Genomic DNA, 113,527 nt, shown 5'->3' on the forward strand with positions numbered 1-113,527 from the left:
ATATTAACGTTGAAGTTGTTTAACTGAAATCTATACGCTTTATTGTATAAGAAGGAAGAGCTTTGTCTAGTACAAGCAGAGTTATTTTGATGGAATAGTTTATAATTTTGATAATGTTTGGTGGATAATATTTTGAGAATTGATTTCGTACTCAGCGTAAGCTGATAAAGTCATGCATACTTCCAAATAGTCCTCAATTATTGGAGGCAAATACTGAGTGGTGACTAACTACAATGATGTGGTTGAATATTTGTGATATGATTCCACCTAGATAGTATTTATGCTACCTTTCGGGATTTTTTATGCTGGCTTGTGTGACTGTGTTGAGTGGCTTTTCAATGTGGGGTTGTAACGTATTTTCAGCTAGCTTTTGGCATAATATAGAAGGGAAAAAAAGAAAAGCAGTTTTTTCTTGGAAAATGTCGTTAACAACTACATAAGACACATACAAGCCTGTCGCTTTCGTTGAGCTCTAGAAATTTGAGTGCCAGCTTTCTCTTCCTCTTTTTTTTGCATACATGTGCAAGCGCTTAGATCAGTTGCGTCGACTGATTAGGTCTTCATTTCCTCAACCTTTGTATTCAATTATGTCAGGGAAAAGACTATGGAAGCGTATCCAGATCTAGCTTACAGAACATTCGGTGGTTCTACCTTCAGGTGCCATTTGTGCCTGAAATTATAAGATAAAGGAAAGTCTAATAAGAGGTCTTCCTCCAGTAAGTATAAGTAATGCTAAACGACTCGTTGTTCTGTCCTTATGTATTCATTCGAATACCTTATCCTACCAGAATGTAGTTTAATTGATCGGATTGTGATTTAGGGTAAGAAGACCGAGATTTATTACTTATTATAGTGGCTAGCTATCTTCATTTATTTGATGGTTTTCTTGTGATTTTGATTTTCTATGAATCTGATTCCTTTTGATTGTTTTTTTATGGTCTGTTGGCGTCATTGGTCCAGTAAGAAAGTATTCGATCCTTGGATCGAAGAGATGGATTCAAAGGAGTTGTTATTTGGTTCCAAGCAGTGTGAGTGATCAAGATGTTATTGTTGATTAGTGGTTTCGACTATGTGCTGTTTATAAGGTTTCAGAAGGTGGATTATATTGTTCTTAATATCTCTCTGGACATTGTTTTTGTTGATGCTTGTGGTGGAGAGCACTTCAGTTGATTCTTGGTTTGACAAAAAGACTTGATATTAAGTATAGATACTATGATGACCTGTCAACTTAGTTTGAACAGAGCTATTCTGATCTGCATTGTTACTAGTTGATTGAGAGGATTTTTATATCATTATTGTTGTGCATTGGTTAAATAATGTTTATGTCATTTAGTATATCCGCTTTGATTATTTACGAGAACAGATACAGCTATCATGATCCTAAGTTCTCGAGATCATGTACGCTAATTGCGTAAGAGATAATACTTATAGAGCTGTTAATACCTGAGTATATTTATATGTTATATTAGCACACTATATGGATACGACCTTCATTTATCTCACCAGTTGGAAGTCCTACACCGGTAAGAAATTTGTTTTTTTCGGTTTATGTAAAGTTATTAATAAAAGCACAATGAGAGTTGCAATACAATGAAAATATATCTAAATCCAACCATATCATCAGTGTATAGGCTTGCTGACCGCTAAATGACCATACATTCCGAACAGATTGATGGAACAGCAACAAAAGTATGTGTTTTAATTCCAGTTTATATCCATTTATATCATTGATACTCCTCAAACTCACATATATTAGTCATTACAATTCACGAATTTCTTATCAAAAAGACACTTTTGTGGAGTGAGTTTGATAGATACTAGGAAATGAAATGGAACAAAAATTATAAAAAATACTATCTTTTTTGATTGTTTGTATATTATCGACTCCTTTTGTAACACAAAATGGGGTTGTATTTCTTGTGCTTGAGGCAATATGTCTAGTGCAGGTTTCGACGTTGGTACGGTTGCTGCGTCTGGAGACGCAACATGCGTAAAGCCTAAAGATTAATTACTGCTTAAACATAAATCTGTACAGTTTATTAAGTCACTATAAATGTAACACATATGTCAATTCATTCCATAAGAAAGATTCAAAGGCTCAATAACTAGTAGATGACCCCATGTTTTTAGATTCCTGTTGTTTAGCAACAAGAGATAATGTGTTTCAAGGTCGACAGAGGTGCCTTAATGTTCACGAATATTGATTTCTTTGCTATATGAATTATTTGAAAATAAATTTTATTATCAAAATGTCTATACATTATGATCAAAACCATACTTTGAATTTTGGTACAATGTCATACACTATGGTTAGCAAATGACCCTTTCTTTTTGATGTAGTGGAGTCATCGTTAATGATTCCATGGAGTCAAGAGTCATAGGAGATTCATATAATGACCAGAAGTGAGAGATTCCACTTAATTATCTAACTGTTTATACATTAATAAGTTCGATATTTTCACTAATATTAGATTGGTAGAATTAACTAGGATACATACGTAACCCTAGGTTGAACATTGCGAGATACATACTAATGTTCAAAGGTTATAGGGTACAGCGCTGGGCTTTGAGAATATGCAATCAGAAAATTATTCATGCTTATTATTTGTTGAAAACTCGTTCGAGGATATGCTTGTCCGCAGGCCAAATAACTTAAGAATCGCCCACTTTGACCACAAGTACTTCAATATTGGACTGAGAGATTGGTCATTGTAGATTTTATGTAGATGTTACCCCTATTAAAAAGGATCACTTGTTTAATTGTATAGGTCAATATTGATTACAGGGCAACCTTAGATGGTATAGTAATAATATTAAGGCTTGCCATGCTGTGATTTAACCACTTGTTTTAAAACTTTAATGATCACAACACTCGTCCCTTATATTATCACACATATTTGAGTTTAAGTCATAATGGGGTCACTCAGAGTTCCAAATTGGTCTCGAGGTTCTTGTATTATGGGTTTCACAGTTGTCGATTATTAGAGTCTAGTAGGTTTTTCATTATATTTTTTTCCTTATACTGAACTTCTACCTAATGTGTACTCTTCAATATTAGAGGAGTTCTTTATAACAATAGATTACAATAATTATAATGAGTCAACTGCAAATACGAGGGCATATAGTGGTTCTAGTCGATAGGCTTGTTATTTATAAGTGTTAAGTAGGTATATGTTATGAATTTTCAATAATTACACTGACAGTTTTTTATCAATACAGGGTCTTCTGAGGTCTATATAGAATTCGCTTAATGTGCGGATACAGATTCTGCTTAAGGTAACTAGTATGTGGGTCTGAGCATGTCCACATGTCATATGTTGATCGAAGGGCCTTTTACTTGTAAGCATTTGTTGAGGAAAGACCTTGATTATGGTAACTCACATTTAAAATTTTAACATTAACATTGATATTTATGAATTTGTTATGTTTGTGATTGATTATGCTATATTATGTATACATAGCCGTGTTTGTATCGACATAACACAACTTATATGTTAACATTATACTTGAGTTAATTATTTGAGCACATTATCATAGTGTGCGCAGAAAAACACTCTTGCACTTCTATCGAGTGATAGTGGAATATTATTACTATGTTCTGTATCATTCTTAAAAGATTGAGCGAACTTTTAAACGCCTACGCTTATTGAGGAGAAATCTTCGAGAGAAGATTGAAGCTATTCGAAGCGTTCATGGTGATGGAAAATAATCTCTAAACCTGGCTCCAAGAGATCTGCCACGAGCTAGTCTCAGTCAGAGATCTTAACTTGTGGCTTCATGCGACCATGAATTAGCGTTAAGCAACCTAACACCACAAGTCCAAATGTATGTTATTCGATACTAGCACGCGGTTGTGAAGTTTCTAGCACTATCAATCACATTCTGACAAGTGCAGACTCAGTCACGAGAACTCACTCATGTATGTGGGAATTAAACTCTCGCCGAGATGTACATCCTTACACAACACTACAACATGTGAAGTAACTCAGGACCTAAACAAAGATTGTACTATTGTGAAATAATCAGGAACTACATATAAAAATTTGCTGGTTTTTGATCACTCCCTTTGAGTGTTGATCAATAACTTATAATATAGATAGAGATGGTTATAGTTGTATTAGGCTCAAAGAATGAATAAATGTTCGACAGATGAAATAGAGATTAAATGTACTAAGAAGAGGAGCTAAAGCTCTGCAGTATATGTATTGTTTTTTGTAGGATTGTGAGATAGGATAAGGCACCAGTATTACTGTTACCATCGTTAATGTTTACCATAATGACGATAAAAGTGGGACCTACACCACCCATGCCTGGTTGTCATATTGGTTAAATTGTATTCAGTATGTTTAATAATGGCAGTCATAAAACGGTGGATAGGTGATTTAATGGTGTTTTTTTATATCTTAATAATTGGTAACAAATTAATATGTATCATGAGTTCACTTATAATTAGTGGCATTAAACAGTTGATGACCGACTTGCGCCTCAATAAAGGTAGTTATATATGAATTTTTGGTGATGGTTATTTAGAATGCCCGCCAGTGAAGGACTTTTTTTCGTCTTATTCGGCTATGTATGTGTTTTAATTGTCGAGAGATAGTTCTAGCTTTAATTCTGTTACTTATTATTTTATGGATTAAAAGTCCACAGAATTCTTATTTTCCGGAAGGAAAATGCTCATAGAACACCACTATATAATGAACAGATGAATCACAACAATTCAATATTAGGTACCTAAATGTAATACACAAATTATATTGTGATTGCAATCTGTTTTTTACGTACACATTGTAGGACTATTTGTATGTTTTCTCACTATCGAGCTATAGCAATTGTTGTTTCACAATCCTCATGCCAGATACTCGTCTCGCTATGATACTGTTTGTCGAGAAAATATTTCCTAGTAAATCATCGGCAGCACGAGTTTCTGGTACTTATTTCAACCTATTTTCACTAAAATAGAGATGAGGTTCTTTTACTCGTTTTTTCATTGCGTTCTTATGGTCTAATTTTTACCTTTAGTGATGATTTTCCGTTTTAATAATATTTTCTTTTTGCTTGAGGAAAATTGGTACTTATCGGTGGGCTGTACTTGTGAGTACGTAAACAGATATCACCTTCTCTTATCTGTGTCGAGTGTAGAATGTACTAGGAGATGCTTGTATTCTTAAACATGGTTTATGTGATTTAAAATGCTTCAAGAATTAATGTTTGGCCTCTGAACTATCAGTAGCGATGTAACGATATTACTAGCGATAATATATTTTATTCTAGTCGAAGTCTCATCTTTCAATATATAATTGCAAACACACTATAAATATATTCATATAAGATAATTTGACTGAGAGGTTGTATTTAGGCGTGATATTATATGATGTGACACGGTTCTGCGATTGAGAGATGTAGAATAAAATCGAATCTCTATATGTCTACGATAGAACTGAAAAGGATGTCCATTACACTCAGTTTATATGCGCTAGTTTTATGAGTGATTGTGACAATGAAAGTCATTATCATTGTGACGCTACGGTATCACCACGTACAGTTTTGTATATAGAATTGATTGGCTCGGGTTTGTTGGTAATCACAGAGAATACACTTTCGACAAAAAGGTACTCTTATGAATACTAGTGACAAGTCAGGAGCTAAGGCCGTCCAGACAACTGCAAATTATCGCAATTGACAAATAGAAGGCCAAGTCAGAGCCATTATACAAGGCTGACGTGTCATATCCTTGAATTTTCCGTTTTGTTCTCAATGAAAGTTCATGTCATGGTTAATCCGCATGACTCTAATGACACGACTTCGTCTGCTGGTTAACATTAATTGATGAGAACTCAAGGCCTCTCTTTGGATAGTAAGAAGTAATAGATAGGAGATCCGGTAAGACATCAGAATACACGAGCGCCGTGTCTGACCGTTTCGCTACCCGAGGGGGGCGCAGCCCTCACCTGAGTAGGTTGATTACTCAATAGGTGTTGCGCGAGGTTGCCGCTTATGGATGGTTCTTTCTTATGTGTATCATGAGTCACAGACAATAAAGGAACGAGAGTTCCCTGTTTCACTAATTATTAACCAGCAAGCTGCGTGAAAAAGTATATCACATGATAATGTATTAGCGAGCAGGTGCCTGATTGATGATTGATTTTATGCCGAGCCTATTCTCGCGCTTGCGTCATTATTCGACTGTCTCACACACTAAATGTATGAGAGTTGTAGATACTCTCAGCAAAAATAGGTCCAATTCAGTTGGGCTATATTTGATCTTTAGTAGGTGCGGGTAATCATAATACATGCACTCTAGAATTACGCACTCTGGCATGTATACTGTAATTAGGAGCCCGAATATTAACTCTGACATAGTTTATCTAACAGAAAGGTCCCAAACATACGCTAGATTCTACATTAACTTTCACGAGAATCTGAATGAGTAGTCATGGAGAAAGATAGCTCCCGACTGAGGTATGTAACAAGTGGATATGAAATTGCATTAATCCAAGTGGCCGTTTTCGAGTAGCTTTTAAATTAAAATGGAAAACACTATGGATCTCGGTTTTATGACTCTATAAATTATACTATCTGATACCCCATATATGTTTTTAAATATAAGAATAGATGCAACTTTAATTAACCATTTCAATTATAATGTTATGAATTCTTTTCATAGATTCATATTAGTGACGAGTGATTTGTCGGCTTGCAGTTCACATGAAAGTGAATGATGATGAAGAAGTGTTCTCAATGATTGTATTGAATGACACTCAGTGTTAGGAGCTTAGTCACATATTGAACTAAGGTATTACAGAGTTCTTTTGTTACGCGGGCGTTGCTTGATACTGGTCTGGGAGACTATCTGTTTTCCAACGTTTGTTAAGGTATTAATCGAGGTTATTGTTATTTCGTAATTGGTCTGTATATTTTGTAGCCTTAATATCAGATATCACATCTGTAGGAAATAAAGACATGGCATAGATGGAGGCGTTCAATAGCAAGTACATCAATTGTCCTTAAGAGTTGTTATAATATGTTTTATACAAGTGATAAGTGACTTCAAAGTTATCGGAGCATGTAATTGGTCCTCTGCTTTCTTTCTGAACAATTCTATACACCTTATTAATTTGAGTTATGCCTAAATAAGATTTTTGTTCATCGATGAACTGAAAAGCGGTTAAAAGGTGTACTACACCTAGTTCGCAAGAATAAGGAATACATGAGATTTAATTTGCTCTCATATTTAGATATATCTTTCCTTTGAAGAAAGAGAATTACAAAAGACATTAGCTGTTTTATATCTTATTTTTATAAATGCTCTTGTCAAAGTTGTTTTCAATGTACCATTTGTAAGAAAAAAAAATGATTGAGAGGGTCTTTTCTGTAGTGAATATGTTGAACGATTTGTAGATAGTCTCTGAATGGTAGATGAATGCTACACCTTTCAAGAGATTTGGACCAACGATTTCATTATAGGACGCATGGCTTATGTCTCGTTTGGTAGAGGCTTTTGTATTGTAGTTCAAGTCGATACTGCTCTGTACTTTGTTTATGTCATTTAACGTTTTGTATTGTTTGATTAATGATAACTTCTTATCTTGCGAAGTGGGTAATATATCCAACATTATTTCCGAGGATGAAATATGAACTACATACTTAAACAGTCCACCCATTAGTGCGTGCTTATGTGATATTATAGGTGATTTTTCTATATACCCACAAACAAGCAACATGGATGTAACTATTTGTCACATTCAGCTTCTTTATTATGGGTATAATGATTATTCATGGAAATCTTGTATATAATCTGCTCAAATTTCCTTGAGTTTATACTAAATTTATATTATGACTCCTCATAATCTTAATCAGAGAACTGAGAGGCTTACTGACGGTAGCAACCTGGTGTAGCACGCATAGTCATTCCGTTTTTCACATTAATGGACTTGAGGAATATATATTAAGAGATATACACGACAGGAGAGAGCAATAGATCGTTCGCTAATTAGCATCGGAGAGACTTTGTTAACTTTACTTCTGGTCTATGTTTTATTACAAAGTGATCATAGTCGGCTATTGTTATGAATGGCAACCGCTGTAATCTGATTGATCCTAGATTCAGTTTAATTCATTTTTGTATATGGACTATCAAGCTCGCTAGAAGAACACAGATACAACAAAAGAAAACGACTAGGGTAGTGTAATAACCAAACTGAAGTGAAGAGCCATCTGGCAACACTTTGTTACATGTTATTTAAAGATCCAAGTAAAATTAAGTGCGTGCATATTATCTAATGTATTAGTTAAGATAATCACATAATTAAATTGATTGGAAATGACTCCATATATAGACCTAAACTGAAATTTTCAGCACGCGACAGGTATAAATATTTACAGAACGGCAGTAACTTGTAAGTAAGTAATATAATTTCAATAGAATTATAGACTCATATTAAATCTATTGACAGGCGAAACACTAGTCGGTCACACACTTAGACGAGGTATTTGATATCCATGCATTATTACAAGTTTACTGGTATATGATATTTCAGTAGAACTTTGCTAATGATTTTGAGTAAGTGCGAGCCGACCCAGCGGCTAGTCGACTCACCTGTGTTTGAAAAGATATAAAACTTTATTATTTTCTAGATATCTACCAGAGAGCTACTTAATACAAGAATTGATTTACACTGAGTCTCTGTTATTGTGAGATATAGTCTAATTTCGCATAATACAATCGCAGTGAGAGATATTAGTAAGTAAAAATCAATATACACATCTGATAAATTAAATTTTTTGAGCTCGCAGTATATCAAATAGAAGTAAAAGTAAATGCTCACTGGATATCGTTTATAATAGTTGTGCATTTACTCTTGTAAATAAAGTTATTTGTTAAACTCATTCATCTATCGAGTGATTAGTACGATTAATCACTTAGAGTCCGTATTGTACGTGAGTTGCGCACGCCAATTATGTATATGTTATGATCTATTCGGGTTTATTAGGTTTTAAGGTTGGAAACTGAGTATAGGTATATTGTATATAAGTGTTTTCCTTGTTTGTTAAATTTTGTGACAGACAATTGTTTTATTTAATATATATGTATCATATATTCATGTCTAGGTTGTTTATACCTTTATTGTCGGTTAGGTGAAGGATATCAACTTATTACTTCACTCAACTCGCATTTCAATTGAAGGTCTCTCAGACTTTAGGATTCTACTTAATTATTGATATATGATAACTCTTATTATATTTGTTTGGTGAGAATGTTCCTTTTGTGCACGTCCTTTTATTATTGAGGTAATCATCGTGTGGTAAACGTTACCTGTGGGTAATATCTATTTATCACTTGTGTTTGGCATTTTTGATTAAAATGTTAATATTATTGTTTACAATGTGGTAGGAATACATAATTAATTAGTTATTCATTCATAATACAAAGTGGTAAACCACCAAATGATTTATGTTTGCTTATAATTTCTCTTTCTGTCCTATATTGTAAATCTATATTAATTTACTACGTGTTGGTAGAGTATCACGTGACACGTATTTATTATTGAGTATGTAGATGTCTCCAATGCAAACTAGAACTGCCAAGAGAAGCAGTGAGGTCGATATGATAGTTATAAGGTAATGTCAGTCATTATTTGTTGAAGGTCCTATACGCACCGCAACTTAGCCCTGGATCATAAGGTTCAAATTAGCATTTTCATTCATAAATATGTATTTCTACTTGGTTGGAAGATATACCTATGGGGAATTCTCTTATTATCTTATATACTGTACTGAGCATACTTAGGATAGGTAGGTACCACGTAGCTGCGTCAATGAGACTGTGGAGAGTATACCCTTTAAAGCTTCTATAGATTCCCATGTAAAATACATACATAATTATATGTGAACTCTACAAATATTAACCATATTGAGATTTTTCCCCCAGCTATTTTGCTTACATAAGAATTTATCGTTTCAAGCTTTAGATAAACGTTGATAAAATAGAATAATAAAAAAACGACGTATCAATAGGAAGATAAACACTAATGCTTGATAAGTACTTTATGGGATGAACTATTTTCAGTTTTCTTCCAAGTATTTCCGGATCTTTCCTAAGTAGTAAAACAAGCTTTTATTTGGTCCATATGTGGTCTCTATGTGATCGATGCATTTAAAGACATTTTCTACAGTTTTATGAAAAATTAATCCTTTCATAGAATTTTCTAAATTTTTTGTATGATTAGTAAAATTTAATGACGAATTTAAAAATAAAAAGAAAAATATATGTTGACGTGTTGGATTTCTTGTAAAATGGCAGTTTCCATGGTAACCGTATATCTAAAAACTGTCAAAATAGCCTAACTGTGTTATAACGAATAGAAAATGTATAAGATAGCTTAAAACACACAACGAGCATTGTTTTATGCAAAGATAATCTTATCTAATGATTCTGTATGAAACAAATGATAATCTGAACATATTTCTTTAAAAAATGAGTTCTCCATGTTCCTCAACCGAACAAAAAATGAGAAAAATAAACATGAATTCTGAGAATAATTAGAGATATTGAAAAAAGTGTTTCATAGGATTTTCTAATTTTTTTGTATGTTGTGTAAAATTTAATGACAAATTCAAAAAGAAAAAGAAAAATATATGTTGGCGTGTTGGATTTTTTGAAAAATGGCAGTTTCCATGGTAACCGTATATCTCAAAATAGTCAAAATAGCCAAACTGTGTTATAATAATGTATGAAATAGCTTATTACACTCACAATAAACATAATTTTATACAAAGCTTGCTTTATCTTAGGGTTCTGTATAAAACAAACGATAATTGGAACATATTTCTTTAAAAAATAAGTTTTCATGCTTTTTAACTAAACAAAAAAATGAGAAAAATAAACATGAATTCTGTAAAAAATTAAAGCTATCAAGAAATTTCTTTCATAGAATTTTCTACATTATTGATATATCAAGTAACATTTGATGGTGGATTCAAAAATAGAAATAAAATATATATGTTGACGTGTTAGTTTTTTTGTAAACGGGCAGTTTCCATGGTTACCGCATATGCCAACTGTCAAAATTACCACGCTTTCTTAAGAAATATCAGTGTTATACTAAATGTATTGTCAAATATACAACAAAAACATGTTGTAATAAAAATTTCTTTTTCTTTTGATGTTATATTAAGTAAATGATACTGAATATCTTTTTAAAACATATCTAGGGCCATATTATTTTTTTCACTCGACTAACATACCCGAACAGTAAGCAAGTATTCAGAAATTTACAACGAAAATAATGAAATTCGGAACATTTCTTAGATATTAATTTTGTTTTTTTATTCAACACTTTTAAAATATATCATTTTAAACTTCTTTGCCCAGTTGTCTGCCAGTAATCAAGTCGCGACGCACTTTCGTCACTATACCACAAGTGGGTGGGGTAACGCGCGCAGAATTATCATCAATGCTGTCGTACTAATGCTTGGAGAAATCCTTTATGTGATGTTGTTTAAACGACCTCTTATTCTTTTGAACCGATCTCCTTTTGAACATTTAAAAATATCTATTCTGTATTATTTACTCATTATTTGCTTATAGCCGAAATTCAAACACTTATCCGAATACTATTCAACTTGACCTTCATTTGAAGAGTAATTATCCGTGATTATCTTTCTTGGAAGCGCATAACGATGCGCACAGAAAACTACCGAAAACGTCTTTAAGAAAGGTCAATATCATTAGAGCGGCCAATATTGTTCAAACGTTTTCATAGAGACCGTCACCTTGAGTCTTTCAATCCGAATAGGTACTACATGATGAGTTTATAACCACATAAAAATATGATATGTGTGATTCACGCACGTCAGAACACATTTTTCCAGGACACAATAGAAATTAAACTAAAAAAATGGAAAGGGAAGTAGAGACATAGCATTGACCAACAATGCCTTGTGCTTGCGTAAATTTGTCTCGCTTCTGTACATTAAATATTAAACTTTTCGAAAAATATAACTTTTTTGCAGAGAAAGGTATGTGACACGCACTTGCTCAGAAATATTTGTTTTGCGATTGAACTCATATATTTGTCGAATTCACACATACACATCTTTAAATTGATATAACGGTGTCCTTGATCTCGATCACGCGCACTTTTGCAATGTTAGGCTAAAGTCCAAATTTGGAATATACGAGCATATCAAAAACACTTCAAAGTTTAATGTAATAGTCATATACACAGTGACCTTCTCTGCAAGAAAATTCAATTTTATCATTCATACATCAGCGTATCCATTAATTACGATAATTTATTACGAAATTTTAAAATAATTGTGGCAATAAGATTGAGTTTAAATTAAGCGTGTTTTTATTATTTCTAGTAAACTGTTTTTCACATGTAATAAATTATACTACCCTGTATTATAATGGAAAACCTATAAATATCACATTAAACATTGCCTCTTTTAATTCACGAAATCGTGTTTTAAGTTATTGTTCTTATGTTGACAAAGCACTGCACATAAATATTCAATGAGAACTATATACCTACGAAGTTTCTTGTGGTTTCAGAGTTATGTCTCGGACAAAGTTCAAAATGTATAAATGAGAAAAGGGGGCATTAATTTGAATCTAAGGAAAGGCAGAAGTAAGTTTTTTTGCATTGCATATCTACTCAAAAAGATCTATTAGTGTACAAAGTTTCTGGTTGATATTTCTTGTGGTTTCAGAGTTATGTCCCGGACAAAGTTCAAAGTGTAAAATTGAAGAAAGGGGATCTATCAAAAAACATGTCCCGGATAAGAAAATGCGGACGGACATACGGCGCACATACTGACGAACAGACAAAACAGCAACTTTACGCTCAACGGTTGTTTTTAAGTGCACATTAAATTTTACCCAATGAGAGCTATGTGACACCAAAGTTTCTTGTTGATAACTCCTATAGTTTCAGAGATATGTCTCGGACACTGTTCAAAGTGTAAAAGGACAATAACTCCAAAATTAGGCAAGAATGAGTTACGGTTCTTTTGCACTGCACTTCTACTCAATAAGATCTATCTACTTATTAAAGTTCTTCTTGATAACTCTTGTAGTTTCAGAGTTATGTCCCGGACAAGAAAAGGTGACGGATGGACGCCTGGACAGACATGGCGGCGACTATATGCTCTCCCTTTGGGGAGCATAAAAATGACACTGAAATACCAAGAGAATACTCGAAGCACAACAAGAAAATCTTGTTTAATATTTTTCTCTTTATTATATTTAACAAGATTTCGTTTATCGTCACACAGATTGTATATAGAAAATTATTCATTTATTATTCACATATTTACAGCACAAAGCTTTACAGAGTTATTTTGTTTGACAAAGCAAACTTTATTTTCATTATTCAAACCAAAAACAGATAGTATATAAAAGGGCTCATGACATATGTTTTCATGAAATACAATTGTCACACACTCAAATAATGATATAAAACAAATAGTCATGATCAAAACAAATAAAACAGTTAGATATTCAATCGTGAATAATATGGTACATTGTTAAATGGTTAGAATAAATGCGAAATGCACTTGAGATCTTTCGGCACTTAGATTACAATTTCCTTCCTTATTAGATCAGATTACACACACTATCGTTATTGTGAATTTTTCTTAGTTTTTAAAAGGTACATACAACGATTTGTTTCATAACATATATAACATTCACTGTTAATTGAAAGGGACAGGCAGGACGAGCAGCATAGTCGACACTCATCCTGTCGGCATTGGTCATAGCTTCAACGTGAATGTTTTTACAACATTGTATATCATTCACTATTTAATGAAACAAAACCTGTCAAAAAAGTCCTTGATACATAAAGGATACAAGAAAATAAAACAATGTGAGTAAAATGTGTAAATGTAATTCATATCTCCATATTACTATGTACATGTAAATGTACAGTTAAAGCACGTCCGCTGAATTAATATAACTCGATCGCTGTAAAATATCAATCTCAGAATATGAGAGAAACTTGTGTTTACTTAAAATTAAACAAAAGCCATAACATTAAGCCATGTCAAGTGAAAAAGCTTTTGAAATAAATAAATTAATAAGTTTTTTTTTCTTTGTTTTTGGCAATTCTAATTTTAATTTATACAATTAAATACAATTTAAGCGAGGTAGCTTTACTTGTACGATTAGGCTTGGGGTAGGTATTGTTCTGAAAAAGAAAATGGCTGATGAAAAGTTATGAATGGAATGTTACTCTTACATGCACAAATGCCCGTATATTAAATCTAAATCATTTCCTTATAGCAAAAAAATCATAAATCAGGACATGCAAGGTTCAAGATTATATTAAGGCACGAACATAATGTGTATTGCCATAAACAATAATGGCGTGTATACATTACTTATAAACATATAAAACAAATGCATAAAACATCTAAATACAAGAAAACGTATATTACATATATAATATCACAGTCATGAAATAAATACTTAGAATAAAATTATCGATGTTTAAAATTTGTTGGAATTATATAGCTACCAGTTGTTTCTCTAGCTTCAGTTGCATAGAATATAAATTTTAAACAATTTCTTTATGTTATTCTGTTATGAGTTATTCATTTACCCTTAAAATTTATGTACATTTGGCCAAAAGAAGTAGTTTTTTGGCAAAATTTTTATATTCTTTTTGTAGGACAAGCTATGGAAAAATGATATCCAGTTTTCACTTCATAATGAATTTTAAACCAACTCGTTGATTTCTTTCAATATTTCTAAACCTTTCTCCTCCAGTCAATATTTTATGAACAAAACATCTTAAACACGAATGACTATTCTGAATTTAGTACTTATTATACAATTAAGATACTTCTCTTTTCCAAACGTACTTTTGATAATACTATACGTATCGAGCTTACTAGAATTATTAATTTCAAAGATTCTTTGTTGATAATAGTAATCAATACATACGTTGGATTACAGACTTATGAAAAATAATAAGTATTGAGTATTAATTCTATACAAAAAAGCTTTAAAAGCAGAATAACAATTTACAATCTCATTAAAGTAGTACATTGTAGTATGTGACGAGCATTTTTTCCTTAACATATTAACATTCATTGTTACATTTATTACAATTCAATAAACCAATTGTTAAGTTTGTTTTTAAATTAACAAAAGGCCATGACTAAAATACTATTGTTGGATTTAGGTAAGTTCATTTGTGCTTTCATCACAACTTAATGTATATTTGTTTTACTACTGACAAATGTATTCCAAGATATAAATAAATAAATAAATAAATAGGACGGACGAAGTGACATATATCGCTATTTGAATACCCTCTTTCTAATTTTATCTGCAGATAAATTATATTTCATAACACACTATATGTTCAATATGACCAAAAGACAAAAACTGACAGAAATATTGCAAGATAAGCAGACTATACATTGAAAATACCTCTCATGTTATGTTATATCAATAAAGGAATCATTAAAAAACCTTAAAAACGAGTATTCATTTTTATTTATGGCTAGACTCTAAAAAGTCAACAAAAAGTTGGTCATATAATAAATGTGAACTTAATATTTATGTTCTCTCATCAACTTAATTTCACAGATAAAACCCACTATTGACTGGTGGGAATAAACAAGTATGCTTTAACTTTTTTTAAGTTATATAATTATGTAAATTTGCGTTTTAAATAACATGCTACTCGGAATGTTTTTGCTCTTATTATACGTACGTGTGGCTAATGAATTACATCTTTCTCGAGTATTGTATTCTAGTTATGATTTGATCAACAAGCATATCAATGTAGCTTTGCGCAAGTCATATTTAGGTACACATTTAATCTATGATACAAATTCTACAAAAAGTCAAAACATAAAACAAAATACAAAAATAAATAAAACCTGAACACATCTATAATCACAGAAAAGAAGTTGGGTTAAAGGTAGTCAGTCTAATTTACAAATTGTTATATTATCTTTAAATATATTACAAAACCATACAATTTTACTCTGAGATACATAACGAGTATCATAAATCTGAAGTATTATGCATTTTACGTAATTTTTTCATTGTTTTAATTTTTTCAATTAATGAAACGCAATAATCTTAGTCCTATTACGTTTTGAACAACCCTCGTATTTTAGAGCTGTTTTCAAGACAAGTAAATGTAGAAATGGTGTGAGTTTATTTTTTCCTTTTAACCACATATTTATTTTTAAGTTCAAATAAATACTTTGAAAAGTTTAGGAGATATACTACTGCTAGGAACTTATTTCATTGGTTCGTTAATGAGAAATTAAAAAGGCTGACAACCTTTATCCCTGGAATCACATTTTAGTGAAAGGCAATATTTGTATATAAATTTAATTAAATATGAAAGTAAATATTAAATATGAACACATCAAAAAATAATGTTGTAAAGTTTAAAAATATATGTTTGTGAACACATAATGGGCAAATATTACAAGCTTGAAAATAATCCACTTTGTCATAAATGTTACATAATATTTAAAACACATATTTCACATTCGCACTGAATAAAAAAGAACTTCGTAAACAGCTCAAAATAAAACTATTATCTATATACCCATATAATTATATTAACATCAACATTCTATCTTAAAATATATCACATTTATAACATGATAATACGAGCATGTAATAAACCAATATTAGGGTAACATTATACAGCAGTTAATAAGTATATTCTCTGCGATATATTTATGTCCTCTCGAATTACTTGCTACATCTATGATTTGTAACTAATCTAAATTAACTTTAAATACAAAAACTAACATTAAATCACATGTTTTCATTTCTGTCTTGTTTTTGTTTTGTTAGCACAGACACATTTATGCAAAATATTACATTATTCATAACGATTGTTTTTTTTTAATTTTTTCATTAAAAATATTTTAATGTCCCGAAAATATAAATTTCAAGACACTATTCGAACACATTGTTGAGCACATTGTAATGAAGTATATAGTTGTAAAAGCGCAGTGCAAATGTATATCAGTTGAGAACATACATTATATTTATTAAGAGTTAAACCAATATATGTAACAACAATAACTGATTTGAGATTACTACAATAAAAAGGTTTTATCCCAAAGTTAGTTATACTGAAAGTATTTAAAACTATATTTACAAATGAAAGATGATTATTGATGCAGGTAAAATAATAATAAAAAAAGAAACCTGAAAAGAATAATACAATAAGAAACATGAAAAGAATAATACAAAAAGGTTTCATCCCAAAGTTAGTTATACTGAAAGTATTTAAAACTATATTTACAAATGAAAGATGATTATTGATGCAGGTAAAATAATAATAATAAAAAGAAACCTGAAAAGAATGTGAAATGAGTTATATACTGTAGTATGCTGTAGGTAAAAGTGTGATAGAAATTCAACCTTAATTCACAATGGATTGAAGATTTGTATAAGAAGAAAATCATAGAATATATTTCAAAAAGAATGAATACATTTTAGGCAGTAAATTTTTGAATGATATCAAATCTCTTATCTCATTCTTATCACTCACTTGGAAGAAACAGAAGATCTTTAATTACCGTATTGCATATTGGGCATCTGTCGTAATGATTGGCACAGGATTGGCAAGTTAAAAGGTGTGGATATAAGCAACTCATGAATACAACGCTGCGGACTTCCTCTCTACAGCGTATGCAGTAATGACGATATTTCAACCTTTCGTTTTCTTCACGCAGAAGTCGAGTGTAGTAGTCTATGAAGTTTTCAATGCTTTCGTTCACTGGTACTGAAAAAACAAGAAATAAAACGCATGTTTTTGAAATCTATGGAACATTTAGGGAAATGAAGAAAGAGTGGAATATGTGTTTGGAAACGGAAATAGTAATGTATTTACGAATGCATATTGAAAATACGGAAAGGATAAATGTTCAGTTTGTTCAGTCTCTGCTAGAATTTCGGGAGATAAGAAAATACTGTCACAATCGTTGAAACACTCTGCTCACTCTTTCGTAAAAGCATAGTTTGAACAATTTTTTTTTTCATAACAGTTCTGTGCTGTTCTAAAAGGTCAAAGGCTGAAATAAATATGTAAAGCATATTATATGAAATCATTGACATGTTGATATTTATCAAAATTGATCATATATTTGGTAGGATATTTATAAATCATGTTTCTTTTAAAATTATCATTTAAACTAATCAAAAATATAATATACCTGCAAACACAGAGGTGGGTCTGTTTCCTGAAACCTCATATTGAGGTTGAGTATCGTCATCATTTTCCGGTACCGCTGTCATGCTGTTAACAAAATGACACTCTCGACGTCTTGCCTCTACGCCTATGCAATTGATTTGCTCTACTCTATTAAGTTGAAATGGTGTCATTACGGATCGGTGATCGCTGTTCGAATGGGCATTAGCATACACCAATGCAGGGCGTGGAAGAGACATTCTAATTCGGTTCAAGAGGTTGAAGGTCTCCAGTTGACTGGCATGCACCAATGCAGGGCGTGGAAGAGACATTCTAATTTGTTCTCCAGATGAAAAGACTATTCTAGACTGTTTCTAATCTGTAAAAACAAGTTAATATTGTGAAGAATGATTAATTTGTAATAACCTATTCAAGGATTTATTAAGACTGCCAAAAAACTAATACGAGGAAATATGGCTATATTTAAGGTAAACGTTTACATCTCTCTTTGGACAAATTGTTCAGTGTTTTTAATGGCATTTTTTAAATAAACACAGATATCTTCTAAGCAGTCGCACAGAAGATATCTTTATAAATACAATGTATAGTGTTTTCAGCATTTCTGAAATCTGAGTATGCAAAACACATAACCAAATCATGGCAATTTGACGAATTTCAAAAGAATTGCGTTAGAAATTGAGCAATTGGCAATGCATAAAATGTTAAAATAATAAACCCCTGCACATTTTAACTGGACTGAAAATAGGAAAGGCACACATATTTTAGTCGATTTAATTGTGTATGTTCCTTTATATCATAACAATGCCTCGTATATGATATCAATATCATTAGTAACATATCAGTTTAACATTTATCAATGTTATTGCCCTAATAAATACATATCTACAAGCTTACGTAATGTACGATATTCTATATTTAGAAAAATGTAGTCATAATTATTTAATAACCATGGTCCAAGCGCGTGTACGTCCTAACGTATTTATATCATTATGTAAAATTTGAATATTGAACATTATTTTAAAAATAAATAAACAAGCTGTACCCCAGTTGTAGGTACGAATCTCTGTAGCTTTTAAGTACGGTATAACATATTATATTATTTTATAGTTATAATGGCAGTACCCATTGATTGAGGCAAACTTTATTCTCTTGGTATTAATATGAACATACTTGGAATAGAAAAACACTAGAAAATATTTCAAGTATCATCTAATCTCTAGGCAATGTGGTTCCGGAGTAGAATATCTTTAAATTTGTACTTTTAAAATCTATTTTTAGCTTACATAAAATATTTAAATATCAACACAGCTTTTGTAGAGGCTCATTTAAATCATTTCAATCGTGTGAAATATGGTCCAAATCCACATTGTGTTTAAAAAAAGTGTTTAAATAAAATGTAGATAGCGACGCACGACGTACGGTAAACTATCTCAAAAAGCTCAACTTAAAGTACTTTGTGCTCAGGTGAATGAAAGAAAACGTGTCCAGATTTTGATAAAATCTTAAAAATTCATTTCAATTATTGTAAATGTAATTTTGCTGCAATTTCGCATTGGATTTAATATAAGCTTTTCGTGACTTATATCAATAAATATAAAACTTTCGTTATAGATTATAACTGAAATCCTGATATTTCTAATTTAAGATATAACAAGGTTAGCTTTTAAAAAAGCTAGTAGCGACTCGCTTCGTAATTTTTTTCCAGGGGTGCGTTTAAATGCAAAAATGATAGTTCTGTTAGCTGAAGTCTTAGCTGAAGAGACTTCAGCGAACATCAAAATAAAAGTGAAAAAAGTTATGGAAGCCAGTTCTCTAAGTTTAACAAAGAGGAATATGAGTATATATGAAGATGCATGTAAACAGATAGAATGAAGTCCCTATGTCTATGCACATTTACTGTATGGCCTGTTGACCTTGACCAAAAAAATCTTAGATAGGTAGAATTCATAAAGACGTCTGTTTATACGAAGTTAAGTTGTAATATGTTATTTAGTATCGGAATGAGTGACAGACACAAGTCCTAAAGTAAACACAAGTTGTCAGAAAAGCCGGAATACTATTAAAAAAAATATAGGGATCCCGGATTTTGACCAGTCTAAGATGTTTTTCAGATAAGCCGGGATCCTATTAAAACATATAGGGATCCTGGGAATTGACCAGTTCAAGAATATAGTTTTCAGAAAAGCCGGGATCGTATTTAAATATAAAGAGATCCAAGGAATTGGCCAGTTCAAGAATATAGTTTTCAGAAAAGCTGGGATCGCAAGAATGTAGTCTTTGTTTTTTTCCAATTAATTAGGCATATAATTATAAGTATTGGGATTTCCGCATTTTAAGTTTGTTAATAAATACCTCTAAATATATTTTTATCCTAAGTTTGATTAATTTAACGTTCATTACATACAATAAAAAAACTTAATGTTTAATGTCCCTTCATTACGACAATAATCAACACAAATATAGTTTATTAGTTTTTCCTCTTTATCTTATACGATCCCGGATCCCGGCCAGTCCGGGCCTCCCGGACCCCGGCCAGTAAATATATACACTAAATACCGATAAAGGATAAAATGACCGGAAAAAAGGAAAAAGAAAAAAATGCACAGAACCAGATGTACACTTATGTTAATTAACCAAACGAAAACTTACTACAGAGGAACAGGTGAGATCGCTAAAACAAAAGTCAGTGTAAATATGATTTTTTGAAAAGAATTCATGAAAACAAACATTTTAATCATCATTATATCTTTGCGCTCAAAATAATACTTGCTGCTTTTTAAAAATGGCGTGAAAATTGAAGGTTTTTTGACGCTATGTAAGATTAAATTTGATTGGCTAAATAGTTTTGGATCCTAGCCCTGATAGATAAATTCTGTAGAAAGCTGGAAGCCAAGCTTCGATTAAATTTTTGGATGGATTCGGAGTTTTAGGTTGTTTTTCAGTAAAATCCTAACGTAATACCGGCTCGCCGTGGCGAGCCGGCATAACACTTAAATTATAGTAAAATGCATGACTCTTGAAGATATTGATAAACGGTTACTATGATCGAAGGCGTTTCTGACTCCATTTAGCTATAAAGGAAGTAAAATTCATTCAGTACAATGTAAACATTGGAGCTATTCATGAATAAAGCGGTTAGTCGGCCAAGGGTAAGATCGTAAGACATTGAATCGTTTACGGAAGTACGTCAGCGTGTTGAATTACATTATTTATTGCCACCTATGTTAAAAATTGTCTGCTCATCAATGCTGCCATTAGAGAGACCCGCAGACAAAAGACAGAGTCAGGTATCTACCTCCCATCAAGCCGAGGCTTTATGGATGACCTCACGTTGACGACACCAACACACGTCCAGGCTAGATGGATGTTGACAGCACTGACAGACGTCGCGTCATGGGCCCGAATGAAATTCAAGGCCGTAAAGTCCAGGTCCCTCATAATCAAGAAAGGCAAGACGACAGACAGATTCGTGCTCCGAGTACAGAACGAGGAGATCCCATCCATCACGAAGAACCCTATCAAGTGCCTTGGTAAGTGGTTTGATGCCAGCCTAGTAGACAAGGACAACGTCAAGAAGCTAGAGAACCAGGTAGAAGACGGGCTGAAGAAGATAGACCGGATCAACCTACCTGGGAAGTTCAAGGCCTGGCTGTACCAGCATGCCTTACTACCAAGGCTGATCTGGCCAATGATGCTGTACGAGGTACCCAGCTCAACAATAGAAGCCTTAGAGAGAATCACCAGCCGACATCTTCGCAAGTGGCTTGGAATCTCACCCAGTTTCTCCAGTATTGGACTGTATGGGAAAACCAACAAACTGCAACTCCCACTATCTTCACTGGTAGAAGAATTCAAGACGGCGAAGACAAGACTGGTGCTTACCCTAAGAGACTCCCCAGACGAGCAGATCCGGGAAGCAGGGATCGTTACCCGTACTGGAAGAAAGTGGTCAGCGACAGAGACTGTCAGCCAGGCGGAGAGCTCTCTCATGCACAAGGACATCGTCGGTGTAACGGCTGTCGGACGACAAGGTATTGGTGCAACCAAAACACTCCTATGGAGCCAAGCCAACCAGACTGAGAGGCGAGCCCTGATACAGTCAGAAGTACGGAAGGAAGAGGAGAACAAGAGACAGGCCAGAGCGGTAGAGATGGGTGCGCAGGGTGCATGGACAACGTGGGAAACCATGGAAAGGAAGCTGACCTGGGAAGACATCTGGATGTATGAACCACTTCGTCTATCCTTCCTCCTCAGGTCAGTTCATGACCTCCTGCCATCTCCAGCTAACCTCTGCCGATGGGGACTAATCACAGACCCAACATGCAGTCTGTGCAAGAAACCAGGCACTCTGGAACATGTTTTATCTTCCTGCTCCACAGCACTGACACAGGGCAGATATCGCTGGCGACACGACAACGTCCTCAGAGAGGTTGCCGATTGGCTGGAAGGGGAGAAGAAGAAGCCACGCAGAAGTAACTCACAGGCAGGCCACATCAACTTTGTGAGACCGGCTGAAACTGCGAAGACAGAAGCTTCACAGAAGAAATCGATCCTTGACGGCACCTCAGGATGGAATATGTCAGTCGATCTAGGAAAGAAGCTTGTGTTCCCGGGAATCGTCCAGACCAACTTGACGGTCCGGACGGTAACTTGCACTTTCCAGTACCGTCCATGAACAGGCTCAATCAAACCGAGCCTGCAACATTTTCAATTTTGCCGTGTTGGGCTTTCTTTAGGGATTTTGTATTTATCTAATTTATTGAGACCAGACATTGTACTGTGGTCCGAGACAGGGAAGAAGCTCGTTGTCATCGAGTTGACAGTACCTTGGGAGACGAGATGTGAAGATGCCTATGAGAGGAAGAAGGCCAAGTACACTGAACTACTTGAGCAGTGCCGACACCGAGGTTGGCGGACTTGGCTATTCCCCATCGAAGTAGGCGCTAGAGGGTTCTGTGCGCAATCTGTATGTAGACTGATGACAGCTGTTGGCACCACTGGCAGAGACAGGCGCCGGGCAATCCAGAAGCTGAGCCAGGCTGCAGAGCGGGCGCTTAGCTGGCTGTGGCTACGACGCGAGGAGACAAGCTGGATGCGATCAACCTCCACACCGTAAGACGGTGGGCCCAACCGCCATTACAGATGTACTTGGATAAGAGCCGAAACATCTGGCGGGCACCAAGCCGACGATGGAGGAAGATCCGCAGTCGAGAACCAGACCTCAGAAAGGTGCGTTTAAGACTGTATTATCCACATTGATCATCTGGTTTACCAGTGACTTCTAGGAAAGACTGGATGGCAACCAGGAATAGATTGGTGACACTGGAGAGACAGTTGACCCCAGGAACAGACTGGAACCGGGGCACTAGGGGTAGCATCCCGACGTGCAGTCTTCGTGAGAAGACACCCACAGACAAGCTACAGACTCCACTAATGAAAGACACCCCAGAGTCTTCCGAGAGGGGGGGAGGATGAAAGACTCACATGGACGGATTTTATGGAATCGACACGGCCTGCCCAATCGACTACGAACTCAGCACCAGGGACAGTAACTTGCCCGTGTGGCATTATATTTCTTTTCGAAATCAGTTGACAATTGAAAATGTATTATCTTTATCATACAAACTATGGTATTATATTTTGTGTTGTACTGATTGTTAATTAGTCAAGCATACCAATATAATTATTCGCTCACAACCTGGAGCTAATAACACCATGTTTAATACCGTAAAAAGGAGAAAAACTGGATCCTCAAAAATGACGAAATTGAAAATGCTGCAAGCTTGGTTTGATTGAGGCTGTTAATAAACAGTACTGTAGTTGTAAACCATACATGCCAATTGCACCGATATAAGTAGACGTCAACGTTTAATATGAAAAAGAAATACGAACAAAAATGACATTTTTGGCAGTTCATTTATCAAAGGACATGAACTTGACAAATGGCTGCCAATATACAAAAAGGATGAAGATTAATTTTAGTCCCTAGACATAAATCATAGCAAACAAAACAATAAGATCATACTGTTGATCTTTAAGAATGAGCGATAAAATATCCCTGATTGAATGCAAAAAACATACATAGCTTTGAAAATAATACAGACATAACAATTAACAACTCCGGAAGGACAAAATGCGCTTTTTTATTTAGTCCTTTATGAACAGTGGTATAATTAGTCAATTTTGAACGCCTTTAACACCGTTTCAAACAGATCAATTTAAAAGTATCACCAGGTGATGTAATAAGTCTGCCTTACACAGAAAAAATACAAACACACAAAGAGGCAAACCTAAAACTTAAAATGTCAATACAACAACGGTTTGACAATCGTATCGAAGACAATTTTATGCAATACCTTACTATATAAATAGTACAATATAACATAATACGAGCGTGTGTAATATGACACCCCATATCCAGAAAAATATTCATGTGCCAATAATAACCCTTCGTCAACCACAAATATTTCCTCTTGTAACATGTCATTATCACCAAATAAAGAGCAAAAAATATATCTAATAATGGCACTTCAAATCTACTTTTTAGTTTATGCTACCTTCTTATGCGAAGACGTAAACCATTTACCCAATTTCTGAAGAGGTTCACCTAAAGATCAATCCTTTCAGTTATGACCAGTCTAAACAATGCGGTAAAGAAGGGGATGTTAAAGAATAACGACAGATAACCAAGAGGATCAACAGGACACATTATTATCTCAAAGACTCAACTTTAAGCACCCATTGGTCTGTTTTTTCTTCCATCTTTATGTGGATTTTTCACATTACTCAGTAACAAGTGTTGCTTTAACCGGCGAATTATGTTGTTTACCCCTCTCTGAACGGAATGTATTCATGTTGGCCCGGACAGATTGACAAACGGAAATATGCACTTTATATATTCGCATTTCAACTTCATTGGAGGGGGGATAATGCATTATAGCATGATATGGGTTGTTAATTCGTATTAGGAAGCCAACTTTTGACTGTTACAGTAATTGAGTTGAAGAAATTGAATCGTGACCATATATAGAAATAATCTTACGTTAAAGATTACAGCTAAAATCCCATGTATTCTACTTTAAGATATTATTACGCATAAATAAAAATGCATTACTCTTAAACACATTCATAAATAGATGCTCCGTTTCGGGCGTTTTAAGGGATTTCGTTGTTTTCTATTTTTTAAGCCACATCAGTGTTATTTGTGACATGTTGAGGCCGTAATAAGTCCCCCCTTAAATTAAAGAAGCTATATTTTCGATCCTTTAAGATTGTCCAGCACAACATTATTATTGTGTATACATGTTATGGGGTATTTAAGTTTCTTCTATTTGGCCTTTTTCATCACGGCTTGCTCCACTTGTGGCACTTTCACCGTTACAGAATGCAATTAATCGATGTAGATTATTGTCTTGCGTGAGTTTGACTAAACTGCTTGACATATATAAAAGCTATATTACAGTCTGGACACGCTAAACAAAGCGTTTTTTCACAGTTTTTGGTATATGAAGGTAGAATAATAAATGTCCTTCATATTTATCTCAACAAAAGAACTTTATGCTAAGCTTGCCTTGTTAAGCTATGAAAGTCAAAGACATGATAAGTTTTCATAGTTTTGACTATTTCGAATACTACACTTTTTGACACAATACTTTTATTTCTAAATAACAGCAATAACTTTATTCAGGATTGAAGATATAATAGAACGGACAACACATAGTTCCGTTGCAATGTTAGAGAAACGCCCGAAAGAACACGATGATTTTTAGCCTTTTAATAGATCAATGTATTGTCACCGCCTTATATTTTTGCACTGCTAAACTTCTGTCTTTAAAAATAGCATACACAAGGAAACCAAAGATGTATAACTATAAATAAATGGGTTTTCCAATCTAATTAAAGACTGGAAATTCCAACTCATCTACGTAATAACTTACTATATAAATAGCGAAATTGTACTCGCAGTGCATGAAAAGGCGGATGGAGCCTTTTAAGCATAGACAACAACAAAATATGCGAGCGTATGTATTTATCAACATTTTGATCTCAGGTAGATCGAATCTGCGTCCGCACATTGTCTAATTATAAATAATACTTCTGCCAAATGATTTTGATTTTTCCTATCGGTTCAGTAGAAACAGCGTGGGCAAGAAATTTTGAATTCTTAAAAAATAATTAGGTGTGGCATTGATGTTGGCCTGGGGAAAATATTAAAACTATTTAAATACTAAAAAAATAAACGAACGGCCACTCATTAATTAAGTACTTGACTGATGTCTTTGATAGCAAGTATTTCCTGAACAAAGTCTAATTGCATTGTTCACATAAATTCATTGTTTCAAAAACAGGAAAAAAAACGAAAATGTTGCCGATTCTAGTTCATTGAGCCTGTCCATGCAAGTTACTTTCCACGTCATTTTATCTAAGCATTCACCAATTCTGGCCCTAAAATGGAATAAAGGGTTTATAGAAAATGGCCCTAGCTAGCGATTACTATGACCAACAATTGAGAAATCGGTTCCAATTCCTCATATGTAAATGGCATGATACACAGCCTCTTTTAACGGACATCATAAAAGACATAAAATAAACAGGAATAACATTATTTCGAATTTTCAGTACAACAACCTCATGAGACATAAGTGTACTATCTACATGCACATTTTGCCTAATGTGCATATTGTTAAAAATGTATATGGCCTATTTGAGATTTTTGAAAAGCATTTTTGCTGTTTGACTTCATTATTCGTGAAGCTTTTAATTGTTATGTATCAACTGAAATATTGTATTGACTTAGGCAATGCTGTTTGATTACTTGATTTATAGAACAACAATAAATAAAAATATCTTTTTGATATATCTACGGACATACTTTACCACGTTTTAAGCGGTCCTTTTTGCTAGCTCAATTCAATTTCCCTTTAGGTGAAAATAGTCAAATCCAGCTTGCACTTATAAAAATAATCTGGATAGGACATTGATGTCGATAAACCGGTAAGACGTATAATGGGTTATGCAAAGATTTTAGTACGATATCCTACTATGTATGTTATGTAATATGTTGCGTCGGGTTATCTTTAGAAGTAGAAATAGCTTCATCGTCTTATCCTGTCTGTCTCAACATAATCTCCATTGTTAAGCATGCGTTTACAAAGAACAAGCTCTTTTTGTCAAACAATATACCTCTAAGTTTAAAAAAATACAATGAGTTTACTATAGATACATCGTATAAGTTTTTCAATCACATATAAAAAAATCTTGTTAGGTACATCTTCCAAGCTTTATGGAATCAATACATAATTCTCACATTAAAAACAACTAACGGTAAGTATTTTATTTTTATTAAGAATATTTCTTAAAATTCGGAAGTTTTATACTATCAAAATCTCCCAACACAGATTTAACAAACTCAGCTAACGTCTTCCCACAGCAAAGAAACGGCGATAACAAGGTAAATATAAGTCAGGATTAGGCAGTACGAGGGCTGTTAGAAATAATAGAAAAGTATCCGGAAAGGTTTCATAACTTTTTTTATTTACAAACATAACTAGATAAAATATTCAACGTTTTTTCCATGGAGAATTTTGCCTATGATCCACTTAAAAAATCGCCATTTGCGCTAATGCACATTATACAGTATATTTGAAAACGAAGGGTTGGGATGAGCGGTGCAACTTACTTCTGGATTAGATATAGCGTCAGGAAAATCGGTCCCACGCATAAAAATCACACCTTTTCTAAATATTCTCCACTTCATGATACGCACCTCTCCAATCTATAAATCCACTTGTCAAAGCAGGACTTAAACTGATCTTGGGGAGTTTTACGAATCGTTCCTCGAACAACAATTGGCAAATTATGAACGTCATCAAATCTTTTGTCACGTAGCTCATTTCAACGCCAGAAAGAGCCAGAAATCACATCTTGGGAATATGCAGGATGTTTCAAGGTGTCAATTCCTTATTGTCTCAGCGTTGTCTTGGTGACAACAGAGGAGTGGGGAGGTGTATTGTCATGATGTTATACGAAATTGCCATCAAATTGTCGACTGTTCTTCCATACAGAACACACCAGATCACGCTTGATAACGCGTAGACTTGTTTTTAAATATGTTGTATCACTCATAAATGTTTGATTTCTTCATAGAACTTTTACGGCAGGTATTCTTTATCATAGAGATCGTCTCTGATGCCATGTTTCATATTAGCACGCAAATGTTTATTAAATACCGCTGCTCTAGTGATATAATAGCAATAGAGTGATGTGTTAAATTTCTGTTGTTTACGGAAATGACGTCATATTAAAGTCAATGGTGTAACGTTGGTCAATACAAAAGTGTGCAAGAACGTCACTTGCAATTTGGTCATCTTTTGACGTCGGAAATACAATTTTTGATCTCTTTAGAAACAGGTAAATATGTATTCGTTAATCCAATTTATCTTAGTTGCCCAGCTCGACATCACCAGACGTTGCCTTAGTGACTGTAGAAAATACATAACTATAAATATTTTACTTTTTCAACTGGACTATAAGCATAATTCCTGAAAGTGTCTGTGTTGAAAATTTCATCACGATAGTTGCACAAATAAAAAAATGAAACAATTCCGAATACTTTTCTAAAGCCCTCGTATTAAAATAATAAACAATAAATATCTGTTCACGTGTAAATAAAAGGAACACACTTCCATATACGTGCAAATGATTCTATTCTTTTTGCAAATACTTGACACCAGTAACTTAATGCTCAGTGAAAAGTACAGAAATACGGGTTTCATAAATTCAAAAATTGGCACAAATTAATTTTCAAGGTGCCTGTAATTCTGGTAGAAGACCCTCCATAGTTACTGACAAAACAAATCATAAAATCAAGCTTGTATTTGACAAAGGTGCAAGACTTTCATTTACTCAGATTGCACAGGTAAAACTGCTCAAATCTTGTAAATTGCATATATCGCTGCCCACAATGCTCTAAAAACCATACCATTTGTTGTTATATTTGGTTTTCCAATCTTTTTAAAGAATTGATTTTCCAACCAGTTTGAACATTATAAATACTACTCTGGGAAACTGAAACATGACCTGTAAATACGAAAACTTAACATAAAGTCAAAGGTTTTACTCGAGTCTTTCATTAGCCTAATAAAAAGTAAATGCAAAAGTAAACAACCCGATCCTAATAAAAAATCTGTTTAAAAAGTAGGTCAAATTATGACAATTGGCTAAAATGTAACCATAGCATATTTCAACTTTATCACCAACGATTAGCTTATTTCAAAATAATTTAATCTGAGTAGGGTTATTTCACACACCTTTTATTGTGGATTTGAAAGTTTAAATAAGATGCATAGCCTATCCGCAATAACTATTGTATAAGGGAGATTGATTCAAAATAAAATATCAATACAGTTTTTCATAAATTACGATTTACGTGTTATGAGTTTAATCTAACGACAAAATTGTATCTATGCTAGTTATAAATTAAAATTATAAAAAATAAGAATGCTCTGCCAGGAAAGACTTTGTGCGTAGTATACACCCGAACAAAGGTCAATCCGTTTGTCCACCCGTCTGTTAGCAATTTCGTGTCCGTTCTGGATCTTTTGAACCAGTAGAAGGGAATTGATACTAATCGGCAAATTGTTAACCATAAAAAAGACGATGTGCAGAGTGCAAATTAAGTCAGGGTCAAGATCACACTTAGTTATTGTGTATACATTTCAAAATTTCGTGTCCGCTTTGTATCAAATATCTTTTAAATGATGGGAGGGAAGTAAAACTATTCTTCCACAGAAATTTTACTGATAGTAAGACGATGTGCAAGACCTATAGGATTGGACTTCCTCAGATCAAAATTGCTCCTGCCCCGGGAGTCACTTGTGTTATATAGATATATTTCAAATACGATTAAGTCTTATTCAGTTAAAACTACTGTGATCAGAGCTTAAATAATTGACATGTAGCAATGCCATGTTGACGCCCACAAAATTGATATTTATCATGCCCAAGCGTTAATATCTGTCTAACGCCTAGGATCACCTAATACAGATAGACTTGTTTTGGAAAATGACAATTAAGTCTTATTCTGTAAAACACTGACATATATCAATTCCTTTGGTCAATTATTTTAAAAATATTTACTCCTTAACTATGTCAGCCGAGAAAAACGAAATATATTTACCACGACCCCCGAGGTAACCATTGGTCACATGCCTTATATAGATTGCTGTATTAGAAAACACATCAAAATGTTTATATAAAAACAAACTACAGTGCCAACATTTACATTTGGTATGTATCATCGCCTAGTACACCTCTGTAACAGTTTGATGATTCATGCACCTAGGGATAAAAAATGCTCCCACCCTGCGGGATATTTAATATTATGAGGATAATTCAGATAAAACACCTTTTGTTAAGTTTTATGAATGAGTCTTTTCTTTCACTGAAAGGTAGTTTTGACCCCTCAAACACATTTTCGGGCGTTAATTTCTCCACCATTGTTGAACTCTTTTTTTTTTAAAAAAAACTTGATTTGCTGCCATCTGTTTCAATACCCGAAATATAGAAAGATTGTTTTATACGACCTTGATTGCCAAAGATTTCTCAAGATTTAAAGATTTTCTTATTGTATAAATCATTTACATTCTGTATTTATACATATATAATATGTAATGTTAGATTCATAAACACCTAGCATTGAAAAAAAGTATTTGAAACAAATTGTTTGTCTTTGTTGCCAGAAATAAAGAAAAAAGTTGTCATAGAGTTATGATCATGCTTGCCCTAGCATAGAATTTAGCTTTTCATATCCAGGAAAACTCATGATCTCTTTTTCTTGTTTATTCAAGGATTGGTAACTAAAACATACTATGTCTCGCAAACGAATAATTTCCGTTATGATAAAAGGGCAAATATGTTTTGTGTTTTTTTAATTGCTGTAATAATGGATTTGAAAAAAAGACGTAAAATGCTTATCGCTAGAAGGAAATTTAGATGTAAACAAAGCAAAGATGGTTGAGCTATATGCCTTATGTGTAACTTATGTTTTCTACAACACTAATTAACAACAATATCATTTTTTATTCCTGTATGACGCATTTAAGTACTTATAGCCAGCCCATTTATGAATTAATCTTTTTACAGGTCAAGGTCAATTGATTTTTTTTCTTTAGTATATAAGGTTAACATTTTGAATATACAACTTGTGCTCCAAAACACCCATTGCTTTCATTTTTTCTCAATATCAGTCCTGTTAAAATTCAAATAATCTAATAATGTCGATAAAGCGGTGGGTCGTATAGTGGGACATGTTGACATTGAACTACAATCTTATCTAGGTTTCTCATGTACTGCGTTGACGTTTAGCTTACATTATTCCTTAAAAGTACAAATAACCTTGTTGTTACAATCTATCTAAAATCTATGTCTTTACCTTATCCACAAAGTTTACCATGTCTTTCAATAGTCTACAAACCTTACAGTTTATTAAAAAGAAATAAAAGCCCCTCTTCATCAATAAATAAATTTCCTTGTCTCGAAAATAGAAAGATTAAAATAAAAATAAAGAAATCGACGAATTAACTATACTTTTAAATATTTTCAAGTTATTTTAAAAATCACTTTTTAAGATCTCATTTACAAATTTTAAATGTCAACAAAATATTCTAAACTTCAAAAATATAGGTTTATCTAAATTGTTTTAGTTGATAACAATAACTTACTTGATCATCCGAGAACAATCAAAACACGACCAGCTGCTGTCTTTTCCCGAGCGAAATTAAACAACTAGTAGACAAATGATAAGACAATAACAGTAAACATGTATCAGGGCCCTTCAAGGTTACCTAAAAGGTAGACGCATCTATTTTAAGATTTCCGCATTGGTAAATAATCAGCTTTTTAATTGCGTCTATTTAAGACTTCCGCATTGGCACCCCCGTCTAATAAATTCAAATAATCTAAGTATAATTTTTATGTCAATAAAGCGGTTAGTCGTATAATGGGTCATATTGACATTGAACTTACTAGCCTTGAATCACTAGCTCACGTACTGCGTCGGTGTTAAGAAAAGTACAAATAACCTCATTTATGTTACACAATCTGTCCAAAATCTATATCTTTACCTTATACCCATAGTTTCCCATGCCTATCCATAGTCTACAAACCTTATATTAAAAGGAAATATAAGCTCCTTTTCATCAATAAATAAATCTCCTTGTCTCCAAAATAGACAGTTAAAGATAAAATTAAAGAAACCGATGATTTGACGTCATCGTTTAATTAAACAAATCATTTTTCCAAATGTATATGTAAACCAAATATGATTTTTACATATACAATATAGGTTTATTAAAACAATTGGTTTAAATGAAAACATTAAGTGGATAACAATTTACTTACTTAATCCTTCGACATCAATCAAAACAAGACCAGCCACTATCTTCTCCCAAAAAAAATTGAAACAGCAATAAGGCCAAACAAATGTTTGTTTCTGGTAACCCGATCGACCCTCAATTTTTAATGTCGGCCGTAACATTTTTACAGACTTAAAAAAAATTCACCCTCAAGACCAATTTCATAAATAAGTCAATGTCAATTTTAGTTTAATGTACATGAAGGTCCTGACCTAAAAGATGTTGTATCAAAATATGAAGTTAATCCATTTATAAATAAGAAGGTTATAGCCAGTTACAGAATTTCATTAATTTTACCTTGATGGTCAAGGTCAATTAAAGGTCAATGCCATATCTTGAATATTCAATATGTTTGTTCGGAACCAATTCTTCTTCTGTCAGGGTTGAATCAAATCCTTACAAATTATGACAATTTAACCAAAATTCAATACTTTAAAATTGTCAGTCAAGATCATTTAAAGCTCAAGGGCACGGTAATTTCAATCTTTTAGAAGATCTTGTCCAAAAGGTTGTTTAGTTAAATTATGACGATAATTTGATTATCAATTACGATGTTTAAGTCAATCATAGCACAAATCAGTGAAATTTTAACAATTTAACTTTCAATGCCAACTTCACAAATGAGCCAAGATCAACTTGAGCTTAAAATACATGGATGTCCTAAAGATTATTGTATCTTCATATAAAGTAAATCCATCTATTAATAACAAAGTTTCAGCCAGTTACATAAAAAAAGAAAGTTTCAATACTTCAAGGTCAAGGTAATTTATGGGTGAAGGTCAAGGTCTGTCTGATTAACTTGAAGGTCTATCCTAGAAGATTAAAATGACAAAGTTATAGCCACTAGTAGCAAAAATCAGCAAAATGCAAGCAAACATTAGTCATTCAACCTTAAAGATCAAGGTCATTTTTGAATGAAAGTCAAGTTAAGTCTTGTCTACTTGAAGGTTTTGTTCCAAGGGTTGCTATGGCCAAGTATGAAGACAATACACTAAGAACCTTTTAAGTAATGATTAAGGTACAGGTTTGCGAACGCAAACGCAACGGCAACGATAACGGGAAAGCCGACATGACTGTTACAATACTTTTATTTATTTTTAAAGTCGAGCTAAAAATGATTTACTTGGAAAGAGCACATGATAAATGACATCAAAATGTGTGTTTCTTAAAATCGGAAGACTTCCTTTAATATGTATGTCTAGTAAATGTCCAAAAGAGACATGGTTTGATAAAAGTAGTAAGTTGATAAATTATCTTTAAAATCTATTTTTGAAAATTCGCTGTCTAAAATCAAAACTTTATACAATTTTATGAAAACAGCAGCAAACAGAAATTGTTTTAAATCCACATGCCTTGATGTTGTATCCTGCCTTACCCATTAAAAATGCCTACCTATCTAGGAGACATTACCAGAAAAAAACTTATTGCTTCGGCCTAAACACGACACTAACTACAGTAGACAGTACACTTGTCTGGGTAAGATAAAATGAACTACATGTTTACATAAACAACCGTTCAAGGTCATTTGTAAAAGGTTAACACTTTAGAATACTTTTTCGCACACTTTAGGTATATATGAAGTTCAAATAAGTTAATTTTTACCCTGATAGTCATTTTTCTGAGTTTCGTCATATAACTGAGCCGCCCTTTACAATCAGTTGTGCTTGATACAAAATTTATAAATTGAAGCAGGCCTCTATTATGGTAAATGGTAAAGGTAGGTACCGGCTTATCATGTTTGTAATTTGAAACAGTTTTGAACTTTATTTAATTTGAATGATATATTCTGACAAATAAACTGTTAAGTCAATATTAACCCAGAAAAAAGAAATTATGCTTAAGTTACTTCGTTTTAGGGATTTCCATTTAAAAAGTAAGCACCCAGTTTTATTATTTGCGAAAAGTCAGATATTAAATAACCTTATAACAGTTTATTTCTGTATCGTTAAGTGTTTGCAAGGAAAGTAGTGTATAAAAAAAATGTGTTCGTCATATTCACTTTTTTGTTTTCATAATTAAAATCGTCAGATTTCATAGTAGAGAAATATAACAAATACGGACCGAATAACATTGATGAACCCGATCTGTACTATATTTCCTTTCTTCTTTTAATTTTCTTTGGTTAAATATTAAATACTTGTCCGAAATGTGGTGATTTCAACTCTTTAGGTGCATATTATTTATATTTCGTTGATAGTTGTCATGTACCTGTATGTTCTAAAGGAAACCTTTTTAGTACGATTCATTCTAAACCCGAATAAAGAATCAGACCAGACGAGCTGGTCATAACTTACGCAGATATATACCATAAGTAAAGTTAAATACACATTCATAATTTTTCACAACGTCATAATGTCAATGTTCAATAAAAGATATCAATAATAAATATATTCATTTTGAAAACAAATGTTTTATTGACCACGTAACGCATCATGTAGATGAATATCTTACGCATTTGTATTGTTTTGCGGATTTCAATGTTTCTGTATATACAAGCCACATAATGGTGTCACATATATTAATCGTATTCAAAGATGTATCATTACACCCCTTGCCTTGCCCGATTTATTCCCGTATCGGCCCCTTTTAGTTATTATCATTTCACTTATTGCATGTCTCTCTCCCAATCTTTTTATTTCATATGGAATTTTATTAAAAATAACTTTCAGTGCGTGTTTAAGAAACATGGTTATCTGTTTCGTAGAAAACCATACCATTTATTTTTAAGTTGGGGTTTCCAATCTATTTAAAGAATGGAATTTCCAATCAAATTGAAAACGCAATAAATTACAGTATAAATATCTTAAACCGAAACTTTGACCTGTAAATATGATATAAAGTCAACTGAATATGTAGTCGAACTTTATACTTATAGGCCTCGTCTTATATATTGTATAGGCCTTATAAAAAGCAAAAGTATCTGATCATATTAAAAAATCTGTTTACAAAGTAGTTCAAACTATGCATTTTGGCTAAAATGTAAACATAACAATTTTCAACTTACTCACTTACGATTAGCTTGTTGTTCGAGTTTGTTTCAAAATAATTTGAGCCGCGTCATAACAAAACCAACATAATGGGTATCAGTTTCTCTATTTGTTATAGAGTTTATAAGCGAACAGCATGGATCCTGATCAGACTGCGCGGATGCGCAGGCTGGTCTGGATCCATGCTGGTCGCAAACCCATTATGTTGGTTATGTCATGACGTGGCTCATTTGTCAGAGAAGGTTTATTTTACGCACTTTTAATTTTTGGATTGACAGTTTAACTCACACAGATTTTTAGATACATAGCCGATCCGCAGTCACAATCACAATTATATAAGGGGGATTAATTCAAAATAAAATATCCCGACAGTTTCTTCATAAATTACCTGCTATCAGTGTTTATTTTACTGATTATGAGTTAAATCTAATGACAAAACTTTATTTATGTAAGTTAATAAGTTCAATTTTTAGGAATTTTGAAGAAAAGAAAGGAAGCCTTATTTTCTAAATCTTACTTAAATCTGAAAACAATAGCAGTAAATATTATATGCCAATTTTGTAAGACATTCATGTGAATTGGTGTTTGTGAGTTCTATACCGTCACTCCAGTAATTTCCAATATAATGTAATTTAATACATACATGCCATGTTTGTTATTATGTAACATTTGTCATTTATGGCATTCAATAAATGCCCTATTTAATTCAACCTAAGTGTTGTGTTTTACCTCATAACAAACAAGTTTGTCTTGCCAGTTATATTTGCTTGACCTGGACAATCCATAAAATGTAATTGTTTCACAAAAATGTCGAGAGACATTTCGTGTTACATTTCATGCATTTTGCTTTATACGTTTCTAGTGATGTTTCAAAGCTTCTATATACTTTTTCTTCACTTTATGACAACATAGTTCTATAGTGAATAAAGACTATACAGCGTCATATAACAGACCGGATATTGATGTAGCCAATGAACATCTGCGATAGCTTCAATCATGCACTGACTAATGAATTTTGAGACTAATGCCAACAGTAACAATATGAATAGAAGTAATACTCATTGACCAACGAATCTTTCTTTATGAATTAAAGATACTATGCTCAAATTTGATATTTGCAAATATTGATAATTGATACACAGTCTCTTTGTAAACAAAGTTTTTAACTTCATACAAAGTAAATATGTTATATCTTAAATTCTACAAATAACAGGTGGTCACAATATAAATACGAGTATACTGGAAGATTTTTAAAGAAAAGACCAACTTTACTATAGTTATTCATTCTTTAATTCAAGTTAGACGTATTTAGTTAGAATTTCATAGATTTCCACTAATTTCTGTGATTAAATTTTTTTCACTAAAAGTTGAGCATAATATATCTTTAATTTTACAAATAATCAGCATTGATTAGCAGCATGTCTTAATTAAACACTTTACACGCCCATATAATCATGCATAAATGCTAATATTTGCCAAACCCCAGGGGTCACCTGATATAAATAGAGTTGTTATGGAAAAAGACAATGATGTCTTATTTTGTAAAACTAAATATTTTGAATGTAGCATCGCCTCGTGGGACTCAACAAAACTGACACATATCATTCCCCTTGGGTCAATATTTGGCCTGACCGCGGTTGATACTTATTTGCTAGACTTTTATAGGATAAAATATGTAAGTTTTATTTATTAAAAGTGCTAAGATAGCTGGCATTGCATTATTGATCTCTACAAAACTGACATGAATCATTAGTATGGGGTAAACATTGGCCTCAGCCTAGGGTCACCTGTTTTTTGTAGATTTATAAACATCTTTAAGTAATTTACTCATTTACTATAAACGCACGCCCAGAACTACAAAAGTTATAAATACCACGACCCTCGTGGTCAACATTTGTCACATGCCTTATATAGTTTAATGTTTTAGAAAATACATCAGATATATTTTTATATAAAAAAAACTACAGTATTTTACGTTTATACATTTGACATGTAGCATTGCCTGGTATACCTCTATAAACTATAAAGTTTGTAAAATCGTGCACCTAGCATAAAAAAATGCTCCAATCCTGGGGGTTAATTAGAATTATAACATGAATTCAGATAAAAAAATGGTTTAGTTTTGTGAATGATTCTCTTCTCTAACTTAAAGATAATTTTGATTACTCATACACATTTTCGGGCGTATATAACCCCGCCTTTGCGGAACTCTTGTTTTTTTACACTTGATTTGTAACCGTTCCTTTTAAATACCCGAAATATAGAAAACATTGTTTTAAACGTCTTCGGTTGCCAGAGATTTTTCAAGATTTCTAAAAAAAATAGTGTATGAATCATCTTCATCTGTATTATAATGTATACATATATAATATGTAATGTAATATTTATAAACATTTACAATTGAAAAAGTATTTGATTCAAGTTGTTTGTCTCGTTGACAAAAAAAAGATAGAGAAAAGTTGTAATAGAGTTATGCTCACGCTTGCCCTAGCAAAGAAGTTAGCTTTTCATATCCAGAAAAACTCATGATCTCTACCTCTAGTTTATTCACGAAAAAAACTCAAAAACATATTAAGTCTCGCAAACGAATAATTGTCATTATGGCGAAAGTTCAATTATGTTTTTTTTTAAATTGTGCAATAAAGGATTTAAAAATAGATGTAAGATGCTGATCACTAGTAGGAAATTAAGATGTTTAATATTTGTGAAAAGGTAAGCAACATGTAAACAAGGTGATATATTTGTCTTCAATACATACTGCTACTTCACAATATTTGTACTTTTGTTATAACGCAAAACAAAGATGGTTCACCTATATACCTTATGTGTAACTTAGGGAAACTATCAGAGAACACAAACAAATAAAAAAGCTTTTGTAAAATAAAGTCCAAAGAATATTGAGGGGTAAATAATCTCTTAATCCAAACACAAACACACATTAAAAAGTAATACCCTTTTATTTGATAACTTTGATAAACATTTGTTAACAAGTTGATGTTCATTACGAAAATCATTCAATAAATAGAATCAATGTTGCCTAAGTATAAACAAGGTCGCTTCAGCCAATGTTTGTAAGATATATAATCTACAATATGAAAAACAAGATCAAGAAGGAAGGGCGGCATTCAATCAACGCATCCCCTAAGTAAAATATATTTTTAGAAAATTATTATCTTAATAATGAACACTTTGCAAACAAAAGTTCAAATATGGAATGATCCTCGCAAAATGTATAAAAAACAACAATAAAAGATACTACTTTGTCAATATAACATGTTCATTTTACAGTACAGAAACTGATTAAGTTAACATCGATTTATACTATTTATACTATTAACGTGCTACTATAATAATGATTTCAGTAAGTTAACATTGTTATTATGCCAAAAAGTATCAAGAAACCGTCAGCATATTTTTATAATTTGTTGTATACACCGTACAATGGAATTCATAAAGATGTTTGCAACATAGTCAATACACATAATGTATAATCTATAATAAGGCGCCCGCTGAGGCGTCTTCCAGAATATTTTTGTGTAGGCATACATAACATTCAAGCAAATAATCATTATTTTAACAACAGTAACGAATATATTTTTAAGTAACATTGCTGTAGTTAAATTTGATTAGTCATTGTTTATTAACCTAGACTTCATCAATAGTATTTCAACTCTTTCATTATGTAACAAACGAGTTCATGTAAGTTGAAATAACATCGCAAACAATAATGGTCATAAATTTCAACAGTCTGTTACAGCAAGGTAGTTAATAAAACCTTTGTTTAAAATCAACAACAATATTTTATCTTTGCTGTTCTATCTGGTATGCAATCTACAGAAATGTTATAATTAAAAAAAAGTTAATTTAAACATATCACGAAATTGAATGCCTTGTTAGCCGCAAACTGTTTATACTGCAAACACTTATCACATTACATTTAAAATGTAAACAAGTCAATTCACTGTCACTTTATGCAAGGAAGAATAACACTCTGTAATTAAAACCGCATTTTGACACCAATTAATATAAATTAATATAACATATCTGATTGAAAAACACTAAGTCTGTGCAGTTTCCATGCCATTACCTATAGTTCGTAGATGAGTCTTGTAAATGGCAGTGTTTTTCCCCACACATTTGGGACAGAAGGCAGATTTAAAGATCCTGTATGCTGTAATTTAGGTTGTAACCACACTTAGGTGAAATTTTGTATATTTTTTATGCGTTCAATTATGCTTCTAAAGCAATTTTCAAACATCGGAGAATATGTAAAATTCATACTGCAAATATTTGTTCACATTATATGTACTCATTAAAATACGCATTTATTTCTTACCGAAGAATTTGACTTAGAATTTATAGAAAATAAGTTTTTTTACTACCCCACCCCGCCTTTATACCACATTTGTTACCACCTTACATTCATCAATGCTTTGACTAGAGTGTTACACACTGGACAAATATCGTAAAATAAGTAACAATCATTGCAGAACAAAAGATGTGGACATGGGCAACTTAGAAACACAACTTCACGAACTTTGTTCTTGCAATGGCGGCAAAATAGTATGTTTCTCAGTCTTTGGTTTTCGTTGTTCAGCTCCAATGTTTCATCAATTCCATCACATGAAATATCAAGTGAAGCTGTAAAATATTAAACAAACTACTGAATATTTCTTAGTAAAAACACAAAATGATACACAACAAAATAAGGGCCACACAATTTTAAATTTATGAACGAAATTGTTGAACAAACTTGAAAGGGTTACAAGCGTTGCAAACAACATAGCACTACACTCTATAAAATGTATCGTTGCAGTGTTTTCCTTAAATAAGACATGATATCATAAAACGCGTTGCAGGTGTGAATAATCTAGACTTAAATTTTGGAAAACAATAGTTTATTTTATTGTGGAACAAATAGTAACGACATGAACTGATGAAGACGGTCATCGTCTATCATATGAATCTATAAGTGAACATCACATTTACACCAAGGTTAAAGCAAATGATATTAATATTAAATGAGAGGAAAAAAACGAAAGGGACACATAATCTAACGATTTAGAATATTTATGAAATGGTAAGTGATTATTTAAATATCAGTGTAAAACTTATTGTAGAGGTGATGCACTTTCAGCACTAATACATACATTTATAAAAAATACTTGACCTATAGCCACGCTCTAAATAGATTAATTGAATCTAAAGGCCAATTGTTTCTAATGTGTGATACTTCTGGCTTTTTTTATTCATGTTAATTAAATGGCCCGTAAGTAGCGACATATTGATCCGCGGACCGCGAGTTGAACAAATTTGAAAGAAATACACAAAGAAATTTTTCTTTTTAACTAACATAACCATTTTACCTTTACTTAAAATTTGCAATGTCTATTTGCCCCAGCCAGTTCTATATATACTCTAAATCAAATGCCTATGACAACCGACGTACGTAATGTTAGTAGTTCCATACACTGTATTATCAATGGGACAATTTATAAATGAAATGCACTACATACGTGTTTGAGTTCTGAATGATTTCGTTAGTCCACTGTCTGATTTTTTCGCTGGAGCCATATCGCACATACCGACTGATTCAATGCAATCGCTTTTTGATGACGCTGAACCATAATTATTTATGCTAATCTGGTTCTCTGGTGTCCCTTGGACTGAGGCGGATTCTTCATCTTCTAAGTCTAAGATTTTCTCAATCAACATTCTGGTACTTAATGTCCGTCCATCTTAAATATTAATAAGATATTTTTAATCTGCATGCATTGCAATGTTTTATATGACTGTTTAATACTATTTTGTTATGGCTTTTTTACTCTATTAAGAAGATATCAACCTGATATTTTGAATTTTCAAAACTTGAATCTAATCTTTTTATTAACCAAAGGAACATTATTGCCTTCTAAGTCACTTCTCCAGTTTTATATAAAGATATCTATCAGTCCCTGTTTAAAAATTGGAACACATATATTTGCCTTGATATTTTATGGGGTTTCCCATATCTATCCAAAACCATTAGAGTAACAACAGAAACCGAATTTGACTGTCCGCCGCAACGCAACAAGGTCTCAAAATTTATTGGCTATCGACATGTAAAATGTCTTTGGCCATAACAATGAATCAATTTTCGAAACGGTACAATTATCTTAATGTGTGATTGTACACCAGAATTTTATTATTTTCATAAATCTACTTATAAACAATGGAAAGCACCAGTAAATACCAGCATTACTGCAGACAAATTTAGTACACGTTTACCTAAGTTCAAAAGTACTCTGTCAAGCTCCTTACACATTGTACATTCCCATATCACTACCGAATAATTAAGCATTCATCAAACAAAAGGGTCAGAAATAACATTTTCTCAAAATGTAATGAGACATTGTGAATGTAAAATCCGTTAGAGTCATATACTACCTTGAAGTTATTAAAGTGCTTTACTTTTTCGAGTTAAGTGACACAATACGACCACTGTTCATTTTTTAAAATCACCCCGCTTTCTTAAAACCATCATTTTCTTATTTTCCGTGTTGATAGTTTATTACCATTTATCGCAATACGTCTTTTGAATTATGAAGCTCCGTTGCATCGTTATATCTTCCATTAAAATAACGTCGGCAGTATACTGAACTCAAATTTAAAATCAAGGCCACTGTCTATGAAATACAGTTCTTAAATTGCTTTAAAATTAGCCCCTACTATCTTAACATACAAGTGTAATAATCCAGTCTAATATTATGATGTTCCATGAATTTCTCGGCCAGAATTTTCTATTTGCTATAAAAGTCCAGTTTTATCGTCGTACGTATGAACTCTTAGTTATCATTTCTAGAACGGATCATTAAGGTTATAAATTAAAATGTCTCCTTAAGATTTCAAAATATGATATGGTAAGAAACAAATAGTTGGAAGTTTAATATTATCTGTGTGTGTGCACTCATTTCTTAATTCTTCCATATGGCTGGAATCTAGGGGAAAGTAAAAAAATCAGATTATCTGATAACGTGATATTACAGTTACGTTAATTAAAAATAAAAACTTAAATCATTTACCATCTCTATTTCTTATCGCACGTAGAGCATTCCGTATAACATCTTGACTGTAGCCCATCTCTAGCACACTTTGGACAGCATCTGTATGCATCTCAGCATTGGCAGAGTACTCTGTGGTTGATGCTTTTAAATACATAAAAGTCTGATCACAATAAAGTGTTAAAATATGTATTTTTTAAATTTCTAGTTTCTAGTTATATAATATATTTTTTATACATTTTCATTGCATTTCAATATGTGGTCATTAATTTCAAAGTCTTTGAATAATATATTTTTTGCCCACTGACTACTAGTACTTCCAAAAAAGTAAGAATTGTTACAAATAACGTTTTTGAACAGAAACAAAAAATGCTCGTGGAAATCCGCATAGACTACCACAAAGTATACAACAAGGCTTTTATGGTACCAATTTTAATATGTTTCATATATTATAATTTTAAACTGATCTCACCAGCTGTAATGGTGACTGAAGCCTGGCTGTTTCCATTTGTCTGTTAAAGTAAATAAGAAGATGTATGTATCTTATTATAATAAAAACACTTTAAAATATATACATTTTTTAGTCATTTTTTAAACCTGAAATGTTTATTGGATGAATATTTATTCAAGTACACAAATCTATTATTCTACTCTGTGCTGTGTAAGGCAGACTCTCACTTCTAATAATATCTAGTAAGTAATATCGGTCTGGGTGGTATAAATCGGCTTGTTAATACAGTTTGCGATGAGGAACTGAACACCAAGGTCATATGCCCGAGTGGCTGTTATCTTTGCGTCAAGTCGACATCCTATTGTGATCCCAAAATGACGAATATGGAAATTTGCATAGGTTACTTTTCAAGTATTGATTGCCGATATGCACATTTCGCATCCTACGCTTAGGTAAAATATAAAAAATAAGGAAATGAAGAAATCTTTTGCATCTTAAAGAGAGTGGGTTTCTTTTTTTTTCAAGTATAACTTGATTGACCAATCAAATAAAAATGTCAATCTGCGACTGAATTATCTTCACATCGGTGCTTGATAAACTCAACTTCACACCACATGAAAAGTGAGTCGTGACGTCATGCTAGCACTTTTACTGACTGATTAGTTTGACTATGAATGGTGTAATATTCTTGTTATACTTTATCAATTGAAACAGGTTAAGATGAAATTCAACATACGGCGCATTAATTGTTTGTGAAGTATTATTTAGTATGAAATGAAACGAAAAAATAATAAGTAGAAAATACAAAAGCAAAGCATTTTAAATGTTGCTTTAGAATGTTAATATGTATGAAAAGAACAAGCGAATATATTTCTTCATTTAGTTGGTTGTATGTGAGCGGGTTTCATTGACAGATACTAAAACCGGTTACTCTCTTCTTTGTTGAATATGACAATATCTTAATATCAGGAATTTTATATAAACAAGAACAAAAATTACTAGTTATGATAGAATTTTTATAAACTTTAAGATTGATTAATTTGTTTTAATGTTAAATAGTTTTACTAAGCGTAACATTTCCGTGATGATATAAGAAACTTACATTCTGATAATATTGCACAGCCATTTGTACAAGATTCACGAACTCTTGACCTCTCACTTGTTTAACAAATAAACAATCCTTTGACCATCTACTATGCTCGATCCAAGGATCATCTTCTTCTGACCAATGACGAAGACCTGAAAATCAAGTTTATTTACAATCAAATTGATATTATATTAATATGAAAAGCACTTATTCCGTAAGTTATAAAAGATGCGTTTAAACCGAATTCAATAAGCCCCTAAAGACTTGAAAATATAATATGTATATTACCAGTATCTATCTTAGTAAGTGTACAAACTTGTATTTTATTTAAAAACAAAAGAAATTTAAAAAACATGTTTTCTTATTAAATCAGATAAGCAACACAATTAAAGCTATGCCAACATGATTATTTTGATGTTATATTAGGCAGGTTTTTATACATAAATATCTACGCTATCTTGTATTCATAGCTATTAACTCAATCTTCATATGGTGCGTTCCTGTTTATGCATGTGATAAAATACTTCAGCTTACTAGCAAGTTTCTTCTTCCCTACAGTAAAGTACTCACCAACGCCACACTGGAAGCACCTAACACAGTCACCAAAGCCTGCATAGAAAAATCCTGAGGTAGCCAAACTATCTGGTGGTATCACAATGTATCCACAATCATTGTAGCTTGACACCCTGGCAGTTTTGCTGGCATACTTGGGATATTTTGGAGGAGTAGATCTGTCAGTGCCTTAAATAATATGCATTTATATTATTGTTAAATATATTCCCTTGTTCTTAAAACTACATCATGTTAATTAATTTACCCGTAGAGATGATTGTGTTAAAGAGCTTCAAACCCATTCAGTTTACAATCACTGCTCCAATATTTGTAAATCTGATTTTCTCTTTTAAATTTACACAGTACAACGCACTGCATAAAATGTGCAACATTTACAAGCAAGTTATTCTATAATACAATTTCATGAGGTTTGCTTGACAAACTTTAATGGTCAGGTATGCCTTTAAAAATCTGGAGGCTTTTTAAATTTTGTGTTAGTTTGTTTTAAACTATACGCACAAAATTAGCTCGGGTATCATTTATAACCAAGGTTACTATGTCGATCTTTAGTCATTATTACAAATAAAAACATTATATGTGTAAACAAGAGCACTGGTATGTTAGTTAATAAAGAAGAGAAGAACTATATATGATTTCATAATGAATGTATATTATTTACTGTGTATTATTATGAATAAAATATCTTTAAACTAAACTCATATAATTAGTTAGTAGAAAATGTTAAATATCAAGTCGTTTATAACGTTTTGTAGTTCTCCTTTGATAACATAGACACCTAAAATGTTCTTACAACAGTTCAAGTTGAACTTGGGAGGAATATGCTCAGTCAACACTGTAACTGAAACTGACTTTGATATCAGAAGTTAACAAAAGTACCGTATGTTGTGGGCAATATGCCCCGACTTTTTTAATTTAAAATGAGTTTTTAAAGTATCGTATAGGCCGTTCAGGCACATTACGCCGGATTAATATACAAGTGTTATAGGATGGGTATTACGGTCATATAAGTTAACAGTTAATCAAAGTATGTTATAAGTTATTATCTGTCATACTTATTGCATGGTATATACAATATTATAGTCAACCAATCATATTGTTGCAGTGATAATTGAATGGTATAAATAAGCTGAATTTGGCAATGTTAGTTAGGATAAAATTTGGTACCTATTATGGTCAGTACTACAAGGCTTACCCTTGAAATTCTTAACTAGACTTAGTCCAAAAAAGCAAAAGTTTACGTTTTTTATTGTCAACATCATATAAAATATCTCATTGATATAATCTAAATTAAATAATAAGTAGAGTTGTTCTTAATAGAAATAAATATCATTTCCTTATTATACTTCTAAAATTTGTAAGAACTTCTCAAATAATAAAAGCATTGATTGAAATTATTAGTTGTTGTTGCTTAGTCCATCATCTTTATATAGTGACACATATAAGTCTACTGAGTCCAGAGAATTTACTCCTGTTATAAAAAATTGTGATCGTTTGGTCTCCTCCACATATCCTTTAACTTAAAAGTCCGACGGCAAGTTATTTCATATACGGTGAAACGGGAGGCATGCCATTGTCTGTAGATATCGGAAAAAGAGTAGTTTAATTTCGGGAACGAAAATGGTTTAATACCAATTGTCATACATACTATGTATATACTTATATACTAAAAAATTCAATACAGTAAGTATTAAATGATAATGATTTTGAACATAACTATCCGTTGATTTATGATTCTAAATAAATAAAATGCGGTTTCAACAATATTTGAAATTATATTTATTTTCCCGATACAAAATGGTTGGAATTAACAGTAAGACAAAAAATAAATACACATTATTTCATGTAGTTTGAAATAAATTTTAATTACTAATAACTGATTTCTTAAATATCATTAACATTTTGGTTAATTAATACTTACAAGAGCAAAAATCCTGTAGAACTTGTTCTGTCTGTTCAATTTCCATCGCCATCTGTTGCAAGGACTGTAGTGAGCACAGATCATTATTAATTAACATTATTTTTCTATTCTTCCTCAGTTGTATCTATTTTGGAATATTTTTTTAAAAGACGTTTTAAGATAAAATTATTTGATTTTAGTAAAGTCCATTCACATAGTGTTCAGGTACCTTTACTGCAAAGGTGGTAAGGCTATCGTGCATTATCAAGAAAATATTTTGTGTTTTGGTTTGACACCACCGTACATATGCGTTTCACAAATGAAGGAGTATTTTAGGCGACCCTTCCGTTAATTCGATCCTCCAGAAATATTTAAGTCCCATAAGAAGGCACTAGAGTAGAACCACCTACCTTTCATATTCTCCTTAACAATAAAGTGTCCAAATGTGCCTGGCAGGATTATACTTTACATTTGATTCAAAGTTAAAAATCTTAAAACCTTCTCCGTCATGAAGGCAATCTTGTATAATAAATATCTTTTCGAAACATTTTGTTTTATCAGTTTCATGCTCGCATATCTGTCACCAATTTCTTTACTGGCCAATTTCTCTAACATTTCATTCAAAACTATTACCTTTTGCAATGATTGTATCCTTCTTGCTGATTTTTCTATACCTTCCTGTAATTCAATCAGCTTTTTCTTAAACGTTTCATGCGCCATTTTTACAGTCTTTTCTCACTCTTAGGAACAATAACTGAAATAAGAAGTTTGGAATTTTTCGAACATCAACTATTCAATAAATAATTGATTAACGGAATTAAGTTCAACTATTTCTGTTATCGGACGAACAAATGGCAAAAAAAGACAATATTAACTATTCAAGAATGAAAATGAAACAGAAATTTATGTACATTCAAACAAAAATAACAAAAATACATTATAGGGCGCATTATCCGTGTGGAGTAGCTCCTCCTAAAAGTTGAGACTGGTCAATTATGAAGCTGTGCCAGTTAAAGAAAGAATATGTTTTAATTGTAGTAATAACATTGGAGATGAGCTACATGTCCTTGTTATATGTCCACTTTATTTGCACCAAAAAGAGGCGCTTTTCCGACATATATAAAACAAAGGACAGATTTCTAACGAATAGTGATAATAAGAAATTCATATATTTGCTATCAAATGAAAATATTGTAAAATATTCTGCTAAAGCCTGCTTTGATATATTATGTGTAAAGCGCTAGTTATTATATAATGTATTTCTCTGTATACATGTCTCATAGTCAAAAGTTGAAAACTAGTTAGTAAGCCTTTGTTTTATTTGTGTAATATAAGTTTCATTGCTGTCACATATTTCAGCTTTTAACAATAATTTGATATATTTATTTTGTTTAAAATGGGTTTTTATTTAATATCACGTTCTTAGTCTCTAATAACTCTATAAGAGTGGTTTTGTACAAGTATTTCTTTTATAACTGTTATATTCTGTTGATGTATGTACAAAGGTGAGACTTAAATAAACATATTGTCTTGTCGGTTCAAATGAGGAAGGTTCAAATAATCTTTAAAATAACCCCTTTTCTGACATAAAGCCTTGGACCAATATATTTGAAGAGTATTACTACCTTGTAGACTTTTCACAAATCAAAATACGCCCTTTAACTATCACTTTAATATTTTCATAGAAACATAGAGAAAGAGTTTTTAAGTTGTACTTGGTTACCTAAAAATAAGCTATGTTGGTGTAAAGCATTGTTTATATATTTGCTCAGGTCATGACAATGGGCTCAAAATTGGCCCCGGACTATAGTTGACCTGATTCTACAAGGGTTAAAATCAATTGATTTTACAGTCTGAACTTTTTCAGAGCTTCAAAACCCAAATACTTAGAGCTATTCGGAGGATTAACAACTACCATGTTTGTGTTATGAGCCTGTGAGCTCACTTGATCTCGCGTAAAGCTATCATTATTTGCTTATCCAAACCTGGAATATCTAGAGTTGAGGTATTTGAATTGTTTATTCATGATTATATGGTAAAAGTAAGCCGCCATATGCAGTCAATTGATTTTACATTATATTTAAAGTTTTTTGTTTTGTTTGTTTGTTTTGGGTTTTACGTCACATCGACACAGTATAGGTCATATCGCGACGTTCAAGCTTTATTGATGGAGGAAGACCTCAGGTGCCCTTCCGTGCATTATTTCAGGCACGAACGGGCACCTGAGTAGAACCACCGACGTACCGTAAGCTAGCTGGATAGCTTCATCACATAAAAGAATCCAAAGTCCCTGTCAGGATTCGAACCCTCAGCGGTGAGGGGCAAGTGGTTTGAAGTCAACGACCTTAACCACTCGGCCACGGACGCCCCTTATATTTAAAGACTTTGAAAAATGTCTTCCCTCTAATTGCAGAATTTAGAGCTTTATTAGTTTGTGTATAACTGTAAAATATATAATTACAACGTTGAATCAGATCATAAGGTCCTATTAGTGATCTATTTTGAACGGGCCGATGCTCAAGAGGGTTTACGGTACTTTGAGCTATAACCTTAAAAAGTTGACCACATAGCTACCATGGCATCAATTGACCTATATTCTAACATTGTTACTGCATTTTTGTTATAATTGTCAGCATAATGTAGATTCTTTTAAGAGATAGGTGAGTTATGTCCCTTTGGTTTATTTTTATTATAAATTATTATAAAATAAGGTTTTAATTACTATTTCTTTACATAATCAAGTTAATTTAAGTCACTAATTTTAAATATCATGGGTAAAGTTTATTTCACAAGTATCAGTTAAAATTGTTTTATGTCCTCGTTGATTAAATTCTCTTGAGCATGCGCACAAGAAACTTGTGACTCATTTAGCAACCAAGGACTATATAAACTACCATGTTCATGCATATCTATTTTTAAACAGAAAATGTTCAGTAAAGAAAATTATGATTATAACACATTAATTTTTTTTATAAAAAATACCTTTTCATAGAAAAGTTTAAGTAAGACAATTTATGTAAACAAATATTTTTTAAAGCAAATACTTTAATTCTGGATACAAAGCGATATGAAATGAATGGATTAATAGTAACTTGTGTGACAAAAATATAATTAAAATCGGATTTTACGAAGGTTAGTTTTATTTTATTTATGTTTGTTTCTTTTTCTTTATATTTTATGTAAAACAAAAGAAAAAAACATATACAATTGCAAATAAGTAAATTTATAGTTACACAATCTGTTGGAATCCCTGTATCGCGCTGTTTTCTGAAAATTGTAAAGGCTAAAATTAGAAATTACGAATTTTCTAAAAATACCATTTTGATATCGTAGCAAATTCTAAATATAGCTAAAAATCTGGTGAGTGAGTGGTTTTAATTTTATCTGACATCGGGTCGTATAGGAAGTATATGAATGAAACGCTTGACATGATGTAAACGGTCATAGGAACTCGAGAACGGGACCGCAGATTGCGGCGCATATTTTCGATCGTGTAACGGTTTTTAAAAACGTTTCTGTTACATCTAAATATCTTTTAGTATTATCCGAGTATATGGCCTCAAAAAATATATTATCAATTGAACCCAATCTGTCTCTTTTAAAATTGGTCAAATTTTCGGTATTATAAAAAAAGACAAGGAGTGACATCCGCCATTCGCCGCAACGTTTTCGGCATGAGTTTTTCCCCTTTGGCTACAATTGATTACTATTTTTTCAGAATTTTGTTCCCGGTATTTTTGTCAACTATCAGGTATCGTCCAGATATGACGTTCACGGTTTATTGATTACACCACAGGGGGCCCACACAGTGTTTGGATTGTATATACTGCTTGATAGTGACCTTAAAATGAGATTTTAGTCATAACCTTATAATATGTATATAAATATAGACAAGGGTCATTACTCGCTAAATAGAGAATTTTCGATCACCCTCAAATTCATGCGAGATTTTCCACTAATTTAATAAAAAAATCCAAAAACTATACTGCGTTGCATAGCTTATATAATCCACAATTGATAAACACTAACTCTATTCTGATTCCCTTAGCCCATTTTAAGAAATTTATTCAAAACCGTTCACTTCTGTCAGTCGTACGAGATGTCGCAACACCAAATTCCACGGGTAAAATATCAATTTTAAAAGGGGTAGGTACAAATAAACGCATGCAAACAATAACACAACATAGTTTCTATTACCTACCTGCGCAAATAGTCGTGAAGCGCTCTATATTCGTCTGTTTCGAACGAAATCTTCAAATCAGTGCAGAAATCTGCTTCTGCGAATACATGTTGGAAATTCTGGTCATGGTGTATGGAAACCTTTCATTGGTTGTCGTTATAAACAAAGTTCCTACCGAACTAATGAAAGGTCTCGATACACCGGCTGCTCACGTGACCGGGGTTTCCCCAAGATGTCTACGTCGAAGCAGATTTCTGCTCTGATTTGAAGATTTCGTTCGAAACAGACGAATATAGAGCGCTTCACGACTATTTGCGCAGGTAGGTAATAGAAACTATGTTGTGTTATTGTTTGCATGCGTTTATTTGTACCTACCCCTTTTAAAATTGATATTTTACCCGTGGAATTTGGTGTTGCGACATCTCGTACGACTAAGCAATTTTGTGACAGAAGTGAACGGTTTTGAATAAATTTCTTAAAATGGGCTGAGGGAATTAGAATAGAGTTAGCGTTTATCAATTGTGGATTATATAAGCTATGCAACGCAGTATAGTTTTTGGAATTTTTTTATTAAATTAGTGGAAAATCTCGCATGAATTTGAGGGTGATCGAAAATTCTCTATTTAGCGAGTAATGCCCCTTGTCTATATTTATATACATATTATAAGGTTATGACTAAAATCTCATTTTAAGGTCACTATCAAGCAGTATATACCATCCAAACACTGTGTGGTCCCCCTGTGGATTACACGTGTTGACATGTATAGGCGGCATTATAACGGGCGTATTCGTGTTTTAATTTGTTAACATGGAGAAAACAGACACTTTAGTAATATAGTCCAACTGATTTTGCCTAACTGAAAAAAGGAATATCAAAACAAGATCAATGGATAAATTTTTTAGGCACTCATCTGGTATTCATTACTAGAAAAATTAAAACAAAAATCAAGCATATCCAGAGAACGTTGCGGTAAATGGCGGATGTCACTCCTTTTCTTTTTTCAATATACCGTAAATTTGACTGATTTTTAAACAAGCAGATTATATTGAATTGAGATTAGATAATTAAAGACCACCCGCTCGCATAATAAGAAAAGATATTCAAAGGTCGGACAAACAATATGTAAAGCCGGTATGGATTCGGATTTATGCGCCGCAATATGCGGTCCTGTTCCAGAGTTCCTATGGTAAACGGTATCTGTTTACCCACTCAATCAAAATTTAACATTTTTCATGAATCCGAAGGTATTCTATATTGAAAGAGTATTTTTATAGATCCCTACATTTCCCATATTTGTCTCAATATAATTATCATATCAGTGGATTACAGTATAAATTTCACTTAAACATAATTGTTCACAAATAGAACACATGTCAATGATTGTGATTGAATTTATTGTTATTCCAATATGAGATCTATCAATCGTCGCTGGATATCAAATCCAAACTATTTAGTTCTTGTAAAAACCACGTTTACTCATAAGCCCCTCATCGTCTATGTCTTTAGGCAAACTGCAGTGCTCTAAGTTGCTAGGAAAGCGTAGTATAACACCAGATAAACGCGATGTTTAACCTTTTACCCCATAAGCATATTGCGAAAAATGGCCGTTTTCATTGAGAATTCTCCTGTAACAAGTTCCAACTGCTATGAAACTATGAAAAATGCTTCAATACTGATGAAACTTGGCATAAATGTTGACTAGACCATAGCCTCAGTAACAGCATGCTCAATCGTAAATTTCCTATTACCATGGCAACGGGGGGACGTCTCAAAATTGCCAAAAATCGCTATTTTGCATTGTCTTTTTTTTTTTCATCAAAACTGATTTCAAAGTGCTGCAACTTCTAAATCAATTGAGATAGAGTAAAAGGCTTTTCAGCGTCGGTTACTAGTTACCTTAAGATCGACCTGAGGCCATTTTTAGCCTGTCACATGTCCAAAATTTTCTTGGCGATAAAACCCCCCCAAACAGGGCACATCCCCCTTCTGGCAACCCCCTGATGTAACATTTGGATGGGGGTTGCGCCGAAAAAGTGGTAACTTTTTTTTAACAACATTTCTTAAACGAAAAACAGTGTTTGGGGCCTAAATAGGACATTTTTTTCACTGTTTGAGGCCTCAAAAAATTGGGGGGGGCAAAAAGCCGTCGAAACACGCTTATATAAGGGAAAAGGTTATTTTAAATGAATGGTTAAGTAAACAACTAATTTAGGCGTTCTCATTTTAAGAAAACGTTTGAGCAAAGACTAACATTATTTTAGGAAAACACAATTTTGTATCTATTTTGCTATAAAGTTATTTATAGATGCATCTAGAACATTCCCATAGTAATGTTATAATGACTGAGTGTTGTAACTATAAGTTCTGCCAGGTTATTAAACATGAACCGGGTTTATGTCAGTAAAGTTACTTTATCCTAACGTTACATCTGAAACAAACTTGAATTTTTTAATCTTTAGCATTTGAGAAATGAACGTTTATAGAAAATGGGGTGTACAGCATATAATAAGTTCCGGATATGACATAAAATTAATAATTTAGATATTTACGTGAAAAGAAACAGACAAAATGATATTTTAAGAAAAGTCCGCTGGTAAGTTAACACTTTTTTCTTATAGTCCAAGAAATTTGTGAAAAAATTGTGCACCTTCTGTGAAAAGCATGAAACTTGGCATGGTGTCAGGGAATGGTATTTCAAGTTATTTCAGCCTGGGATCCACTTTTTAAAAATCCAAGATGGCCGCCGAAATCCAAGATGGCCGCCAAAAGTAAAATGTACACAGGGCATGTCAAAATGAAGATATTTATGACTAGAAAATAATATCAATTGACATTATAGGTCAAAAATATTAATTTCTTGGAAAAATGCTGAAGTAGTATTGGTAGAAAATTCAAAATGGCGTCAAAATCCAATATGGCTGCCGTTAAATGATAATATTTTGACAAATTTCTATAATAAAGGTAATTTGTATCATCAACACTTTTCATACATATAATAAACTAAAAAAAGTGGCAATCTTGCATAAAAACTGCATACACAGATGTACATTTACAGAGAAAAAAAACTTGCATTTATGGATAAAACCATGCGAGCACATTATTTAGCTTGATATTTAAATGAATAGGGAGCAACTGATAGTGTACACCAAAGGCGTCAGCTTTACAATTTGGCTAAGTTTTTCATGCAAGTTGGTTTTGTTGGAATATGTTAAACCCTAATAGACTTATTGTTTAGCATTATAGAAGGTCACCATTAAAGTTCAATAACTCTTTCATGGATTTTTACATTAAATATAGAGAATTCTTCATAATCTAGGTTCTTGATTAGCTTTAAAGCACCGAGAACAGTCGAGCGCTCTATGATGTCCTACCGATAGCTCTTGTCGATGTGCATGATTCTGATACCATGCAAAGCCACTGATTTTAATAATGATCCCCAGTTACCTTATTATCAAAACATAACACGCAAAATTTAAGTTAAAATCAATACAAAACCAGTTTCTTTATGCGGAAAACAACATATCGTAAAATCACCGAAACAGAATGACTAATACATTATTTTGTGCATCAACATCTACAGAAATTGAATCCTGAGCCCATAGAAGGAGGGCTCAGAATGCGTCCTCGCGCTTCTGTAGATGTTAATGTATGAAAAGGGTGAAATAATACTCTATTGTATTTTATATTTTAGTGCGCACAATTCCTTAGCTTATTCGAACCAAATGTTCAGTATGATTTATACTAGTTAGTGTCGGTGATGTAAGGGTTTTCTTCTCCTGTCAATTCTTTTAAATAAATTTAGTTTACATCATCCTTGTGATCGTCTTACTGCAGCTGTGAGTTCTTTTTTATTAGTAATTTAAGCAGCATATATTTTGTGTTATAGATAACGGAATCAGACTCTTATTATTTTATTATTTTGGCAAAGTCTTTTGAATAAACAAGAAAAGCAGAATGATATTGAACAAAATATCTTGGGTTTTTCTGTAATCAAACTTAAGTGTTTGGCATTATGAAGATTAGTAATTCGTGGCTTTATATAAGATCAAGTTTAGACTTTTGCAGCTCTTTCTATCTGACAATTTTGATATGAGATTATAATTGTAAGATTGAGATGCTAACTTACTGATTTACTGCGAATTTCGGGGCTGCATTCCAGGGGCAACGCTCTTAAATTTCTTGTTAATTTTTCCCTTTTATATTCTAAAGCAGTTGAAATGTCTGATTAAGCCTTACATAAGCATATGTCTTTTTTTATAAACTCAGTTGTTTTTGGTTTTTTTTTTGTATTTCAAAATCAATGGAAAAACTTTAACAAATTATAAATTGTTTACTTAGATTAAATTACTTCTGTTTGGTTTCCACAACTGTCATAAAAGGACTGTACACAAGAACTAGTGAAATCATGCCACATTTAGCTTAATTCATGAGGTTGTCATTTGTTCAGCTTATTTTTATTTCATTTTATTTTTTATTTACTCCTTCTAGAATCACAATAACAATGAACATTGACCTTAACTTGACAGACTTTCAGTACTAGATCAATAGGTGTTAATTATAAATAATTGACTAAAGTTTTCTTGTTTATACTGATTAGTATTAGTTGAAAACACTTTAAACATTACCTTGCTTAAGTTAGTATAAAACAACCTGATGTACAACTGTTGAAATATCATTTTTTCTAACATTTTCAGCAATTTACCAGCCTATAGTATCCACAATTTTTTTAAGAACTGGTCAATTTTGACTCTGAACATAAACTACCTCAAGTAGTCTTGAGTTACGTTTAATTTTTTATTCTTATCAAAATACAAATTACATAGTCTAGAATTCTCTGAAATTATTATGATGAAGAGTTTTCTTTTTAGGGAAAATTACATAGCTGTTGGTAAAAATATAAAAAAGTTTCTACACCATTCCTTTAGCCCTTGCACAATGACCCAATAGGAGGTCAGCTTCATATTTTATCATGGAATAAGGCTCAGCTTAGTTTGTTTGCAAGTTACTTGCCCTTGAAATTACCTAAAATTAGCAAAGAGATTTTTATTCAAGGGCAGGGCTGCGTTTCATGGAGAGTCCTAAGTTAATCCTAAATCCTAGGACTTATGAAATTATGAGATGGTTTAACTTCCAGTTTTTGTTTTAAATATTCTTTTGTTTCTTTTGAGTTTTCGTTAATCAAGTAAAATGCTTTTAAAAAATAAATCTGAGCAATTTAATTATGAGCATGTTTCAATATGAATCGGATGCTTTAAAACAGTTTCATAACTAAATGGGTTTTTGTCACAAAAACATATGTCTCCCAAAACTATGCATGGTCAATCATGTGAAGTTTCATTGAAATCCCACCAGTAACTTGACCTGTGAAAGCCGGACAATATTTTTTTATTAATAGCTCAGACGACCATTTTTTGCAGCGAAGCGAAACGTGCTGGTGATGTGTGTGCACAAATAGGGATGGTACTGCTCTCTCCTGTAAAGTTTGGTTGATATTCAACCAGTAGTTTGACCAGTGAAGACCGGGCAAGATATTTCTGTTTTTAGCTCTGGCGGCCATTTTGTGCAGCGAAGCGGAACGTGGCGGTGATGTCCACAACTTGGGATGGTACTGATTACTCGATTGTCGGATACCCACGGCCGAACCATTAACATTTATCAGTTATGTGACATGTTTATCAATCGTGGGTATCTGACGATGTGATTACTCCTGTAAAGTTTAGTTGAAATCCCACCTGTAGTTAGACCTGTGAAGGATGGACAAGCTTAATGCGGACGAACGGACAGACAGACGGCAAGGCAAATACAATACGTCTCCCAAAAATTTTCTTCATACTGATATGTTTAAGAAACATGTAATATAATGTATTTGTGCTATTTTATACTAATTTTAAAATGATTACAGCTGGTAAGCTAACATAATCTGAAAATTTCAACATGGTGGCCATCTTGAATTTTGGAAAGCATGTTGGATATGCAAAACCTAGATCCGAGGCTTGAATATAAATATATATGCAATACCAAAATTTTAAATTGGTGTTATTTTATACTGTTCTGTAATGACGACAACAGCTGAAAACTATTACATTCTGAAAATTTTAATATGGCGGCCATCTTGGATTTCGGCAGCCATCTTGGATTTGCACAACCTGGATCCGAGGCTTGAATATATATAAATGTGTAATAAAATAAAGTGGTGCTATATACTGACTTGTAAAGAATACAGCTTAAAAACTTTAATATTTTGAAAAAAATTATAAGTGGCGGCCATCTTGGATTTTGGCGGCCATTTTGGATTTGCACAACCTGGATCAGAGGCTTGAATATAAATTAATCTGTAGTTAGACCTGTGAAGGATGGACAAGCTTAATGCGGACGAACGGACAGACAGACGGCAAGGCAAATACAATACGTCTCCCAAAAATTTTCTTCATACTGATATGTTTAAGAAACATGTAATATAATGTATTTGTGCTATTTTATACTAATTTTAAAATGATTACAGCTGGTAAGCTAACATAATCTGAAAATTTCAACATGGTGGCCATCTTGAATTTTGGAAAGCATGTTGGATATGCAAAACCTAGATCCGAGGCTTGAATATAAATATATATGCAATACCAAAATTTTAAATTGGTGTTATTTTATACTGTTCTGTAATGACGACAACAGCTGAAAACTATTACATTCTGAAAATTTTAATATGGCGGCCATCTTGGATTTCGGCAGCCATCTTGGATTTGCACAACCTGGATCCGAGGCTTGAATATATATAAATGTGTAATAAAATAAAGTGGTGCTATATACTGACTTGTAAAGAATACAGCTTAAAAACTTTAATATTTTGAAAAAAATTATAAGTGGCGGCCATCTTGGATTTTGGCGGCCATTTTGGATTTGCACAACCTGGATCAGAGGCTTGAATATAAATTAATCTGTAATATAATGAACTGATGCTTTCTTTTTATACTATTCTAGGTATGACTACAGCTGAAATATCCAAATATTCTGAAAATTTAAATATATGGCGGCCATCTTGGATTTTGGCGGCCATATTGGATTTTTAAAAAGTGGATCCCAGGCTTAAATGAATTGAAATACTATTTCCTGCCACCATGCCAAGTTTCATGCTTTTTACAAGAGGTGCACAATTCACCCTATTTTATGCACGGATTTCTTGCACTATTATGGCCAACATTAAGAAGTAAAATTATAGAAAAATATATGAAAAAAAATCTTGAATACCATTTTTTTTTAATTTTCTCCAATTAGAACGGGTATTGCTAAAACCTACAACTTTTCAGAAAATATCATCTTTCGTTTCACATCCCAATATTACTGATTGATACTGAGATAGACTCATTAAACTGATGATAATTGAAAGATAATTGAATTTGTAATACAAAAAAGACTGAACAAATAAGTTAAATTCTAATAAGGTGGACAACGGCAAAAGTGATGACAATTTAGGTGAAATAGTGAAATTCAAAGCATCACCCTAATGTGATAGTACACTTCTAGAAAAAACGAAACGTATCATTTAAGTAATGAACTCAAATAATAAACGCGTCGGACTAGTAATCTAAGGATTGCTGACCACGTGGGTTCAAACCCTCTCAAGGGCAAGCCGTTGTTTCCTTGAGCAAGAAACTTTACATTCATTGCTTAGTACTAGTTGGTTCCAGTAACGGATTCAAGAGTGTTTCAATAAGCTTATATATAGCTTCTAACACAATGGAATTTAAATGAATTTGTATACAGTCCTATTACTTTTTGAACAACCCTCGTAAGCTAAATAATATACTATAAATACCAATTTTGAAATAATAATTCCAATTTATACGGAAAGTTTACCCAATGATCACACAAGATAGAATAAAGAAATACTTATGATTGTATTGCATGCTTGGTTTCCCTCGTCAAACTAAATTTAGAAGTATTACTAAAGATTACTTCATACATCAAAATGAAAAATATTTTTATCTTAATTATTATTTTATCTTTGATGTTTTGGATTTTTTATGTATGAAAAAAAAAACAGGATCTTTGAATGTCTTATTCTTGCCAGACTTAGTCATGATCATCCACTCGACGCTATTTATAAGATATGGGAAATTAATATTGGAATCCCATTATTATGACAAAAAAATTCAATGTCGATTTAATATCTAAAAATTGGTATAAAATTTTGATTTTCAAATAACATGTAACTCTTAACATTTAAGTTCTTCAAATTTTGACTTACATCATAAAGGTACTCAATATAAAATAGATATAAACAAAATAAACAAACAAATGCATATAATTACGTAATATATGTTAAAAAATTAAAAGAAATAAAAGTTTGAAATGTACAGTTACGGTCATTGTAATAATGGATTATTAAATCAATTGATGTTAAAAATAACCAGGACAAATTTTATAAACGTATTTATTGTTAAACCAATGGATCCCTCAAGTTTATTAATAGTTGTTTATATATAAATGAGCTTAAATTATCAACATCAAAATCGCAAAATCGCAATTTTAAAATATTTGCTTTATCTTAAAAGTAAATGATAAGAAAAAAACTCTCACCTTTCAGACCCGTAATTGTTAATAAAATGTATTACTTTGCATTTGATAAACTATACATACACATAAATCGATGATCACATGTTTCTTTACCACTGAAAACCGTCTTAAGTGCATAGGAGTATTACATAAGTAGTATAGCACCGCTGCACGTTTTAGTGGGGTTTTTTTGTTTGTTTGATTTTTGTACGTGCACATTTAATTTGGGTACGACGATAAAATAATTCTATGCCACCAGAGAATTCAATTTAACTCAACAAAAATAAAGTTACTGTACAAAAGCACCATTGTATAAATTTTAAAGTTCTTTACGCCGCAAAATAATTGTCACAATGTGTTTTTTATGAACGAAAAGTTCAATGTAATAAAGAACATGCAAAAGTAATAAACTTAAAGTGGATTCATTTTCTTTTGAGAATTTTTTTTTATTTTGAAGGTTACATGGCGGCCTCAACACTCGTCTTTGTTTTTACAACAACAACACATACTGTATAAAACAGCAAAATGATCAAAAAGGTTGCTCTAATTGTGGGAGTTTCAATTATATTTTTAATATTCTTAAACTATATAGGTGGATCTTAGCAAGAAGCATGTTTTCCCAAGTATTGTCCAGACCAACTTAAGACCAGATATTGTACTGTGGTCTGAAAAGGAAAGAAATTCATCATAATTGAGTTAACAGTACCTTGGGAGACAAGATGTGAAGAGGCCGACGAAAGATAGAAAGCAAAGTATACAGAGCTACTCAACCAATGTAGACAGAGAGGCTGGTATACATGGCTGTTTCCTATTGAAGTAGGTGTGCGAGGGTTCTGTTCGCAATCTGTGTGCCGATGACAGCGATAGGAACTACTGGAAGGGATAGACGTAGGACAATCCAGAGTCTAAGATAAGCTGCCGAGCGTGCATCTAGCTGGCTGTGGCTGAGACGAAAGGAGAAGAGTTGGAAGCAATCGACCTCCACACCGTAAGACAGTGGACCCACTCGCGAGCAGATATACATGAATAAGGGCCGAAATATCAGTGACGGCGAGCACCATGCTGATGATGGAGGTCGATCAGCAATCTAGAAGCACCACAGGCTGGAGATCTACAGAAGATCTACATTAGGTGCGTTCTAGAGTGTATCTTACTCATCGTCAAATAAACTGAATGACTATAGCTATAATGACAGTAATATATGCAACAGGTGGGAAAAGTAGTTTTCGTATGTAACAATTTAAAAAGATACAATTTATATGGTATGCTTTTTTCCAGATTAAGTGAAGTATATTCGTATATAAAAACAAATCGAATAAGGTGATTTTAAATCTTACGGAACAAATTGAATTCATTACACCGTTTGGTTGTAATTTCTACAATTATTAATATCAATGTCTTTTGCGCACTGGAATCACGATTTTCATTCATAGATTATCTTAAGGAGGCGTTGCCAAGACTGAAAATCTTTCGGCGTAACCAAGCAACGATTTCAAAAATCGAAATACAGAACAAAAGTGCTAGCCTACTACTCAGTGTGAAAAAAATATAAACGGATTTGTTGTTAATTGTAATATTCATATTTCTATTGGCTCTTGGGATTGTTACGACTCAACAAGAGATAAGAAAACATATAACATATTACAATAATGTGTCAATATCTGCAAGCGTTGTCTTTGCAGAATTAACATTTGTTATTTATCTTTTGAAATGATTTATTATTTGTCTTAAACTGTGTTAATAGTTCTAATTTCATAGATTATTTCACTCGGTCGGAAGCTAGGTCAACAAATATTACAGTTAAATTTTCCATTTACAATAGAGTTCTTACCTGTAGCTTTAAAAACATAAAAATATGCCACCGTTACTGCACTTTTGTGACGATTTGATCCCAATGCTTTAATTTGTACATATCTGGTAGAGGTCCAGTAGACAATATTTCATGCCAAATATTTGAACTCTACTCTAGCTTTTCCTGTTTTGAAGGAAACTAATTTTACTATTTTTTTTAAGAGAAAATCATGGCCTCAGGGTCGGGCGCCACTCTAAGGAGAGGCACAATAGACAATTGGGGTTGTTTTGCAAAAAAATCTATTCTCTAGCTCTTGTAGATCAGAAAAAAAATGTTTTAATTTTCAAAAATTATAAGCTCAAGCTCTTGCAGATTTGAAAAAAAAAATCTATATATAAATGGGTAATACATGACCCCGGGGTGGGTAAAATTTTGACCCACGAGCTAGCTATATTTTGAACAATCTTGATGGAAGTTCGCTACACAATGTTTCATGCCAAAGTTCTAAGCACTATGCTGTGTAGAGATGGAGATAATAGTATAAAGTTTTTAGAAGAAGAGTAATTATTATAGCATTTAGACACGTGCAGTTTCGTGAAACAGGAAGGCTTAAATACTCCTTTCATTTTTCGTCGTCAGTTTACTAATCGTAATGCTTGCTACAACAAACAATCGAAACAGTGAATCAGTATAATTAAACATTTGCCAAGTTTGGTTAACAGTAAATCTTTAGCTTTGGTGATATAGTATCTACATGCACTTTCTTGCTATTCTCTTTAAACTGTCTTTGCTTTCTGGACTTATTGCAGCTCTTAAACTTTCTTCACTCCTTTTACATTCCTTCATACTGCGCGTGTTATTGTAACGTATTCTAGAGTTTCCACATCTTACACTTGCTGTGTTCCATGGACTTAATTTACTTCCAGGTACTGTCACATAAAGACATTCCCAAATATTGGTTATGTGCAAATCCACAAATTTAACAGAAATGACAAAATAACTCAATCGTACTTGTAATCTAAGGACCGCTAAAACTCTATCAGCGGCAAGCCGTTGTGTTTTATCTCAGCAAGAAACTTAATACTCAGTGCTTAGTCCCGGTTGGTTCCAGGATCGGATTTGACATTATGTCGATAGGGTGTCGGATTTTTATACTTTGAACTAAAATACATTGTGTGTAAACTAAAACAATCATAATTTCTTATATGAAATTTATGAAAATTGGCTGTTTTTGAAACACCCGTTATTCTTTAATGAAAAACATAAAAGGTATTGATAAAAAACAAAAACACTATGTGGCTTTTTAGATTTATTGCATTACAATATAACATCTGAAAGAGAATCAAAAAGGAAAAGCGACATTCACCAACCCTATCTAGCCAAAATACCACTCTTTCCTATCTGCTTATAATGTGCAGCCAAAATACCACTACAAAAGCATGTGGTTGGAGATTGAACAGAAACGTTTTTTCAAATACTCTTCAAAAACCGCATATTTAATATGTCAGAGACTTAACTTTAGAATACAAAATAGTATCATTGTTTAAGCTATTTTTAAAAGATGAAGTATTTTTCAATAAAACATGGTTTGTTAACAGTGTAGAATGTCGTTCTCCTTCGCCGTTTAATACAAAACTATAGAATTTTATAGTATTACTTAAGGTAGGAAAAATCTAATCTCTAGCATAACTTGTTTACAGATGAAGGATAACTTCTTGTAGTGTAAAGGAAAACACGCTTACAACTGTAAGAATTCTAGGTTAAAGTCCTAGCAAGAAGCCCTTTAAACTGTGTGAAATTACATAAACGACAAAATATTTTTTAAAGACAACTTATGTATCAGAATCTGTCATGTACGTTTAATTATCTATCAACCATTAATCACAGATATTGATAAAGTTTAGCCTCTTATCTGTAAACAACACATCTTCAAGCCTAAAAACATGCTTTAAATATTTCCTATGTTGGTCATAAAATGTTTTTCTACAACATGTATTGATAATAATGACGCAATGAAAAGAATAATTATATGTATTGTACAAACATATTAAAATGACATTATGTTACTTTTACGTGCTCAAGTTTAGCTGAATTAAATATACATACATTTTAAAAAAAATTGACTGTTATAATGGTAATTGACCAGTCATTTACAAATGACAATTGATTAGGATAGAATATAAAAACTGCTAAGAACATTCTTTTTATCAAATGAATATTAATAATAACTCACGACAATTATTTAAAGAAATTCATGAATAATTGATAGTTTATGTGTAAAAAATAATGACAATAAAACAATGATGACAAAATTATAGACGTTATGTCAGTTTCCAGTACACTTACCATTAACACTTTAATGGGCATAATGTCACATTTAAGATATAAACATTGTATTTGCATCGAAGTTCATATTTTTGCACTCTAATTAGTGTATTTCAATAAAGTATTTAAATTCGAACGAAATATGGGAGTACTAGTACTTGAACTACCTTACATTACGGTTTCAGTTTAACAAATAAGCTTTGTTTGGAAACTGAAACTTCAATCTGTTTACAGTTTTACTCGTGTTTATTTTTTGTATTCATAAGTGTTTCACATATTTTAATGATTAATCATCATAAATATTAGAAAGTTCTATAAATCAGATATAATACTTTAAGTCTTATTATTGTAGTTAGGCTCTATTTATAGACGTCTAATCTTGAAATGTAATATATGTAAGTATTTTCCATTTAAAATGTTATTTTTTGTCAGTTTTATTTTGATTTACGACGTATCAGCACCTTGTAGGTCATATCGCGCCGAAACAGGACATATGATTTTGCATAACCTCGTGTGTTACAAACTTTAAGCAAACAATGGGCCCAAAATCGCTTTACCTGCTGGGGCTGAGCCGATTTTGTCGTCTCTTACAATCACGTAGGGTTAAAATGTATCCTCAACCCGTAAGACAACCCTCAGCCACAATTGGAGTTATAATTTTGGGACACTTAAGAAACAAACAAATCTATTAATCTAAAAATGCGATGTTGATGCAATGAACGTGTCCGATGTTGAAGAACGTAAACCCCTTATAAAAAGACTATTTTGTGGCAAATCTTTTTCCAAATTTGCATATTTAATTTTTACGCATGTAGTAGCAACATGTATATAATGGAGAAGTGATTGTAATAGTGAAAGTGATAAAACATTATTGTGTTTAAGTTGTTGTTGCATATAAATCTTGTTTATGCTTTTCGCATTTTAAATTTCAATTTAAAGACAATTGCTAAGAACGATTTAAATGAAAATTTCCCAAGGTTTTCATGTTGAATGCTCAACGTTAACTCCAATTTTTTTATATTTTTAAAAAAAAAATCATTCTTTTTTATTATTTTCTTGTTCAAAATTAAAAGGGAACAATTTCAAAAAGAACAACACAGCATTCATCATCTGATCAAAGTCTGCGCTGAGAAAATAAATAATTTTCCCACTTTATAAATCACATGAGCCGAGTAGTGATAACGTAATTGACTCATACACATATTAATAAAAAACAGATGCCAAATATAATTTGGATTTCCAGTCGTCTATTTTTAACATAATAACATTAGAAAAACTAATTTGTTATTTTTGCATTATCGTATACATATATACACAAAATTAAATGCAGACTTGTGCGCTGACAACTTCATCTATTCTTAAACAAACTTGATTTAAAGGTTAAATTATATTCAACGTACCAACTGTTAAAATGTGAAGCCTTGTCCAATGCTGACGACTTAATAATCACACAAATAACGCTGCACATATTATTCAGATGTAATAGTCACTGTTTGTTTTCTAACTTCCATTGCTAAGAACGATTTAAATGTTAAATGGATACATATCTATTTCTAATTGCAACATGAAATATAACATCAAAGGCGACAATAATGAATCACTTAAGCTAGCATACATACCTTTTAACTCTTACCTCATGAAATCGCTACTGTCGACAATTTACCTTTACAGATTATGAGTTAGAAAAACCACAAACGACCAAAAATAAACTGGAAATCCGGTCTTTTTTTAGTACATTTTGTATCTTGGAAAACCAAACAAAATATCAGATAACGAAACCATACGAACATTTAGCATGTGAATTCAATACGTAATTAACATTCAAATTATAAAACAATTCAAACCGAAACCGAACAGAAGCACAAAATAATCAAAGTAAAAAATTGGATATTCAGCAATGTAGACTTAATTTATTGTAACCTAAATTTAATGTAAGGGTAAAAATGAGACGTCAAAAATAGACGACGTTCTAAATATATATAAGACCTGAACAGACGGTAGGATTTAGTCGCACAACACTAAATAGAGATAAGATGTACAATTTTCAAAGCAATACAACACTTGCATTCAGACGGTAATTCTGCATTGTAGGAATCATCTCAGGTTTCCCTAAAAAAGTTCCCTCCCAATTGATCCCTTAGATACTTTACTCACTATATATAATTTTCTCCATGAGTAATGATTGAAACACCTTCCTTTAAAAAAAAATGTTAAATTTTAATTTTTTTAATGTGCAGCCTGACCGAGACTCAAACCTGGGACCCTCGGAATACCGTCCTGCGATTCTCTTGACTGAGCTATCCGGCCGCCTAAAAACTACCTCCCCTGATTAGAGAACAGTTTAATACCGTGACATAATCATTTTTGGAACAATTTGGGATTCAAACATAACACAACTTTGGGTCACCTGAAGAGTTTTTCAACATCATTTTTACCCCATCTTACTACTATGTTTACCTTTTAGCCCTAATTGTTCTGAAATTTCATTCATTACACTCATTATCAAAAGATAATTTGGTAATCTGTTACTTGTCATTGTGGGAGGTCTGTAGAAATCTGTACGACAAGATTTTCAAAATAAAACATGTCCTATCCCTTACATCTAGGCTTAAGGTTTCCGAATTCAAGAAATAGTAGCCTTCACACATTAAGATTTGTCTGTACATCTTAGTTTTAATTGGTGTTGTACTTCAAAATCCTACCGTCTGTTTAGGCCTTAATAAATGTAACTTATTACTTGCTACAAACAGATGCAAAAAAACTTTATGTTCCTCACTGTATATTGTGATTTCAACCTAGAAGATAAAACCCTGATAAAAAATAAGCCGTAGTATGTTCATAAAAGCAAGCTATCTTTGTTTCTATGTATCACGGTCTTAAGTATGGCCGTGAAGAAATCAAGTTTTCTTAATAATTCTGTCAAATCTACATCAACCCAGGCCTTTTTTGATGAATCTTTGTTTGGTTTGTCAACAGGCAACAGACCTGATATTACATAACATATATCTCATCTGAATTAGAATAGTACAATATGTAGTATACAGGAACTTTTTACTTCAAATGGAATTAGATCTTAACAGAATGGTCACAATTCAAGAACAATAGGATATCGGACTCAATCAAAATATTCTTCAATTTCCCTGTGTAGTGTGAATCATTGAAATAAAGCCTAAACCTGAAATAGATACACAGTAAACAGATAAAACAGATAAAAATAGCTAAAGTTTATTGTTCTATCTTTGGCATTGTTCTAAATGAGTGTAAAACGAACAATGGAAGGGAATAAACTCAAACACGTAAAACTTACTTCATCGTTAGAGTTACCTTTACATCTGATCATAATATAAAATGAATTGGTGAGCATTGCTTTATAAATTATGATTCAAGCAAGCCTTATGCCATGAACATTATGCAAAACATCCTTAAATAAATGAAAACAAAAACCGACTTCAAGATAGCGCCGACGACAATCAATTATGCCCCTTTTTAGTCGGACATCCTGGTAAAACATATCTATATTCCGCGCTATTAATTTGTTTCAGACGAATGATTTCAGCATGAATATAAAATAAAGTTTTAGTAAGGCTTCATTTATAGGTTCAAATGGTCGATTGTATCTTTTGTTAAAATACTTGATTTCTTTAAATTTGATTTAGAATAAAATATTTTGGTTCGTTTCCTTTCTTCGTTAATCGTTTTGGCAATAGCGTTGAACAGATTCGGCGTAACTTTTACGTTAATTTCACATTCCTGCGTTACTGGATATGCACAGTGTTACTGCTGAGTAGTTTCTTCCGGACTTTTTCTTCCTTTTTGTTCAGTTCTCTCCTAATGATTTTGTCGACGCACCTGTAGGTAGCTCAAATGAAAGGTTTACCCTATGAATGCTAGTATTGGTGAAGGTGCAAGTGTTTCCTTAAGCTGGTGGAATATGTGTTCATTTTTCCACGTCCATTGCTAATCTTTAAATAATTTTAATAGGTCTTTGAAGATGCTGGTAATGATCCTGAAAGAGGTCTTGTTATCTTTGGAATAATCTGTTGAAAACCTTCTATAAAACCCGCAAAAGTCGAAAAAGAAACGCTAAGGGTTAAAAAGTTTGCCTGCATTCTTGAGTGTTGGCCAGTTCTTCACTTTGTCTTTAAAATCTGTCTACATTTTGAGTTCACTAACTACATGCCCAAAAGTTTTGACCTTTTCCTGTATCAAACAACACTTCTCTGGAGATAATTTCAAATTGTTTTCATTGAGTCGATGAGCACTGTGTTTTGGATTTCCAGATGTTCTTGCTGAATATGATTACGTCGAGAAAATATATCACATAAATGTTCATGTTGTAATCATCTTAACATCATTCCGTCTTGATACTTGGCTGGATAATTTGATAACCCTAATGACATAATTTTGTACTCACAAAATCCAAATGATTTGTATGTAAAAGCTGTTCTCTCTTTATGTTTCTCTTTTATCTATCAATGCTTTTCCTTCATTTCAAAACATCAAACTCTTCCTCTGTTCTTTGTAGGGCATAAGAATTACTAACACGTTTATTATTCAGGATCCGATGGTCAACATACATCCTTAGTTTACAGTTTTTTACTTACAAACGCTTCATGTAATGACTACGAGCACTTTGATTTCCTTATCATACATGCTGCAAATTAGCATACTAGCTTCTAATCTCGCCCATCGTCATAGGTATAATTATCCTATGAAGCTGCTTAAATGGTTTATCATCGATTAAATCAAACCAGTGTTTTATCTCCTGACAATTTCCAGTTTCAATATAACTTGTAGAAAAGATGTATTTATGTTGATGGAGAAGAGCTTTAATGTTCGCACGTTGATTGTCACTAAATTGTCTGTTGGTTTCAAGCTGAATTGTTTCTGATATATCCATGGTGTTTGTCGTTATGTTGAGTGTTGTAGAAATATTCCTTATAAACAACCACTGGCTATAATGCACACAAAATGCCTCTAAGCACTATTATCACAGTGTTGGTGGTCAGATTAAAGATGTTGATTAATGCTTCTTTATTGTTCCTATATTCATATTTTACTTTTTCTGGTTTTATGTCGAAGTAAGATTGTTTATTAGATTCTGCTGATTCTTAAATGACAGCTGTAATAATTCTCTTCTCTCCAAGTGCCAGACATCTAAAGGACAAATACCATCAGTTCCAAATATAAAGTATTTAAAGTGAAATAAATGTGAAATTTAACTGGTTTCCGAAATTGAAATAGCATTCTTGTTTTGACTGTTTGGCGCTAAATTGTGACGTCACGTAAACAACAACAGTGTTGATGACTTTATAAAAGATGTTCGGATTTACTTTTAGTTACACCATTTTCTATTATTCTAGATAGTTTTTAGATAAAAATTCAACAAAATGTTGTTTTATTCATCAGATGTTTGAAACAAAATGTCAATGTGTCGGTTTGAACGTACAAAGGGGAATATAAAAACGGCGAGTGCATTGTTGTGAAATATATCACGCTTCTGGGCTTCTTTGTTTATATAAGAGAAATCCCCGGTAGTGTAAGAATTTGCTTTGATTTTTCCATATAAATCATATATTTATAAATGTAATTGCCTACCCCAATGTTTATTCTGTCAAATAAATAAATTAATTTGTATGTAACAATTTGAAATAACATAAAACCAGGTTTATTTTGGCCAAGAATATGTTACTTATTGTTCCTACTTCCCTTCGAGGGTGATTTTTTGAATAAAAGCGTCAGACGCCTGCTTCTATCCTAAAAAAAATTGACAAATCTTCTATTCTAAAACATTTCTTTTTACATATAACTGCCTGATTCTAAGCACATGCAGGTTATCCTTTTTCGATAAACAACGTTGCTTTCTACAGCAATAGCGTCAATCAACTACTAAAAGTGAACTCTAGTTTTGTCTTGATTAACAAAGACCATGATTAGTATCTAAAAGATTTAGTTAAAAGTACTCTCAATCACTGTGTAAATGTTCTCCTTTATTCACATAATTGTTTTCATCAAATGAAACACATATACTCCAATATCCCTATTAATGTTAATAATAATTTTCAATAAATCGCAAACAAACTTGTAAATTTACATATCTTTAAAATGAAAGCCTGTATTTAACTTAGCTCATAAATGGTCACATTATTGAAGTGGCGGGAAATCGTATCACAACCACTTCATAAGGGCTAGTAGCTATTAAATGACAGACATAAACAATCGCATTGTGCCATTTTCTCCCTCAATCTCTCTCGGGTTTGGATATACTCAAGAAGAACAGGCCACTTTGATAGCAATTTAATTGATATGGCACATCTAAATATCGTTAGTGTAAGATCTTTAAGTATGGTATACAACTGAAGTACTAAAATGCATAAACATAGGCAATTATATTCTTTTGGGCTATCTTGTCACTCAATTCAAACCCATGAAACACAACAAAATATAAAACAATCATAATTATATATCTTCCAAATTTCAAGGATTGTAAATATGGACGTTTCCTTTGGTTTGTTATTGATTCCTATTCAAAACATTTTGAAGTCATAAGGTAAAAAGTCATGTTCACTATGACAACAAGGGATATTTCTCAAGGCCAATTATAATTGTTGAATCAGAAATATTAGAACGTACATCTAAAAAGGACATTTGTTCGGTATTTTAAATGCTTTAGAATGATAAATTTATACATTTGCAAGGATAGTTTTTCATTGAAAAACTTCGAACTTGCTCTTTGTTATATATTGATGCATTTTGGTTACATTTTTATATTTGTATTTCTTTCTTGGCATAATTTTAGTTTTTCATGTCACGTTACAGTTAATCTAAATAGTATACCATAAAAGAAAAAATGATTTCAATGAGATGCGATGACTTGGGAAGTGTTTGAATTCATTAGTTGCCCATGTATGAACTAGGACTGAAGAGTTTTACAGTATAATATGTAATAAAGTAGATCATGATAATGATAAAAAGCTCAAACAAAGATGAAAGAAAATCAAAAGATGAATTTGTAATATCTACATAAAAAAGTCGAAGTATTTGTATTAACGATTTAGAATTTGAACTGAAAATTGCTTAACGTAAAATTCTATTTACTCGATTGTTCGAGTCATATCAAATAAATCATCATAACATCTTTGTTGGACAAAAACATGTGATTTAGGAATTTTACCAATAAATTACGATCTATATTGGCTGCATAGTTTATAATTTGCACATGTCAACTGTACGAGTTTTGTTTAAATTCACATTACACAATATAAACTGTAACAAAATCATTTCCAAAATGTTTCGTCACATAAAACCATTCACTTATCTGACTTGATTTGAAAATACAATGATCACGATTACATTTCTATGTCCTTCTCATCATCATCGAAGACCTTGTCAATCCTTTTTGTCCATTAAACCCTGTATGCGTGTGTCCACAATAACCGGATTGTGCACTAGCGAAGTTACATGTTGTACCTGGTGAAACATATAGACCATTCAGATTGACGTAAGAACATGCGTTATACCACCATCCTCCGTGCCGGTCCACAGCGCAATTACGAGATGCGCCGGCATCGAGGTCACGATCATAAGTTGAAAAGGGAGATAGGTTGTTGTACTGTAGACACTCTGCTACGTTGACTGAAATAAATCGGCATCAGGTCACTTTGAAACTCTTTTGGTATTTTAACGGTTTTCAGGTAACCGATTTAAGTATCGAGTATTTATTTTGGCAATCACACGCACATTTGATGGTTGGAAAACTAGTTAACATTTTGTATATATATATGCCACTGTTCAGAACTATTCACTAGTTAGGGAAGAAGATGTGTTAGTGGCCTGATAGCTTAGTCGGTAAAGCTGTGAAACGGTATTCCTTCCAAGTTTCCCTGGTTCGAGTCTGGACAGGAAAATATATTTCTTACCCTCTGTGACATTTTGCGCAAAACGATGGGTCTGATGGGAAATAGCTCGAGAGTAGTTCAAAAGAGTAATATGTACCCATGAGACATTATGAGGACGATTGGCAATGAGCTCAGTGGGTAGAACCGTTGGTCCCGGGTTCAAGTCCTGGTCAGACTGTTCATTTTTTCACACTTGAAACCACATGCCAAACGTGACTTTGATCTAATCTTTTTAAAAGTTAATTGTTTTTCTTTTATTCTATTGATGGCAAGTATAAATGAAAAACTATATATTGAAAGAAGTAAAACATGAACGCCTCAATAATCGATTAATTAGTATACATGTCATTGTGAGAAGTTATTATCATTCTTGATAACTTTAGAGATCAAACTGCATGTACAAAAACATTTTAGGTAACAGGCAAAATATACATCAATAAATAAAATTATACAAATATAAATAAAGAAGCAGTAAAAAGGTCTGTTGTTTTTGTCAGTGCAAATTAAATGTCAAAATGACAATGTGTGAAGGAACTTATACTTTCATTTTATTGTACCTGCAGATGCTTTGCGTGACCCAATGTTAAGTGTATATTTTATTCCATCCGTTAACTTAAAGTCCTGAAAGGTCTCATACCCTGTGTCGTTGTTTTCATTTGTCATGTCAAGACGAACTTCTGTAGGACCTTGTTCGGCTAATTCTTGTATATACTTCAGGCCTGCAAAAACACAATCATTTAAAGTGAAGTTTTTGAAGTGAATGCAAGAGTAATTAATAGTTGATCTAGAAAGAGTATCCTATTAGTTAAGGTATTGGTAATAAATAATGGACTAAATGTAACCAAACATTTAAATGAGAAATAACAAAGAACTAGTTATGTAGATTATGAATAAATTGTTCATGTGCTTATTGTAAGACAACTGATTAAACAAAACGAAGTAGTTTTTTGTCGTTCTTTTTGTTGTTGTTAATTTGGGTTTCTTTCTAACGTGGAAAAATTATCATGTTTTCAAATATGCAATTCTAATACTGTTACAGCTATGTTCAATGTGCATGTCACAGATCTATTCAGAAATGTATAATGTTTTGAAAATACTTTGCCTTTACATTTGAATGGACATTTTCTATTTGACATCCTATCACAATTATATCGTTTACATACAATTATTTATTTATTTTATTTACGTCTAGGAGTAAAGTTAGCTACGTGCATTATAATGAAGTATGTTTTCTGGTTTAAATGTAAGGTTGCTTCATGCTTGACATATGTTTAACCCCATTGAAAACAATAAATCACTCTCCTGAATAAAGGTCATTTAGATGTGACAAACAGGTCTAATATGAAATTAACTATTCATGAATACGTATTTAATAAACATTTTTACTCAGTTAATTTGCTGCTGTATTGATCATGTGACAATCAAGAAAAAGATATTTCAATGACACAAGAAAGCATTATTCATTGACATACCTAGCCACAATTCTCCATCGGCGTCCCCAAATCCGTTATCATATTCTGTAAAGTTTCGATAAAACTCAACAGACCCATCTACACGTCTTTGAAATATCTGCAACGATTCCAATAAAACGGACCTTAAATACAATGAATTTGAATCTTGTGTATACTACTTTTATATGGAAAAGTGCCATACGCCTGGTTTTGATTCTTATAGTGAAGGATAAAACTGAATAGTAGATAAAATTAGTCAGATTGCAAGAGTTTTAACGACGATAATATAAAGTTTTGAACAATTTCAGCTTCGAATTAAGAAGCAAAATTGATGTTTCAATTAGCCTTTCAATACAGACCGTGCAAATATAAAAATAAAGTAAAACTAAATAGACAACAAATATTGTATATCTTGTCTTTAAATTTCAAATATCCCTTTCTTTTTCCGCCAATTTGCCATGAAATGTTATTTACTAGTTTGTTTTCGCGGGGGGCGAGGTCATGTTGTCATTTACAAAAAGTGGTTTGCTGACACTTGTTGCCATTTCATGCTAGCATACAAATAATTATAACATCTTGCTCAGAAAGAATGGTTTGAAAATTACTAAATATCTTCTCGTTGGTATGCTTAAACGTAAAAAAATCGTTACTACCGTCCAGCCGCCACCTTCAGTTTCCATGTCACAATTTACAGTCAAAATATTTCCAGAATTCCATAGTTCTATCTCAAACTGTCCACTTTGTACTTCAGGGAACTCATCGTGAATTGATTTGCAGTCATGTACTAAGCAAAATAAAAAAGAAACAATTATATAACCTACAACTTTAGTGATACGCTCGTACATGTACATAAACAAAATGTAAAACTAAGAATCGTTGAATTTAAATATGATTGTTACTTCAATGTTACTTGAATTAGAAACTGAAGGAATTGTTTAAGAAACAAGCAATTAATGACTTTCGAGTTCCGACTTCGACAGATGGGTAATTTTTCAAACTGTCTTGCTGCATGGCAGTTTCGTTTTATATCAGTTGCATTTTAAAGCGCGGATAATTATAGGTATGCCTGAAATGTGCTTCATTTAAAGTGACGATATTTAACGAAAAGGAGAAGCATTCGAACATAACGTTATGCGCGTCTTTCGAAATTGGCCTTGAATACCAATTTAAAGGTTATAAAATGCTACAAGAACGCTTACAGTATGCCATTCATTGGTTTAAAAATGCACAGAAGATTCTTATTCTTGGATGAATGAAAATCAATGCAAGAAAATTACGCGCGCGTGGTGAAATAGGAGAACACGGACAACTCAGTTTTACGTGTAAGTGAAATGAATATAAAGACATCATAATGTATCTATGTAATGGGAAACAATAACATTGAAACCCATCAACTTATACAACAAGACATAACTTATTAGGTTGCTCCTATCGCTACTTATACCTTTCATAAGCAAATGATACCGCAGTGATTTCTGCATCTGCCTGGGAAATAATAGTAAGTGTTTGCCTAGAAAATATTATATCAGCGTTGCCATTTTCCACTACTGCAACATCATAATTTTGTTATTTATGATAACATAAATTTCATAGTATTTTATGATAACATAAACTTGGGGGATAAGCGAACTTGGTCGACGTTCTGTCCGCCGAAGTAATTTTAGCGATAATTTTGATAAAATATTTCATTTATTGAATCTGTTAACATTTATCTGATACCCTAAACATTAAAAGTGGATGAACTATTCTGCCGTGAAATTATATATTGCGTTCATTTAATATTTATGAATGAAGTCTAGTGATTAATAACAAACAAATCATTGAACTAAAACCCTTTCATTATCAGAAGTAACAATACGAAAACAATTATTAATTAGCATACAAAGTTGTACATAGTCAACATCTAAACGTTACTTTATGATTTACTGTAGAATAATTAAAGTATCTCTTAGTCTTTTAAATATCATTCGACTATAAAAGTAATCGTATAAGTTAATGACAGGATAAGTCAAATATTAAGACAGACAATGTTTTAAATGAATCTTGTATTCTGATTAAAGCAACTGTAAACTAGAGCAAATTTGTACATAAAGACATATAAAATTTACTATATTAACTATATTGCGCAAATTTTAACAATTGAAAAATGTCTGATTTAATATTATTTGGATTGTCATAAAAGAGAACACCGATCAAGAAGCCATCACACAAACGTGACGTGCCTTTATTATCAATAGTAGTATCCACAATATTGAGATGGAATGCAAAATCGCTGATGTTGTGTTAAAAGAGATGTCAATGTTGTTAAACCTGATACTGTATAAAAATCCTTACTAACACGATACTGCTTAAATATAGCCATAAAATTTATTTTTGTAATTTTTTTAATTTGACTGCATATGAACTATTTGATACATTACATCTGTTACATGTTACAGGTTGCCATTGTCCCGAAGCTTGACATTTCACCTCTCGTTGACTTGGACCATACCCAGTGTCACATTTTACTAAAGCAATGTCAAGGAACTTATTTTCTCCAGGTTTATTAATCTTTAGTTTACCATGGTCTATTTCCTGATTGATAACGCAAACTGGAAAGAATAAACTTAAGTATAAACATAAAGATTACATATGTAATAAGTACGAGACATATATGATGCTTAATAGCATTTGATAAAAAAAACATCCCAAACTAATACGAATGCAAACTTAGAACACACACATTATACTTAAACTATTATCTGATTTAATATTACTTTATGCTTCAAATTTATTCTATTGTATCCATGCAAAACATAGCAGACAAACAACTGAGCTTCATTTAAGAAAGAATCTAAACTTTAAATTTTGGTATAATACCATTACGAGCGTAAAATCCACGCTTTGCAATTCGAGACAATTTTAAATATAACATAATTGAACAACTGAGCCTGATGATCACAATTCAATTCCTAGTTAATATTTCATTTTTGTTTTGTGTTATAGTAAAATAATTTTTAAAGATCATTTATGTTATGTGGCCAAGCATACTTATATCCCTGCACACATGTGAAGCACCGGTTTGATAACACCTCTGGTAGTCTTCGCATGGACGTGAGCTACAACTTCCAACCAATTTCTGTAAACATGCCGAAGGTTTATTTATGTTCGCTTATAATTCTTCTTTCATTCGTTTAACTATTCGCGTTTTTACACAGTAAGTAAACTTTGTCATTTAAAAAAAATCCTAGATATATTATATATGCATTGCTGAAAAATAAAACATGTGTGAAGCGTTTGAATTTAATCTCATTCTTTTATAGTGACGTAAAAACAAATTTGAAAGCATAAAATAAAATGTTTATGTTAACTACGAATAATGAAAAAGTAGTACTTACGCCTGGCCATTCGCTGATATCTGTGAAAATCGAACCGAGTTTGGTTTCAAAATCATTTGGATCAACAGACGACCAATTGTTTAATTTGCAATAGTTGTTCCTTCTGTCGAAATCAATAGATTTACATATAGCAAATGACATGCATGTCCTAGCACATTCATGATGTTTGGTATTATTAATTTCCAGCAACGAATGACCAATTAAGGCTACATTTACATTTTCCTTGCTTATTTCAAATGGTTTACAAGTGGTCGAATACACTTGTCCATATAAAAATGAAAGAATAATAGCAATTCTGAAAGTCATAGCCATTGTACACATCATTTCAATCTCTAAACGTTTGGCCGATTGAATGTAAAATCAGATCAAAGTTCCATATCCATGCATTTTGAATATATTCACAGAAATGTTATCTCTCGGACCAATATACATAATAAATGATGTGGAACTGATTGATAAAACCTTGAAAACGGGAGATTCCTTAAGAGCAAAGACTATTAATCATTTGAAATACAATAAGGCATTTTTGCAACATAAGCCTTTAAGTGAAATAATTTTTACATCAGTAAATATTTATTATACTCTGAAATCAATATTGAATTATTGTATCTCATTGAAACAATCAGCTCCATGGCATATGTAAATGACGCCCCTTACTTCCCAGTGTCGTTATATATAATTTGTGATATTATATTATATTGTCTGTAAAATTGTCAACTGTTGTAGTATTTATTTTCAATTATTTTAAAAGCTTGCTTCAAATAAAGCAATACAGCATACCAAAAGCTTCTATTGTACAGGCAAATTATATCATTTATCTGTTGATTAATGTTGAAGCCCTTTGAGAGCAATGAAATAAAATAGAAACACACTATAGCCGATGCAATTTTAATGTTAACTTTGTAATAAAGCTTGATAATATAAAATAGTTTCGTTTTTATAACAAATGACTATTGAATATTCTCAGACTCAGGTATTACGGATTTCTGTAATGTTTGCTAATACAAATAGACTTTCATGCGGGATTGTATAACAACTTCCGATTTAGATTTAGATTTTACTCTAGAAAATTAGTCTGTGTTTAAGTGCCATAATTAAAATAAAGTAATTGGCAAATATGGTAACAAAATGACTATGGTAGCTTCCATTTTAGGTAAAAATGATTTTCCCACCAATTTTAAGTAATGGAGTTATTAAGCCAAGTTATCAACAATACTTTTTTGTAAGCTCTTGACACTTTTGAATAGCAAAATAGTCCACGGTATATTAACGCATCTACTTTCTTTGCTCGCCACTAAATCTCCCTAACATAGTACGAATGCGGTTAAAAATTAAAAAGACTGCTTCCTTGAAATGCCAATGGCAAGAGTTAAAATATTTGGCATGAAATACGAATAATGCCTAATAAACCTAAACTAAGAGACTCGTGTTCGACTCAGGTGACAAGGAATTTTCTTAGATGTTAATTGAAACAGAAGGGAAAAAGGCATGTAGCATAGATATAAAACATCGACACACACATTCTTTTCTGAAATTAATCAGCATTGAAATGTACAGTATTCGCAGTATTTAACATGGTTATTCACGCAATTTAACATGCCAATAAAATGTGACATACTTTTGACATATAGAGCTATAGCTACACGTATGAATGTTGTACTTTGTATGCACAGGTTATGCAGCAGAACTGAACTTTGGTTTATGTTGACCTAGATTATGAGCTTGTAGCCTATTTTATTGTAATATTTACCAAAACAATTAGGGATATCGATTTCAAAAGATACAACCCAGCCAACATTCTATATCGGCCCGACATCAAACCGACATGGTTTTCTATGACGGCCCGATGTCGGCTTTAACCTCGGCTGCAAATAGGAATGATGTTGGCCCGACATCGGCAATACAATATCGGGCCGATATCTTAACGATATAGGCCCGATATTTCTTGCCGACATCGGGCCTACATCAAAACAATAGCGGTGCGATGTCAGCCAACAGTAGAAAGATATCGGTCCTATATCGACCAGGTATCATCCTTATGCTAGCATGTTGATGACATCTAACAGCAAGCATTTGGCATTACCTGCAAAAACACAAAATAAATAATAATTATTTTACAAAATAAGATAACAAAAACATATATTTTAACTTAAATGTGCAAATGACAATCACTACCATGATAATGCATGTCGCGAAATCATGTGACAAATATTTTCAAACATAATTTTACATCTAAAAAAAAGGAACAAACAGATGAATTGTATTTTTCCAATAACTTTAAGTGTAAAAATTAAATTATTAACAGCGTTTGTTGAATCATCATTACATTAAAAAAACATGCTTTTTATCACCTTCCTTTGTTAGCTTTTCTTTTTGGCGCTAAATCTGTTTATTGTAGGACTGCAGTGAATATTTTCAAGCTTTTCATTTGAAATTTAATAAAAGAGTGATGTTTATGTAGTCAAAACATAAATATTGAATTTAATTACAAACCACATATTATTTCCAAACTCAACTATGATTATTTTAGAAATTCATATCAAAGTGTACAATTATTTGCTGCATGATGAGAAAACGCAATATCTTACCGATGTCAATCCGATATACAAAATAGTTGCATTGATAGGTCATGTAGGCCCGACGCAGACCCGATATATCTTTTTTGATGTACCACGAAATGTGGTTAATGTGGTTCTTGTAATTAAAATCATATACAGGACAATTTATTCACATTATTAAGTAAACAATGCCATTGCAATTAGAGTTTTTCAAAATACTCAATATGTCGGCACTGCAGCGGCCCGACGTCGGCCAATAGTCGGCATATTTTGCCGACATGCCGACATTAATCCTATATCGGCCCGATATGGTCATGCTGGCTGGGAAGTATAAATGTTGCTGCATGTGCTGCATGCAGCAATTGAGATGCTCCGCGCATAAAAATGCGCACATTACAGATACCTTACCAAAACATTCCTACGCACAGGTCATTTTCTATTTAGATTAAGTACTATTGAACATTATTCCTGATGTTTTGTAAATCATTTAAATTTGCATAATCATACTTATCGTATGTCTATGAGAAAGGAGCAAGATATAAATTAAAACATTTTTTATACTAATGCCTACCTGGTAAGGAAAATAATTACAATACAAACAAGACTTTCAAGACTTGTATTATGGCATGACATTAGTGCAACATTGTTCTGTTTGTGTCGGTACTGAAGTCAGTAATAAAAGATGATAATACAATTTCAAAGTATGTGTATTTTTCACCTATAATGCTACTCATTTTCTACAAATATCAACAACTAATCATGTTAAGAAATATAAAAATCCATATGTAAATAAGCCGAAACAAAAACTATAATCGACCTTATTTTTCAAAATGTCCGTTACATGTTTCGCGGCAAAAGGAATATGATATAAAAAAAGGGAGACAAATCGAATACACTCATATGGCGAAGGGAGACTACGCATTAGTTTTCCTTACATAACTTTACATCTAGCTGTATTTGATCTGTAAAATAAGTCTCCGATCAGTATAATTATTTTGGCAGTCCATTTAGCCCGACTAGTTATTCCTAAAATAGATTCAAAATTAAAACTACATCTATGAATAGATTTTCAGATTTTCACAATGTTAATGTCATCTATTTTTAACTTTCGAATCCATGTAACCAGTCTTGCTCAGCAATAAAATATATGCATAACCTACGGGGTACTATAAAATAATTTAGCAATGTCCCGTACAAAATACAAATGTAAGAAAAAAATTACCTAATTTAAGTTTAATTTTGTATTGTATTTTATACTGACGGTTGAGGCGTGAAATTTATTCCCATTCTCATTGATAAATATGACACGCAAGGGTCTTAACATAATAAAATTCGTAAGGAAGTTTTGGTTCCGAATTTATTTTTACTGTAAATCGAAGGGAATAATTGATCAAAATTGGGTCAATGGACAAAAAAAATGTAAACAAATAGTTCCGCGACTGTGGGCGCGGGGCCATGAGTTTACTCAGTATGCCTTGAAAATATTTGCCAAATAAGAATTGTACTTTTGATAAGGCTGCAAAATACTTATTGTCAGTACAAACGATTTAAATACCATTAAAATATCTGCTGTTAATAATGGCATTATGTTATCACATATTTTATATTAGAAATGGTTCTAGATTAAATGCTTTCATTTGTCATTCCGAAGCAAAAAAGAAAACAAAAAAGTAAAAAAAAGATAATATTGAACAATGTCTACATTCACTGTCATTGCCATTCAGCCAGTGTCGTAAGTAAAAGTTTAATAGAAGAGATACAATTAACTTTAAAGAAGTGTTCTATTTTAAATGAAACCAATTTACATAACAAAGCATAGCATAAAGATAATAATTTTTCTAAGTGACAGATGCCATTAATTTCTTAATCATTGTTTTGAGGATGAACATGCAACACAGCCTTTAAATCACGAATAAACTATGTTGTTGTCAATATTTACAACAAAATCTTAATATCGGACATAAATCAAGTAAGAGCAATTACATTATAATAGTATTGATATATTGTAGTAGTAATAATAATAATAATAAATGATTATATCTATAAATTATAGTACATTTTTTAGGGGTTTTGCCTAAGATACGAAAGTGACTTTTTTACGACGTGAGCGAAGGTGACTTTTAAAATAATATGAATTATAGCGTTTTATAGAATTTTACAGAACATTGCTGTTTTTAGACGTATATCATTAGAAACTGTATTATTTATTATCAAAAAATATCATCATGACGATTTAATCGCCGTTTATTTGCATAATTTCTATACACAATCAGTTTAGTAGTTATCTATTTTGATTTTTCGTTTGCAACATTTTTATAAACACCATACAAATACAATGCAAGTATTTCGAATAGACTTTTACCAAGTACAAACATACATTCTTTCTTTTATATCAGACTGGTGTTTCATGAGAAATGATATCAGTTTTGCGAATGACTCTGAGATGACTGACGTCATTTCCCCATTTTAGATATATTTGTTAAACCATATCCTACAGGAGGGAAAAAGAAACGGATGATGTTATTTAAATATCTATGCCATTTTTAATATGATATAATTTTGACACGCGTTTGCAGTTCAAAACAGACTTTCCGTTATTTGTGTAGTAGCAAATGTAATATCAATCAAATACAGACATCGCAGTTAAAACAAAAAATTCTAACTCTCGTGGCAGTAATTACACGAGAAAAGGTACAAAATGTCTCCGAAAGCTATGTCGTGATGTAAATACGCTAACAAATATATGACACATTTAATACTTTATTTTCATTTTTATTGGTTTAAACATATTTATTTAAGCTCGATTGCGAATCATGTTCTTGCAACTTATATTTATCACTTTCGAGTTCGCTTCCTGGAACCAACCAGTACTGGTGTCGTATGAAGAAACATGGTCGTGACCCGAGTAGGGCTCAAACCCATGATTTCTGGGTTGAGAGGCAGACACCTTAACCACAAGGCCACCGCTCCCCCTCATTTTTATTAAGACTATTCGAGCAATGCGGGAGAAAACGGTTTATGAAATGATTTAAATGATAACTTAAGATGATGTGAACAGACCCAGATATTTAGATATTTTAGTGATACAATCATGTGTGTTGATCACTTTCTCTGACATGGACTTTTACTGAATCATTTATCAAAACGACAATAAAACATATGATATGTCCTTAAAATAACCTGATTATGCATTCAAGTAGCATATTTGAACTGAGAGACACCATAGGTAAAAACATCTCTTCAATTTTGATTGATGCCTCTGTATTTTTAAAAGTTACATAAGCTAAAATGTGTTATATAAACTGTATTAAGTGCATGCAAACTTCATCTACGTCCTGATATTTCCCGGTGAGAGGACTTAAATATAATCGGTTTGGTAAATTATTTCAATTATTTTTGCTTCAATAGTTATGCTACCTCTGTAATATAAGTCTTAGTAAACGTAATGTGAGAAATGCTAACTGCTTTTTTCAATTAGTTAATATTAGTATAGTATAGTATCATAAGTTAATATTAGTATAGTATAGTATCATAAATTAGTATTTGACAAAATACAAAGATCTCACACAGAATTATAGAGACATTTTACTTAGAAAATAGTTTGGGTGCTTTGTAAATTGTAGTACACTACTGCTCGGTTTGAGAACATAATCGAATAGGCTGAGTGGTTAAGTACAAAGCATTTTAACAATGCACCGTGCAATAGTATACTTCATTGCAAAAATAATATTTTCTATTCAAAAGAAAAGATTTGATAAATATATATTAAACTACATTGGACCGAAAAGTCTATTGATGACACATCTGACGGAAGACACAGGCAAAATTTTCATTTCTTCGTTTTGAATGTTTCATTAATTAATCTGTAAATGTCCTCAAAATATATACTTTAGGCAGTCAAAGAAACAAAACTTTGCTCCTTACAAAGAATAAAATAGTTGTTTCCTAACTTGACTCACGTGGGTCAGGTTAGAGCGTTAAAATTTCAAGATAGTTGTCACAGTGAACATGTCAAATAAATTACTTAGACAATATCTACAATATTTGTTATTGTAACTTCCAGGGTTTGTTCAAGTCACATGGCTTGTTTTAAAACTACTCGGTAATTCTGTCGGCGTCTAAATTTCGTTTTACATATATGGATATATTTAAGCTTTAAACACAAAATATATAGAATTTATACAGAATTTAATGATGGGACTTTACAAAATGTCATTTTAGCGTGGTTTGAGTACATAAGATCATTTTTATATTTTTGTCATTATTTTGCCTGAGTATCCCTTTAAATTAAGGGCGTGTAAGCATTTTTTACAATGTTACCCATAATTATATTCGAAAATATGAACTGTTAACATAGTTCGATTATCGTATCTACACAAATGTGTGTATATCCAATTACTTTGTCAGGCGGTTGGAATTTCATGAATTTTCAACCAGTTTTTTTTTAAAGAAAATACTGGTTACCAATCAGATTGGCTCTACGCGGTCGGTTTACCGGAAAAAATTGACAAATCTTTTAAATTCTATATGATTCCGTCGACTATAAGAATATAAAAACATAACTTTACAGTTAATTTGTTTTTACAGTATTTCTAGAACCAGTTACACATATTATACATATGTGCACTTCAATAACGTTTCTTCTTCTCTGTAGGCTTTCCGGAAAAATTGTTCATCAACTATCAGGATTCATAATGCTTATTTGGTTAGCATTTATTTTGGGCATGATATACCATGTAAATGCCAATAATGCGAGAAGAAGTTTGCAACAAATACCACCTCCGCCCCCTTACTTCAACGAAGAAGCCGTAAGTACGTTCATATAGCTTTATCAAGTTTACCAGACACAATGTAAAGGTTTAACAAAAATTATGATTTTATCCCTACCAAGAATAAAGCTGTCTTTTTTCATAGCATGTAATTTTCTCATAAATGGTTAAAAACTAGTTGTAACTGTTGCTCTTTTGTTTACAGATTTAATTGTTATTCGGTTTTATAGGAAACTATACACTTTTAGAGACATCTAGAACCAACCAATGCTGAGCAATGGTTGTAATGTTGCTCAAGGAAATATCTTTGACGCGTTAACCACTCAGCCATGCCGCCACAACATTTGTTGTTGACCTTGTTTTTTCTGTGAGATGGTTATTAAGAAAATGTGGTGCTTTTAGCATTTTAGGTTTGGTTTTAATGTCGTGGCTTTTGTTAGTGTGCTAACGTTATTAATTTGGCGGTTGTATGTAAGTAATATGCATTAAATCAAAATAATTTCTCATGTGAAACATAACAAAAATATTTAATATTATATTTGAAACCTTATCTTTAAAACGAATTTAATTCTTCATTTTTTGAAAACAGTCACTTGGGCAATGGTTTGTACAGTATAGATTGCCTGGATGTGGGTTCGATAGTTCCGACAGAATTAGAGATTATGTTCAATCTCTTGTAAGACATCCTAAAGGACTTGTAAGTTATGACACATGGAGGTAAGATTTATTTTTTGAAATCAGACAGTAATAAATATTTTTTGAGGATTTAATCTTAACTGTATACGTTACTGTTTCGCGTTACGTACCATAATGCATATATGGACTCTTAGAAAAGATTTATTAACAACTACATTTATATGTTGAGGAAATTCCTGATGTCAAAATGAGCAGTTATTTCATATATTACCAAGTAAACAATGAAATATTATATTTTAAGAAATTACGTCATACAAATGTGCAATACTTTAAAAACAGATCTGAACTGTATACATAAATGGATATATAGACAATCATTTTAAATAATTTATTAATATCTACATTTATTTGTTGAAGTAATATCCAATCTCAAATAAGCATTTGTTTCTAATAGCACCAAGTAAATATTGAAAATATGATATTTTCAGAAATGACGTCACACAAATGTGCAATACTTTGTCGACAATGTATTATCCAACGAACCCCAGAGGAGTATTCAAAATCAAAGATCCGATAGGTAACTGTTTTCCTTCCGATATTTAGAATAAGATTATAAATATCTTAAGGCATATTCATGATATATATACATGCATAATTGCGGAAATGACTGAACACAAAAATATATCGAAAATATGTTAAAATGACAATTTATTTCCTTAAAGTCACTATGATGTGCCTCAATGATAACTTAATGTGTTATTATATACTGGTTGTTGTATAATTTTAGGATCTATTTGGAGTGGACTAGCTGTTAATGTGGCCGTTGATGGCAAGCGTTATAAGATTTTCTATGGTTGTCCAAAGATGTCAGCAATAGGCGATCGATGTGATGACCCTTTCTTAAATATATACACAAGAATGCCAAAACCTGACCCTATGACACTTGCAGAAATTGACTCCATATTGAGAAAAGTGTTAGGATTCTCACTTGCAAGTCTACCTAGAACATTCCATGGAAGGCGTAAGTTTTTTTGTACTGACTCATTACTGATAATATATATAAAACAAAAAGTTCGAAAAAAAAACCATAAAACAATAAACTTACAGTAAAATTAATGACAAAACATCTCAGATTTATGCAAGAAGGAAAACAAATTATTTTTCATGTCGATTTATTGTTTGTTATAAGATATTCAGCCAATAATGTTTACTAATTAGTGTAATTCATACTTGTTAAAAACAAACAAATTAACAAATACGTGATACAGTATAACAATATACCAAAGACATTACACGAAGAAAATTTATCTGACCTCTTAATAATCTTCCATTGGCATAATTTGAACATACATGTTTGATAAAAAAATCTTCACTATAATTGATTTTTCTAAACAAATCTTTTATCTAAATACGAAAGGCAAATTTTTGAGATTTTTGTTTATAAAATCAGAAGCTTTTTTATCTTTTAATTTCGCTTTGTTTCTAATGGCAGTGTACTTGCCTCCTTGAAAAACAAGTATTAAAGAAAATATGAGTTAGATAGTTTAATTATTATCATTCTTAATTTTAATTTATTTATGCATTTTGTAATATTAAGAATAATTACTGTTCCTTTACTACTACACAATGTGTTATCATGCAGATATATTAAATGGTGTATACGAAAAATGTTTCATTTCAGAATGTCCTTTGAACAGTAAATTTTAGAGTTAACTCTATAACGACTTCACAATAGTCGTGTTAAAAGCAACAAACGAACAGTTACTACAACAACAACAACAACAGCAGCAGCAGCAACAATACTTTAATTTTGAAACACAATAAAACCATGAACTAATATGATATATAATGTAGAAAGAAATTGTAGTTTTATCAGATAATATATATCATCAGAAATACAGTTCTTATAGCAAACACACTAGTCTTGCTTATATTGTCTTGTTGTATGTTACAGTAATTATTAATGTATGTGTAAAACCTGTGTTAATTTCATTCTTATTCAATACTCATTTCAAACAAACTGTTCATATATTTCAACAAACAACAACGTTTTATGCCATTAAATATGCATAGCATTAATTTGTTAATGAGCAAATAGAAAACAGTATTCATTTACATAATTAAACAATAATCTTGGTAATAAATCATAAAAATAAACGAAATAAAAACATATTTTAGATAAATTGCATTCGTATCGTTTAAACCTCATTTATAATACAGTAGAGCTTCGATCAGTCGATTTTTTGTTCGTTGTTTCCTAATATAAAAAAAAGGATTCCATTTTTTTTCAGTGTATTTGGGTGTTCTTGTTGTTCGTAAATAATGACGTGTCATCATAAAATTATTGTACAATAATGATAAAAGCCTTTTGCAAATTGCTACTGTTTACGTAAATATCCGAAAAAGAGGTATAATAAAAGAAAACAGTTGCAAAAATAATTGATTGACACAGGAATTATCAGCAATGCAATGGCAAGACTGAACTGGTTACTTACAGCAATGGTTTAAACACATAAAACAATGGGTATTTATCTGAAAATACATTATTTCATACATGTGATCTAAAAGAAGTCTCAATTAGCATCTTACTAACACACTATAAACAAACAATAAGTTAGATTCCGGTGTCTTTACTATAACAAAGAGCGGCCGCAAATACCCTCTATATTCAAGTCTTTCATCTTCATTCCGATAAGGCAAGAATTATGTAATTGTTTTGTCTGTAATAATTTGCTTAAAGCTTGCAAGAAAACTTTTTCCCTATTTTGCATCAGTTTACTACTCAGAAGCCCTTTATAAAGAGCTAGTGGAAGAGAAGTTTTTATCTGCCGACAAAGTAAGATTTGTCTTAACCCATTGCTTCATGAGCATTTTGTGAAAAATGGCTGTTTTCATTGAAAAGTCTCCCGTTACAAGTTCAAATTGCTATAATACTATAAAAACTGCTTCAACACTAATCAAACTTGGCACAAATGTTGACTGGACCATTGCCCTTGCAACAACATGCTCAGGCTTAAATTTTCTGTTACCATGGCAACGAGGGGACATCTCAAAATTGCCAAAAATCACTATTTTGCGTTGATTTTTTTCCATCAAAATTGATTTCAAAGTGCTGCAACTTCTCAATGGATTGAGATAGAGTCAAATGCTTTTCAGCGTTGGTTACACGTTACCTTATGATCAATCTGGGGTCATTTACAGCCTCTCACAAGTCCAAAATTTTCTTGGCGATGAGGGGGACTCCGCCCCCCTTCAAACCCCCCAAACAGAAGGGGGCACATCCCCCTTCTGGCAACCCCCTGATGTATCTTTTGGTTGGGGGGCCGCGCCGAAAAAGAGGTCACTTTTTTTAACAACATTTCTCAAACAAAAACAAGTGTTTGGGGCCTAAATAAGGCATTTTTTCATCATTTGAGACAACAAAAAGGGGGGGGGGTGAAAAAGGCGTTAAAAGGCGTGTATATGAAGTAATGGGTTAACAGAAAATGATGAAAATACTTGAAATTACCCTAAATCGCGTTTTTTCATGTTTAAACATGGCCTGTCATATAAATTTGAAGAAAAATTGTTGTTTTGTAGATTTTTTTATTTTTTCATTAACCAATTTTGCGCCGATGGGGTAGCATTATTTTATAAAGGTCAGTAAGAAATTTTCAGTCTGAACAAAGCGTTGATCCTCTAAATTTCCCCCAAAAAAAAAACCAAAACAAATTGGTCACATGTTAAAACCCCGTATTTTATAAAATTAAAATGTTTTTGACTTTAAGATATATAAAATGTTTCGCCAATAAAATATATATTAAATAAAAAACTAAAAATAAATTATAAAAAGTGTACTGCAGTCTCTTTGTCAGAAACTATGTTATTTCATAGGGCATAATTGCGATAAACTTGAAATGTTCAACTACTACTGCCGATGATGATGACACTCGATACTTTAATGAATTACAAATAATGGTCTACTACATAGGAAAACACATACCGACGCCAATGAATATTTTGAATCATATGTTGTATATCACGTGGTATGTCTATCCATCACAGTTATTCTTTTGCCCTTTCTACATTTAGAATGTTTTGGTATGTCTAATGAAACTTAGAATGTTTATATTATGTTAATATTTCAGTACATTTTAAAACTGTTCTCTTGAAAACATATTTTATATAATTCAATAGTTTAACAAAATGATGTATTATTCTGCTTTTTCTTATACATGAAAAGGCTGATATATATTTGCAATGGTTTTGCTTTTGTAAACCGTAAGGATAGCAATCTACTAGTATATGGGTTTTCCTTTTAAATATTTTTGTCGCAAACCTCTTCAATGTTTTTGTTTGCCTGTTTGCGTGTTGTTTTTTTGTTTTATTTGCTTGTTTGTTTGTTTGTTTGCGCCTGGGTAGAACCGCGGGTCTTCCGTTAACTAGCTAGCTACCTCAAATGAAAGCATCATGAGAAAATGACAGGATTCGAAGTCGCAGTGACTTTAACTAAAAAAATATCAGTAGAACTCTAATCAAAATGCTTATATTTACACTATCAGTCAAAATTGGGTAATTTATTTTACATTCCATTATTTACCATAATGATTACTTAAATGTTCGAAGACATTCTTGGCTATAATGGTCTGGATAAAGTTAGTCCTGTCAAAATTGATATCAGATGTCTTTGATGATAACAACAAAAGTAAATAAAGTTTACTACAAAGATTTACATAATCGTCTTAAGTGGCAAAGAAGGTATTCTATGAGATTCATTAATATGTCTGCTTAAAGAAAAAGTATTATTTGCATTATATTGTGACTAGTCCTATCTAAGATTCAAACCACGATTTTTGTTAAAACTCGGTTGATACATTACTTCCATCGCATTCATGATATTGCAAATTTATGCACATAAATTTAGATTGATAACAAAGGTCCTTATTTTATTTTCTTAAAACTTTTGACTACTGATCTACTTATTTAATATTTAAGACTTCCATAATAACGATTATTAAGATAAACGATCATGTGGCTATTTTATCAATTCTTAATGTAATCAGAGAAAAATTCTAGAAGATAAGTACGAGGGGTGTATAATAGGTTCAGAGACAATGTTTATAATTCTTTTATCTTTAATAGAATAATTTTAATAATCCACGTTACAAAGCTCGATAACTTATCAAATACTGTCTGGAAAAAATATAACATTGATATTCATGACCATACCGAATGCAACACGTAATCACAGCAACGTCACCCGAAACACTACGTCCATTTTTTCCCGACGATAGGTCTTTAATATACTCGGTTTTATGGAACGTCATAGTTACCTCGTGTTGTTACATTTCTTTTTATCTTGCCTGGAAAGCCTCTTATTATATTAAATATTAGTGTGGTGTTGCCATAGTATTTTGTCGACTTGTCTAAATATTGCCTTATTATGCGTAACAGTAGTCTTTTCTCTTCAAAATGTGATTATCTTTTCGAACTGTGATAATGACTTGTCAAAACTCTTTCTTATATTGTAAAACAGAAGTACTATATTGACAGTTTGACATACTTAAATAGCGTTGTAAGTTCATAACCATAATTTGTAAAGATACCACCATTATTTCACATGATAAGACGGTGTTTAGGCAGGTTAACATAAAGTTTAGCCAAAATAGCATGGCAATCTGAGAAAAAAGGCAGTGTTTAGACATGTCAGTAGCATCTTTCGACAAGTCAACAATACTGTTTGAACAAATATGACATAATAAATAACATTTACACAAACAAACATAATCTATTGTCAAGTCAACACTAGTATTTCACATAATAAGTATATTTTTAGACAGGATAACAACAGTTTTAGACAAGATAACACTTCTGTTTCACATAATAAGACAATTTCTAGACAATTTATCACCACAATTGGACAAGACAACATGCTATTTTGACATGAAGACATTCTTTAGGCAAGATACCACAGAATTGAACACTATTACATGGCAGTCTGACAAAATGTGACAGGGTTTAGACAAGACAATACCACATTGGGACAAGATAAAACGACAGTATAACATAAAACAACAGTGTCATAACAAACCAGGATAACATTTGGACAAGATGACACCAAGTTCCGACAAGATAATATTACTGTTTCACATTATAAGATAATTTCAAGACAAGTCAACACCACATTTAAATAAAGCTGTGTTTAGACATGTTGAAATCTTAATTCAAAAAGATGGCGTGCATGTTAGACATATTAAGACTTCCATAAGGCATGTTAACACAGGATTTGGATATGATAAGTTAACGTTTTGAAATAATAAGACAGTGTTTAGACAAGTCAGCACTACGTTTTGACAAGATAACATGAATATTTGACATAATAATACTACGTTAAGACAGGTTCTCATAAAACGTTGGCAAGCCAGCACTACTATTATACATAATAAGACACTTTAAGGGAAATTTAATACAAAATGCAACAACATGAGGCAGCTATGGCGTTCCATACGGTTCGGTTAATCATATTCAATTAATTTTGCTTCAATCGTTATGCTACCACTGTAGTATTAATGTTAGTAAGCGTAATTAAACAAAGGTTTAGTCTTTTTTTTCAATTAATTTGTTTTAAAACACAAAATAAAGATCTCGCACAAACTTATAGACTGAGTCAATTTACTTAGGAAATATTTTGGGTCCTTTGGACGTGCAAGCATTCCTTTTCTGTGTCATGCTGAATCATATTGGAAAAATATACTGTTCGTATCTAGACATGTTTTTGTATATCCAAATACTTTGTCAGGCGGTTCTGATTTTATTCATTTTCAACCAGATTTTCCGAAAGAAAATAAAAGTTACAAATCCGATTGGCTATGCGCAGGTGGTTTACGGGAAACATTGTCAAATCTTTTATATTTTATATGAGTCCGTCGACTATAATCATACGAAATCGGTATTTTACAGTTTATTTGCTTTTACAGTATTTCTAGAACAAGGAACACAAATTATAGCTTTATACACTTCAAAAAAACGTTTCTCTTTGACTAAAGGCTTTCCGGAGAAATGCTTCATAAACTTACAGGCTTCATTATGCATATCATATAATTGGTTACGATTCATTTTTGGCATGATATGCCATGTAAAGCCAATAATGCGAGTAGAAGTTTGCAATAAATACCACCTCCATCCCCTTACTTCAACGAAGAAGACGTTCATAAAGTTTTGACCCGAATCTTTAAATGGTCCATGATAACAATTGCAATGGAAAGAGTTAACAAAATTTGTCCCTACCAAGTTTAAAGCTGTCTTTCTCATAGCATGTAATTTTTGCATAAATAATTAACAACTAGTTGTTACTGTTGCTGTTTTGTATACAGATTTAATTTTATTTCGATTTTATAGGAAACTATACACGTTTAGACACATCTAGAACCAATCAGTACTGAGCAATGGTTGTAATGTTGCTAAAGGCAACACCAGCTTGCCCATTGCGGGGTTTGAGCCCACTGGGCTACTGATCTTGTATTTGACGCGTTAACCACTCGGTCATGCCGCCACGACATTTGTTGTTGACCTTGTGTTTTCTCTGACATGGTGGTTAAGTAAATATATGGCTTTTAGCATTTTAGGTTTGGTTTTAATTTCGTGGTAACGTTATTAATTTGGCGATTGCATGTTAAGTAATATGCATTAAATCAAAAAAATTCTCAAGTGAAACATAACAAAACTATTTATTATCTTTAAAACCTGTTTTCTAAAACGAATTTAATTCATCATTTTTCAAAACATGGTTTGTACAGTATAGATTGCCTGGATGTGGGTTCGATAGTTCCGACAGAATTACAGATTGTGTTCAGTCTCTTGTAAGACATCCAAAAGGACCTGTAAGTTATGACACATGGAGGTAAACATAATGTTTTGAAATCAATCAGACAGTATAATAATAAATATATTTTGAGGATTTAATCTTAACTGTATACGTTACTGTTTCGCGTTACGTACCATAATGCATATATGGACTCTTAGAAAAGATTTATTAGCAACTACATTTATTTGTTAAGGAAATTCCTAATGTGAAAATGAGCAGTTATTTCATATATTACCAAGTAAACATTGTAATACTATATTTTATGAAATAACGTCATATAAATGTGCAATACTTTAAAAATAGATCTAAACTTATACATAAATAGATATATGGACACTCACTTAAATAATTTATTAATATCTACATCGTTTATTTGTTTAGGTAATATCCAATCTCAAATAAGCATTTGTTTCTAATAGCACCAAGTAAATACTGATAATATGATATTTTCAGAAATGACGTCACACAAATGTGCAATACTTTGTCGACAATGTATTATCCTACGAACACCAGAGGAGTATTCAAAATCAAAGACCCGATAGGTAACTATTTTCCTTCCGATATTTAGAATTAGATTATAAATATCTTCAGGCATATTCATGATATATATACATGCATAATTGCAAAAATGACTGAACACAAGAATATATCGCAAATATGTTAAAATGACAATTTATTTCCTTAAAGTCACAATGATGTGCTTCAATAATGATTTAATGATGAGACACGTCTTTGAAATGTGTAATAATATATTGTATGTTGTACAATTTTAGGATCTATTTGGAGTGGAATAGCTGTTAATGTGGCCGTTGATGGCAAGCGTTATAAGATTTTCTATGGTTGTCCAAAGATGCCAGCAATAGACGATCGATGTGATGACCCTTTTTTAAATATATACACAAGAATGCCAAAACCTGACCCTTTGACACTTGCAGAAATTGACTCCATATTGAGAAAAGCGTTCGGATTCTCACTTGCAAGTCTGCCTAGAACATTCCATGGAAGGCGTAAGTTTTTTGTACTGCCTCATTACTAATTATTAATATATGTAAAACAAACAGTTCGAAAAAAACAACATAAAACAATAAAGTAATAGTAAAATTAATGACAAAACATCTCAGATTTATGCAAGAAGGGAAACAAATTACTTTCCATGTCGATTTATTGTTTGGTTTAAGAGATTCAGCCAATTATGTTTACTAAGTATAGGTTTGAGTGCATATTGGGCGTTCTTCGTAAATAAGAAAGCTAAAAAGGAGCGGAGTTTGCGAAGCGACTGTAGCTGTGCATTATTACAACGAACAACAACTCTTTATGTCATTAAATATACAAAACATTAATTTGTTAAGGAGCAAAAAAAATACAGTATTCATTTGCATAATTAAACGATAATCTTGGTAAAACAACTCCTTATCAATGAAAGTTTAACAGAAGTAATACAACAACCTACGTTGAATCCTTACACGAATCCCAAAATTGTGAATGATAAATTATTTATTTGCTGACAGACATTAAAAACAACGATGAACAATACAGTTGTCAGAAATGAAACATAAACAAATAAAAACATATTTCAGATAAAGCGTATTCATATCGTTTAAACCTCATTTATAATACAGTAGAACTTCGATAAAATAGAGAGAAATAATGAATCCCTAAAGAAAGTCCAACAAGACAAAATTGAAAATGTTGCAAGCTCGGTTTGATGGACGGTAATGGAATGTGCGAGTTACCTTCAACGCCTTAGCATCGGCCTAAGCAGAATTCAACATTTAATCATGGTTATTGTGAATTTTGAATTTAGAAACATCCGCAGATGTGTTCATACGGCGGTTATCATGAAACCTTCAATGTTACACTTTCGTGCCATTCTATGAAAAGCGGATACTTTCGTGCCATTCTATGAAAAGCGGTGTATTGTCCAAATTTCATCGTTGTTTCTTAATAGAATGGAACGATTCCATTTTTTAGCGTATTGAGGTTTTCTTGTTGTTCGTAAATATTGACCGTTTCATCATAAAATAATTGTACAAAACTGATAAAAGCATTTTCCAAATTGCCAGTCTATACGTCAATGTCCGAAAAAGAGAAATAATAAAAGATAACACAAATGCAACCACATGAGTTCGTGATTTATATCAGTAACGTTACTCACACGTAAAATGAACGCTACAAAAAATGTCGGTAAAGTTCGGAGGGCCTTCTTGTCTGTAATTTACTGTATTATAAGGACAAAAGCTGTAACGGGTACCGCCGCGATAGTGTTGCCTGTATAAACTTCTAATAATGTTTGTCAAATAAAGCAACATTTTCTGGAGTCAACAGTTTAAAAAAAACTGATTGTCTGATGACGTTGCAAATAAATTAGCCTTGCATTATTTTATCTTTACAGCAATATGAAGAGAAATGCTGTAACCTAACGAACATTGCCACGAAAGAGCCGCGTTGAATCATCTCTTTGTGTATCAACATTTTTTTTTATCTTTAAGTATATAAATCTTAGAATTTTCGTAAAAGTTACCATTTCCTGAAGCCAACCTTTACATACTATGGCCATTTGTCTCATTCCATCATGGATTGGCAATTCAATTAGTTTTGAGGTTCCCCTTTATAGCAATATAAAGCCTAAAGCTCAAACAAAAGGAAAATGGCTGAGAATGTCTTATCTGTTCTTTTGAATGGACGCTTAACAGGAGTGTTTCAACTTCATGAAAAGCTTTTCGATGATGACATGGACACGTTTTACATCGGCGGTATTTGCTTTCTTTAAATTATTGAATAATCTACATTGTACATACTACAATGGAGCTCATCTTTCAATCTATTACATACACTACATGCTTTTAGTCTACAGGTCGATTTAATCGACCTGTTTTAATAACAATGCTATTAGATGATAAACGGGATCGAGAAACACAAATAAGAAGTGTATTAAAATGAACAATATCTAGATATGGTTGAACTCTATGATCCGCAATATATTTAAAGAATATTGTTCTACTTGATTCTTTGAAATTTGTCGGACCAGTTTTGCATTAATTGATCTTAATTATTTTGTTAAACGTTTGATAAAACAACTTTGGATTTCCAACATTTGGGAATATACAATCACTATTTAAACCAAGTGTATATAACAAATCTCAATAATTAGCACCAAATCTTCCATTTTTTGATGGACCTCTATATCTGTTTTTTTCATCATTATAGATTATTTTTGTTATATTTGCCGTGATCTAATTCCAATAACTTAATCCACAATTTTATGATGCTATAAAACTTCAAATTTCTGTAACAGCATCATTCCTTATCTACATTTATTAAATCATTTCGTTTACTTATTTTACGCTTGGAAAATTTCATATGGAACCGTTCAATAGGTTTTCCTGAATTGACCCGCTGTAGGAAAGGTAATTTCAATTTATCCAGTAAGTTCAATCTATGTCTGATACCTGTACATATATGCTAGTATATTGAAACATTTGTTTTTCCATTTCAAATGTAGTCAGTGTTCGTCCTCTGCACATCCGTCCGAAAAAAGACCTGTCATGTCAAACCTGTAGAATTACCTGTTCTATTTCTATCATACTCGTATATGGCTGCTGTTAAACAGATTGTATACTGTAGTCTTGCATTTGTCATTAATCACATGTTCAGGTCTTATTTTTTTAGCCCTAAACACATTTAAAACATTATAAAAAAAATGATATTGTCTTTGCATTATGTAGTTAACCACGTCTGATTACTGTTTAAATAAGTCACATTTTCGTAATGCTTAAATGAAGGGGAAACAAGAGCTTCAACAGTATTATCAAACTCATGTATACAAGAATCAAAATCGCTGTTACACATACTTTTTGCTATATTTTACTTGAAACTATCTTACATGATTTTGATTTCATTTATTTTCATTTTTTTTTAATTTTACTATCATGCAACCTCATAACCTACCGTAATGATTTTGCTAGTGTCGTTACCATTTATTTCATTATACTGTCATTTATGCATAAATGTAAAAGTGTTATATGACCTAAACAAGAACATGTTTAAAAGGGTTTTGGTTTAAACACATGCAAACAATGAAGGATTTTGTTGTATTTGGGAAAATTACAAAAGCTTCTGAAGCCAGATGTTGTGTTAAAGGAGGGGGAATGAAAAATGAGTCAATATGATAATGCTGGCCTTTAAAAAATATATCTAGAGATCAAATATCAAATGAAAGATAATATTTTGTTTGGAATAAGAAGCATGGTCGGATCTATATTGTCCTGAGTAATAAAACACAAACTTTAAAGAACTAATAAGATTCAAATTCAAGGTTGAATAAAACTGTTGCGACAATAAATACCTGGTAGAAATGTAAAGCGGGAAAGAAGAACTGACAGCCTGTGTTGTGAAAATGATCTTAACGCTTATATGAAGCTCATTGGTTACATATTCTGATTATATATGTTAATTCTAATTGTTTTAAGTATTTTGACTATCAAAGTAAAACCAACCAATAAAAGTGAACAACATTTGTTCTCGCAAATTTTAAACAGTTTTTAAACCCGAATTTACAAGACGTATTTTTGTTTTATGCCACTTTTTATAGACAAAACCATCCGGGATATATTTTGCAATATTGGCAAAGTCTCCCAGAGGTACCATACAATTTGTCAATGCGCAACCAGTTTAACTTGAAACCCCTTACCGGCTGTGCAGATAATCGCTACATAAATTGAGATTCCTGATAGCATACACATATAAAAAAATGACATAAAATATTAAACTTATTTTGAAAATTACACAAAAAGCCAAGCACATAAATACACAAATATTTTAGAAGCAATGTTATAAGAATACAAGTATAAGCATTTCCAAAATGCTTGGAATCGCCGTTCAGCCATGAATATAGAATAACATTTCCTCTCTTGCCTAATACTCTATTGTAACACAAAGCCATCAAAAATAACTTGATTAACTCTACCATTCCGTCTTTGTCAAAATATTTTGACGCGCTCATTTAGATTCTGCTGGGTTAGAACGTAGGAGTTACTCAGTATTGACCATGAGAAAAATATGACAATAACTCGTAGTTAGACTACATGCGCTACTTAATAAGTACATGTATCAATCGTCAAAAAAATAGCTTTTTGCCTAATTAACAACAGTTACTTGCTACACATTAATGTTGATGTCTGTGAACATGGTATAAATGGAACATTGTGTTATATACTCCGCCGACTGCTTTTCGAAGTTACTTTTTTCTGAAACCGACTATAACTGACCTGCTACATGCAATAATGATGAAATAACAACACTCATAGTATTAAACTCGCCCGGAAGAAAGCATTTATAAAGTGTTTTTCTTTAAGTGCAAGTTTTGGAAAGAAAACAAAATATACTCTTTTTTAGACTACATTCTCTAATCAGAAATGACATGTAGCAAAAAAATATTGCAATTTGCTGTGTTTATCCTGCAAGAGACTAAAGACTGGTACTGAGTTCGTACATTGATAATGGTATTTTTCAGTTGTACGAATAAGTAACCCGACAAAACATGGCGGTTGGGCGAGTCCATTTAAGCATCCCTCATTGAAGTTTTTTGACGTCCATTTTGTTATCATGTGATATTGAATTATTCGCTTTGATTGGCTAAAGGCAGGCGGTGTACAGGTAGAACTGTTCAAATCTTGTCAATTGTATATATCGCCGTCCAGGAACGGCGATAGTAAATTTGAGCAAAATTTCAAACGAATGGTTACTGACTGCTTTAAGCTAGATAACGGAATTAGAATTATAAAAACAATAACAATCAATTTATCTAATATCTTTGTGGTGTAAATTTAGGTAAAAACGATCAAGAATTACAGAAGTTTTATGTAACGATATAAAGTACGTCGATCTTGACAGTCATTATGATTAGAGACTGTCTGATATGGACATAGATAGTTATTAAAGACTAAGTCAATAATGTGGTGCTGGTTGATTTGATTATGAATTTTATGTTATAATTATTTGAATAATGTTTTATTTTTTATTTGATAAAATAGACGTACACGATGTTTGTTTTTTTGTTGTTGTTGTTGATGTGTGTTGTTGTTTTTTTTTCTTTTTTGGTGTTGTTTTTGTGTGTGTGTGTTTTTTCATCTGTACTGTATACGTATTACACCAGAGCGTCTTTCTATTGCAATATTAATTTAATAAATAGAATAAATAAACGTTATATTATAATAACATGTATTTTACTAAATATTTTATTTATTTTTTTTAAATAGACGCACACAAAGATTTTTGTACCTTTGATTTTACCAGAGCGTGTAAATTAAATAAAATACCAGAGTTGGTGAATATAAACATAGCTATATAAGTAAAAGATAATATGTTAAGAGAAAATGTATGAAAGTGACAAATAAAACTATAAGATTTAACAATATTTCAACTGGAGAAATAAAATGTGAATTAATGACCCGTGTTGTAAATTTTATGTCTACAAACACATATAGCGTTACTGAAATGGACGATTTTGTTTGTAAAATAATCATTTGCAGACTAATACTGTAACATTCAAGTGAAAATAAATTGCTGATAACTTGGTATGTGCGAGGAAAATTGGTATGAGCATATCAATTCAAAGTAGTTAGTATTCACTTAGTTATAAGACATTATTTGACTTTAATTTCTTGTAGTCCTTTATATGATGTAATAAATGTCAAATGCATGTCATAGGAAATAGGCAATCACAGTTAGCACTTGGCTTATCTTGATTTTACTTAGAACATGATATAAAAATATTACATTTTCAATATGATTTAAAAAATACTGCACAATGTCATACCAAATTGTTTATGTTTTTACTAAAAACAAAACACACAATTAAACGGATGAAATTTGGTTTCGATGGATCTCCCCCTTTTTGAAAAATGTACATTGTATGCTTTAAACTAGTTTTTAAAAGTTTCATTTTTTTATCCAAACTTACTTTTCAAAGTAAAGTAAACGGAATCAAAATGACAATAATTCTAGTGGTCAGTTACAAATCGAGTAAGAAACGAAGAAAATTGTACTAGACTAGATCATTTTTAAATTAATGGGTGCATTTGTAACATGAAAAGACTGGATTGTTAATGATGAATTTGATGATCAAATCTACGGATGTACTTTGCATTTTGAATGTGACAAAAATAATTAACTGATTATCTGATTTAATGAATTCTAATTTGAAAGAAAAATGAAAACAAATATTCCAGAATTAATGACATAATTACAGAATAGAAAAATGACACAACGCTTGACTGCTTTATTACGATAAAAGCTATGACCTTTGTACAGTAAATGAACGAACTGTATACATAAATCTTAAGCTTCACGAATTCCTAAAATATATAAAACTTCTAAAGCGCATTAATTGATGATAATGTAGTAATATCGCTTTGAAAGCGTTTTGAGGTTGTGAATAATTTTATGAATTCTAGTATATTTATGCATATGTTACAGTTTGTTAACAATAAGATTGTTTTCTACTAATACATCTTGCTGACCATTTAATGAAATATGTAACTTTTCGATAACAAAAGTTCTTTTTATATCATGTTCGATCCAGCATGTGCCTCTCAAACCAGTGTAGACTCATTTCTGATTACTTTTAAAATCATAAAAATCGTTGTATGCTAACTTTAGAAAAGAAGGGTTATGACTTTCATTAGCTACATTGATGTATTCACAATAAAACACTACTAGAATTATGTAAATTTATTCCCGGGCTTTCTTCTTTCTATTTCTGATTAAGCCATGAAAACGAGTAGGGGCCATCAATCACGCTTGGTTCAAGACTTTTTCCTGGTAATTATGAATAAATTTTCATGGTTTCTTTCAGAGAGAGAGAGAGAGAGAGAGAGAGAGAGAGAGAGAGAGAGATTTTAATTATTTTATCACAGGCTAGTATTACAGCAATGTATCACATTTTTCAAGTTAAAACAGAATAAATTAACTGTGAAGCAGATGATAAAATTAATAAGCATTAGATATTTTTACCTTCAGACAAACTTCAATAAAATAATATTATTATTCAATAATAAAATTCATTATATCACAGTTACAAACTTAAACCTATTGCTAAAACGTTTATATCCATGCAACACTAGCAATTGTATCAGCAAAGGATATGCAATTTTGTAGCAAATAGATGAGTAGATCTGAACCACATAAACAGTAATGAAAAAAGCTAACAGGTACGATCTTTTATATTATAATTATTTCACAATACATCAACGATATCAACGAAATAATCAATTTTCTATTAGAGTACAGAATTTTTGCCTTTCTGTTTGTTTATTTTCTTAGTAATATTCTCATGGTAACTATCGAAAATAAGTATAAATATTTGAGGTTTGGAGCAGATACATTCAGAAATGAATAACTTATAGTAGAAAATAACATTTTTTAACATAAATTCTAAGCTCATTTGAGGACAATTCTGAAACAAATCGTATGCTAGGCATACCTTTAGGATATGTTTCCTGCTTTTTAAATTTGTCGTCTTTTGACGTCTTATCTGTGATATGCAGGCTTCATAACCTGTGATCCTCTTTAAAATTCCCATTTTGTTCAGTTCCGCACATTGTTTTCTCATTTAGGGCACACGCTGATAACTATTGAAAATAAGTAAAAATATTTGTGGTTTGGAGCAGATACATTCAGAAATGAAGAACTAATAGTAGAAAATAATATTTTTAACATAAATTCAAAGCTCATTTGAGGACAATTCTAAAACAAATTGCATGCTAGGCATACCGCCTGCTTTTTAAATTTGTCTTTTAACTTCTTATATGTGATATGCAGGCTTCATAACCTCTGATCCTCTTTAAAATTTCCATTTTGTTCAGTTCCGCCCATTGTTTTCTCATTTAGGACATACACTTTCTTTTACTTAGGGAACATACGCCGCTTTTCATTGAATGGCGCGGAAGTGTCCCACTGATAAACAGCCGTAAGAAGACATCTGCAGATGTTTCTAAACATTTTACCATTTTTATGTTAATTTGTTGAATTCTGCATAAGCCGGTGCAAGGGGCTCGGACGGTAGTTTGCATTTGACAGTGTCGTCTATGAACAGGCTCAGTCAAACCGAGCCTGCAAACTTTTCAATCTTGCCGTTTGTACTTTCTTTAAGCATTCCTATATTTTCTATTTTATGAATCTTGTCGCCAATCATGTTGGTAATGATAAGGAGCATATATTGTTTGAAAGTTGAAGTAGATACCTTAAGAAGTAAAGAAGATATATAAAAATATCATTTACAAGGAAAAATCTAAGTTGAAGACGGTAATTTTGAAAAAGTTGAAGTTACAGGAAAAAAACAACATTTTTAACGACAAATCTGAGCTTTTTAGACAATTATGGAAATACTATTGCTAGAGTTAAAAACCTTGTCACATATGATTGGTTGATCATCAGGAAAACATATAAATTTTGAAGTTGATCCCTGGAGTAATAAAGAAGTAAGAGTAAGCAAATATATTTTTAAGGTACATGCTAAGTTCAAGGGGTGTTAATTCTGAAAAAAATATTGCTACTTGAGTTATAAACCTTGTCACATAAGATGAGATTAATGATAAGAAATATATACTTTTAGTTTAAAGTTGATAACCTAAGGAATTAAAATGTTATAGTAAAAGAATAATTTTCCGCACCAAAACTTGAGTCTTATCTGAACACGGACGTGGACGACGACGCCAGGGTGTATTGTAGGACAGCTCTTTATATACTTCGTATAGTCGAATTAATAAAACCAAACTTTCAAATATAAATGGTTGAACAACTATTCTGAAAAAAAGAAAAACAAACACTTTTAGCTTTGATATAATTATAAAATATATAAACAAGATGTATCAAATTAATCAATAACTTTATAACTTAGTTTAATTATATTTGATATTTTTAGGAATAGCGAGATACAAATGTGCCATTATCTCTCGTCAATGTACTTTGCAAAGGACACACCAAGGATACCAAGGGTAAGTTAAAGATGTAATATTTTATTCTTTGAACAGTACTAAATAACTTGTAAAACAAATATAGTTTCAAGTGAGCATGTCACTCAACTTACTCTAGAATTTAAAGAAAAGTTGGCATATCCTTTTAAATTTATTGTATTGTTCTTATTTTAAGGATTTGTATGGGGCGTTGCTGTCGACTTTAAACGTTATAAGATAAAGATAAGATAAAGTTGTCGGTAATGAGCAATCTATGTTATGACCCTTTACTTAGTATATAAACAATAAAGCCAAAACCAGACCCAATAGTTCTCACAGAAATTGAAACAAGATTACGAAATATTTTTGGAAGTTCTCTTTCTTTCTAGTAACCAAAGAACATTTCGTGGAAATCGTAAGTTTTTGTTTATGATTCTTGACAAGTGAACTGTGTACTTATTCTTATATATTGTTGAGTTTTATGTAATTTTTTCTATGTACTGATTCGTTTGTATTGTTCATTTATTTTATGTGTTTTATTCATTTGCATTGATATATGTGTACTTATTATTTTCTATAATGAATAATTTATATCATGTTTGAAGCATTTATCGCAATTATCCATCAAATCTTATTGGAGAGTCTTATTTAGATATTTTCTGTTTCTGAAGAAAGAATAAGAAAATGGTTATTATTATTATTACTGTTGTTGTTGTTGTTGTTGTTATTGACATGAAGATCTGCACATTAGTTACTACTCTTTTAAAACACTTTATCACGTACTTATTATATGCTGTGGAAAATTTTCCCTTTTCAAAATTTAGATTCATATAAGTCAGTGAAAAAAGACAAGTATAATTAATATTTCTGTTGTAATTAAATTTCAAAATAAAAGAAACTTGCACCAGCAGCCAAACCCTGATTGCGATCTTATCTTACAATTTACCCTGCTTTGTAAGTGCGAAAAAGATACACGTTTCAATTTGAAAATCAAATATTAGGTAAAAAACAGTATAAATCCATATTAGACAACACGACATGACTGTTATTATGTCTTCAAGTCGCTATCGGTTCCAGCAAGTTTTCAAGGTTTTAAAAGAGGCACTTCCTTTAGTTACAAAAATTCGTGTTTTTCTTGTTTCATTCATTCATTTTTAATTGCGTTGATCGTTGAAAAAAATATCTTTTTAAAGCAAACAAAAATGGCTTCGATTCTGCATGGTGCGATATTTTATTCAAATGTTTTACCATAATTAATTCTTAATAAAGTGTAATTTATCATTTATGGATAAATATTCATTGTCGAGTAACAAATTTAGGTAAGTTTGTCTTAGCTGACAAAATTCGGAGAAATCAGTATTCCATGCAAATATAGTTCGTACGTTTTTATGATTAAGTTTGCAAGTACGTGTGTAAACAGTTTGTCATAAAATGTTGTTTTTTTTGTAGCATTGATACATCGGCCAACGTCTGCACAAATAAGACGAGCATAGACTTGTTCGTGAACAAAAAAATTAAACTATAACAGATCATTGACAAGAATCTTAGCAGTGACTTAAATTCTAAAAATGTTCAAACATTTCGGGTTTCATACATTGAAGCCAAATGATACCAAGAAGCTTAGTTTCACAAAATAATTTCCATTTTATCATATTCTTATCAATTTTCTTAACCATCTCTCTCATTTCTGTCGGGCATTTTTCCAAAATTTATCGTTTTATTTTCTTTAAACTTAGTAAAATCATTTAAGCATTGTAACCACTCTGAAATAAGTACGAAAACAAAATCAGGTATGGCAGCATTTATTTATTAATTTCGTGTTAGAATTGAAATAATATATCCCTAACTGTGATTTAATCGCTTGATAAAGTCAATGTTTGTCGTTCGGATGCGCATCATTATATCACTCGGGCTACACCCTCGTGTTATAATTCCTCGCATCCGAACTCGAAACAGTGATTTTATTGAGCGATAAAATCACAGTTAGGGATATGTTTTTTCTTAAACATTAAGAACATTGCAAAAAGTTTAAAATTCAAAATTTTTAAACCATTTTTCTTTTCAATTTTAAAAATTTACTGTTTAATTTCGGGCAAGGGGAAATGGAGGGTTTTTAAAATTTTAAAACCACGGGCTAAATAAAAATTTTTTAAATTTTTGGGCCGGGGGTTGGCATTCTTTGGGGAATTCATTCTGTTCTCTTTTATCATTTAAGCATTGCAATAATTTCAGAAGGTATTTTATTTCAAAATTTATCGAGATTTTAAAAATTTTTTGCTTTTAAAATTTCATTATAAAATAAAAATTTTATGCCGTTGTCCTTTAACCAGGATTTTTCAAACAGAACTAAAAACAAAATTTTTTTCCCACGTTAAATTTCTTTGAAAAAAGATTCAAAAGGGTTTTATTTTCAAATAGTTTTCAAAATGATGTAAAAATTTTTAAAACTTTAAATTTTTTGTTTTGTATTTAAGGGGCTGTATTGATATTACAAATGTTTGTTCATGTCAATATATTTCCTCAGCGACAATGTGACCAGACACTGCAGCAATGGTGTGCTGGATTAATACATTTTCTAAATGGAAAAGCTACTATTCGTTTAAAAATGAATGTACTCAGTTATGTAAATATAAAACATTTTGTAAATTTGATGGGAAAAGGGTCGAAAAAATTTTAAATAAAAATTCCTTTTTGCCCTTTTTTTTATAAATTTAAAAAGTACTTTTCCAATACTAAATTGATGAGAAAAAGGGGCAGTTTGTACAGAGAAAACATAAACAAATTTAAATCATAATTATCGGATTGAATGAATTTTAATTAGAAAGTACATAACGTTTAACATAACACAATTCTTTGATCTAGAATGAATTACATAATTGCATTAGAGAACAAATGTCATAATGCTTGATTGCATGCTTACGATTTAAGATTTCTGTGTTATGTGAACGAACTGTGTAGAAGATTTACGAATTCCCAAAATTAAATTAAAAAAAACATCTTAAAAGTACTTATAAAGGATGATGATGTAGTGTTAGAGTTTTCAGAATGAGAATGATTGTGTGGCAAACCAAATTATTCACTTTTGAAATCGGTTTTGTGTTTTTTCTATCATTTTTCCCCATTCGTGTTTTGGTGATTTATAAGGTACAAAACCTTAAACTTAAATTTGACTCTAATTGTTTTAATTGTACAAATACTTTACTGGTACATGTATCAATATTTTCACAATCGATACGTCTTAAAATTTCACAGTGCGAGTTAAATCTCGTAGAATCATACTTATCATATTTAAAAATGCATGGATTCCATTCAGTTATGACTTCAATTTTATTTTTTCTTTTATTTACTATATTTTTTTTATTTATTTTTATCAATCTGTGCTTCATCATAAAAGTTAATATAGCGCAATTCAATTACATATCGATGTTATAAATGAATTAGTCAAACATTGATTGCCATTGAGCTATACTTTAATAAGTATTAGTACAACTTGTATTATTAGAAAAATATAAAATAGAAGTCTTGTCATTGAAAGCTATTGTAAATTGAACTTGCTTTTTAGATAAGCCTGTTACTTAAATGATTTACCTTTTACAGTTGAAATGACAACTAGGCATATTTTTAAAAGCCAAAGGTATTGTCCTTGCGGATTAAAATCTTTAATACCAATAAACTGTGTCCTAAAGAAAGTATATAAGGAACTTTTAAATGAGGCTATTCATGGTAAAAAAGGTATAATAATAACTGAAAGTTGCACATGTTAAACCACAGTTATAGACGGTACAAGTTTGATTCCGTGTTTTAAACAAAGGTTGTTTGATTGTTTCCTACAGTCATGGGAAGTTTAATTGATACTTAGTAGCAAAATATGTGCATTGGTTTACAAAGTTAATACAAAACTTTATTTAGATTTGTAATAAAAGATAGACTATTCATTACTAGAATGAGCACCTTTTCTATGCATAGATACGGCAATAATGGAAAAGACAGAGAAAATAGAATATGTCAGATATTTGAAAATAACTTTTATTTTTTAAATGTACGATAATTACTTTTATTAAAAATATATATAAGTGATTGGGCCTTTAATAAGTTATTCAACACTCACCCTCAGTTTCGTAAATTATATTTTGTATATGTTATATTCATATTAATGATTAATTTAACATGCTATTCAGTGTTGTATTTTTTCTGGTCATTTGAGATCATTGAGTCCAGCACTTTAAGTTGTTGAGAACTGAATAACGCTCAAGCCGGTGCTAGGGGCATGAGGGATGTTGCACATTTTCATTATCCCTCATGTACTGACTCAATAATTTTAAATATAATTTTGCTGTTTTTAATGCTTACAAGGGATCACTTTTTTTCCAGAAATTTATAACACTACAACAGCAGGAGTCAAGTGCTGTGTGGCAGCCGTAAAAATTTGCCCCGTAACTTCACTTCAATATTTTATATTTTTCTGGTCCTTTTGGAATCATTGTACATTTTAAGTGTTGAGAAATTGAAAAACGAGTCTGCAATTTTCATGTAATTTTGCTGTTTTTAATGTTTTCCACAGGATCACTTGATAATGTTTAAACCTTAAAATTTAATTAACTCTATGTTCTGTTATATTCAAAACGATTCGTTGCAACTTGATTTTTTATAATAGTTTAATGCAAACTGTAACGTGCAAGTGTTAGCTGCTAAATAAACTCTAATCAAATGGCTCTCTTACAACATGAAATTCCAGTTATAGCCATTGTCTCTTAACAATGGATATCCACTTCAGCAATATATCAAAACATGCAGATGTCACTAATATTGTCGCGTGCCGGCAGTACAGGACTTTAGCAGGAGTTGTTTGTTGGTCTGTTTTTGTAGCGCTATCTTTTACAATCTGATAGGGACGTAACTGTACTAATGATTCGAATTAATTAGGCACAAAGACTTTGAGTTTGAATCATCTACTTGCAGTTGAACCATATATGTATTTTTAAAAATGTAGTACAAATCAGATGTAGCACTTCAACAAATTCTATTTTGTGTATATAAATAATTGTCATCACACAATTTATCACACACCCGTGCCGATTTTGCGACTCCGTAAATATGGTATTGCACGGCCGTGCATATATTTTGACGTGACGTCATTAGCATTATACAAACATAGTGTAAAGACGCGCTATGTGTTAGCGTTATACTATAGGCGCGTCAATGAAAAATGGCTCTTAATTCACATTAAACGGTCTTTATTTTGGGCATGTGATAAATAGAATATTAAATTCGTGTAAGTTCATTACTGAATTTATTGTACTCGTTGGATGAAATAATATTATTCAACTCATGCAATAAATTCAGTATTGAATTACACTCATTCAATATCCTCTATATAATATATGTTATTATAACAGCAACTGTCATAATAATTCAAAGTAAAAATGATGAGCAATGTTAATTTGTAATTAAATGCACACAGAATTCAGTTATTAAGATGTTATTACAGCATAGGAGTTTGTTAACTTATGATACTTATGAATAATTTACTATTGTACAGCACAGGATGCATTTTAATCAAAATTTCGCTGATATTATCGCGTATTAAATTAAGACGTTAATGGCGTTCCATAAAAATATATACAAGTCAGTGAACCGTAGTCGCTTATATCATTTATCAATAACAGCAGAAAAATAATGTTCAAAGTCATTAAATATTAACCATATATTGTTAGACAGTAACAAATAATGATGTGAATTCTAATAAAATGAGTGAAGTGTAAATAAATTGTCTTTCTGTAAAGAATCTTGCTGACTAAAATTAATGGCGCTAGACCGCAGACGAATTTATACAGTAAGTTCAATGGCCGCAAAAATTTCACATGTTTCAAATTTTCTAAGACAGCGTAAAAGGATGCTGCTTCTAAGAAAGACAAGACTAGACTGATCTAAACGGCTGATTTCGCCGTATTTATATGAAAAAGCGCAACCACTGCCCAAAAGTGGTTGAAATGGTAGAAAAACAATCAACAACCAAAAATGGTTGACGGCTGTCAGACAAAAATGATCGGAAACGATCATAAACTGATCGGACTGAACTTAACTTTAATGGAGGAAATTTTTACAATAATAAAGCTATAGGCAAATACAATAATGACTATTACCAAAAATTCACTACCTTTTAGTGGTTACAGAAACTAACCGATGAAACAGCTATAAATAACCAATAATGCAAAGTACAAAATGGCGGCGTACAGTAAATTTCCAACACATGAAAGTTACATTTCAAGGAAAACACAGTGAAATATGTGGATTTTAACAAAGTTACTTGGCAGTTTGTTAGAGAATTACATTCTTCATCTGAGGAAATCAGACTTTACATAAAAATTTTAAAAAAGTTTTAAAGTCAAGATTAAAAGGATTGTTTACAAACAATTACAGCTAAAGTGTCACGGATAAGGATTTCTTACACATGAAGTACCAGCAGCTAATACCATTGGTATAACCTGTATAAATGGGCTTAAGTGTTTTGTTTAAAAGTCAATGCACGGTTCATTTTTCATTTTATGCCTTGTTAAAGTCAACAACTGGTACTGGATTTCACAACCCACTGATAAAGTAAAGTTCATGTAGGTAAGTGTTCTTAATAAATAATTGTTATACAGTTCACAGTTAAGTTAATGATTAATGACAGATACCTGGGATACATCATTATTGGTAAGTAAAGGCATACATAAGATTCTTTTAAAACCTTTATTGAGTTCAATTTATAGGTTTTGTCTGGTATTTGATTGAGTGAGTCATCTATCTTAATTAATTGGTGATTGTCATGTATAAAAGTATAAAACACTTCTAATTCAAAAGTAGTCGCATGTGTCTGAAAGACTTGGGAAAAGGAAGAATAAGTATCTTACAACGCTTAAGTTATAAGTTTTGCATGATCCAACTGGATTTTGTTATAATAATTTATTTTTAGTTTATAAAATAAATGAGATTTATTAAGATGCTCTTGCGTTAACTAAATTTCATCTAATTTGCTTCTACTTGTGCGTGAAATGAAAGAGGAAAAAGTATCCCATTTACTAGAATTTAGTTATAAGTTTTGCATGATTCAACGGGATTTATTTATTGTAATTTCATTAACATGATTTAAAAAGTTGATTTATTCAATTGAATTTTCTCTAGCGTAATTCAATTAAACTCTAAAACTTGCGCTTTTTTTCAAATTATTAAATCAAGATAAATCATTATACTGATAGGAAAATAACATATCTTTCTTGTATATTATGATATGTTTCAACAAACAATCAACGATATAATGAAAATAAATAATACAATAAAGGACTGTTTAAGAAAAGATATGTAAAGCAAAAGTGGGATACACCCATGAGCACTTGAGCTTCAAGGTTTGTCTTTGATTACAATTGGGATTATAAAATGTCTATACGAATTGTTGATAGTATCCATATACTCTCTAATATGCCGCAATCAAGATTTCATTGTCTGGACATAAATGTAATTAATATATATTTGGATGTAATATTTCTAAAATCATATTTACATGTGAACCATGAAAATATTTTAAGATAATCTTAAAAGAAACATATTTTATTGATTAACATATAGCAAAGCCTTTATACTTAATGGAAGTAAATAAAATATGAAAACTCTGCACGAATATCTTTTTTTTTTCAAGATTATTGAAGGCGTCTACGAAACTTTAATTATAAATTGCATAATTAACATTAGAATTTACTAGACCTATTCATTGATATGTTTGTATAGCTCGAATTCTACTATACGATTGGTATTTGTTGTAAATACCCGCTTTGCAGTCGGTATATGACAGTCGTTGAGTTCAATTATTTTTTTATCATTGACACTAAAACGGAAAAAATTGAGAAAACAACTTTACATACTAACGATAATTATTTTTTCTTTAACCCTATTGTATAAATTTGTCATGTAAATTTATAATAAATTTATAATTGTATATCATTTCTATCTAACTAAAATTGCACATTCGAATAAAATCTTTTTTGACTTGACACTTAACTTTTAATACGCATATAAAATTATCAATCAAAATGTAATAAAATTGCATAATTGCATGTTAAAATTACAAATGTTTAGATTGATATAAAACACACAAGAAGAATTTTATAATACTATGACCACAGCAGATTTCGTACAGAAAATGTTTTATTTGTATTGTTTTGTATATGATTATGTAAATGTATATACTCGGGGAATGAATATGTTTGATCTTTAACATAAAACCTTACATTTCAGAGACAAATATGGCAAGGCTCATGTTGCTGTTCATATGTGTTGCTATATTTAGCATTGCTTATGGTAACGACGTGAAGCAAAGGCTACAACGAATTCCTCCACCAGTCCCTTTCTTTAACGAAGATGCAGTAAGTTTTTTAACAAATAAATTTACAAACATTTCCAAGTTATACCTACCTGAAAAAATATTAAAAATAATTTCGATTTTCTATAAAATATATTAATTTTTTTCATCATTTTTTTTTTATTTTGATTTATATGCTTGACTACTTCTTGTGAAAGTTAATTTATCTAAAACGTCACTGTAAATGTTCCTGAATGTCTAATCTAAACTTTTCAAATGTTAAAACATTTCAATTTTCCTTACTATTATTTTACATTTCATAATTTGATATCGTACTTGAAACATTATTTCCGTTTTTTGTTAAAAGTAATAAAACGGTTCCTATATCATGAAATTGGAATCAATGATAACTTGGGTATATACATTTTATAGTCACTCGGCCGATGGTTTGTCCAGGCTAGATTAGCGGGGTGCGGGTATTCAAGTTCCGACACAATCTCAGATTTCTCACAGTTATTAAGTCGTGAAGGAAGTGGTGCATTGATAAGCTACGAAACATGGAGGTAAAATTGAAAAATAATTCCTTCTAGAAATGGCTTATTCTTAAAGTCTATTTTTGCGAAAGTTATTTCTTTTTCTATTGAATGGTACTTCAAATAGACTATGTTGTCACTAATGTTCAATCTAAGAAAATGTTATCCACAGTATTCAGGCATTAAAAATATTTTATACTTTTTAACTTTCTTTCCTTCTTTTCCTGCAGATATTTTCAAAATATAGTTATGCAGAACTGTCAGTACACTAGTATATTTTCTTCTTGATCTTTACGAAATACAACTTGATAATTATACTAATATGTCATTGTTACTGTTATTTAATGACTAACATGGTAAAGTAAACCAAAAAAAAAAAAAAACGCACTCACAGTTTGAAGTTCGAATAAACTTAAATATTACTGAAGAGAAGTACAAAAAAAGATTATATACGTAATCAATAAATTTGAAATGACTTGCAATATAGGAATGGAGGTTTGTGTAACACACTTGCATCAAGATTCATTCGACAAAATGTTCCAGGAGTGTATACTGTTAAAGATCCCATTGGTATGTTTATGTCTCGTATCTTATAAATAGGACTTGATTGTTTGCATTAAATATATCTTTTTTTCAAACTTGTTATATAAATTTAAAAAGATAAAAGTAATTTTTGTGACAATGGGAGCTGATTGATAATTGGATCAACAATGCGTTAAACGTATTAGTCTTTATAACCTCAAAACACTTGTCTCTTTTATAAATCTGTCATGGAATCGCTTAAATTCAGAAGAGCAGAAAGAGCAATATATGATTAGAAAAGTTAAAATAATTGGATTGAAAAAGAGAACATTTAAAAAATCAACGGGGTGTAAATTATTACTAAATGCATAAACATTCTCTGTTTTAGATATCTGTATGCAAAAAGGCATAAATGTCTGTAAAAATGTATCTTATCTCTGGTTTTTCATTTTTCAATATATCTAATTAACTATAGGAGCCTTATGGAGTGGCACTGTAATCAACGTTGCCATAGACTACAAACGCTTTAAGATTCTGTATGGCTGTGTCAAGATGTCTGTGGTAGGAAACTTATGTGACGACCCTTTCTTGAATGTATACACAAGAATGCCTATGCCTAATCCCGGAACACTATCTGTCATCGATAGTGCTCTCCGAAATATATTCGGAATTTCCCTCGCCAGCTTGCCAAGAACTCCACATGGAATGAGTATGTTTTGTTGTTGTTTTTTTTTTTTTGGGGTTTTTTTTTTTTTTTTTTTTTTTTTTTGTTGTTTTTTTGTTATTTTTTGTAGGGTGGGGGAGGGTTGTGTGGTGTTTGAGTATGGGGGTTGTTTGTTGTATTTTTTTTTGTTCTCAAACGGACTTTCATCTGTTCGCGTTTAAGCAAACACTGTGTGAATGTAACCAATTATATCAAGATTGATGAATGTTACATCAGTGCAATTATGTAACAAAAAACATCACTCTAAATAAATATTCGTTAAATTATTGGTATTCCCTACAATTGTGTTATTTTGAATTGAATGTTAAATATTACAAAACACACACAAAGTTTTATTTTTGTTGATTTGTTGATATTTTATCTTGGTCATATTTCAGAGTGTCCTATGAATGGCATTCGAGGAGGCATGATGGAAAAGAAAGGGAAATAATCGATCTAACAGACTTTTAAATAGAGTTTCTGTACTTTTCCGAATACATATGATAAAATTTTAAACCTGAAATATTTTAATAAAAATTAGCAGAAAGAAGAGTTTTTGTTTTAATTATGATATTGTTTACATTTCGCTTTATCAGCATGCGCACCTTAAATCATTTCAGCGGCACAACCCTAATGTGACGCAATAATTATCAGTATAAGTTTTAATGTACCATTCTCTTGAGGAAAAAACACATTATTATAATTATGATGTATATTTATACAATAAATAGTATAAAAAACAATAAATGACAACGGACTTTCTCTTGTTCTGTAAAAAAGTAATATTGCAGGTAAAAATAGTATTTTACAACATGTAAACCATTTAATCAAAATGCTAACGAAGATAAGGAAGACTGCTTACATTATCTCTATAATCATGAAAGTAAGTCAAGTTTAAAATCAAAGTATCCAGCTTGTCTTTTTTTAAAAGCACATGTTCAAGGAGAAATGATATTAACAAAGGAATAATTAGTTAAAACCTACAAAACTGCGTATTTAACCGTCCTAAGAAAAAATCGAGGGAACAGGTTCTGACAAGAATGATCGGAAAAGAAGCCTGTATAGAGCAATTTCATTTTTTAATCGAAATATTGCAGAAGGCATTAAACTATCATTTGTTGATAACATGTAATAATCGTTCAATTGACAACAGATTTGATAAACAGTAATATTTTGGAAATCATTTTAGTGCAAGATTAAAAGTAATATTTGAAAGTCATTTTAGTGCTAGGTAAAAAGTAATATTTCACTTTAGAGCAAAAACAATCAATTCGATTTCATGGCTTTGAGAACTATTACTGAAACTAGTTTTGAATGAGGATTCTTTTACAAAATAATTCATTTTGAAAAGTTATCTTCTCCATTTGCCATTGTGCCAATGACGTCAAAATGATGCTTATGTTAACATTACAAATTATTCAAACTAATGCAATTGCAAACTTTATT

At 31.6% G+C, this 113,527-nt stretch overlaps 6 protein-coding genes and 1 long non-coding RNA gene across 8 annotated transcripts; 3 read left to right on the forward strand and 4 right to left on the reverse strand.

Moving 5' to 3' along the window:
* Positions 1 to 13,225: 13,225 nt before the first annotated feature.
* On the reverse strand, positions 13,226 to 32,062 carry LOC132753199 (uncharacterized). The gene is made up of 3 exons (XR_009628926.1): positions 31,928 to 32,062; positions 18,211 to 18,564; positions 13,226 to 17,780 (listed from the first exon to the last, which is right to left on the reverse strand). It is a non-coding gene; the product is annotated as an uncharacterized LOC132753199 (long non-coding RNA).
* A 6,208-nt stretch (positions 32,063 to 38,270) lies between these two features.
* On the reverse strand, positions 38,271 to 42,786 carry LOC132753423 (E3 ubiquitin-protein ligase MYLIP-A-like). Its single transcript, XM_060743929.1, has 3 exons — positions 42,669 to 42,786; positions 41,124 to 41,345; positions 38,271 to 40,248 (listed from the first exon to the last, which is right to left on the reverse strand). The coding sequence occupies exons 1-3, from the start codon at positions 42,757 to 42,759 to the stop codon at positions 40,016 to 40,018; spliced, it is 546 nt and encodes a 181-aa protein (XP_060599912.1). The 5' UTR covers positions 42,760 to 42,786; the 3' UTR covers positions 38,271 to 40,015.
* Positions 42,787 to 42,891: 105 nt separating this feature from the next.
* LOC132753760 (death-associated inhibitor of apoptosis 1-like) lies at positions 42,892 to 65,168 on the reverse strand. The gene is made up of 7 exons (XM_060744317.1): positions 65,123 to 65,168; positions 49,889 to 49,922; positions 47,289 to 47,409; positions 46,677 to 46,740; positions 44,756 to 44,926; positions 44,201 to 44,337; positions 42,892 to 43,159 (listed from the first exon to the last, which is right to left on the reverse strand). Exons 3-7 carry the CDS (start codon positions 47,373 to 47,375, stop codon positions 43,097 to 43,099), a joined length of 522 nt encoding a protein of 173 aa, XP_060600300.1. The 5' UTR covers positions 47,376 to 47,409; positions 49,889 to 49,922; positions 65,123 to 65,168; the 3' UTR covers positions 42,892 to 43,096.
* LOC132753517 (uncharacterized) lies at positions 49,708 to 112,627 on the forward strand. 2 transcript variants are annotated; one of them, XM_060744100.1, is made up of 6 exons: positions 49,708 to 49,787; positions 110,260 to 110,387; positions 110,756 to 110,886; positions 111,344 to 111,426; positions 111,854 to 112,087; positions 112,480 to 112,627. In XM_060744100.1, the coding sequence occupies exons 2-6, from the start codon at positions 110,268 to 110,270 to the stop codon at positions 112,530 to 112,532; spliced, it is 621 nt and encodes a 206-aa protein (XP_060600083.1). In that variant the 5' UTR covers positions 49,708 to 49,787; positions 110,260 to 110,267; the 3' UTR covers positions 112,533 to 112,627. The 2 variants fall into 2 exon arrangements, with proteins under 2 accessions (XP_060600083.1, XP_060600014.1); XM_060744031.1 differs by lacking the exon at positions 49,708 to 49,787 and adding an exon at positions 108,803 to 108,872.
* LOC132752331 (ficolin-1-like) lies at positions 70,666 to 76,239 on the reverse strand. Its single transcript, XM_060742676.1, has 6 exons — positions 76,230 to 76,239; positions 75,273 to 75,443; positions 74,297 to 74,399; positions 72,874 to 72,995; positions 71,959 to 72,120; positions 70,666 to 71,138 (listed from the first exon to the last, which is right to left on the reverse strand). The coding sequence occupies exons 1-6, from the start codon at positions 76,237 to 76,239 to the stop codon at positions 70,861 to 70,863; spliced, it is 846 nt and encodes a 281-aa protein (XP_060598659.1). The 3' UTR covers positions 70,666 to 70,860.
* Positions 82,060 to 86,351, forward strand: LOC132753678 (uncharacterized). The gene is made up of 6 exons (XM_060744206.1): positions 82,060 to 82,163; positions 83,442 to 83,595; positions 84,146 to 84,273; positions 84,681 to 84,769; positions 84,980 to 85,213; positions 85,874 to 86,351. The coding sequence occupies exons 2-6, from the start codon at positions 83,482 to 83,484 to the stop codon at positions 85,897 to 85,899; spliced, it is 591 nt and encodes a 196-aa protein (XP_060600189.1). The 5' UTR covers positions 82,060 to 82,163; positions 83,442 to 83,481; the 3' UTR covers positions 85,900 to 86,351.
* Positions 91,961 to 102,240, forward strand: LOC132752427 (uncharacterized). The gene is made up of 4 exons (XM_060742785.1): positions 91,961 to 92,071; positions 92,489 to 92,577; positions 92,809 to 93,042; positions 102,185 to 102,240. The coding sequence occupies exons 2-4, from the start codon at positions 92,505 to 92,507 to the stop codon at positions 102,238 to 102,240; spliced, it is 363 nt and encodes a 120-aa protein (XP_060598768.1). The 5' UTR covers positions 91,961 to 92,071; positions 92,489 to 92,504.
* Positions 112,628 to 113,527: the final 900 nt, after the last annotated feature.

Source organism: Ruditapes philippinarum, unplaced genomic scaffold (genome assembly GCF_026571515.1).
Source record: "Ruditapes philippinarum isolate M1 unplaced genomic scaffold, ASM2657151v2 ctg3014_1_1_1_1, whole genome shotgun sequence".
NCBI lineage: Eukaryota > Metazoa > Mollusca > Bivalvia > Venerida > Veneridae > Ruditapes > Ruditapes philippinarum.

Excerpts from the sequence above, each read along its gene's own strand:
- LOC132753517 (XM_060744031.1), top strand. The coding sequence starts at position 108,839 with ATGTGTCTGAAAGACTTGGGAAAAGGAAGAATAA. Across the intron at positions 108,873-110,259 it reads CTTGGGAAAAGGAAGAATAA|AGACAAATATGGCAAGGCTC; the intron begins GTATCTTACAAC and ends CTTACATTTCAG. Across the intron at positions 110,887-111,343 it reads ATAAGCTACGAAACATGGAG|GAATGGAGGTTTGTGTAACA; the intron begins GTAAAATTGAAA and ends CTTGCAATATAG.
- LOC132753678 (XM_060744206.1), top strand. The coding sequence starts at position 83,482 with ATGCTTATTTGGTTAGCATTTATTTTGGGCATGATATACCATGTAAAT. Across the intron at positions 84,274-84,680 it reads GTAAGTTATGACACATGGAG|AAATGACGTCACACAAATGT; the intron begins GTAAGATTTATT and ends TGATATTTTCAG. Across the intron at positions 84,770-84,979 it reads CAAAATCAAAGATCCGATAG|GATCTATTTGGAGTGGACTA; the intron begins GTAACTGTTTTC and ends GTATAATTTTAG.
- LOC132752427 (XM_060742785.1), top strand. The coding sequence starts at position 92,505 with ATGTGCAATACTTTGTCGACAATGTATTATCCTACGAACACCAGAGGA. Across the intron at positions 92,578-92,808 it reads CAAAATCAAAGACCCGATAG|GATCTATTTGGAGTGGAATA; the intron begins GTAACTATTTTC and ends GTACAATTTTAG. Across the intron at positions 93,043-102,184 it reads TAGAACATTCCATGGAAGGC|GATTTGTATGGGGCGTTGCT; the intron begins GTAAGTTTTTTG and ends TCTTATTTTAAG.
- LOC132753760 (XM_060744317.1), bottom strand. The coding sequence starts at position 47,375 with ATGGCGCATGAAACGTTTAAGAAAAAGCTGATTGAATTACAGGAAGGT. Across the intron at positions 44,338-44,755 it reads GTGCTTCCAGTGTGGCGTTG|GTCTTCGTCATTGGTCAGAA; the intron begins GTGAGTACTTTA and ends CTTGATTTTCAG. Across the intron at positions 43,160-44,200 it reads CTGTGCAATATTATCAGAAT|ACAAATGGAAACAGCCAGGC; the intron begins GTAAGTTTCTTA and ends TTACTTTAACAG.
- LOC132753423 (XM_060743929.1), bottom strand. The coding sequence starts at position 42,759 with ATGCATACAGATGCTGTCCAAAGTGTGCTAGAGATGGGCTACAGTCAA. Across the intron at positions 41,346-42,668 it reads TGCGATAAGAAATAGAGATG|ATGGACGGACATTAAGTACC; the intron begins GTAAATGATTTA and ends TTAATATTTAAG. Across the intron at positions 40,249-41,123 it reads ATCATTCAGAACTCAAACAC|CTTCACTTGATATTTCATGT; the intron begins GTATGTAGTGCA and ends AATATTTTACAG.
- LOC132752331 (XM_060742676.1), bottom strand. Across the intron at positions 74,400-75,272 it reads ACCTGTAACATGTAACAGAT|TAGTGGAAAATGGCAACGCT; the intron begins GTAATGTATCAA and ends ATGATGTTGCAG. Across the intron at positions 71,139-71,958 it reads GTCACGCAAAGCATCTGCAG|TCAACGTAGCAGAGTGTCTA; the intron begins GTACAATAAAAT and ends GATTTATTTCAG.